Here is a 144,179-nt window from a genome sequence, read left to right as displayed (position 1 = left end):
AAATTCGTCAGAAATTGGATTCTTTCTAGAGTAGTAGAATGAAATAATCATTTTTTCAGTGACCTTAACGTATTTTGATGTAAGCCTTCTATTTCAGGTCTGGAGTAAACGACACCCTTACAATTTTATTATGATAAACTTTTACAAGGAATCTAGTGATAATAATAATAATAATTATTATTCAATTCTGAATATAAGGAATATTGGGACGTTAAGAATAATGTCATAAATAATGCGTTTTAATCATGTTTCCGAATTTTTTAGATGAGGATTCATAATTTGATAATTTTAATTATTTGGACTACCATTCTTATCTTGGATGTTATTCCCACGACGTTTCGACCAATGTAACAATCGAGTTCTGTCTGGTGCATCCTTTCGAACTTGGGAATTATTTTGTTTATTTATAAGTTTCTTTTTTGTTTTACGGCATATCAACCCTTTTCAGGTTATTTAATGCCGAATTCAGTGATTCTGAAGAAATTTTTTTAATAGAGTATATTTGTTTTTTTGTTTTTTTTTTAAGTTGGTTTCTATTTAACCCATAGTTGGGACCCTAAGAAGTACGACCACTCCGGGTCGGAGTGAACCTGGGAGCAACGGCAATTAAAAAGGGTGGCTCCACACTCCCCAAAGCCTCACCATCGGATATAGTTTAAGGTCATATCCAGGACCTAGGAATTATTTTGTCGAAAAACGCACCAGAAAAACATTCGGAGTTTGCATCAACCGAAACATTGTCGGAATAACAATGAGAATATATTACATCAGCCGAAACGTTGTGAAAATAAAACCCAATATGAGAATATTAATCTGAATATTCCAAATAATATAAATTGTCAAACCCTATCTTTAAAATATCCCAAAAGATAACAATTATTGCTCAACAATTTTACTTAGAGAACATTTCGAATAATCACATTGAATCAAGTGAACACAAGTCTTCCTGCTTTTGCACCATAATATATAAGGTTTACAAGATGGATTGATTGTAAGTTGAATTATGAAGAATATCGTGAGAGGATATAGTGGGTAAATATATTAATTTTATATTTTATATGAATTGGGATCAACCTCGACTACGGTCAATTACTTGGTTATAAAATTTTAAATTGCAGTATTTGTTAAAGAATAAAATTTGTTGCGTTGTTGGTGTATTATTATTATTATTATTATTATTATTATTATTATTATTATTATTATTATTATTATTATCATCATCATTATTATTGTGGTTGCAAGGTTGAACAATAATTAGTAAGGAAATACAATGAAGACGCAAACAACAAGATAACGCAATAATAAGTGTATTAAAGAAAAGGAACATTTCGCTTTTTTCTAAAAATTGGGCTGGCGTTTTCTTTAAGTTCAAACGAGGCCTTGAATTTATTGCAGCGACCTAAGTTAGTCGTGAATGCCTCAGGAAATAATTCTTTTAAATCGTCTTTTATATTTACTGTTGTTGGAGAAGAACATTCTAATTTTTTACAGAATGTATTGATTGCCTTATCCCATAGTCCGAATTTCTCAATTAAATCTATTCCAAACAGATTTTCACTATTTTTTAGTACGAATATTTTTAATTTCTTCGAAATCCCTTTTCAATTTAAAATTTATCGGGAGGACAACTTCTCCTTCAAATTTTATACCCCCACCAGTTACCGTCCGGGCTGCTTTACTAGTTTTCATCATGGCCGGTTTCCCCAACTTTTTCCACGTATTCCGGTTTATTATAGAAACATCGGAGCCGGTGTCGAGTTGTAACTTTATTGATGTTTTAAATATTTCCACTTTTACGTATTTTCGCCGATCTTTGTCTAATTTTGTATTTGATTTTGTTTGCTGTACTCTCTTTCTGGTGTAATCTTTATATCTGCAGCAATCGCTTTTGTGTCCCACCTTCTTACAAATGTAGCATTTTTTCTTCTTATAAGGACAATCTGATTCCCAATGCTTTTCTGCACATCTCTTACAGTTATATCTAGGAAGAGGCTTGTTATATTCTGTACTATATGTATGGTTATTATCTTTGGAATATCCCGTTCCATTGCTTTTCTTTGTAAAGTTCTTGGTTGGTGCGTATGGTTTTCTAACTTTTCTTACATATGCCACTCCGGATTCTTCTATATTTTTTAAATCCTTTTTTAGTGTAATGGCCCTTTCACAGTCCTCTGCTAGTTTCTGGAGGGTTAAATCTTGCTCAGATTCCAGCTTAGACAACACTCGTCTGCGTATTTCTGCATTTTTCGTGGAAACTAACCCTTGAGCGAAGATTAGACATTTAAAATCTTCTACCGTTAGTTCTGCAAGCTTAAAATTATCGCAGTTTTTATTGACAACTGATGCGTATGTCAAATAATCTTGGTTGTCCATCTTTCTTAGATTCATGCGCAGCCATCTTTTATGAAAAAGAGATATATTTGGATTAAATAATTCTTTTAGTAATTTTACAGCTTCCATGAACTCTAATTCCGCAGTTTTTTTAGGTAATATGTAATCTACGAATTTGCTGTGTTCTGATGTACCCAATTTTCTGAGTAAGAGGCTCACTTTCTGACTATTTGGCCAATTTTTACAGTCCAGTTGAAAAACATCCTCGTATCTTGTGTAGTATGCTTCAAAACTCTTCTCTTCCTCGGGCACATAATGAAATGTGTCCATGCTATTAAAAATAGTTGTATGGGAGAAATTAACACTGTCGACATTTTCTCGATTACTCTTTAGTAGTTCCAGTGTTTTAGCAAAACGTTCCTCTTATCTTTCTTCATATTCCAATTGTAATTTCTTATGCCTTTCTTCCTGTTCCAATTGCAGTTTTTTCTGCTTTAATTGTGCCATTTTCTGCTTTTCTTCTTGTTCCTACTGCCATTTCAATAATCTGTCCTCTCTCTTTTCCTCGCGGTCAGCCTGTGCCTGTATTTGTGTTTGCAAAAACTAATTTTGTGTAGCTTGTCTGCGTTCATCCCGCTCAGCCTGTGCTTGTAAAAATTGCATGAACATTTTTGATAAGTCTTCCATGTTTTTTTTTTTTTTTTAGTGTGTAGTTAAAAAAATATTGTACCATGTACCATATACACCGGTTTGGGTTACAACAAAAAAAGCAAATTGCTGTAAGCTCCTGTTTTCAATAATAATATCGCTGCTTGCAATAATATATTCTTTTTGCGAGTCACGCTGCAAAAAAAAAATAAAACAGGTTTATCTGGAATCACGAAATGGAATTGACTTTCCGTTTTTAGGCACTTACTAATAAGTAACTCTTTCCACAAAATAAAAGTTTGGGGTTTTTTTCCGAGTCACAATTGAATAAATGTATGCAGTACATTTAGTTCTTTGAGTTTTTTTTTTCTCTAGTATTTTAGTAATTAAAATACCTCTTAAATTGAGATTACCTTTTTTTCCGTGACGTTTTACTGTATTATCCGTTATTCAGTGACAACTTCAAGAAAAAAAAATCCTTTCCTTGAATTTTAGTTTTAGCTGTGGTATTTCCTTTTAGTACCGACGTCAACCAAAACATCAATTAAAAAGTCCTTTAGTTGTTGTTTTGTTTACGGAGAACAGTAATTAGAATCCACTGGTGAACTTTTTTCCTAGGTTACTTCCTTGCTTTTCGTAATACGGGTCTGACCTGTCGTTTTTTCGACAGAACAAAGTTCGCTTTTCGTTTGCAAGTTGGTCCTTTAGTAAGATTTGTCGTGTAGCGACAAAACAAAAATTCACTTTTACATTCTTTTGCAAGTCGGATTCCCAGAAAACGGCGTAAATTGTCGCTTTTGCCACGTTAGAGTTTTTTTTTCACTTGAGTTGAAACTTCTCTTTAGCGTAAAATCCGTTCGCTCGTCAACACTTTGCATTCCTTAAAAAAAATGGTCAACCTTTGCGTTGTACTTTTTTTTTTAAAATAGTTCTTCGTCAAACTGTTATATTTGACGCTTCATATCTCGTCGCCAACTGTTGTGGTTGCAAGGTTGAACAATAATTAGTAAGGAAATACAATGAAGACGCAAACAACAAGATAACGCAATAATAAGTGTATTAAAGAAAAGGTATATTTACAATATGTACAAATGACGGTGTCGAGTCAGAGAGTCTTGGTGGGAGGACAGGTACGCTCTTCGGCGTCACTTCTGGTGGCATTTGAGTAAGACACACCAAGGCCAACCTAGGCTTGCCATTTATAGTGTTATGTTATTCGCATATGCAAATAAGTGGTTGCCACCACAACAATTATTAATAATAATAATAATAATAATAATAATAATAATAATAATAATTCTGATTTCGTTTATCAACGTCTGCCTGAAAAGGGATGGGATTCATTGCAAGAGTATTTCCCTTAATCCCGGATCCAAACCAAAAGCTTCAAAGATTAAGGGTTTTCCTAAGGATGTTGGTAGTACCTACAATAGCAGACGTCTGAAGGCCGCCTAAAACATCGGGGATTCGTAGTTTTTTCAATTGTCCTCCCAGACGACTCGATACTACTCCTAGCGTATCTACTACGATCGGTATTATTTGTGTTTTAACCCCGTGTATCTCCAAGGCCAATGGAGCATAATTGCTCCATTTCTCGTTCTCCTTTGCTCTCACATTCCTGTATCAGGGTACTGAGAAATCTACAATCTGTCAGTTTTTTGAGACCTTGTCAATGACGATCAAATCCGGACGATTATGTTCCAATTGCTTGGTCGTAATGACACTTTTGTCCCACCATGCCTCTACATTTCCATCCTCACTTGTTCTCACTTCATCAGGCACCTCATCAAACCACTTTCCAGCACATTTCACCCCAACTATCTAACAGACCTCCCAATATATCCGGAGTCCCATGCGATCGTGTCTTTTGCGGTACTTTCTCTCTCTCTCTCTCTCTCTCTCTCTCTCTCTCTCTCTCTCTCTCTCTCTCTCTCTCTCTCTCTCTCTCTCTCTCTCTCTCTCGGCTAATCCACTACACCCTGCTGCAAGGTGCACAAATGACTCTGAGGTCTTACCACAAATCCGACATTCTGCAGCACCTTCCTCTCCTATAACCACTTTTTTGAACAATCGTGTTCCTAATGCCTGCTCTTGTGTTGCACAAATAAAAGCTTCAGTACTCTTAGCCAGATACCCAACTCTAAGCCATTGCCATAATCTTTCATCAGCTACTTCTGCTATATCCTGGAAGTAGTAATAATAATAATAATAATAATAATAATAATAATAATAATAATAATAATAATAATAACCCAGACCCAGGGAGTACCACAGATTGTTTTTAGTGAGTAATCTCTGGTGATGATCTGTGTGAAACTCCTAATGCGTCATAATAATGTGGAATAACGAGCTTTGATAATTAATTGATTAGTTTAATAATCAATTGAAATAGCATCTTTCCTTTAAATATCGAATATCATCCAAGTTTTGTTCTTAGAATCAAGTAATAGCTGAGCTCATTCAGTCAACCCCTCCTCATTTTGTGTTGAAAACAGTCATGAAATGAGTTCAGGTCAACATGGGTAAACCTGACATATATGCTTATCTTTCTCCCACGACGGAAAGATGTGACACAAGGTCAAGAAAGTGGGATTTGAAAAGCTTGCACCCTAAAGGGAGATCACCCTGGCCTGCAAAAATGCCTAGGCAACCCCGTCGACGTAAGGAGATTAGCAATAAACCACCTTCTCAAAGAATGAGAACTAGAGAGTAAACTCCTAACCCCGCACAGGACCAGAATAATACCTCAGCAAACGGAGAACAAATTAACAATGGCTTAAACGCTGGTAGCTTTGGTGAACCTGTTAAAGTGTAAGCATCAACAGCTTCCCAGCTCATACATACTTTGAAAGATTGAGGATCCCGCCTTGAGCCTGAAGAGTTTGTGAATGGAGAGGGATGTTTTTGCTATTACAGCTTTCATAGTTTCTTTTGGATTAGGTTATTCGGTTTGCAGCATTCTACCGTATGAGAGAAATTTATATTTCATCCAAACTGGTTACGAGTAAATCATGTTTGAGTACGTGGCAGAAAAAATAGAATATTAAAAATAAATTATATTTTTACAAAACACAAATGCCCGGTTCAGCTCTTGTTAAGCCATTCCTTTCATACATTTCCGCTCCTGAAATTCAGGCAGAATCTTCTTTGACAATGCAGAAAAGTAATACTAATAGCTACTTACCCTGTTTGAATCAGTGGGATCAATATCACGGTTTTGTATGCCTACATTTATAATGCGAGCGCAAAGTTTTTGACAGAGTAACTGCTCAGATTGAATGCAGGTATTCGTTTATCAGTGTGATCATGACATATATTGCCATTATTGCGCTCCAAACCAGAATTTAGTACAAAGATACATCTCAATACTACAATAGTGCTCGAAAGACCATATCCTGCCTTGACAGAATTCAATACAGACTTCGTAGCCTAGTAGAGCATACCCTTTTCTCTTCCCTGCAACCCCTTTCCCACAGAAGAGACGTTGCGAACCTGTCCCTGCTCTATCACTATTTTCATCGTAAGTTCTTGTCTGAGCTCCAAGCTATGGGGCCCCTTGCCAAACTTTCACGAAAAACACTCGACTAACTGAAACCACTATCATAATTTCCCCCACTCTTTATCTGTGTCTAAACCTAAACGCGGAATCCATGAACAAAGCTTATTTCTTAAAATTGCACGCCTGTGGAACTCTATTTCGTTTGCCTGCTTTCCAGCTGACTAAAAGACTACAATATGGTCATCTTCACGTCCAATGTAAACAAATTCTTAGTGAGCCGTCGCCTTAAGTAATCAAATTTACCAAATTTCCACTACTAACGATTACTATGTCATTGTCCCATTGACTACCGTACACTCATTAACCCTTATACTCGAGTGGCCTCCGGGCCTTGATAAGAAGTAACCCATTTTTAAATAAAATGAATGATTAAAAAAAAACATAAATTTAAAGAAATACGTTAGAGTATTATCAGGGCGACATTGGCCAATCTACTAGATCTAAATAACACTATATTTTGATATACTATCTATTGACTTGTTTTATGTAGTCGTCGGTGTTAGTTTGTCAGATGTTTTTCTAGAATAATATAAGCACAGGAGTGACCACATGAAGTTTACCAACATATCTTGTGAAAGTGATGCGTTTACGTTGGTATCTGTTGCATCATCTTTTAGACTGTCGTAAAGAAAGAAACACGAAACAAATTGTATATGTTGCACCATTTTCTTAGGTTGCTGCTAACAAAGAATCAAACAGTTTATAATAAAATATTACTTACGTATTTCTTTAATGCATGTGTTTATCTATTTACTAATGAATAATCTCTTTCTATACGTTTGCTGATGTTGCAATCAGATTCTTTAGTTTAAGACAAAAAAGATCTGAGGAGAAAAGTATATTACGTTTTTCTTAAAGAATTTATGAAGCTTCTTATAGTAGTTTCATAAAAAATTAAAGTAACAGTAATGTGTCCCATATTTTTTATTAACACTAACAAGTAGTCTTCTATTACAGAAGGTTTTTTTATATTTTCTGGCGTAATTCTATTAGAGGGCAGGAACCTTTGGAATAAAAATTCGTGATATTTTAGTTCAATAGTTTATTATAGATTCATTTACAATAAATTAGAGTACTTTTATTAGTATTATTATTAAAGTAAGTCTTTACATTCAAGTTAATATAGAGGTTTCTTCCGTGATTGTTTTTTTTTATGAGCATGAATAATTGAAATGTGTTTCGTTAACCATGTTTTTTCCTACTAACATGGCAGTCGAAAATTGGGACACGGAAAGGTAGGAACACACATTTTCCTTGTCATGACAGGAAAACATGAATGTGTACTCATCTTGGGATAAATAATTGAGTAAGCATACTCCATCATTTCTGCTATTCAGGTAATTAGATAGGTAGATTGCTATGGTTTAACTGCCATATCGAGTTTATATCTTCTAAAGTTGTTGACCCTTAACTTAACTACTTTCTATCATATATTTGGGATTTTTCAGTGATCGAATGTGATGAAAGTGTTAGCTATGAATATATGTAGTGGATTGATTAGATCGGGTTTCTTCGAAATCCCGGCTGATCCAAGCGGGGGCCATAGTAGACTTTTGAAGCTAATAACCATTTAATTCCACATTTATCTGCTGCTCAGCTATCATTTTCTCAACATCATGGGTAGTCACCAATAGCTGGTAGGTGTCTTCGTTGGAAAGAGATAGGAGTTTTGCAGAAATGCAGTTATATTTTCTTTGGTCTGTCGGTAGATGTGAGTAGAGAATGCAATGGAATGAAAATATATTCATGCCAACCAAGAGAACTCAAAGAATCTTATATGAATTCAATTTTTTGTGATACTGCAAACATTGTGTGCATAAGAAGTGCAGTAGAATAACTGGTATGTGGAGAGCTGATAATCAGTTTATTAGTAAGAAATCTAAGACAATAGAGGCAGATGAGAACACAGAAGTGTACATGGTGTGATAATGTATGGAATTGAAACCTGGCAAGTGAGGGTTAAAGACAGGGGTTGCGTGGAGAGAAATAATATGAGAATGATACGATGGATGTTTAATGTGAATATTAAAGAAATGCGATGATTCAAGAGGAGCATTCAATCTGGACAGTATATGTAGGCATAGGTATGCGTAGCAGGAGACTTCGATGGTATGGCCACATTGAAAAATGGGGTTAGTCGATACAAAGCAATTGAGATAGCAGTTTAAGTTCACATGGCAAGGACAGAAATATGAAAATGATTTGAGACAAAGATACATGAATAAATACTTGGCCAAATAGGTTGTTTTAAGTGTCCTATTTAAAATTGTTATTTAATAAATTTTAAACAATAATTATATTGACAACATATTTAATTTATTTGGAATTATTATTTCAATATAAAAACTTTTAGAGTTATTTGCCCTTTAGAATCTTCCGATCATTTCATTTGTTTGTTGTTACTATTCTTTAAACAGCTATACAGTAATCAGTAAATAGGTTAGTTTACAAGCCAATTTCTAAAAGCGATACAATGCATGTCAGGATCTATATATATAAATTCGTATTCCTGTCTGTTTATTTGTTTGTTTGTTCACAATTTGATTAATATATACAAAAGGTTCATTACTTCACTCTTCCATTTATTTTTATATATAGTTTTATTCTTGCAAAGTAGATACAATTAAGAAATCATGTCATTTGCATATGACATTAAGAAAAATCGATTTTATTAAATAGCGGTATCTTAATGTTTCTAGTGAGATAATTGTTTTAAGTGTTCTATTATAAAATTGTTATTTAATAAATTTTAAACAATAATTATATTGATAACATACTTAATTTATTTGGAATTATTATTCCAACATAAAATTAAAAAAAAAACTTTTAGAGTTATTTGCCCCTTAGAATCTTCCAAACATTTCATTTGTTTGTTGTTATTATTCTTTAAACAGCTATACAGTAATCGGTAAATTTTTACGATCTGACCCAGTGTCGTTTAACACCTAAAAAAGATGAAGAGCTACTACACCCTTTAAAATTCCACAATTTACACTTTTCTTTCCTTTTTCACGTTAATCTCATCGATTACAGGCTTAAATTTCTAATTAAAAAAGGGTAAATTTTTACGACGTGACCCAGCGTCGTTTAACCCCTATAAAAAGTAGGGCCTACTTTTTTTGGCCCTAGTACGTTTAAACAGCCTTTATTAATAATATGAAAGAAGAAATTTTACAAAAAAAAAAAGAAATTTAACATTTTAAAGTGGGGGATCACTTTTATATATACATTTAACGTAAAATAAGCACCCACTTTTTGGCCACAAAGAGTTCAACGAGACATCTCATCTCTAGCATTTTTTCAAGTTTGGCGATCGAGACAAAACATGACAAATACAGTTTTTGTGGCGGGGGCGGGAATTACATTTCAAACATAAAATATATATATTTCATTAATTTTTATGACACCATTCTGTACTTTCACCTAATAATTTTATAAACAAAATGAACCTCAAAATATGACAAATTCAATTTTTTATTTTGGAGGGGGAGAGGATTACATTAAAAACATAAAATGACGAAAAATTTAATTTAATTGATTTTTGGAATTAATTTTGGGGAGATCTTCATTTTTAAGGGGTTCTACCTATTTGGCTATGTTTTTTTTTTTTTTTTTTTGTGTGTGTGTGTGTGTGTGTGTGTGTGTGTGTGTGTGTGTGTGTGTGTGTGTGTGTGTGATTGCACGGGCATTCGCTGCTATTTTTATTAAAACAAAAGTTGTAATGATTTATTTTAAATAATTTATTTTTTAGGGGGGTTCTTTATAGTGCTCGATATCCAGAGAATAGTTTCTCTATTTGTATCCATTCTGCTGAAATATCTAGTGGAGAGGGTATCAGGTACTTCTTTTGAGGGGCGATTACATTCACATGTTTTTATCTGTTCTTGTATTTTTTGAAATTGTTATGAGGGCATCCATGTTCCCCATGATGAAAATAATTAGTATATCAGGTGTGTTCCAAACGGAACTTCATGTCAACCCAAGCAACGCTGGGTACCCATGCTAGTATAAGATAAATATTAAGTGTTGTTGTTGTTGTTGTTGTTGTCGTTGATGATGATGATGATGATGATGATGATGATGATGATGATGATGACGACGACGACGACGACGACGACGACGACGACGACGACGACGACGACGCGCCTGCTTCAGTCGAAATAGAACTGCATGGACACGTCTTAGTAATATCCATTTCGGTTTAAAAAAATGTAAACTTGTAAAACTGTCTTACTTGTGTCCGAGTTCATGGGCCACGGCGACGTATTTGCCCCAAATTTTGTCGGCAGATACTGCACATCTTATTTTGCTGTGACATGCACCGCCCACATATGCTAATCCCAAGGGGCTAACAGGTCCGTGACTGTGGGAAAAGAAAAGGAGAAATCAAAAAGGTTTTTCATTAAAAGAAAACAAAAAATCAATTAGCTTTCGATTGCATATTTTAAACAATCCAATAAAATGAATAATTACGTAGACAATATCCCTAACAGGATATTCTGGATCCTTCATAAACAGGACAAAAGAAAAACAAGAACCTGGATTAAAAACCCAAGAAACTAAGGACCATGTATAATAAATAGCACCTGAAGAATGAATATGAAAACGCACTTTATACACGCAGACAAATGGAGCCCATATTTGAAATACGAAAGACATAAAATCCTCTGATACATGGAAATAAAAACAGACATTTCATTAAAGCAAGAAGACCGGACATGATATAGTTAACAAGGAGGAAAACTTTCTAAATCATAGATTTGATCGCTCCAGCACTTCAGCTCAAGATAGCAGAAAAACTAAGTAAATACATAAAACTTCCCAGAGCTGACGGAAAATGAATCATGTAGAACATTTCTGTAATACCAATAATTGTAGGAGCACTAGGAACAGTTCCCAAAATACTGTGAAGAAAGACTGAGAAGACTTAGAACCAAAAGAAGGATTGACACCGTACAAAGCACGGCACTGATGAAGTTAGTTTAAATATTCAGAAAACTTTCGTCTTTCAGGGGCTGTAACCTTGCATGTGGAAGATAACCAACACAGCCAGGTGACACCGGCCATCCAAATGTAAGCACAAATAATGAAAATGAAATACACAAATCTAAGGGAACTAAAACTGCCAAAGTAAATATAGACAATAAATACCAAAATCTGATGCCTTCCTCTGCCTCATAAAAAAGTGGTTTGTGCCCAAATATGAGAGTAAAAGTCCTGTACGGATAAAAACTTCCAAGAAGAGAGAAAGCATTTTCCACAAAAAGTACTGGAAACCTGATAATGATAATAGTAATAACTGTTGTGAGAACTCTTTATGAAGTCGAAATGATAATAATGATAATAATAATAATAATAATAATAATAATAATAATAGTAGTAGTAGTAGTAGTAGTAGTAGTAGTAGTAGTAGTAGTAGTAGGGATGGCTGAGAAAATACAACATATAAAAATAATGAAAACGGCTGAAATATTAAGGAATACCCTTTAATTCAGAGGCGAACACACATGAACTACAGACACAAGCCGGACACATAGAAACTGCTACAGATGTAAAACACAAAGAAACCTCACATGGAATCATGAAAACTGAAATTGTATAATTGTAAGTTAATACCCCTGTGTCCCGACCTTCCCCTTACTCTTTCCACCCTTGTATGTGTGTGTCACCATAAACTGACGCCACACCAAATAAATGAGGAGGGTCAAGGAGGAATTGAAAGACCGAGGAGAGAAAGCACTAGTTAGACCTCCGCTGGCTGGATGAGTGCAAAGAGGACTGGGATTTTGGGGGATTATTGACACCTAGGTTCCAATGGGGACCAATGGTTGCCGCCAACGAGAAATCAATGGTAAGCGGCTGTTGCGATAACACATATTTATCGGCAAAGGTTATCGAAAGAGGTGGAGAGTACTGGAAATCTGGGGAGACTTATTGTCACTCAGACTCCAGAGAACACCACAAGTTGTTCTCAAGGATAAATCTTTTATGATAACCTGTGTGACTACTCCTAATAAGTAAATAATAATAATAATAATAATAATAATAATAATAATAATAATAATAATAATAATAATAATAATGCAGACAACTGCACCTCGAACATGCATAAAATGGTTCAAATACAAACCGGAGACTGTACTGGAACACGAAAACCACAAAATCATTTGGGAAGTACAAACAGATAAGCACTGCCATGGTAATTAACAAGTCAAACAGTCAATGAGTAGTCATACAAACCACCATCAAACTGTCAAAATGTAGATTTTGCCGTCCCGGCAGACCACAAAATGAAGATCAAAGAGACAGAAAACTGAAATAAATATGGAACCCGAAGAAAATCAATATAATACCAATAATTCTAGGAACATTAAGAACAGTTCCAAAGAATTTGGGAAAATATTAGGAGAAACTGGCATCAGACTGTGCAACAGGTATTAATGCTGAAAACAGCCGAAATCTTAAGGAAAACCCTCGATTGCTAAATCTAATCTAGATCAAGAACAAACGCTACAATGCAAGAGAAGAAAAACAAAAATGCAACTAAGAAGACTGAAACTGCAAAATGGTAAATTTGAAAGTTGACTCGTTTCCCTAAAAATAGTGATCGCATCGGCTGGCACCACACGAAATAGTCGAAAGGTTAAGGAGGATGGAAATATCGAGGACTGAAAGTACTAACCAGACCTCTACTGGAAGGATCTGAAGGAGAATGAGACCTTAGGGAGGCTTATTACCATCTAAATTCAAGTGAAAACTAATGATCATTGCCAATGAAAACTCAGTTGTAAACGACTGTTGCGAGAACGCAAATTCATTTGCAAAAATTATCGAAAGAGGTGGAGAGTGCTGGAAATCTGAGGAGATTTGTTATCAGCCAGATTCCAGGGAACTCCACCGGTTGTTGTCAATGAGCAATCTCTGATGAAGGTCTGTGTGAGAACTCCCAATGAGTTAAAATAATAATAATAATAATAATAATAATAATAATAATAATAATAATAATAATAATAATAATAATAATAATAATAATACAACTGAATATACTTACCCTGTATGCAGGTAGATAGTATCAAATGGTTCCTTATCTTTGTTCCATTGACATATAGAATGCAAGAATGACCCCAATTTGTTTGAAACTTGAAGCCATGCCTGTGTAGAAACATAAATGGATATTAAAATATTGCCGTGATGTGGTTTGGGAGTAGTAAGACACAAATATGAAGAAATAAATGGATGAAGACGATTCTATGTAGATCAACAATAATAAATTATTTATTTAGCAATTTACAACTGAGATTTACAAGAAAATGGGGAGGATTTAATTGTCACTGAGCCGATGCCAATGCGCATAATCTGTTTTGGATTTTCATGTATTATTATTATTATTGTCTGATCAAAATTGGAGACAAATAACTCTGCTTTAAAATATATTTTGGCCAAGGAGGGGGGTATCTTTTTTTTTAGCGCAAAGTTATTTCCTTTTAAATATAGAATATTTAAAAGTATTTTTAGATATTATGTAACGACCTAACAACTATAAACACAGAAATATCTGCTTCAGTAAGTAAGCATAATAAACTAATACAAAATATTAACTGATAAAATTAAGTAACTTGCCTCGCCTGGGAAGATTTCAGTTAAGCAAACATACACCAGCGCAGTAACGTCAGAGTGGAAGTAGAATTGGACTTTATACGAAACTTATATATAAAAAAACTAGAATAATACCCGTCCTAGAACGGGTAAAACTAATTCCCTAAATATAACAGCTTTGCATCACTTGCATCACTTTATATCTTTTTACTAGTAATAAAACAAAATATAATTATACTAAATGTTAAGCCGGGAATTTTTAGTATTTTATTGATAAAAAAATCTATTACATGATTTTGATTGTAGAAAATGTCTGGTATTTAAGGCATCAGTTTCCGGGATTTTAAAGAATTGAAATTCAAGGAGTTTTGCTTAATCAGTATCTAATGACTATGAATCAAATTTAATGCAAATCGGAAATATTTGACTTTTAAATGGGATATTCTTTCATGTCATATCCACTAAAATTCTTTAAAATACTTAAGAGAAATTGAAATGTTGCGATATTTATTAAATGATGACAATGCGTATTATAAAATAATTTATAAAGATCGAAGGTATCTGAATTTTCATGAAAGGTTCCACACTCCGTTGGGAGTGTATATAAACAGGGTCTATTTAGCGGATGTATATAAACGTCTATTTACGGGTCTATTGTGTGTGCAACGTCTATTTTATACGTGGGGGCTATATAACTGTTTATAATGAGAGTACATATATTTATATGTATCAGTGCACATTATATAAAGTTTGTTTGTAGTTGTATATACATTCAATACATTTTTATAACAAGGCAATGTATAGTAGGCAGTTCTTTAAACAAAACGACGAATGACATTGTCAGTGAAGTCGTCAGCAAAAGACACATACCTTTTCAAAGTTACTTTCGTACTTTCTGCAATTAAAACTAAAACGCAAAGACGTGCATTATATTTGTATATAATCATCTATTTCAATTGTTAGAGTTGAGCACGTTAGGTATAAGTCTACATTCTGCTATCTCGTCCCCTTTGACTTCCATGGCCGTCAAGTCCAAACTCCGGATTACAAAAACCCCGTCCGTTCGCTAACACGTTTGGTACCTCCTATTTCCTCATTGTACACATGCATATCTATCTAAATCCTTTCTTTCGTTTGTTCTCTGATGTCAGCCATAACAAATCTATGTAGCACAATAAGAACAATCGCTCTTATCTTTGTCACGTAATTTTCTCTTTTTTGATTACGAAAGCTAAAACTCCTTTTCACCAAGTTAACATTCGTGGTACATATTTTAACATAAATATTTTATCTTTAAATACCTAATCCGCTTCCATAACATTCTTTCTGTTATTCAAACATTCATTTTTGTTATCGAAATATTTCTATTATATAAACATTGACAATCGCCCTCGATCGCTACACGGAATTTTCCGGAATCCACAACGCAATAGAACAGCTGATGTTCCCAAATCGCCACCCATCTGGCCAGCGTCAAAGTCGCTTAATTTTGGTGATCTAACAACGACTAGTGAGTCAATATCATTATACTGTATGGACATTCAATAAAATACTTACAATGTGTAAAAATATTCCTGTTTATACAACGAAGGTTGTTGATATAAATGCTACCTGAACATTTTTGAATATAGATGATGATGAAGCATCATTCTTTTCAAATAAGGTCCTGATCTTAATATGATTGAAAACTTGTGGGTCACAATTAAAAACGTTGTCCAGTAGAAATTTGGCAAACAAAAATAATTCTCGGAGGCAGTGAAAGAAGAGTGAAAAAATATCGCACACATTGTATGAAACCGGACAGTTTGCACAAACTAATAGTCCTGTTACAGAGGAATTATGGAAGAGTTTGCCGGTTTAAGTCAATTTGTTAATTTGCGTTTGTGTGTATTATTGTCAAAATAGATATTAAACATCATTCAAGTTCAAAGTATTTTTTACACTTTTTTGCTGCTGAAAATAATATTAAAATATTTTAAGAAAGTAGGGTTTACTTCCTTAAGCATCGTAACTTTCGTTTTCCTTATTTTGTTATTTAGTCCTCACATTCCAATAGCGATGTTTTCGACAAAGGGGAAAGTATTGCTGTTTTCTGGAGCAGAATTTATTCCGACATTTATCGTTGGCATATTTTTGACCTCAAGTGGATTCATGCCTTGTTTTGAGCGATTTGCATTTTTTTTAAAGCCCAGTTTATTTTTTGACACGGAAATGTATATATTTTTACATCACTCCATTCCTCTCGCTAATTCTCTTATCACCCACTCTTTATTTACGTCATTCATCTTTCTTCCAGCCAGCTAAAATATTCATATACAAATGGCGTGTGCAAGGTGACAAGCAAACAGGTAAGCAATATAACAGTTATAACTGTTGAAAGCCCTTAAAACATGATATTCATTGCGCGCCTTAGAAGTTAAATCACATAATGCGGTTATAGTCAATATTTTCTACTGTTGTTGACTTTTGACGGTTTCTGTTGTCTAATCAGTTGGGTAATTAAATATGGTCTACAAAACAAGAAAGCTTTTCTTAATATGGAAAAGGGGGGAGCTTTCATGTTATCTGAGAGAAAGATAATCATTATTTAGAAGAGACCATATTTTGCTTGACAGTGTCGTCCCATCTGTGGAGACGAAACTCGAAGCGAAAAGGAGTACACAATCTTGTTCTAATCTTGGATGTTATTCTTATTACGTTTTGGTTACTTCCAACGTTCTTTCAGAACACATTTCAAAACACATTTCAAAAATTTCAAAACACATTATATTTTCAAAAAACAACTTTTGGATCTAAAATGACTCAGAGAAATTTCAAAACACATTTAAAAAATTTCAAAACACATTTCAAAAATCCAAAATTTCCAACACACATACACACACACACACACACACACACACATATATATATATATATATATATATATATATATATATATATATATTCCAGTAGAGTAGAAAGAGATGACCAGTTGGGTTTCTGTTGTCTCAAAAACCTATGGACCCTTACACCTAAAGTTACTGGGCAGTTTATGTTCTGTTTGAAGATATGTTTTTTTTTTTTTTTTTACAGACATATTAGGCAGAAGAAAACAAGCATTATTGTAACTTTTCAAAATCAAACATCGTTACTTATTTCTAACTAGAATTGTGATTTTGTTAGGCGGGAGAATTCTTTTGTTACAGGAGTAAAGATTACATAATTGATACAACGACTTAATTCGGAAGGCGACAACGATCAGACGATCCCAGCCTGTGTAGTGAATGCACACAAACGCAGGTTCACGTAATAAACTGCCATTTATTTTTCAGACGAGCAAAAGGGGACAGAATGCTCCCGTTACTTAGAACCTAAAGGGAATGTACTCGTTCTTTCGAATACCTGCACAGTTTTTCTTTTATGAAATTTGGAAGATAGTGGACATAAAAAGGAGTATAATGAGCTGTTTCATTAATTGTTTAGAGAAGTAAAGAGATAAGATGCACCCTTTAAAAATGTATCTATAAAAGTTAAGCATTAGTAACGGCTAACGATGAATAACCCTGCTAATATTTTTATTACAATTTTATTCAATTAATAATTCAACGACCAAACGATACTGTAACAATTAAATGTAGCTTTCTAACGCGAACGTGTTGCTTCCTTTATTTTCGCCGACAATTTCTAAGGAAGAAATAAAACGTGTCACAAGTTTAATACATACGGGATTTGTTTTCCAAAATTCCATTTTCTTCAGTTGAATTTCCACCTCTCGTCCTAGTTGTTCTTTTTTAGAATATTCATATTGCACCTGATGAAGAAATTTGGAGAACAAAATAAAATTAATTTTATTTATTGCGGACTATTATTCTCATCTTTTTCATTTTTTTTTTTTTTCAGAACAAACAAAAAAATTAATAAAGATGTATGAATTTCAGAATATTTTGAAGAAGAGTTGATAATTTGTATCATTTGGATTATTATTGTTCTAATCTTTGATGCTAATCTCATAACGTTTTGGTTGAGGGAATTTCCAACGTTCTTTCAGAAATTCTTCTTATTATAAACTTTATCAGTTGCTCCACATGGAAGTTAATCAGTTTTAAGAAGTCTTCTGGAGATGGAAAGTTCAACCATCACTATAGACCGTGATAACTATAAATAAACGTAAAAGAAATACTTAAGACTTATACTTGGTCATGATTGACGGAATGAGAAAAATCTCCGTATATGAAATAACGAGTTTAGTATGAAATAACGAGTTTAGTATGAAATAGCGAGTTTAGTATGAAATAACGAGTTTAGTATGAAATAACGAGTTTAGTATGAAATAACGTTATATATATATATATATATATATATATATATATATATATATATATATATATATATATATATATATATATAACTACTTCATTTACTCACATAAAATTAATATACGAAATAACGAGTTTAGTATGAAATAACGAGTTTAGTATGAAATAGCGAGTTTAGTATGAAATAACGAGTTTAGTATGAAATAGCGTATAGATTTCCGAGTTTGACAAAAACGCAGCTGAAGTACCCCCGCAGGAGGCGTGGAGCCTCCAACTTTCATCACTTTGAAACAGTTTATCTTATGTCGAAATAATTAGGCACATTACCATGTTCGCTATAGACTTGAAACAATTTATTTCATGCTTAAATATAGGCACATCTTCATTAAGTCTGTTAACTATGCTGTCAGTGCGAATATTGGATCCTTTATCAGAAGGTTTCTTATCTACCCCTTCTACGGCTGCAAACTCTTATCTTCGAAGACAGAATGAACCTGGTTCCCGTTCCTGTTGAAGAATCAAAGACTATTACCTTACGAGGTTGTTAATAGCTACGTTTACAGAGGCAAAATACGGGCATTCCTTTTTGCAACCGAGGATCAATAAAATTTGTATTGAATTTTAAAGGTAGTCCTTTGTTGTGATTGTCTTATTTTGCCACTGTTCAAGGAGAAAAAATCGGTCAGAAATATTTCTTGCTGAGAAAACAACATGGCGGATAGCTACAATATTACTTATTGCAGCGTTTTTTTTGTTTGTTTGTTTTTTTTTTTTTTTGCTTTTTTTTTCAACAAATTTTATTCAACGAAATCAATAACAAATTAGCAGTTTGTTTAATTTGATCCATAAAATAATTTCTTTTTCTTAATAATGTACATCGAAAAGGAAATCACATATGCGCTATCACTTCGAGAAGCTACAGCACCGTCGTTTCACGATCATAATATGAACTTTTGAAAGAACGAACAATTAGTAGAAGCCAATGATGATCCAAGAAGTACTAACATCACAGATGAAGAAGGAAGTTTCAACGACCATCAAATGTTGGTAGCCATGGAAGCGGACGAAAGTTTGATAAGAATGATAGCAAAAGTGTGTGGCCGATTCGATCATTGGGAAAGTATAGAAATTGATTGGGTCACAAACTCTCATTAACAAAATGTTGTTATTGTTTTTTGTTAATTAATGTTTTTTGTTAATTAATGTTTGTTTGAATTATATTACTGACAAAAAGCCGTAATATAATGTATTAAGTTAATTCTAACTTTAAGATTAAAATGTAATATACTTGCTCGTTATAGATATGCTATTCTAAAGGTGCATGGTTGTTCGAATACCCATGCCAAACTTGGCAGGTATAAAATAAGGCATTTTTACGCCCATACTAAAAAGAGCTCTCGGTTGGTTTCAATAAAAACCAGGGCAATCTTGGCAGCTGGTTTGGCTGCTCCATACCCACCATTATAATCTTCTAGGAAAGAAAATGAAAAAAAAAATGTAAAGAATCAGGAAATGTTCATCAATGAACGGAAATACGTACACCATTCCATTTTACAAGAATGAAATCCATTTTCTTGGCCAGTGTGTTTTCGCCGAGTTTTTCCATGAACTTATAGTAGTCAGCGTCGATATAAACGCCGATCTCTATTACTGCTTTTGCGTCAGGTGGCGGCATGTTATACAAAGAAGAAACATCTTTGTGGGTATCCTCCTGGATTTCCACGGTGTCGTCTTCAAAATTGTTAAGGATTTCTGTTTGATAGGAAGCTGAAAAAAAAGAGTAAAAATCAAGAAATTCATTACATATGCCTTTGCTTATTTGTCTTCTGAATTTCTCAATATTGATTCATGAAATCTAAAAGTAATGTCGGTCTTCACCCACAGATTTTTTTATCAATAACTTTTTGTTTATTACAAGTTACATGAAAACAATTTCTTCAATGTTTTATGGCAAATATTGTTCCATGTTGTTAAAAACAAAAATGTTTATTTTCAATTCATTTTATTTAATCCTGGTCAATTTTACCTTTATTAGTTACTAGTAGGATTCGCTTGTTGGCGTTGTCCGGGAAGATATTAAATAATGATCACTATTTATCATTATTAAATGCTATAGAAGTCCGCCGAGTGTTTTTCGGTGGTAAAATACGCTTAAATATAATATTTTGATTAAAAATAAACATTAAGAAATTTACATGAGAGGTTTGAACCTACCAACCACGTCGCGTAAACAAAAAAATAACAAACGTAAATTTTCAAGTCTTATAAAATTCTTTGCAGTTAATGAAAAAATTAAGAAATATACGTGCGGAGTTTGAACCTCCAGATCACGTCATGCAAAAAAAAAAAAAACGCTCTCAAGTTACCCAAATTAGAATGTTATGGTCTGTTGTTCTATCACTGTTGCTAAGCGACGACATGAAGATAATGGCTTTACTGATGATAGATAAATTACGATAACGGTTTCGATTATCGATTATCGGTGGTCTTCTGGGACAAAGCTTAACTAAGATCACTCATAGACTTATATATTAAAGTTCTGTAAATTTTAAAGAAAATCTGTTCAGCTGTTTCGGAGTCTATAAGGAACGAACTCACACACAGAGACAAAGTTGCATTTATATAATTGTAGATAGATAGATAGATAGATAGATAGATAGATAGATAGATAGATAGATAGATAGAGATTCTTGTTGAAATGGTTATTTTCGTTATGCTAAAAAGCTGAGGAAAAAAGTAAAATAGCAGAGTCTATGATATATGATTTTGTTTTCATGTCTGCTTGTCATCTGATTTTCTCTATATTTATTTATGAATATAAAATAAAGTCGGTTTTCATCCATGATTTTTTTACAGGGTGGAACGATAAAGTTGTCGCCCTAAAGAAAACAACACTACAGCTTTATTTTAAAAATTTTATTGAAAAATCAATTCAGGTAACTTTATTATGTGGTAGAGATGATATCTATTCAATGTAGTCGCCTTCAGCCTCAATCGGCGCCTAGATACGGGTCCGGAACTGGGAGCATGCCTTTTCCACAAGCGCCGACAGTAGCTCGGCGAATACTCGGCGATCAGGCTGGCTTTGGTGTTGTGGGAGGTCATGTTGGTGATGTTCTCAACATATGACCATACGAAGTAGTCTAGCGGGTTCAGGTCGAGAAGAGGAGGGGCGCCAGTGAAAGAAGGGTGCAAAGTCATAGCACTTCTTCTGAAACCAAGTCTGGATCTCTTTGAACTTGTAGGCCTGCACCAAGTTCTGCTGTCATACCTAGGGAATACCAGCGGCCACCTGATTGCACCAGGCGATCACCACAGTCTTCAGCACATCCAGGTACACTTTGGTGTTGATTTTGAATCCGACTTCAAAGATGTGAGGTGGCATGCTGTGGCCTTCACTTGAAACCACACCAAAAAACCATAACCGTGATTGGAAACTTTGTTTTCATCACCCTGGGCCCGTCTCTGATATTTGTGGCAATCCAGCGATGCATTGTGAGGGTGTTGACAATGTTCCTGTTGTAATAACTTGAATCGGTAGAGAGCATAAGTTGTACAGCGGCGTATCTCCAATTTGTTGAACATTTTATCACTTTCAGACATGATAGAAGGCTCCTATCGCTCTTGGGATTTGTACACAACGGGCCAACTAGTAGATGGTCTGCAACAACACAAAGAAAAAGAAACCAGGTTTTCATCAAACGGAAATGGAATCATGTTGTCTTTCCTAAGGCGACAATTTTATGGTTCCACCCTATATACATCACTTTGATAACGTCATTCATTAAAACAGAGACCAGGAATAACTAAGCACAGAGAATGAAAGGCTTCCTCAGCTATGTTGAACCTCTAACAACGTCCTAGGAAGAGACCAGAATACAGCTGTGGACCAAACAGTTACAGAATATTCTCTCTTATACTAACATATGATTTTTTTATTCAAAGGCTTTACCTTTCGGTTCAGGAGCACCCTGGCTCCAGTGGAAAACACGCAATTGTATGAGACCAGGAATGGGGCGATCAAAAGAAAAATATATTTATATGGAAATGTTTTATTTCCAAAAAGTAATTTAAATTTTCATAGTTTACATTCCTATAAATAGGTTTTCAAAAATATTTGCAATATATTCATGTGGAAATAATTTAATATTTTCACAAATTTTATCAGATGATTTTGTCATAAATAATAGAAAAGTAAAAACTATTTAAAAATAGAAAAAATGAACAAATATTCACAGAAATGTAAAAAAAATTTTTTTAACTATTAATGGAAATGAGAAAAATAAACAAAACTATTTCTAATAATGTAAAAAAAAAATAATATATATAGAAATGTAAAGATAATAAAAGATATATATAGATATGTAAAAAGTAAAAACTATTTATAAAAATGGTAAAACTAAAGTAACTATTAATAGAAATGTAAAAAATGAAATAATATTTATAGAAATGTTAGAATGAATTATTTATAAAAATGAAAAAGTGAAAAACTATTCATAGAAATGTAAGAAAAACTATATAGAAATGTAATAAATAAAATAAAATGTAATAAATGAAATAAAATTATTTATAGAAATGTAAAAAAAAGAAAAAACTTTTATAGAAATAAAAAATGATAAATTAATTTTAGAAATGTAAAAAAAAACTATTTAGAGTAACGTAAAATTTTAGTACAGCTACTTATTAAAATATAAAAATAAAAACCTATTTATAAAAATGTACAAAAACTATTAACAAAAATGTATAAAATAAAACATATTTATGGAAATGTAAAAAAAAATTTAAAATCTATTTATAAAATGTGAACAATAAAACACTATTTGTAGAAAAGTCAAAAACTGTTTTGAGACATGTAAAAAATTTAAAAAAACTATTTATAGTAATGTAAATAGAAAAAATTATTCATAAAAATATAAAAATGAAAAACTATCAATACAAATGTAAAAAATAAAAAAATATTTATAAAAATGTAAAACGAAAACACTATTTATTGAAATGTATAAAAACAATTTATAGAAATATAAAAAACTATTTATAGAAATGTAAAAACTAAAACCTATTTATAGAAATGTAAAAATATAAAAATATATTTTCTAGAAATGTAAAAAATGAAAGAACTATTTATAGAAATGTAATAATAAAAATGTTTTCATATAAATGTTAGAATACAAACTCTTTTTATATATGTAGATGATAACAATTTTTTATAGAAATGTAAAAAATGAAAAACTATTCATAGAAATGTAAAATTAAAAACTATTTATAGAAATATATAAAATAAAAATACAATTTGTAAAAATGTAAAAAGGTAAAAACTATTTATAAAAATGTAAAAAAATAAGAAACTATTTATAGAAATGTAAAAAAAAACTATAGAACTATTTAAAGACATGTGAAAACATAAAAAAGATATTTATAGAAATGTAAAAAATAAAAAGCTATTAATATAAATGTAAAAATAAAAAACTATTCATGGAAATGTAAAATAGAAAAACTATTTTAGAAATGTAAAGAATTATTTATAGAAATGTAAGAAATGAAAGAACTATTAATAGAAATTTAGAAACTTAAACTATTTATATAAATGTAAAAAATAAAAAAATATATATAAAAATCTAAAAAATCTAAAAACTATTTATAGAGATGTAAAAAATAAGAAAAATATTTATAATAATGTAAAATTAAACAACAATTTATAAAATCTAATAACTAAAAAAAACTATTTATAAAAATGTAAAAAGTTAAAAACTATTTCTTGAAATGTAAGAAATAAGAAACTGTTTATTGAAATGCACGAAATATAAAACTATTTATAGAAATGTAAGAAATAAAAATTATTAATTGAAATGCAATAAATGAAAAGCTGCTTGTCGAAATGTAAGAAATATAAAACTATTTATCGAAATGTAGGAAATAAAAAAATTATTTATTGAAATGTAAGAAATAAAAAACTGTTTGTTGAAATGTAAGAAATATTAAACTATTTATCGAAATGTAAAAAATAAAAAAATTATTTATTGAAATGTAAGAAATATTAAGCTATTTATTTAAATGTAAGAAATAAAAAATTATTTATTGAAATGTAATAAATAAAACATTATTTATTGAAATGTAAGAAATATTAAACTATTTATTTAAATTTAAGAAATAAAAAAATATTCATTGAAATGTCAGAAATAAAAAATTATTTATTGAAATGTAAGAAATATTAGACTATTTATCGAAATAAATAAGAAAAAAATTATTTATTGAAATGTAAGAAATACAAACTTATTTATTGAAATGTAAGAAATAAAAAATTATTTATTGAAATGTAAGAAATGAAAAATTATTCATTGAAATGTAAGAAATATTAATCTATTTATCGAAATGTAAGAAATAAAACATTATTTATTGAAATGTAAGAAATATTAAACTATTTAACGAAATGTAAGGAATAAAACATTATCTATGGAAATGTAAGAAATTAAAAATTATTTTATGTAAATGTACGAATATTAAACTATTTATCGATATGTAAGAAATACAAACTTATTTATTGAAATGTAAGAAATAAAACATTATTTATTGAAATGTAAGAAATATTAATCTATTTATCGAACTTCAAGTAATAAAAAATTATTTATTGAAATGTAAGAAATAAAATACTGTTTAATGAAATGTACGAAATATTAAACCATTTATCGTAATGTAAGAAATGTAACATTATTTATTGAAATGTAAGAAATGAAAACTGATTTATTGAAATGTAAGAAATAAAACATTATTTATTGAAATGTAAGAAATGAAAACTGATTTATTGAAATGTAAGAAATAAAACATTATTTATTGAAATGTAAGGAATGAAAGCTGATTTATTGAAATGTAAGAAATGAAAACGTATTTATTGAAATGTAAGGAATGAAACATTATTTATTGAAATGTAAGAAATGAAACATTATTTATTGAAATGTAAGAAATGAAACATTATTTATCGAAATGTAAGAAATGAAACATTATTTATTGAAATGTAAGAAATAAAACATTATTTATTGAAATGTAAGAAATAAAATACTGTTTAATGAAATGTAGGAAATATTAAACTATTTATGTAATGTAAGAAATAAAAAATTATTTATTGAAATGTAAGAAATGAAAACTGATTTATTGACATGTAAGAAATGAAACATTACTTATTGAAATGTAAGGAATGAAAAATTATTTATTGAAATGTAAGAAATGAAACATTATTTATTTAAATGTAAGACATAAAACATTATTTATTTAAATGTAAGAAATAAAAAATTATTTATTGAAATGTAAGAAATAAAAGAATTATTTATTGTAATGTAAGAAATAAAACATTATTTATTGTAATGTAAGAAATAAAAAATTATTTATTGAAATGTAAGAAATGAAACATTATTTATTGAAATGTAAGAAATAAAACATTATTTATTGAAATGTAAGGAATGAAAAATTATTTATTGAAATGTAAGAAATGAAACATTATTTATTGAAATGTAAGAAATGAAAACTGATTTATTGACATGTAAGAAATGAAACATTATTTTTTGAAATGTAAGGAATGAAAAATTATTTATTGAAATGTAAGAAATGAAACATTACTTATTGAAATGTAAGAAATAAAACATTATTTATTGAAATGTAAGAAATAAAAAATTATTTATTGTAATGTAAGAGATAAAAAATTATTTATTGCTATGTAAGAAATAAAAAGTTATTTATTGAAATCTAAGAAATGAAACATTATTTATTGAAATGTAAGAAATAAAACATTATTTATTGAAATGTAAGGAATGAAAAATTATTTATCGAAATGTAAGAAATGAAACATTATTTATTGAAATGTAAGAAATGAAACATTATTTATTTAAATGTAAGAAATAACACTGGACACCCGGTACTTGTACTGGGCTGGTCACTGAAGTGTGGTGTCTGCTTGGATGCTGCATTCAAATTAAATAATCCTTAGTCAAGGAAGGCGGAAACCCTTCCATACTAAGGCAATTTAAGTTTTTTTGCAAACTGTAAGAGTGCCCCCTATTGGGGAAGCTAGTTTCTCCCACATTAAAAACGACCTTGTGTCACATTTTGTTTTACGTGGGAAGCAAATAGATATCAGTCGATGTCCAGTGGACCAACTATGACCTTCACCTTCACCGAGGTGCACGACTTATATGACCTTCACCGAGGTGCGCGACTTGACACACAAAAAAAACAGCCTCTTAATCACCTGCTAACGCACGCGTCACTGTAACGTCCAATGACAACAACAACAACAACCTTTTCACTCGACCTGCCTTTTATACCACTATCTCAATCCCTCCTCTTGCGCATGCGCCTGTAGATTCCTGACAACCTCGAGACTTCCGCTTATAAAAACCCAAGTTTTGTTGTCGCGCATGCCTATACAAGGCACAAACACGTGGGCGTTTGTTTTGCTGGTAAGTACTACACCAACCGAGGTCGTTCGTCGGCTACAGCGAACGATCCACCTATTGTATGTTTTGCAATGCATGTTGTTACTTTGTTTTGGCGTTTTGTTTTTCTTTGCAACCCTTAACAGGGCTCTAATAATATTCTAAGTTTTATTTTCTTTCTTTGACCAAAATGGAAACGATTGTAAGTTATGAAATCAACTTTATCGATTGCACCTATCATGGTTATGTTTGCAATAATACCACTGAGAAAGGTATGATCCCCTAGCTGTAGGGAAAATAGTAATCCGTGTTCAATTAATCGTATCTAACAGGTGTTGTTAAATAAGTCTAAATGAGTCAATAGACTGCAGAACAGATGAGCCAACCAAAGCTTACCTTTTTCATTTTGCTTATGATTCCTTACCGCCACGAGATGCCGGTTTTGTCCTTCGATGGGGAGCAAAACGATTTCCTTTTCATGGGTATGGAAGGCTCCTCTCTATAGAACGAAAAAAAAAGTGTGCACATCGTTATAATTTTTTATCGTATCAGCAGTCACATAAATAATAAAAATTATAAAAATTAAAACGAACAAACATATGTGTTACTTTCTCTTCCGCAACCTTTCTTTTATGTGTCCCTTCTTCTCGACCTCATTTTTCTATATTTTCTTTCGCTATTTCTCACCTCTCTCTCATATATATATATATATATATATATATATATATATATATATATATATATATATATATATAAGATACTGATATAATTTAGCTGAAAAAAATCCTGATGGATATTATTTAAAGTAATACTTTCAAGGTGATCCTAGCCAAAAAGGAAAAGCTCAATATTTAAGAATAGAGCAATATATAAGTTTCGTGGTTAAATTTTAAATTCTGAAAAAAAAACATATAGAGACATATATTCGATTTAAAAATTTATTGTTTGACAAAAAGAAATATATAGAAGGTGTTATTTTAATTTCCTTAATCCATGGATTTTCAACAATGGATCATATCATCACAGTAAATGAAATGCGGTTAGCAAAATGTTCAGCTATTTTGCTTTTCATCACAATTATCGAAAATAGTTTTTTGAGTGGTTGTGGATAATTATATGGAAAAAATTATACGAAAAGAGAAGTTCATACAACCTGGGTAATCCATTATCGGAAGGAATCCAATGTCGTTCGGGGTTATAAATCCAGGTTGGCAGAAAATCGGCCCATGGGAGAAAGTGATATTCCCATATAGCGAAAGTGTATTGCTCCTTATTGATTTTTCGAAAAATATACGGGGCAGCCTTACTCGTTGTTGCGTTGATTGTGTGTTATTTGCTGTAGTCCAAATGCTTTCTCGGTGTTGACAAAGTGTATCCGAAGATGGGTGGATATAGCATTCCATTGTAATTATCCCCGTGAGTAATAAAATTTGCGCATTGAGTTAAGTATGAATGGACCTCGAAATCAATAGTGTAGATAACAATAGCAAAATAGCAAAATAATCCTGGAGATGATATTCAGAACGATGCGTTGGACGGCTTACTTAAGGTGTGAGTCTCTGTAGAAAGATAGTTCATTTTCTTGTTTATAGTGGGTGAGGGAAGCCTTTTAGATGAGAGTAAGGTGAAGTAGAGAGTAAAGAGAGAGGGGGAGGTTAAAAGCTGGGCGAGCATATAGGTTCTTAATGGAATTTTTTCGGCGAGGATGGAGGAATTGTGGTTTAGTATTCTTGATATGAGCCATTGTTGAAAATCCATGGATTAAGGAAATTAAAATAACACCTTCTATATATTTCTTTTTGTCAAACAATAAATTTTTAAATCGAATATATGTCTCTATATGTTTTTTTTTAATTTAAAATTTAACCACGAAACGTTTTTGATCTTCTGTAACACACACACGCACATACACACACACACACACACACACACACATATATATATATATATATATATATATATATATATATATATATATATATATATATATAAGCCCTTTTAAGATGATTAAAGTCGAGCACTGTTTAGGAAAGAAAATAAAAAGGCAAAACCTAGCGTTATGCATTGTCCATGACTTAGAAGTTGTTGAAAAAATAATGACTGCTATATTGTTCTATCCGCATTTGGCATTTATAAGAGTTTAATTTCCTTCATTCTTGTGGAAATCGATGCTGGCTCAGGGGCAACGCCCTAGCAAATGAAGTCAAAGGTGACTTAGTAACTCAGAATTCTTCAACCAGCAGTAATTACCACTTTCTGTACTGCTAATTGTAAAAGCATAAAGCATTAGTGTCCGTAGGTATTAAAATAATTATTAATATGTGTGTGTGTGTGTGTATCTGTATATATATATATATAGACATATATATATATATATATATATATTCATAATTATTTTAATGACTACAGACACTAATGTTTATATATATATATATATATCTTTATATATATATATAGTTTTTAAGATATAATTATCCACTGACACATGTTTCGTCGTGCATTTTCGTATAAATAATTGAATTCATTCAAAACGTATCGCAGAAACAAAAACAAATAAAATAATATCTACGTAAACCGCTATACATCAAAGCAGTGGTGTCAGATGGTCCAGTGGTAAGAGTTTAGGCTTCTTACCGTGAGGTACCGATTTCGAATCTCGCTAGATTCAGTCCCTCTGATGAGTCGTAGACGGCGAAACACGTGGCAGTGTATAATTATATTTTAAAAACAATATATATGCAGTTCCCAATTTTGGGGGTACCAAATTGGTCAAAGGGAAAATTATTTCCAACTCGCATTTAGGTAAAAATCCACTTTCGTATAAATAATTGAGTTCATTCAAAACGTATCGCAAAAAACAAATAAAATAACATCTATATTTATAAATATGAATATACTAGCATGGATGCCCGGCGTTGCCCGTGTGTTTGGAGGTGTATGCTGAACAAAAAATAAAGGTCAATTTTTTTAAATTTCACCCCTTAACATTTATTGTTTTGGATTCAACTTAAGTTATTAAGTTAGATCCATGTCCAAGGAACCTATATCTAAAATTTCAAGTATTTAGACCTAAAATTGTCGGAGGAGTTTGGTAGGGTTCTCAAAAGTCAAATCGTTGAACTTTGACCACGTAACAGCCAAATTTCTGAGCGAAAACCGATCACATCAATTTTCCCAAATCTCAGTACACTGTATATCAAATTTTGAATTTTTAAACTAAAAAATTGACAGAGTTATTGCGTAGGAAAATGTACACACACAGACACATATCTGCATGAATATAATTACACGTAATAGTTAACTAAAGATGATCATCCATAAGAAAACCACAGCAACTAATAGGGAATTAATTAAAATGAATATTTAACAGAATATGCAAATTAGCTAGATCTTTTGCAGATGAATGCAATTCCACAACCCATATATAAGAAAATTGTATTTTCTTTTTAAATAAACAGACAATAGGGTTTTGAATATGAATAATAATACACACGAAAGCAAAACGAATTTATAGGCGTACTAGCATTTCAGCCCGTCGTTGCCCGGGTGTTTGAATGTGTATGTTGAGCAAAAAAAAAAAAGTGGTAGTAGGAAGGCAGGCTCGAACCCGTACCGCAAAGGAGGAAAAGAACGGGAAAAAAACCTAAGGTCTATGCTGTTACGACCACCGCCAAACCGGAATAGGCATTTCTTTAAATTTAGGCAAGACAATCGAAAGGGGGTGGGATGACTTTAAAAAATATCGGCGAAAAAAGCCCCCCCCTGTAGAAAAGTGCCCAGTTTAAGGTGAAGATATTAATGTTTTTAGCCAATTTTTCGATATTTGTCGTCTGAAAGGTCGATCTTCAAAATGTTACTGATCTTGAGAAAATCCGTCGCCTCTGTCGAAAGTGTTGTGCAGGCATGCAAACATACATACATACATATATTTATATATTGGTAACTAAAAGTTTTCGACCCAAACCGATAAAACAGCTTGCTCTATCTCTGAATACCCTTTATGTAAAATTTCAAATGTTTAGACTAGAAATTGTTTGAGTAATTTGATAGAGACCGAAGAGGTCAAATTTTTTTTTAACTTCGACCCCTATTATGACCCCTGAAAATTTATTGTTTTGGGCTCAAATGATTTTATTAAGTTAGATCCATGTCCAAGGAACCTATATCTAAAATTTCAAATGTTTAGACCCAAAATTGTCGGAGGAGTTTGGTAGAGTTCTCAAAGGTCAAATCGTTGAACTTTGACCCCGTAACAGCCAAATTTCCAGCCGAAAACAGATTGCAAAGATTTTCCCAAATCTCAGTACCCTGTATATCAAATTTAGAGTCTGTAGATTGATAGAGTTATTGTGTAGGGAAATGTCCACAGACAGACAAACACACAGACACTTTCACTTTTATAGATATATAGATAGATAGACTAATAGATTAAACAAAAATATATACGTATACATAAATATATATGGAAACAAGTTTGTTTATTGTAAAGATTTTACGCAAATATTATGCAAGTGTAAACCATGTAGAATATCTGTATGAATATAATTACACGTAATAGTTAACTCTAGATGACCATCCCATAAGAAAACCGCAGCAACTAATAGGGAATTAATTAAAATGAATGTTTAACAGAATATGCAAATTAGCTAGATCTTTTGCTTGTGAATGCAATTCCACAAACTATATATAAGAAAATTATATTTTCTTTTTAATAAATAGAAAAGAGGGTTTTGAACATGAATATCGATACACACAAAAGAAAAACGAATTTATTGGAGTATAGATAGATAGATACATGTGTGTTTGTGTAATAATTAGATTAGTACTCACTCCAGCAAAAAGAATTCATTGAGCAAAAACAGGTTTGCATTCATTTTTTAGATCAAAATCAAAATATAATTATTCTAACCTGATATTTAGAATCCTTACTTTAATTTTGATTAAAATTCATTCTATGATTGTGATGCTTTAAAATGTTTTTTTTTAAGGGCTTTGAAAAAAAGGGCTTAAATCTATGCTTAATAAGATATTGAAATGTCTAATGACTATGGATCGAATTCAATGCAAATCTGATATTTTTCAATTTTCCAATGAGAAGTTATTTACATATTATTTCCTTTAAAAACGTTTAAAATACTCACCAAAAAACAATTAGTCACAAAAGAACAAATAAAAATTAAATGTTTCGAATATTTATTAATTGATGTCTTATACCTATTGGTATCTATAGTTAAAATTTCACAAAAAAAAAATGGAGGCATGTGAATTTTCATAAAGAGTTTCCACTTCTTTTTCCCCTTCTTTGTATAAAACTATATTAAACTAAATATTGACAGCGTGTTCCAAAATTTATAATAATCTGTTAATTAGCTTAGGAGTGAGACCTACACATACACATACACATACACATACACATGTGTAAATATAGCTATCTTTACATAAATAGATATAATAACTAATAGATAATTAATAATTCAATATTTAAGAATATTAAAATAAAACTTTACAAAAACTTTGGCACATTTATAGACTGTTTCGTTCACAGATTATCTGTCATTTGCATGTCAATCTCGGATCTTTCTTCTATGGACTCCTCAGAAACAAAAATGTACCGCAATGCGGTAAAAGAAATAATCTTCCACGAAAATGAATAACTTACGTTAATTACATTTCCACTCAAGGGGGAGACTTAGAAATCGTTACATAGAAAAAACAGCCATTATTAAGTTTTTGTTTTGAAAAGATGGCCAGTAAGGTGAATAAAACCTTGGCCAGTAGAAGATAGCATAATATTATTTATTTATACGTGCTCTATTGTTATATGTTAACAATCCCCGAGCTTTTACCTTCAAAAGGTTGGTGTGTATAAAAATAGAGAGCATATGCAAAACCTATAATTTGCACATATCACTCACCCCTCTTACTCTCCCTCTCTTTTTCTCTCTCTTACTCTCTTTATATATATATATATATATATATATATATATATATATATATATATACATTATTTTATTTTATTTTATTTTATTTTATCAACAATTCCTTTCTGTTGCAAGTTTAGAATATAATTGTCTATAATACCAACTCAATTATAATCTCAGCTCAATGAATTTTCAAAAGAGTTTTCAGAGCTTCGAAAAGAGTTTCGAAACAGCTGTAAGAACTTAACGCCAAAATAGGTGAATTTCTATTCATGTAGGTTGTGATTTTATTCAATTTACGTATATATATATATATATATATATATATATATATATATATATATATATATATATATATATATATATATATATATAGAGAGAGAGAGAGAGAGAGAGAGAGAGAAAGAGAGAGAGATAAAAAGTGTTTTCAAGATAGTGTACATATTTTTAGTGTTATAAACAAATATATTTTTTTCGAAACGATTTTTAAACTTGATCCGACTAGCAGTTTTCGTTTTTAAAAAGTAATAGCGTATAAATAGTCTGAGTTACACCCTATCAAACGCAAGTCGTCTTACAATTACTCACATTAGATGGTTCAAATATTTTGTAGGATAAACAATGTTTTCTTCACCGTTTGTAAACTCTACGGATGTTCAAACATGTAACAATCATTCACAATTTCTTACGTCAAGAATAATTTTAAAAGCGACTGACTGGAAATTAAACGTTTTCGTCCATACTGATCAATAGACGGTGGAAATTAATAATAAACGAACTATTTTTTAATGTAATTTTTTTATTTGAAAGCTATAGTCGTCAGGAGGAAATTTTATTCTATATAACACTATGTTATATAACATAATATGTTAGAGAGGGTGAGATAGATAGAGAGAGGTGAGATAGAGAAAGAAAAAAGCTAGAAGAGAAAGTATGTGTACGTGATATATGTTTAAGACTGTATACGTATAGAATCAGTAAGACATGTATAATTCTATATCTAATTGTGCTCTCTCATCGATATTAAGCACTCCTCCTTACAAATATTATAATGTAAATGTTATAGTTTAATTATAAATGCAGAACATAAAGAGCCGCATATAAAAGCAATGAAATACTCTTACCATTCCGTGGCAATATGAGAAACTGGCCGATCCTCCATGAGAGGTGACATCGCCGACCAAATAACAGTCAGAACCAACAGCATCCACCTTTTGTTGGTGCTCACCATCATTTACTATGATAGCTGCATCCGGGTGAAGTACCTGGCTCGGGTGGAACAAATTAACAACGTAGACTTCATCATGAACTGGCACATGAAGGGTAGTTCGATCGTCTATTCCTCTCCGCTTTCGTTGTCTAATCTCCGCGTGGTTAAATCTGACGAAAAACAACAAAGAGCAGAGTGTATTTAAATGTAATAGTGAAATTACTAGTTTAATTAAAATACAGGAAAGAAAAAGTGCTCGTTGTAATTTAGATATATAATAAGCTCGATAGGTAAATATCCTAGAGCTAATTTAATATTTAGTAATGTGATTGATAATTTAAAAATCAAATTATAATTAAATTAAAAATCCGTTTCATAAGAAGGAACAACAACAAAATCAATTATTTGTACTTTTAATGCTAGGTTTATTTATGGTGTCTTTTAAATTTAATAAAAACCCTTCACAATTTGCTGATGAGGAAACCTTGTTTATTAAAAAAACTATATGTAATAATTATTGTCCGTAACTTGATGTCTACCACAATAAAAACACTGTTTTCCGAAACGATCGTACAAATAATTGATTTTGTTGTTGTTCCTTCTTATGAAACGGATTTTTAATTTAATTATAATTTGATTTTTAAATTATCAATCACATTACTAAATATATATATATAATATAAAGCTGAATGTGTGTGTGTGTGTGTGTGTGTGTGTGTGTGTGTGTGTGTGTGTGTGTGTGTGTGTGTGTGTGTGTGTGTGTGGTCACGAATAGGCTCCTATATGGTTGACTATTTTAAAAAACTGATTACATATAATGATAGAAGATGTATCGAGACACAGGAATGGATATGTTTGATCTGGCAGAACGGTGGTTCATTAAAATTGTGAGGTCGGCGTTCGCGCCTGGTCCACAAAGTATGGAAATAAAAAATTTAAAAATTAAAACAAAAATGTTTACAAGTGTTTTTGATATAGATGTACATAATAATACTTTGATAAGTATGTTTTAACTTAAATAGGGATGATATAATAAAATTGTGGGGTCTGCGTTCGCGCCTGGCCTCCATAGAATGGAAATAGGCACAAACTTTAATAAAGACTTTTCATATCTATCTGCGTAAGTATACTTTGATAATTATGTTTCAGTTTGAAGAAATATGGTATAATAAAATTATGGGGTGTTCGTTCGCGTCTGACCTCCATAGAATGGAAATATGTCACAAAGTTTAACAAGGCTTTTTAATATATATCCACAGAATATTGTGATAAGTGTTTCAGTGTGAACAGGTATGGTATAATAAATTATGGGGTTTATCTATTTTATTTTTACTTTCATCATATTTTGCTTTGGTTTTGATACCCCCAAACTCGAAGCTATCCCTTTACAACCCTTCCTTTTCATAACCTATCATACTTTCATAAATCAGAGTCCATTTTCTGTTGGCTGTACCCAGTGAACGACGTGTACTTTTGCTAGTGTATGTATATATATATATATATATATACATATATATATATATATATATATATATAATACAACTGTCTAGTAAATAAGAGACTACAATTTTATGTTTGTATTACATTATCACTTCTTTTTGTTTCAAAGATGATATCGTCCAATCGCCGAATGCACAGTATGTTTATTTTAATTGCTTTTGATATTTTTTATTTTAATTGTTTTTGATAATTTTGTTTTAATTGTTTCTGATATTTTTATTTTAATTGCTTCTTATAATTTTATTTGAATTGCTTAAAATATATTTATTTAGGTTGTTTCATATATTTTTATTTTAATTGATTCTGAATTTTTTCTTTTAATTGTTTCTAGTATTTTTTATTTTAATTGCTTTTGATATTTTATTTTAATTAATTCTTATAATTTTATTTTAATTGTTTCTAATATTTTTATTTTTATTGTTTCTGATATTTTTATTGTAATTGTTTCTCAAAATCTAATTTTAATTGCTTCTAATATTTCATTTTAATTGCTCCTGATATTTTTTTATTTTAATTGCGTCTTATAATTTTATTTTAATTTTTTCTTATAATTTTATTTTAATTTTTTCTTATATTTTTATTTTAATTATTTCTGATATTTTTATTTTAATTGTTTCTCATAATTTTATTTTAATTGCATTTATAATTTTATTTTAATTGTTTCTAATATTTTTATTTTAACTGTTTCTGATATTTTTATTTTAATTGTTTCTCAAAATCTAATTTTAATTGCGTCTTATAATTTTATTTTAATTGCTTATAATATTTTTATTTGATTTGCTCCTGATATTTTTATTGTAATTGTTTCTCATAATTTTATTTTAATTGTGTCTTAGAATATATTTTTAATTGTTTCTGATATTTTTTAATCGCTTCTAATAGTTTTATTTTAATTTTTTTATGATATTTTTACTTTAATTGCTTCTGTTACTCTTGTGTCGAATATTAAACTCAAACTGAAATACGCTTTTTTAATTGTTTCTGTTATTTTTTATTTTAATTGTTTCTGATAATTTTATTTTAATTGTTTTTTATGATTTTATTTGAATTGTACTGATATTTTTATTGTAATTGCTTCTGATATATTTATTTTAATAGCTTCTGATTATTGTTATGTCGAATAATAAACTCAAACTGAAATACGCTTTCTTGGTGATAGAATAATATGTGGTATCTGTTTTTTTTCCAAATACACTGCAATAACATTGTAGGGTTTACGTTTGTACCATACAACAATAGAATTGAAATAGGTCATAAATTCCTGTAAGAGTTATGAAGATACTTTATAACCGAATATATTTTAAAACTACATTAACCATAGTATTGAGTTAAGTGTGTTTTAACAAATATGGTTCAGTAATATCGTGTGGTATATGTTTGCGCCGAGCGTGTCAGTATTTTTTTAAAGTTATTGAACATATGCTTTTATTTAGCTCAAATTAAAATCCGTCGAATTTTTACTTTCTTATGTTTCAGACAAGTCTTGAAGCCACTTGCAGGCAAGACATGAAGCCACTTAATGAGCTAAACTATATTAAGTTCAAAGGATTAGATCGATAGATTCTGACCTAGATAGCAGCAATTATTCCTCCTTTGTGATGAACAACGAATGGAATAGAATGTGGGGACTAAAGGACGAAATAAGTGTAGCGATAGTGAAAAAAAAAAAGAAAGTAAACTTAATGTCCGATTTCTACTTTCCGTATATGATGCTAAATTTGAAATCTGGTATTTCTGATAAATAAATCTTTTATTTAATAAAAGTCATACAAATTGTATAGTCCTCTGAATTTTAGGTGATTGAAATGAAATTACGCGTTGTATCTGCTACTAGTCTCTCACTCCTAGACAAGGTTCAAAAGAGAGTCGCCAACCTGATAGGTCCTGAACTGTCATCCAAGCTTCAGCCTCTGTCCCATCGACATGAAATGTAGCATCCCTCTGCCTGTTCTACAAGTACTTTAACGGTGAATGCTCCGACGAACTGCAATCACTTGTACCTCCTCTACGTAAATACTCCCGAGAAACCCGACAAGCTATAAAATCCCACCCCTTCACAGTTGTAAGATGTAAGAGAGACTTCTACTCCAGTAGTTTCTTCCCCAGAACCGCTAGACTTTGGAATTCCCCTCCGGGTTCCTGCTTCCCCAACTGTATTACATATATATATATATATATATATATATATATATATATATATATATATATATATATATATATATATATATATATATGTGTGAGAAGAGCCAAAATTGCCCGAGATGATCTACGAATGTTTGAATGTTTCATACTCCCATATTTTTATTGTCATTAAAATCGATGAAATTGACCATTTTTCAATCAAATCGATTGATTGCCCTCTCCAGCTGTAGACCCATCGCGATGCACCTGGGGGAAGCTCCGCATGTCTCTCCATAGTGAATTTGTCCACTTTAGTCTACATTGCACTGTAGAGAACCTACTGTTGATTTTATACAATTATTTTATATATAACTAGCCTGGGTTCCCGGCGTTTCCCAGGTGTTTGTAGGTGTGTGTTGAGCAAAAAAAAAAAAAATAAGTTGTAGTAGGCAAGTAGGCTCGAACCCGTGACAGGAAGGCGAAAAAGAAAATGGAGGTGTGTGTAAGGATGTTGGTTTTAACAGAAAAGAAAGTGGGGATGTGTGTAAGGGTTTTAATTTTAACCCACATTATCGCCGCCACCTTACTCAAATAATAACATAATATATTTACACCTGTCTATTCAATCCCAGGATACGCCGGGTATTCTTCTAGTATATATTTCCCGCGATGTCATTCAATCCCGGGTTACGTTGGTATTTTGGTAGTATATATTTTCACCTTACTCATTCCATCCCGGTTGATGCCGAGTAGTCTGCTAGTATATATTTCCATCTATCTCATTCAATCCTGAGTGACGCCGGGTATACTGTTAGTATATTTTTCTACCCATCTCAATTGATCCAGGGGACGCCGGGTATTCTGCTAGTATATATTTCAGCAACGTCATTCAATCCCGGACAACGCCGTGTATTCTGCTAGTATATATTCACACTTGTCTCATTCAATCCCGGACGACGCCTTGTATTCTTACTATTATATATTTGCACCTATCTCATTTAATCCCGGGAGACTCCGGGTATTCTGCTAGCATATATTTCCAGCAAACTTATTCAATCCCGGGCGACGCCGGGTCTTCTGCTAGTATATATTTACACCTATCTCATTCAATCCCGGGCGATGCTGGGAATTCTACTACTATATATTTTCAACCAATCTCATTTTATCTTGGGCGACGCTGGGAATTCTGCTAGTATATATTTCCAGAAATGTCATTCAATTCAGAGCGATGCCAGGTATTCTGTTAGTATATTTACACCTCTCTCTCTCTCTCTCTCTCTCTCTCTCTCTCTCTCTCTCTCTCTCTCTCTCTCTGTCTCTCTCTCTCTCTGTCTCTCTCTCTCTCTCACACACACACACACACACACACACACAGTTCCTTTTATATAATAGTAGAAAAGATATCCGTTTTACCACACAAAAATAAGCGAATAAGTCATATGCTTTTTTTTTCTTTTTCTTTTTTACTTAAATACAGACGAAACCATTTTAAAGCAAGAAAGTAAGTTTCTTTTATTTTTATCTCATCAGAAACGATAATAATTATTTAGATATGAAAAATTAAATTGCTGTCGTAATTCTATGATTTTATATGAATATTTTTGTAGTATATCTAGCATATGTAAACACTGGAGAAACAACCTTTTCCCCGTAATTCCAGTTTATAAATAAATACTTTAAATTTCACTAAAAACGCTGACCCAATCGAAAAGCGACGTTGTTGTATCAGCCTACAACTGAAAAAGACGCCCATATGCCATAAAGTAAATCCAATAAATGTGTCGTTGTTGGCTTGGGCAGCTGTTAAAATTGTGCGTTTAGATTGGGTGGATATTTCTAGTATACGATTTGCTGGTTAGAGATGAGCACATTGATTGGTTTATAAATAATGTCTCCTCCTCTCATATCATATATGAGGCGGGAATGAGTCTAGTGCAGGGTTTTCCACCTTTTTTCAGGCTTGCGCTCCACTCCATTGGTCTCTACAATAGACTGCAGCGCCCCCTACTCCATACATATGTAAGCTCTTGTTTCAAATTATATTATATCATAAACACATTATATTATATTATATTATATTATATTATAAACACAATATGTATTTAATGCTGTAGTGCAGTCAAGCTCGACTTCGTCGGCTTGTAAACATTTTATTTAATGGTTACAATAACCCTTATTAATTATATCAAACATTTTGTTCGAATTGAAAATAATATGAAACACAAAATTTGTTTTTCAAAAATAATAATTAATTTAATCAAACATTATTTTGTCTTCACAATTACCCATAATTTACACATGCGTTTTTTTTGTTTGTTTGTTTGTTTTTGTTGTTGTTGTTGTTGTTGTTGTTGTTTTTGTTTTTTTTTATTGAAAACAACAATATTAAACACAGAATTTGTTTTTCAAAAATAATATTTTTAGTTCCCGCTCCCTTTTGCGTTACTACCCCCGATACTAAAGCACCGCCCCGTTGGGGGTGGTACCGCCTACTTTAAGAATCATTGCTCTAGCGCAAGTATTGGAAATAGTAGCAGGGTTTTTGTTTGTTTTTGTTTTGCTTGTTTTGTTTTTTTTTACTTACGGTTTTATCTCTGCATCATCAGACGTCATCAACTTGGTGAATGTAAAAGCGTCAAAATCACCTGATGTTTGAAAGAGAAAATTAAAACAAAATTGTTATAGAAGAAATTCCAGTTTACAAATAAATACTTTAAATTTCACTAAAACGTCGTGGTGGTGGTGGTGGAGATGATGATGATGATGATGATGATGATGATGATGATGATGATGATGATGATGATGATGATGATGATGATGATGATGATGATGATGATGATGATGATGATGATGATGATGATGATGATGATCTGAACTAAAAATCCTCACTCTATTTTAAATGGAATCTTATTACAGTTATTTTATTTTTTCGCTGCCATTTTTACTCTGTCGTTTTTGTGGTGCCAATTTTTTTATCTGTGTCAATTTAACCGAGCACCATCTTGAATGATAGCTAATTAGATTAACATAGAACATTATTCAAATTAGAAGACGCGCCATTTTTAAGTGAAATCCAATTTATAATGCGCGTATATTGTATCAATATGTTGGTATCAACACTGAAATAGGGCAATAATTCTTAGTTGAAGAATCGAAAAAGATACTTGAGTAAATGATATAATTTTTGAGAAATGCAACAGTTTTTGTTCGCAGACGCCAAGTGTACATTCTTACAAGATCGGCAGCTAGTCGACTAATGGACGTATATAATTATTGTATTCCAAAATGTATAGCGATAATAATCAACTCACCAGAATCAAGACCAAGTTTTGTGGCTTCGAGCAAAGCTTCTTTTGAGAAAGTTACCAAACTCTGGAAATAAAGAAAAAAATTAAGCGAAACAGAAAATGCTAGAACATAAGTCTATCATGATACTGCATAGCACTTCCTGATAACGTAAAGATTAGCTAAAGTCTTGTCGTTTTTCATTGAAATCGCTCCAGACACAAAACGACTTAGTATAAGGAGCTAAAGTAAATATACTACTTCAAAGTCACAAATAAACTGTGTCAATCGCTTTATTGCAGATTAGTAAAATATCAATATTTCACTAATTATACGAGGGGCGTGCAATAAGTAATGCCCCTGACCCACTTCTGGTTGTCTGATCTAGCTGAAATTTTGCATGTGCAATGATTTATATCTCTACTGGTTATGTGGCAAATTACAGCTCTGAATTAATTGTGGTTTCTGTTTTACAGGTGTTTGAACTGAGTCAGGTGTGAAATGGAGCCTGTTGAATGTCGAGCAGTAATCCGGTTTTTGTATTTGAAAGGGCGCACACCACAGGAGACTTGATTAAATGAAAGAAACTTATGTTGATAATGCCTCATCATATGACCTTGTAAAATGCTGGCATCGTGAATTCAAACATGGTTGGAAGTCTGTGGAAACAGCTTCCAGACCTGGTCTCCCCCCTTCTGCTATTGATGAGGCATCTGTCTGTCAAGTTGAGGCTGCCATTTTGGAAGATCGGCGCATTATTATTCGCCAAATAGCCAAAGATGTCAAGATTAGTACACGGTCTGTGGAAACTATCATTCATGACCATTTGCATATGCATAAGGTGTTTGCCAGATGGATTCCCAGGTTGCTCACATCATTCCAGAAGCGAGAGCGCGTCGAGTGCTCGAGGATAAATTTGGAGATGTGCCAAGATGAGTCAAAGTTTTTCAAAAGACTGATTACACGAGATGAAACCTGGGCCCATCACTATGATCCAGAGACCAAAGCCCAGTCAATGCAGTGGAAGCACTTGGACTCACCACCTCCAAAGAAGGCAAGAGTGCAGCCCTCCGCTGGCAATGTCATGTTCACAGTCTTCTGGGACCAGGACGGAGTAGTGATGACAAAGGGTACCACAATTTCCTGGCAAAGGGTACCACAATTACAGGAGCCTATTATGCTTCACTTTTGAGGAAATTAAGGGAAGCTATCAAAATCAAGAAGCGAGGCAAGATCAGCAAAGGTACCCTCCTCCTGTAGGACAACACTCCGATCCACAATTCGCATGTCGCCAGATCAGAAGCACGGGCATGTGATTATGAATTCCTTCCCATCCTCCCTACTCTCCTTACCTTGCACCCTCCGACTTTCACCGCTTCCCAGTCATGAAGTTGTTTTTGAAAGGAAAGCGTTTCCCAGACGATGCAGCCTTGATTTCTGAAGTCACGTTGTGGTTGGAGGACCAACCTGGGGTGTTCTACGAAAACGGTCGCCAGAGCTGCATCAAACGATGGGAGAAATGCATAACTCTGGAAGATTCCTATGTAGAGAAGGACTAATAACTGTGCCAAGTTTTGTTGCTCTACTTCTATGGGAAGTGGGTCAGGGGAATTACTTATTGCACGCCCCTCGTACACCACAAAAAATAAAAATTGTACCATCAAAGGGTTGCTTTAAGTTTAGTTATTTCGCAAAATTTTATTCAAATTCATACCATATTTACGAAGGTTACGGCATTTCATTTATTATCAAAGAAATTTTACTGTTCATCGCTTTATTGCAGATCTCTTACAAGTTATCGAAAAACAAAGGACAGTTGCTGAACTCGCAGAAGGGTTGTTCATCAAAATTTTAGCCACGGAGCTGGAATGGGATCCGAAAACGTTGGCTGAATTTTTGAACAACCCGAACACCAAATCCAGAAAAATAAGGGCATCAGGAGAAAACTTTCAGGTCGTGATATTCGGAAAATTCGTTGGGAAGTCAACCGAAACACAAACAGCACCAGTGCTTTCGTTTTTGCAAAAGCTGGAATCGCTCCAAGATCCAGGCATGGCCGGTACAATGTGTTGAATGAGAGTGCAAGGAACATCAAACCTCTTCCAATGCCTCCATTGAGCAACCAACATAGGGAAATCGAATTGTTTGGACACAGAATTACATGAAAATTGATTTCATATAGGTTCTATTTAGGGATGGGGCCTATGCTACTCTTGACGGTCCGGATAGATGGACCAAAGTTTGAAAACCCGAACAGATCTCCGACTCATTACAGAGTTCATCGCCAACAAGGATGTGGAAGCATCATGTTTTGGCCGGGAATCATTGGGGATAAGTTGGTTGGACCATTCCGAGTGCCAGATGGTGTAAAGCTTACCAGCAATGCGTACACGGCCTTTTTGGATAATCATTTGTCGACATGACTTGATGATCTACCATTGTCACGTCGCTTTCAGGTGATTTTTATACATCACAATGTACCATCCCATTTTTCTTTGGGCGACTGCATCCTTCCCTGAATCTATGGAATTCGTTGGGTAAACTCTCATGACCTGACCACCGTGTTCTCCATACCTTAACCCCATTGAATATCTCTGGTCAATATTAAAAAGAGGAGTTTATGAGGGAGGAGAGCCATTTACTTCAAAGGGTGCCTTGTGGAGAAACATAGTTGATGTTGCTAGAGCCAAAACTCCTTTTAAGATCAAAGAATTGACTTCCTCGGGGGACAAACGGTTGTTTAAAGTTATTTATAAAAAATGGTGAATATGTCGATGAATAATTAATTTAAATGAGGCCCATACCTAGGATATGTTTTAGTTTATTATTCTTTGACAGAAAAATATAATAAAAAGTAAAGTTTGCAAAATAAGACATTTTTGTATTTTTGCCCTAAAACAACATTTTAAGAGACCTGCAATACATTAATGGACAGTGGAAATTCTTCGATAAAGAATAAAATATCATAACTTTGTAAATATCGCATGAATTTTAATAAAAGTTTTCGAAATAACTAACCTTAAATGAGTCATTTAATAATACAATTTTAATTTTTTGTGACGTATATTTAGTGAAATATTTATATTTTACTAATCTGGTATGGAGAGATTGACACAGTATACTCTACTTCAAAGTCACAACTATACTACTTCAAAGTCAAAAATATACTTCAAAGCCCAAAAGAGAGAAACAAAACGATCAGACACGAGAATATCTAAGACTGTTACCAACAGAAATTTGAGGAATATTGGTTAATTCTGCAGAAAACAATCAAGCAAATCAATTTTCACAACAACTGGGTGTAGTAACGTATCAAAATCAACAAGGAATGCAATTCTTTAAATAATGGCTTTTGTGAAAATTCCACTTGCAAAGTCTTCTCTTACACTAAGACACAAACATTTGAAAATGAAATGGGCAAACAAATATATAAATATAGAAATGAGTAAGCTTCTTTTCACTGATGAGGCCCGAGAAACCCTTGATGAACATGATGGCTGGACAAACGAATGGATTTATTCCCGAGATGAGATTCTCCATCGTTTGAGACGACAATAAAAGGATGGAGTGGTTATGATATGAGTGGGTATTATTGGAGAAAAGCTTGTTGGTTTTATTCAGAGTTCGTCTATCGGAATAATGGAGACCATCTGATCATCCCAAAGATCATGGATGACACGCGCATGAGTTTGTTGAAAATGAAGCTGGTTTGCACAGAGCCAGCTTCACTCTCTCGTCTCAACCAGCCTGATTCAACGGCAAAATAGTGTCGAGAAAGCTGGAGGCTGGGTGGAATTTGTCGTCCTATGTACAGTGCCTGGTATCCCCAAATGGTCACCCATCTGGTACTGGACAGGCTCAACGTTGTTTAACCTCAGTGATCTAACGAACACCAGTGCGTCATCGTGATTACGCCATATTTTGATGGTCCTAGGAGAGTACATGAGGAGTAAAATTACGTTTGTTCTTAATTTTGTGGCGAAGCTCGTCGGAAAGAGTATGCTATTTTGTTTGTTGTTTTATTTTTTTGTTTTTATTCGGACAAAAAATCCGCATGGCATATCACCATAATTTATAAGCGTCACATGAATATTATGTTTCGGAATTTTTGAGAGGAGCATTGATAATTTGGATTATTTGGATAATTCGGATTACCATTCTCATCTTGAATGTTATTTTCACAACGTTTCGGCCGATGTAACCTCTTATCAAACCGGAGAACCGCTACGAAATTTCCAACTGCACCTTTTATACAATCGACGGGGTCGATTGTTCTTGTTCCTTCAGCGTGCGGGGGTTAGAAAACGCTTTTTACTAGCAATTTTTTGTGTGACGGGGTGGATTTATATTTATTTATGTACAAATAAATGAACATCGATCTTTATTATAGTGAAAGATTCTAAGCAATAGGTTAGGCTTCTTAATGTATTTGTTAGGTCAACATTTCTAGATGATAAGATCTCCTGTACCATAAACTATTGGCGTATTTTCTTAAAATCTTTTAGTTTGGAGATTGGATTATGTCTGAAAAAAAATGTGTTGTTTTAATTATCTGTAATTTGCAATTAACTCACCAAGTAACCTATCTCTCAGTTTTCTCGCTGTATGTTGTTTCATCTCTCCTACCTTTTATTTCAAATGGTGTCAATAACTCTCTCGACTGATGTAAGCCCCGACTTTCTTCAGGTGTATCTTGTCGAATTTGGGAATCTTTCTGCCGAACTCGGGAATCTGCACGAAATTTGAAACGGAACCTTTTATTTAATCCACGGGCGGGGGGTGCTCTCGTTCAGTCAACTATGATAAGATCGACGTCTTAAGTAATTCTAAATTGTATTCTTAGTATCACCCGCACTGAAGACTGAACTTTCAACCTTCGTGTCACTTGGAACTGAATTTTACTTAGTGTTTTATCTGTTATGCCATGGATTCTTGCGAAACGTTGTGAGAATAAGACTGAAGATGATAATAGGAGTTCAAATAAGATAAATTATCAATTCTTATTACAAAAATTCAGAAACATACTCTCATTCCAGTTAGTTTCTCTGTGTGTGTGCGCATTGAAGTAAAATGTAACTCAACTAAGGTTGAAATAGTTCGTTATAAACAAATTGAAAATATCACAAAAGATAATAAAAAAAATGGTATTCATTTATTTATTGCAGACTATCATCCTCATCTTTTTTACTTGTTGTTTCACGACGTTTCGGCCAACTATTACCCTGGCCTTCGTCAGGTATTATCCACGACGGGATAGGAACTCTGAATCTCCTGACTGCATCCTCAGCAATTACTGCCTTACGTAGTTGTTTTGAATCACACCAAGTTTTGAGCAACTAAGCCTCTGGCCGGTTTTGGGTAGGATTGAAACCGCTATCTTCAGACAATGCCAGAAGAAGAGTTAGCTTGAAACGACAACTAAAAAGATTAAAATAATAGTCCGCAATAAATAAATGAATAAATAATACTCATCTCAGTAAACATTCCAATTAATTAAATAGTAAAAAAAATAGTAGTCCAAGTAATATGCATTATCAATTCTTATCACCAAAAATTCAGAAACATGCTCTCATTTCAATTACTCTCTCTCTCTCTCTCTCTCTCTCTCTCTCTCTCTCTCTGTGTGTGTGTGTGTGTGTGTGTGTGTGTACGTATATACAGTAAAATGTAACAAAACTAAGGTTGATATAGTTCGTTATAAACAAATTGAAAATATCACCAAAGGTAGTAATACTATTTAATCTGTAGTTGGAAATGGGAAACAAACAAATAGAGAGACGGTCTGGGGGTGGGGCATAGCGAGCAGGTAAATTCTCATTTTGGATTTTATCTTTTATTTATTTATTTTTTAATCCAACTGACGTTACAAACTTACTTTTACTGATTCTATCATCTAATTTGTGCTCAATATTTGACCCAAGCTGACACATTTCACATTTTATGAGGTTATAAAGTTAATAAACAGACAGAAAAATATACAGGCAGACAGATTTTTTTTAATTTTCTTTTGGCTAGGAGAAAAGTGTGATAACTGTTCTTATACTACACTGTAGCTGTTCTGAAATCGGTCAGTGAAGGAGAAATCCTTATGACTGAGGCAATTTATTTTTGCATTTCGATCCAGAATGTTTCGTTTGGGGCAGGTGGACTTTCCCTACTTCCCTACTTTAAAAACTGACCTTGTGTCTGGCTCAGCCCTTGTGGGTAGATGACCAAATAAGGCTATACAGAATACTTATTTTATTGAATTGAACTACAGAATTTTTTTCTTCTTTTTTTGTTTAAATATTAAGTAATTTTTTTTTTTTAACTAAATCTGGGTTTCTTGCATAATTCTTTAATCTAGTTGATTTTTTTTCTTTGCCTGTCAATATTGGTTTGTGAAGAAATGGTGCCTACCTGTGCCAATTGAGGCTGTGATGATAAGAACAGAGCAAAAGTGAGCAGCCACATGCCGACTCCTTCCAAAACTTTGGTAGCAAACAGGTATTTCATCCTCGCAAGACTTGTTTCTTTCTACTTAATGCCCAGTGATAGACACTGGCTGTCTTGCTTAAATCTTCTCCGCATATTTAAAAACCTGTTATTTCTCACAGAATTTGTTTTGGGTTATTTTTGTTTATCTAATCGGTTAGATAAGAACGTCTCTGTGGTTGACATTTACTCTATGTATACTAGCCTTTCCGTGCAAACAGGATTAGTAAGAACACAGTTGTAAATTAGAAGAATGTTAAGTTTCCGCCCCCAAAAAATGTGGGAATAGTATTTCACCTATTGTTATTTCTAAAATTACCAGTCACTGTAGCAATTATCTATATTTTATACACATTTATATTATGTTATATATAATAATATTACATATATATATTCATATCATTAGTCTTTTTATGCATATATTGCACACACACACACACACACACACACACACACACACACACATATATATATATATATATATATATATATATATATATATATATATATATATATATAACATTCAGTCTTTTTTCCTGCTCTGACAAAGCCTACTTTTTCTCTTTAAAAATTAATCCCTATAAAGTTGAGTCGTTATATATATATATATATATATATATATATATATATATATATATAAAGAGAGAAAGAGACAGACAGACAGACAGACAGACAGACAGATACTCATTAATTACACACGCAAATGAACACACTAACTCAATACGCACTCACATACACATGCAAACGCTACTCAAACAGACATAAACACACACCAAATTAACACACGTACAATAATTCAATACAGATCCATACACACAAAGACTAGCTTAGTACACACGCACATGTACACACTAATTCAATACACGTGCACATACATACACTAGCTCTACACATGTTCATGCATATGCTAACTCAATACTCACGTGTATACACATACTAACTAAATGCGCACACACATGCACACATTAATTATACACGCGCTCACATGCACAGTAACACAAGAACATATGCATATTCTCATGTAAGAACAAAAGTATTTCTCGAATAACTATGCATAAATTTTCAACTTCGAAAAGAATATATCACTGATAAGAAACAGTCTCGAAAATGAATAGCGTCTTCGTATGTGAAGTTGTTCGTTAAAAAGTAGTGCGAGATTAACAGTAACTAGACAGTCTGAATTGTTACCGAGTTCATGTAATGGTCGCTCTCGAGTTGCCCATCTCGAATATTTTATAGGCTTGACTTAAGTATCACTTAAGTAGCTCCCGGCGGATAGTGACAATAATCCAACTTTGATTTTTTAAAAGGTGTGAAAGTATATATTTCCTGCGCTTTCGATTGGCTAAAAATAAAATTTCTGTATTAAGACACTTATCGAATCAACAGGTGATATTTTTACAAATGCATTGCTGATTGAATAAGGTTCACGATCTAAATATGTGCAACGAATTAAGAATAAAATCCTAAGACAGCTTCCTATTCCATAGCTTCTTTTCAAGAACTGCAGGTGTGTAGAATTTGACCGCAAACTTTGTTTTCATCACCCCCCCCCCGCGTACACCCTCAAGCATTCAGCTGTCGGAATTTGTATTTTGAGGGTGCTGGCCATGGTCCTGTTGTCATAATTTGGATTGATAGAGAATATGAGTTGTACAGCAGCGCATCTCCAACCTCGCTTGTTGAACATTGTGTCCCTTTTCAGACATATCGCTCTTAGGATTCGTACAAAACTGACCAACTAGTAGATGTTCTGCAACAAAAAAAGAAAACCTGTTTTCATCAAACGAAAATGGAATCATGTCGTCTTTTCTAAGGCGACAATTTTATCGTTTCACCCTGTAGTTAAAAAGAAGATTCGACCTGTATAAGAGCCAAGTAAGTCTAAAGATATAGCACTGTTGCCACATCTAGTAGCAGCTTATCCTGCCTTAACAGAGTTCAAAATAGACTTCGTAGCCTAGTGGAAGATGCCCTTTTCTCTTCTCTGCAACCTACAGAAGAGACGTTGCGAGCCTGTCTCTGCTTTATCATTATTTTTATGGAAAGTGCTTGTCTGAGCTCCAATCTATGGTGCTCCCTCGTCAAACTTTCACGAAACACACGTCGTCGTTATCAATAATGTCCCCCACTCATTATCTGTGCCTAAACCTAAACGTAGATTCCATGAACAAAGCTTCTTTCTTAAAACTGCACGCCTGTTGAACTCTAGAGATTTAGGAGAGTTCTGCCCTCATAGTTGCCTTAAAAATGACACACAGAGAATCGACAAATATAGAGGTACGTAGAGATTAGGGCCAGCATTTTATACATATAACTAACGAGGGGCGCCCGGCTTTGCCTGGTTGTCAAATACGCTTTAATATGATTTTTAATTTAGCCAAATTTCGTATATATTATTATAGAGTCGTGATTTCAAAAGTTAAAAGAAAACGTGTTTCGGTAACATTAACTAGAATTGAAATGAAAGAAAAACTGTAGCATTCAAAGCTAGTGACGTTACCACTGTACCAATCTGACACGCATATGAACTGATTAAAAATAAACTAAAATGACTGCAAAAAATGTTTAACGATTTTTTTTAAATTTTGACCAATTTTTGACCCCTTAAAACTATTTTAACCAACTAAAAACCCATAAAATCACGGTCCATAAAAATCCAATAATGTAAGACCCCAAGTGATGCTCTACCACTTTTAGTTTCGAAAGAGATTGTTTGAAAATATGGAGATAAACAGACAGACAAACATAGTAGATTTGAATTTGATCAAAGTAGGATATACCGTTGTGGTTAAAGTTTTAAGAGGAATTGTGCTTCTACAGCTGTCTTTGTGGAGAGAATGCAGACTATTTTATTTGTCTTTACCGGAAAATTTTACATATAAATACACTTTAGATTTTAGATGTTATAAAAACTTTTTAGCTTTGCTTTCCATGGAGAATATACATATTGACATTATATCTATCTATTTATCTATCTATCTATCTATCTATCTGCCTCTCTCTCTCTCTCTCTCTCTCTCTATATATATATATATATATATATATATATATATATATATATATATATATATATATATATTATATTTTTTATTACCGTATCTTTCTGTTAAGTTACATTATTGTTTCAGCTACCCGGCCGTTTTTTGGGCCATCTGTAGCTTCCTCAGACTTTTACAGAAAGGTTTCTGTAAAAGTCTGAGGAAGCTACAGACGGCCAAAAAACGGCCGGGTAGCTGAAACAATAATGTAACTTAACAGAAAGATACGGTAATAAAAAAATATAACGCATATTTGCTCTACAACGTTATTGAGCACTTTTTTCAGTTTTTATTAATTACCATTTCCTATATATATATATATGTGTGTGTGTGTGTGTGTGTGTGTGTGTGTGTGTGTGTGTGTGTGTGTGTGTGTGTGTGTGTGTGTGTGTGTGTATACTAGTCTGGGTGCCCGGCGTTGCCCGGGTGTTTGGAGATGTGTGTTGAGCAAAAAATAAAAATAAGTGGTAGTAGGCAGGAAGGCTCGAACCCGTATCGCGAAGGAGGAAAAGAACGCGTAAAAAGTTACGTCTTTGCTGTGGCGCCCATCACCGCCCGAAAGTGACGTAGGTTTAAATTAAGGCTAGTCAATCGAAAAGAGGGGATGACTTTCGAAAATCTCGGTGGAAAAAGCGATCCCTTCTTGTAGGAAAGTGCCCAGTAGAGGGTGAAGGAATTCATTTTTGGGGCCAATTTTTCGCTATCTGTCGTCCGACGGGTTGTGCTTTAAAACGATATGGATCTCGTGAAAATCCGTCGCCTCTGTTGAAAGTTTTAGGCAGACATACAAACATACATACATACATACATTTAAACAGACAGATATATATATATATATATATATATATAGTGGCCCCGATGTGACTTGTGTTTCATGCCCACGCAATTATCACTGCAGGAAGTCATAATTGCTAGTCGCGGGAAGCGAACCCAGTCAACAAAACAAATCTTGGCTTTGTGGGTTAACGTTCTTCTTGCACTTCAGGAATAAACTTTTAAATGGGAACTGATCAAGATACTTATGAAGCTGTGTAAGCGGGTTTGTCATAATCGTCTGCCATAAGACTATTCAATAAACAGGAAGTTTGAAATGATGCATGTATGTTAAAAAAAAACGCTGTTTTCTCAATTCACTAAATTGCGCTGGACTTTAACGGACCATTTTGTCATCACTTAGGCAACCAAAATACTAAATAGTATGTGTTCGAGTTTTGTGAACACAACTCGTGAGAACGAATCTTCAAAACCGTATCCGAAAACATTAGAAAATAAAAACAAAAAGGTAAATCTCACTTTATTAATAAATAATTAAAGCATTTACATATGTGTAATTAAGAAACATGTTTACTCTTATGGATGCCAGATTTCATGCTTACAGAGCTAGCAAAAGTGCGTATATATTTTCCTGAACATTTTCTGCGACGTAGAAATCGTATATAAAAAAACTAACAGGATTAGAGAAAGAACATAAAATAGAAGTATTTGTAACAAGTCGTGTTCATAGATAATCCAAGATACAGTGGCGCCAAAAAGAAATTCCGCTCTTGTATTTTTTTTCAAACACTGCAAATTTAAGCGCAATTGAATGTAACTGTTTAAATAACTTATACCTCTTTTGATTCGCTGTTTATTTCTCTATAGTATATCCTAGTGTTCACGTCAATTTAAAAACTGACTGCAAATTGAGAAGTCAAAAAGAAACTCCGCGCAATGGAAAATTGTTATTTATAGGTAAATTTAGAGCACAAATACAACACGGACACAATGAACTAGTTAAGTAGTATAGTCTTTCTGCAATTTGACAGCCTGCAATCTTTTTAACATTTTTTGAATTAGTCTGCGGCAATACTCTGGTGAAAAGACGTCCCACTTCTGTTTAATTTTTGTCCAAGGTTCTTCCAGATTTGAAATTTTATCATTGCATAGCTGTTGCTTTGATATATGATGGAGATTTGGAGATTGTGCAGACCAATCCAAACACGGAATATCATGTCTTTCAAAGAACCTCTTGACATTGCCAATTGTGTGAATGGAAGCATTATTCTGCATGAAGATGGGATTATCATCCAAATTCCGGCCAAAGTTGGTTAGGAAATGCTCAGTCAACATATTTATGTACTTGATCGAATTAATTCGACTTGCAAGAGAACTAAACATCCTGAATCATTGCCACTAATAACTCCCCAAACCAAAACTGAACCTCCATCACCTTACAGCATTGAAAATGTGCACCTAGGATTAAATTCTTCGTCCTTCCTTCGACGGACGTACTGCCTACCATCATTGCCTAGCATATTGAACTTGTTTTCGTCGCTAAAAATCACTTTCGACCAATATAAAGAGTCATGATCTTTATTGCATCTAACGAAGTCCAGATGGCGCTTTCTGTTCTCCACAGAAATCATTGGCTTGCGCCTTTATTAAATTTTTCGTAAATTAAATTCTTTCAATCTCTTCTTAACTGTAGAAAGCGAGAACTTTTTAACTAGGTTACACTGTTGTTGGATGTGAGGAGCCGTTTCAAACCTGTTTCTGAGGCTGCCGAACTTTGATAGTATTTTCTTCTCTATAAGAAGTAACTTTAATACGACCAGATTTAGGAGCATCACGAAGACTGTCGGAGTTTTGATGCTTTTGCTCAGCCCTTGGTACAATTTTCTCATCACATTTTAATCTGCGATCGATTTCTCGATTGGATAAACCAAAAAGCTGGAGATTAATGAGCTCTTGACGATCACTAAGAGAAATCGAGGCACATGGACTACGTTTTATAACCTGGAACAACAACAATTTCGATTAGTAATGCTTATTTGCCTAAAAGGTGGATATTTTAAGCTGGTTTTAAGTTCATTTCTTGCTGCGAAGTTTCTTTTTGCCTTCTCGATTTGAAGTTATTTTTTTTTTAATTGGCGTGAACACTAGGATACTTCAATTAAAAGTAAAATATGAACAGGTAAAATTATAGAGGAATAAAAATCTAATCAAATGAGTTATAGGTTGTTTAAACAGTTACATTCAATTTAGCTTAAATTTTCAGTTTTTGAAAAAATGACAAGTGTGGACTTTCTTTTTGGCGCCACTGCATTCTGCATTTTGGTTGCCTAAGAAATGACGAAACGAACTGGATTTTTAAAAAAGATTATGAAATTTAACTTTCTATTGTTTATTTATTTATTTTTGCTCTCGAGTTAAAAATATTAACATCTATCTTGAAATTCTGATTATTAGTAATATATATATATATATATATATATATATATATATATATATATATATATATATATATATATATATAATATTCGAAGGGGCTAATAAGTATTGAATGATTCTTTAAATGTAGATTATCAAGATGTACTAAGCTCAACAAAATGGTGTAGCTTAAGTATATAAAGAGAATTTATTTATAAAGAGAAATATATTGGCATGTATAGATTTATTTATGAATTCAATAAGGGGAAGAGGGGTTATAAATGCGCTTTAAACATAGTCATTTTGAAGCCTACTGCTTCTCATCATAAGATAAGAGAGGGGCTAGGTTACATGCAATAAAATGCGACATCTAGTTAAGGGTACACTTTGGAAGGAGATATTAAAATTTCTGATCTATATGATGGGTATGGCTATATGGTGGACCTGTGAATTTCACAAAATGTCTGTGTAGATGAATTTAAGCTAGAGTGAGGACTTGAGAGAGTTGGAATTATAAAAATTAGGGGTTAGCTAATAATCTAGGAAAAAAATATTTATTTCGAAAGCTTAGCAGTTGTAATTAAAAAATTTATTTTTAAAATATTGTTATGATTTTGAAAATTCAAAACAAAATCACGCCGACACCATGTTCATAAGATATGATCGTATATATTATTTTTAAAAAATCTAATCACGCAACACACAACTTTAATTTCTTTTACAAACAATCGTAAAAAAAATCGGATACACACATTAATACCAGTAAAAGGAAGAAAATGTCTTGATTTGAAGAAGGCATTGATGCTGGGAGCTTAGTATTTGAAATAAATAATTTATTTATTATAAAAAGTTGGCATTATGGTTTTCGAAATTCTAAGATCGCATATAAGTCTGACGAATTCTCACGAATATGAAACGTGGAATATTCTGTGTAGCTTAATTACCATATATATTTTCATAACTTACTATATATATATATATATATATATATATATATATATATATATATATATATATATATTTGTAGTCATCGACATACAGTCCTGTTTCGTTGTATCACAGCTCATCAGTGCCGCTAGACTAGCATCTCTTCCAAGCCAAGGATTGAACCTAGAACCGTCGTGTTGACAGTCGGGAGTTCCCCCACTCGACCATGGAATTGACGCCCGTAAATAACTCGTCGGAATGTCTATTTAAATAGACACCCGCCACCACTTTTATAGTGCTCAAATCGCCTGTTCAGAAACAAACAAACAACGAGCTTCGCATTTTCAGCCAATATATATAAATATATATATATATATATATATATATATATATATAGATATATATATTAACTTTCTTTCTCATATATATATATATATATATATATATATATATATATATATATATATATATATATATATATATGAGAAATAGTCTATATTCCAAATTTCAGGATGTTGACCATTTTATCTTGTATTTCTTTAAGTACATTGAAATGCAAAATCTTTGGAGCACCTTATCGTAGAATCATTCATGTGATTACTATGTCAATTTTTTCAATTTATTCCTCTCTTAACTTATCAATTTTAAAAGGAAATAAAGGGATATGGGCATGATTACAAAATCCGAAATTGGAAGAGAAGTTGCAATTATTTTTCAATTTATTCCGTCATGCAACTTCTCTCCAAATTACAGTCTGTCAATAACAAGGTTAATGCGGTACTGAGTTGAACTCAGCCTGCTTGGGTAGGTGCAAAAAGGTCAAGGAGGACACATAAAACCCAGTGACTTGCATTGACAGAGCATGCACCGGTCAAATAAAAAGGAGGTAACATGTGCTTAGAACAGGTGAACTCTTCAATTCGAGTTTTGAGTTCGACAAACACAGTTGTCGGATTCATACATGCTATGTATGAAAGATGAATAAACAGAGAAATTCCCACACTTTTTCTAAGGATAGGCTGAGAATAAGTGCGTGCCATTCGGCCGTGAAACAAATAAAGTCCTAATTGTCCAGAGAATGAAACTTGCTTTGCTGCTATAAACATTTTGTTCCAGGCGATGTGAAAAAGATATTAAAAGGTAGTAGGTAGTTTTGCTTTTATTTTATAGCCCCCCCCCCAAAAAAAAAGGGCTGATGTGCCATAAGTATGAACATTGATTCGAAATAAGCATCTTTCCCCCCATATACATAACATATTTTCGGATTTTGTGATCATGTCTATATCCCTTTGTTTTCTTTTACAGTCAATAAGTTCTTTTTCTTCTCATGACGTAAGGGCGGAATAAATTCAAAGATAATGATCACATAAATGATTCTGCGCTACGAAACAGATGCCGTCAATAATTGCGCATCTCAACGTACTTGAAGAAATAAAAGGTCAGATGTCAACAACAACTTGAAATTTACAATATAGACTTTTGTCTTCAATTTATGAAGTTCAATGTTACTACAGAGCATATGAAGAATTGGTATAAATAACAGGTGAAATATAATTAAATAAACACATTTTCCTATAAACATATATATATATCATCTATTGAGTGGACGCTGAAAATTGTATAAATCTATGATTTTGGGTGATAAAAAATGAACAAATGTACAAAACATAATGAAGAGGGTATGCACTTGTGACTATGCATTTTTTTGTTGTTGTTGTTCGTGACTGTTGTTGTAGAAATATCATCGAATAGGTCAGACTTTGCGACAATTGATAAAATCTACATAAAAGTTGATTGTAGCGATAGGAATATTCATGGAGAGATAAAACACCTGATGTGCAATTACTATTGAGAGTTAGACAATTTTTATGTACTTCACTAATAATAATAATAATAATAATAATAATAATAATAATAATAATAATAATAATGAATCCGAAACTATATTACTTCAGATTTTATATATATATATATATATATATATATATATATATATATATATATATATATATATATATTAATTTAGTAATTTAATAATTTACATTTTATGATGTGAAATGGTTAAATTTCAAATCTAGAATTTTTATTATATGCAAGACAAAGAATACATTTCAATAAGTATCTCCTTAACCTATAGGTTTTCGATGTTTACCCATCTCCTCAGAGGAAAAAAATATTAGCAAACATTATAAATGGTTTATTCCTAATTTGCTAAATACAATAAACATAGAAAGTCATAATTAAAAGCTTGTAAAGTTTTTAAATCATAGAGGAAATTATACATTGGTTCTAAATGAAAAGGATATTGAATCCCATATTCAAATTGTATGGTAAATTCCGAAGTGAGAGTCTTTGGTAGCAGTAAGTTAAAGGGATCCAATGCGTATTTTGAATTTTCCACGGTACAAGGTAACAATCCGAAGTAGGAATAATTCCTTGCTTTCTCCTTTTGTTTGATGGTGAGTCCGGTAAATATTTTATTATATAAGTCCGGTGAAGACGTATTTTAATAAACATATAATTTCTTTTATATATTCATTTAATATTTTATAAAAAAAAAAAAAATATGAGTTTCAAAATCCGCTCCAAATTAATTTCAATTTGTGAATAAAAACAGTTTCTGGAGACGGACAAATCAAAATGAAATGAGATAAATAAAAAATTGCTTATGAATCATATTTATAAATTAGCACAAGTTTAATTTATTTGCTCTATCTGGTATATTGAGCAATTTTTATTTAGCTGAGATTGTCATTATAAAATCTTACAGCCAATAATATTTTGTAAGACCGATAATCAGTGGATTTCCATACCAGTAGATCTATTGCATTACATTATTTTTAAGTATATATATATATATATATATATATATATATATATATATATATATATATATATATATATGGAAGAGTATGAGAAGGTCATAGCAATGCAGGGAACCGGCTAATGTATTGGCATGACATATGAACAAAAATGGACAAAGGAAATGCATATTTTTTATATGATATTAATAAACACATTCATAACAAAAATAATTTTTTTAAATATTTTATTGACGAACACACAGCCTAACACAGAACCTTAATAGGTTTAACATTAACGCTGTCTCCATTACGGGTTTACACAATTTCTTACTTCCGATAAGAATTTAAATAATAACCCATATCTCGTTCGTTAAAAAATATAAATAAAAATCACCAAATAATTTTTCGAAAAATTAAACAGACGATTAATTAAATAACATTTTTTAAATGTCTGTAGTAATATTAATAAGCAAACCTATGCATAAGCCATCTTCTGCTTTACAGTTGTCCCGTTCCCACATCCATTTCCGTCTTACGATATTTCAATATTTTTCCTTTTTTAAGGACATTCTTTGGTCCCTTTTACTTTTGAAAAAGAGATATATCTCGAAATATTAAGACCTCCACCATCCCGGTTACACCAAATAGTAAGTTCATATTTACTGATTCGTATTGTGATTATCATGAAAAAGAAATGGATATACGAAGTTAAATAAAATAACAAAAACAAATCATCTTCTTTCACTTGTCCATTTTTGTTCATTGTTCATATGCCACGCCAATACAACAGATACTGGTCACGACGTCTTGTAAGACGAGTGCCATTCCCTCTGTCACTGAACGTCTACGTGCCCGAAGATGACTCTTCAGTCCTACCATCGACTTGCACACCCTCAAAAACATGACACTTATAACGGTCATTGTTTTGGATGACGGCCGTCTATATTAGTAGAAACAGGAACAGAAGATATTATGCTAAACGACACTGACTCTAGCTCTGTTGCTGGAATGTGAGAACACTTATTGAAAATGGTAAAAACTAGAATGGAAGATTGTAATTTTGACCAAGGAACTGCAAAGATACAATGTAGACATTGCTGCACTCTCTGAGACGCGCTTCGCAGGTGAGGATCAATTGATTGAGCGTGAGTCAGGCTACACGATCTTCTGGTCTGGTAGATCTGAAGAGGGGCGTGAGGCCAGTGTAGGCTTTGCAGTGAGGAACTCCTTAAATTACAAGATCGAGCAGCCAGTTGGCATAAATGATCGAGCAATGAGATTGAGAATTTTCCTTGCTGCTTATAGTAACATGAATGTTTTTTTCTGTCTATGTGTCGACTTTTACTTCGTCTGAAGACGATATTACTTCTTTTTATCATGTTTAGATCTGTTATCTCCGGTTCACCAGGTGCTGAGGATTTAGTGTTTCTTGGTGACTTCAATGCACATATCGGCTCAGACAATGGGACCTGGTCTCCGCTGGGTCCATATGGCATTGGCAGAGTCAGTTCAAATGATCTTCTGGTCCTTTAGCTCTGCAGTGAACTAAATCTTGTTGTCATCAACACTTTTTATCACCAGAAACAAGGAGATCTGCTTCCATCCCCAGTCTAAACATGGTCATTTTTACTTATTACATACTGTGTAGACGTGGTGATCTTGGAAATTTTGAAAAGTCAGAGTAATACGTGGTGCTGACTATGGTACTGATCATTTAATGGTCAGAGCTAAACTCAAAATTTCAATTCGCAAGAAAAACCGTTTCAATATAGTCAAAGTCCCTAAGCATATTTATGTTTCCAAATTGAAGGATCCAGTCGTGCAAAGTTCCTTGAAATTTGTTTTTAATAAGGTGGATTTCAAAAAAAATGTTGAAGCTCTTGGATTGAAGGTTCCGAGATTGGTTTGCTAATAACTCCAATTTATATTAATTTATTTATTGCGGACTATTATTCTCATCTTTATTAGTTGTTGTTTCACGACGTTTCGGCCAACTATTCCTCTGGCCTTCGTCAGGTGGTAACCGCGACTGATAGGAACATCGAATCTCCTAACTGCATTCTTAGCAATCACTGGCATCCGTAGTTGTTGTCGTCTCACCTCGTTTTTGTCAAAGTAAGCCTCTGGTCGGCTTTGGGTGGTATTGAAACCGCTATCTTCAGACAATGCTCATCTGGAACCGTTTATAAATGATACTCATCTCAATAATGAATTCCAATTAAAATAATATATATACCATTCTTCAGGGAGGTCAGAGTTCTTAATTTTCTCTTTTAGGATCTCATTCGAAGTTCTGCTCCATTTTTCAAACTTTGAATAATGGTAGCAATATAATAATACCTTCTTTTGTGCAACTGTCCAGGGTTAGGTTTTTAGGCCTCTTCTGTTTCCTTTTTTTTTTGTAGTTGCACATCATGGTTTGGGGCCAGGATCTAATTCACGATCTCTTGGCTGATCCAAGTGGACCTCTGTCATGGTAGTACCATTATCTGAGGTAAGAGGGTTCATACCTTCAGATACATTTTCTCGTCTGCTGTGTGAACGAGTTAAGGGACCCTTTTTATCCTGGGCGACGGTCAGCCAGTATGGATTATTTTTGGTCTTCATTTTCATTTTATTTCCTCATTGTCAGCAACTTTTGATTTAATATTCAAAGCTGCCCTCTATAAATAGAGGGGTTTCCCCAATCCTTAACCTGGGGACGCTCTGTATGGTTTGAGGATACAGCACAACGGTATGGTATGGACCCAACTATGAAATATCAGATAATAAATAATAAATAAATAAACGTGGATTTATAAGATCAAAAAATCCAAACTCTTGTGTGCTGATGATGCTGACCTGGTGATACACTCTTCAGTTTATATGCAATTGGTGATGTATCTCTTCACGAACGTTTGTACCTGCTTCGGATTGACAGTTAGCATTAAGAAGATTAAGATCATGTACGCTCTCGCTCTTGGTGATCTGTATATGAAACTTGATATCTTTGTCTATGGAAAGCGCCTTTAAGTAGTAACAAATTTTATCTACCTTGGTAGTACTTTATCAAATAATAGCACTCTTTATGCGGAAATAAAACAGAATCAACAATGCATCAGACGCATTTGGAAGGTTACAAGATAGAGTCTGGCCTGATTTGTCCCTCAGTCCTCATTTTTTAAATGAGTGATTTTTCGGACAAAGGGAGAAGAAAAAGCTGTTTTTTAGGTTGGCAGTATTTTTGCGAACAGTTGGCTGAGATGGCGGAAATTTTCTGTTTCTATGTCTATCCTTGTAGCCATGTCACTAGTAAGGGTGCTGGAGGTAAACGTTTTGTCTGGGCTGACGTTATCCGCCTGATAGTCAGGGACCCGAACCTTGGATTAACCACTAAGGAAGCTGTCCTATCAGCAGGTGCAAAGTACTGGGGCTGCTGTATTGCCATTTGGTGAATGGATTCTGGACCATGCAGTAGCTTCTGGTGGGGCCTCTCGATGCCATACTAGTGGGTAATTGTTACGGCTTTACCTTATCATTAGCTACAAATAAAAAAAAAATTCTTCGTTTCTTTTTCTCTCTTAATTTCCCCTCTCTGTCCTGCTCTAAGTAAATCTGACGACCTAGTCCACAAATTTCAAAATTTCATCATGACAAGTTTCAAGAAAAAATACACGATTAAACCCGGTTCTCCAACTTCCAACGTAGACCCCCTACTACCATGTCTCCTTCTCCAACATCAGGGGTCTACGTTCTAACCTTCCAGAGGTTGAAACCCAATTACAGGAGACTAAACCAGACCTTTTATTTTTAAGTGAAACTGGCATTGGACAGGCTATTTCCCTAGAAGAGTTTGCAATTAAAGGATACTCTAACTTGACTTCTAAATCTGACCCCCAAGATCGCCATGGGCATGGAATATGTGCCTATATTAAAGATGGCTTTCCATGTGGTAGGGACGTCTCCAGGGAAGATCCTAACTTACCCTATATGTGCTTCCGGGTTGCTTTAGCTCACACTACGGCATTTTTATTTACTCTCTATCGCCCCCACAACAGCGGAGTTACTATCTTTAAGAAGAATAATAAATTTAGATCATCATTTTTTTTTTTACATGGGTGTCACCACTTATCAAGGCCCAGAGGCCACTCAAGGATAAGGGTTAATAGGTATACATTAGTCATTGTGATTTTAGCATAGTAAACAGTGGGAATTTTGTAACTTGGATTACTTAGGGGGACGATTCAATTAGAACTTGTTCACATTGGACTTTTTCTTTTTTTTTCATTTTGATCTCTTGCTGGTAGTTTGGGTGTCAAAAAGCCTCCTCAAGGCCTCATTATTCGCCATAGTTTTGATAATAATAATAATAATAATAATAATAATAATAATAATAATAATAATAATAATTGTAAAAAGACACTGTAAAAATACATTGAAACAAAAATATTGTTTCATATATCATAGTGTTGAGGAAGAGAAATGGAAGACAAAAACTCGACGGTACTCTGAGGTTTTAACTTTAAAACTAGATGCTCGGGTGAAACTCGTATATTTTAATTATTTTTTTTAATTCATTAAAGCAAGAGAGAGAAACGGACAACGATGAGAGAGGGGTGAAACAAATTCGGTACATAGAAAAGAAAAAGAGAGAGCGTAGTAAAATAAATTAGAGAGGAAATTATAAATCTAAAAAAAAAACCAGGATGCTAGTTTTTATGTCTTTCTGACATGATAAAAGGCTCCTATACCTCTGGGGGTTTGTACACAATAGACCAACTAGTATAATAGATGGTCTGCAACAATAAAAAGAAAACTGATTTTCATCAATCGGAAATGGAATCATGTCGTCCTTTCTAGGGCCACAATATAATTTTATCAAATCCACATTAGGTTCTCTACACTGCAGTATAGATAATGTTCTTGTTCTCTCTAACGGACCCAAATGTTGCAAAAGAAAATAAGAACTTTGATGCAAATTTTGTGGGCGCAAGACAAAAGTTTTTATTTTCTTCGTTTACCACTCTAGTCGCCTAGACATATTTAACAGCAGTATATTCTCTCTTTTTGAACGCCACGTTGACTGGCTTTCATTACACGGCACCAGACATGGTTCAGTTTATCGTCGAAGTTACATTGATATTAAAAGCCTACCTTTTCTATTTTAAAATTATTAAGAAAAACTTCTTAATATTCTGTAATGGGTATGCGAACGACTAAATAAAAAAGTAACTAATTTACATAATCTTTGAAAAGCGAACTTTCATCAATTTATTTTTCATTATTTATGATTTCTTTTGGGATTATTGTAGATAATGTTCTTGTTCTCTCTAACGCACCCTACAATTTTAATGAAAATAAAATTATATATATATATATATATATATATATATATATATATATATATATATATATATATATATATATTGTACCTTATTACCAAACGGATGTAAAGAACGTATAACATGGATTTTACCAAGCAAGCTGGATCAAAAAAAAAACATTCATATCATTTTTCTGCAAATCCTCCTGCTACAGGACTTCTGATAAATTTATTATTTTGACTTTGACTTTCCATGTCTCACTGACTTTAGCAAATAGGGTGCATACCTTTATAAGTATTTGCTAATATTTTCTCTCCTCTGATGAGATGGTAGCCATCGAAACCCTATAGGTTAAGGAGATTAATTTTCTAAAGCATTCTTTGTCTTGCTTAGAATAATAAAAATTCTTTGATATGAAACTCAACCACTTCATTTCATTTCAATGAGAGTTTTTTGAAATTCATTGAATTACAATTTTATTTATTTGCTTTATCTTGCATATCGAGCAATTCTTGTTTAGATGGGATAACTTATAGAATACTACTACCAGTAATATTTTGTAAACCTATAATCTCACGTTTCCATAACAACTGATTGTTAAATAAAAACTATTCTGAAGTATATATATATATATATATATATATATATATATATATATATATATATATATACTATTTTCCATTAAATTTTAGAAATCGCCATTATTTAATCAAACTGATTGCGTGCCTGCTCTAGTCGGAAGCACATCGCGGTCCAAAGCAAAGGAGATTAATAAATACAAAAGTCAAGATATTAAAAGTAAGAATACATAAGAATTTCGATAAAATTACTAATTGATAAATATGGGCAAAATCGAGTCAAGTCCCATAAACCATATATTTATACTGATTGGTAGGGTATAGTAAAGATTAGAAGATAAAATAAAATGTTTATTACGATAAGACTTGAAAAGATTGTTTTAGCATTTAAATTATTTATATAAGCTGTATGGGATGAACATAAATTTTAATATTATTTATATTAATCTTTTAATTATTGTTTTTCTTAAGAAATAACATAGGAGGGAAAATCGAAAATCAACATCTAAATAAAAATTTATACGAAACTGAGGCTAACTAAGATAAGAATAGTTGGACATATAAATAGATACTAAAATTTGAAGGTGTGAATTAAGATTTGGTGAATAAATCAATAAAATAAATAAACCGGTAAGGATAAAATAATTAGAAAAAACATTAAAAGCTTACATGAATAAAAAAAAAAAGGAAATTTTTGAAATATCATATAAAATGAAGAAATACGAAAATGAGACACTTACTGAATTTGAAGGCAATCGAAAAATAAAAAAAAACAAAAGATAAAATAAAATTGATGGGTAAGAGGTGAGCTCAGTTGCTAGATCCCTTAAAATAGGGATTATGAATATATTCATATATGTATAACAAATGTATTTTAGTATCTGAAGAGTAGCTATTTTTGGAATAGTTTTAAATGATATAATGTTTAAATGTTTCCAAATAGTTATAAAACAATTGTAACACATAAGTAAATACGCCATATGATGTTCTCATTTTAGGTATTTTTGTCTTCATTTTGCATATATATATATATATATATATATATATATATATATATATATATATATATATACATATATACATATATATATCTATCTATATATATATATATATATATATATATATATATATATATATATATATATATATATATATATATATATATATATATGAACGTGTGTGTGCGTCATGTCGAAATATTAATGTATTATAATCTAGCCTTATATTAGGATTCGCATGTGTGTTATATAGTATCGGACTTGATTCGAAAAATTTAGGTCAGCTGTATAGCCGATAACAGATAAATAAATAAAAATCTTATTTATATTTAAAACTAGCATGGCTCGTCTCCCGGCATTTCCTAGGAAGATATAAATAAATGCTACCTAAAAATATGAAATACTCTTTATGAATTGATACTTTTCTTTTCTTATTCATTGTATAAAAATTGTTTTTAAATTTACAAAGAAATGGTATATTCATCTGAAATCTTGAGCTGTGTTTACATATAATTCATGAGCATTAAATTGGTGTAGCAATTTTAGTCTCAGAAATTAATGAAAATGTTATTTTTTATTAAGCGGTAGGTAATTTAAGAATTTAGTCCTCCCTTAATAAAATAACTAAAAAAATCGGAAATGGTACTCCCACACTCTAATCATAATGTATATTTAAAACAGTTTTAAATTAAATTAGTTGATTAAAATGAAAATGCCAGCATTCGAATTTTTCGTTTTAAAAAAGAATTCGAATCACCACAAATTATATATATATATATATATATATATATATATATATATATATATATATATATATATATATATATATATATATATATATATAATGTGTACGAAGATTTCTGGACTTCCAAGCATCCCCACTATCCTCATGAAGGTTCAGCTTCGCTGGTCTGGTCATGTGGCCCGTATGCCAGACTACAGACTGCCCAACGAGCTTCTGTTTGCTGAGCTCCAACATGGCAAGTGATCCCATGGCAGCCAAAGAAAACGATTTAAAGACACTCTGAAAGCATTACTGAAGGCCTTCAACGTTGATCCGTCATCGTGGGAGCAGACTGCTTTAGATAGAGCCAAGTAGCGGACCGCTGTTCGTGGTGCCTGCAAATATGAAAGTTACCGAAAGGTTGCTGCAGAGAAGCGCAGAAAGGGCAGGAAGCACAATTTTTTTAAGCCCTCGACATCTGCTATGATTTCTTGTTCCCACTGCAACTTTTCAAGCAAAGATTGGGCTTCCGTACTCACCGATAATGTCTCCCACCACTCTCCCCTATAGGATGATCAGATAGTGCTCTTTCTTTTCGATGGACGAACACACACACGAATAATTTTTAGAAAGTACTGAAATTATTGGTTCTGGAATATTTCTGTGAAGCAGAATTCCTTCTATATTGAGGTAATTTCGTTAAAAAAATGGGATATCCATCAGAAGCATTTTAGTGATTACCTGTACATCTGAACTGGTCAATGATGAAAAATCTAATTCCTATTTCATTCTTGTCAATTATTGTAATTGTGTCGTTTTTATGAAGTGGTCGGTAAGTTAAAAATTGAGAATTATAGAATTTATAGAAAAAACATGAATGTACAGTTTAAGGAAAACTAATGTCATTATTTAGAAACCCTTTCTAAATATGTTTAATTTTTTTCACCCAAAATAAACACTTCTATTGTGTTTTTAATTTATTAGAAAACGTAATCAACTTAATTATGTGTTTTAATATAAACAGAAAGCGTTGTCTCAAAAATAGAGAACGAGACAGAGAAATAGACAGAGAGACGAAGAGGCGTTACGTACTAAAAATTCGACACATATTTTATTATATTAAACAAATGAAAAATGTATTCTTTGATTTCATGCAGAAATATTTCCTTTTCTTTTTTTTTCTTTGAAGTAGTCTCGAATTTCTATGTTACTCTCTGATTGTTGGCTATCTACGTGCCTCCAGACCTATGGAGAGAACCCCCTTAAAACTGTATCTATGTGTATTCGTATATCCGGGTATGTTGAAGAATCGTAAATCCCATGAACGTAATGGACAGCGATGAAAAACTAATGTCATTGTTAAGGAAACCTTTCTGAACATGTTTCAGTTTCTCCACACCGAATAAATACTTTTACGGTGTTTATAATTTAATTAACAAACGTAATCTAACTAATTGTATGTTTTAGTACAAGCAGAAAGCGTTAAATCCCAAAAATAGAAAACGAAAAAAAGAAAGGAGGAAAGTCAGGGCAGTAGACAGAGAGGAAGAGGCGTTACGTATAAAAAATTCGATACATTTTATTTTATTAAACAAAGGAAAAATGTATTCTTTCATTTCATATAATTATCTTATTCTTTATGTAAGTGATCTTAAATCTCTTTGTTACTCTCTGAGTGTCAGATATCTACGTGCTCTCACCTCTATGTGACCTATAAGGAGAGAACTACCTTCAAACTGCAAATACGTATATCGATTTGTTAAAGTGTTTGTTTCCATCCCACCCAGCGCGACTGTAGCCGAGATTGAACTCACTACACGAGTTTGTAGTGTAATTCAAATCTTGCCGGTAACTGAATACTTGATGCTTCGCCAGGGTTATCAACGGCATTTTTATCATGACGCCATCACATCATCGGGTACTTACAACGGTTTAAGAGAGTCCCATCTACCCTCGAGAAAAGGATAGACTGCGCCAGTTTCTCAACCTGGTAGTTTACCTCGCGGTACATACAGCGCCTCGCATTCCCAAATGGTCACCCATCTACTTGGTGTATCAACGTGATTGTGCCGTAATATTTGTTTAAAATACACTTAATAAATGTTTAAAATGTTTAATTGGAAAATTATCAGACAGAAAACATTGAATGTGCGGTTTCGATTCAATCACTATTATTATAGATAAAATGATATCAAATCCAAGAATATATTTTCTTTTTTTAATATAAGCAAAGGCAAATGATTTTATATAATTTTATTTTATTTCAGAACACTTAGAGAATTGGGGGCTCAGAATATTTTACACCTACCATTTAAATTTCATAAAAATTAGATATATTTTAAGGTTTAATCGTGTTATGTTCTCGTTGTTCAATTAGGGAGGTATTTAAAGAGTCTGAAATACTTCCATTGTCTTCCCTCGCAATTTTTATATAAGAACACATTTTTAGATATTATATAGATTCTCTAACCTCTCTTTCTATATGATACACACAAATATCATATTGCATCATTCCGTCACTAGAAAAAAAAAACACAGATTATATTTTTAGGTGATTGTGAAGAAGTTGACAGAAATAAAAAATATATAAATTTTGAATTTAAAGTGGAAGATTAGTTTCGCATATAAATTTAACGTAAAATACTCACATCCAATTTCTGAGCCATTCTAAAGTTTTACGACAGTCATCCCCCGCATTTTTGGGGGGTGTCCTATGGGAGATAAATTCTATCCGGTTATTTGGTTTTCTGTTGGGAAGTGGTATTTTTAATCGATCGCGTATGACTTTATTACGATGCTAGTCAGTGGTAAAGTAATTTAGTTAAGAGCTTTCAAAATAATACTTTTACGGTGTTTATAATTTAATTAATAAACGTAATCTAACTAATTGTATGTTTTAGTACAATCATTTACTTTAAATTATATATCCGAAGCAGACGATTTAAGGGGTTCCACGCGTAATCGCTAAAAAAAAAGTAGAATCTCATGTTTTAAGGAGATATGCAGAGAATGTTAATCTTCCAATTTACACACTGATGATTTTGAAAGAGAATACTAGAATTACTAGAATTAGTGATTTGCACTGAGAATCTGTTCTGTTCTTTCTTATTGAAGGAAAAATTCTTCTCAATTATTATTTATGTTCCAACTTAAAATGACCCTTTTGGTGAGCTGGGTCATCTTTTAATTGTATTCTAACTTTGTCTTAAGGGAAGAAGCAAGTCCTTGTAGCCATGTCACTAGTAAGGGTGCTGGAGGTAAACGTTTTGTCTGGGCTGACGTTATCCGCCTGATAGTCAGGGACCCGAACCTTGGATTAATCACTAAGGAGGCTGTCCTATCAGCAGGTGCAAAGTACTGGGGCTGCTGTATTGCCATTTGGTGAATGGATTCTGGACCATGCAGTAGCTTCTGGTGGGGCCTCTCGATGCCATACTAGTGGGTAATTGTTACGGCTTTACCTTATCATTAGCTACAAATAAAAAAAAAAATTCTTCGTTTCTTTTTCTCTCTTAATTTCCCCTCTCTGTCCTGCTCTAAGTAAATCTGTCGACCTAGTCCACAAATTCCAAAGTTTCATCATGACAAGTTTCAAGAAAAAATACACGATTAAACCCGGTTCTCCAACTTCCAACGTAGACCCCTACTACCATGTCTCCTTCTCCAACATCAGGGGTCTTCGTTCTAACCTTCCAGAGGTTGAAACCCAATTACAGGAGACTAAACCAGACCTTTTATTTTTAAGTGAAACTGGCATTGGACAGGCTATTTCCCTAGATGAGTTTGCAATTTCAGGATACTCTAACTTAACTTCTAAATCTGACCCCCAAGATCGCCATGGGCATGGAATATGTGCCTATATTAAAGATAGCTTTCCATGTGGGAGGGACATCTCCAGGGAAGATCCTAACTTACCCTATATGTGCTTCCGGGTTGCTTTAGCTCACACTACTGCATTTATATTTACTCTCTATCGCCCCCACAACAGCGGAGTTACTATCTTTCAAAGCATATCTGAGAAAATTGACCAAGTCCTTTCTACTTATCCTTCAGCTAACATTCACGTATGTGGAGACTTCAATTTTCACAACGTCGAATGGTTGACCCACTCAAACAAGACCGATGATGAGGGGAGGTTCTGTCATGATTTCTCCATTGCCTATGACCTCACTCAGATTGTTCAGGAACCTACCCGTGTGCCCGATAATGACGGCCAGTATGCGAGCCTACTAGACCTTTTTCTCACAACTTGCCCTGAACTATGTTCAGTTTCTGTTCTGTCGCCTCTTGGATCTTCCGACCACTCTGTTGTATCAATTAAGATAAAAATGAAATGTAATAAGTCCCCAGACGTACCTCTTCATCGTACAGTATATCGATACACTAAGGCTGACTGGGATAGCTTCCGTACATCTACCTCTGCATTCCATGTTTAAAAAGGATGTGTCCTCTATAGTATTAGACCTAACTGAATGGTTAATTGTAGGTATTGACCATTTCATACCCTCTAAAAAGTTTCAGCAAAAACCTAACAGCCAGCCATGGTTCTCTCCAGAATGTGCTGCTGCCATTGCGCACAGAAATCACTTTTTCCACTGCTTCAAACGTAATAGATGTATGGAAACTAAAGCCGTTTTCAGGACTGCCAGCAACCATTGTAAGAAAGTAATAAGGAACGCAAGAGTGTTGTATGCTCAATCTGTTAAGTCCAAAGTAGCTGAGCAGCGGCTTGGTTCCCACCAGTTTTGGCAAATAGCAAACAGAATCCTGAACAGAAGCGTGTGCTCCATCCCAACTATTATCAATGGACCTGAGGTAATCTCGTCAGCATCAGACAAAGCCAAACTCTTTGTCAAGAACTTTGCAGCTAATTCTACCCTTTGCGACCAAGACCGCCAACCCTCAATATTTCCTCCTGTATCAGAAAACACGCTATGTGATATACGTATATCTGTACGTGATGTTGCGAAGCTAATCAAAAACCTTGATTCGAGTAAAGCAACTGGCCCTGATGGTATTCCAATTATAGTACTCAAAAAACTTCAACCTGAATTAGCGCCCATACTTACAAAACTGTTTAAACGTTGTCTTAAAGAGGATAGTTTCCCATCTCCCTGGAAAATCTCATCAGTATGCCCTGTATTTAAGAATTCAGGTGATCGCTCATCCCCCTCTCAGTACAGGCCAATAAGTCTCCTGTGCGTCATGAGTAAGTTGCTAGAATCTGTGTTAAATACAGAAGTAATCAAACATCTCAACAAAAATAACCTTCTTAGTGACACTCAATATGGTTTCCGTTCTGCTAGATCTACAGCAGATGTCCTTACAGTTATATCGCATAGGATTAGCAAATCTCTCGACGGTGGCAATCTTTCTAGGGCAATTGCTCTTGACATATCTAAAGCCTTTGATAGGGTATGGCATAAAGGTGTACTTCATAAGATCGCTAGCTATGGTATAGCTGGAAAAGTCTTCTCAATTATTAAATCTTTTCTTTCTGATAGGTTCATAAGAGTAGTAGTTGAGGGGCAAAAATCAGAAGCTCACAGTATTAATGCCGGTGTCCCTCAGGGATCCATCCTGGGCCCAACTCTTTTCCTGATCTACATTAATGATCTTCCAAATCATATCCTTACATCATTTGTAGACATTTATGCTGACGACACTACCATTTATGGTAGCACATCTAAGACAGTAAACGACCAAGTTCTCTCCAATTCTCTCTCCTCTGATCTTGAGCACGTAGTACAATGGGGAAAGGAGTGGCTGGTTACTTTTAATGCATCTAAAACCAAGCTTCTCTCTTTACATCATCAACATTCTAATCCACATTTGTCATCAATTGAAATGAATGGCTCTCGTCTTCAGGAGGCCTCAAGTTTTGACAAGCTTCTGGGCTTGACCATTACTCCTGATCTTAAATGGAACACGTATATCAAATCTGTTGCCAAGGCCGCTGGAAAAATGGTGGGATCTTTCTATCGATCCAGTAGATATCTCACTGCTGATGCTATTCTCTACCTATATAAGAGCCAGGTACGTCCAAGGATGGAATACTGTTGCCACATCTGGGCAGGAGCTGCTAGAAAGGACTTGTCCTGCCTTGATAGAGTTCAAAATAGACTTCGTAGCCTCGTAGGAGATGTCCTTTTCTCCTCCTTGCAACCTCTATCTCACAGAAGAGATGTTGCGAGTTTGTCTCTGATGTATCGTTATTTTCATGGAAAGTGTTCAACTGAGCTTCAATCTATGGTCCCCCCTCGCCAAACTTTCACAAGAAACACTCGTCTAGCTGTAAACACTATCAATAATTTCCCCCACTCTTTATCTGTGCCTAAACCTAAACGTAGATTCCATGAACAAAGCTTCTTTCTTAGAACTGCACGCCTGTGGAATTGTCTTCCGTTTTCCTGCTTTCCGGCTGACTACAATATGGATGTGTTCAAGTCTAAAGTAAATAAGTTCTTGATGAGCCGTTCCATATAAGTTATTAAATTTACCAAATTTTCATTACTAATGATTACTATATTGACCAATTTCTACTGTACACTCTTTAACCCTTATCCTTGAGTGGCCTCTGGGCCTTGATAATGTGGTGATGCCTTTGTAAAAAAAAAACAAAAAAAAACAGGGACAATAACAAATTATTCACATAGAAAGACTGTTAATAACAGTAAACAAATGCGTAAATTTGATAAATAACCATTGGATTATTTTTTATCCATTTTTTTAAACTTGTAAACGTAATGCACACTTTTTATTTGTTTTAGCTGTATTTTTGAATGTGACTTCCAAGAAACGTTTCGACATATTAAAAAAAAATGACATCTATATATCAATACGATAGCGTGCGTGTTATTTTCTGTGTCACGCTTACACCCAGGTCGTTTAATTGTTATGTACTTACATTTCTGGTCATAAATAATTTCACCAAGAATTCTTCATAGGTTTTGGTTTCGGTTTCGATTATAGCTGATGGCACTTAAGTTATCTATTTTTTATGGATAATTTTATCAAAAATTCTTCATAAGTTTTGGTTTCTGTTTTGATTATAACTGATGGCATTCCATTAATCTATGTTTTATAAATAATTTTATCAAGAATTCTTCATAAATTTTGGTTTCGGTTTCGATTATGGCTGAAAGAACTCATGTTATATATAATTATATTATATATATATATACATATATATATAATTATATTATTTATATATATATATATATATATATATATATATATATATATATATATATAAGCGTAAAGTACGCGTAATATGATCTTTTAATTCTTGCAGATTCCGTATATTATATTATAGAGTTAATGTTCTATCGATTTTTATATATTACTAGACAACCCGTGACCCGTTGGGTCACTCAGTGTTGAGAAATTATAGCAACATTTAATAAATTCAATAAACGTGATTGATACGACTGCTGGTTGTTGGCCCATTATATATATATATATATATATATATATATATATATATATATATATATATATATATATATATATATATATATATATATATATTGCTGTATGAAAGGCAAAGTTCAGTTACAAAATCTTCAGTCTTTGCCTCCTGAGATCCATCATTTATTCAGCAGTGATGAACCCATTGCTAATGAATTTAGGAAAAACCTAAGACAATATAACTGTCTTTTTCAAATTACTTTTTTTGCAGCAAAGGAAATCCGTCATCATCATTCAAAATAATAATGATCCACGTTCATCCTCACGGCACATTGTTCTTACACACAGAGGAGGACAACTGCAAACTATATCTGAATCCCACCGATCGTATGACCCTCTTCAGTATGTCCTGTTCTTTCCATCTGGAGAAGACGGTTGGCACCAACAGATGCAAATGACCAATAACAAAAAAACTAACTGTAATGCGTTACTATGCCCATAGAATTATGGTTCATGAAAATGAATTTAATCATCTCTTAAGAGGTGGGCGTTTGTTGCAACAGTTTTTGGTTGATATGGCTGCATAAATTGAGGCTGAGAGGTTGAATTATATTCGACTAAACCAATGCAATCTCAGATGTACCATCTACAGAGGTTTTGTTGATGCACTAAATGATAATGATGATTTTAGCAATGTTGGAAGGAGAATCATTCAACATTCGTTGGAGGACCAAGATACATGATGGAACGGTGTCAAGATGCCACGATGTATGTACGACGTTTTGGAAATGCTACATTTTTTATCACCATGACATGCAACCCTAACTGGCCAGAAATATAGGAGCATTTGTTTTTTAAATCAACAATCCAATGACAGACCAGATTTGATAGCTCGTGTGTTTGACTGGTACCCAAGGTCTGTTTGGCAAATGTATTGCTTATGTTCTCAGTGTTGAATAGAAATAGTTGGAATCCTTCTGTTGTGATCCAAGGCCAGGTTCATCATTATATTGGATCACTTATCCCTGACCCTGAAGAACAAGCTCAGTACATTCAGATATATTTTTTGGATTCACAAGATAGCATTGCAATTAGATTGAAAATATTGCAAAATGTTACCATTCAACGCAACATTGTTGAATTATTGGAAAACATTCTAAGACAGCACAATCAATACATCTTGACACTGAGGCATGCTAAAGAAGAAATAAAAAAACATTGTAAAATAGTAGATTTAGAAAGAAATAAAAATTTAAAACGCAAAAAAAGATTAGGCCGCTGAAAACGTACATGAAACGTCCTATGAAAGTATATTAAAATGAAAAAAAGAATATAGATAGATTTCTATGAGTCATTCTGTTTATAATTGTTTATTTTTGAAAAAAAAAACTTACAGCTATTGAATTATAAGTGGTCCTGCATCACAGCTTGGATTTTTAGCAGCCACTTGTGGTCTTTTAACTTTGCGTTTAGGCATGATTATAAACAGAATGACTCATAGAAATCTATCTATATTCTTTTTTTCATTTTAATATACTTTCATAGAAATGTTTCTGTTATGTCGCAAAAAAACTGTTTTCTTTACGTCACAAGTGTCATGCTGATACATTAATTCCATAGCTAATATAACATACTGACCCCTTGGGGGATGTTTTGCAACTATTCTGTATTACAACTATACTGTCGCAATTTTCTCACAAATAAATCAACTTTGACCTGTTGACAACGTATTTTTTTTACTGTGTACGTTTTCAGTGGCCTATTTTATTTTTTTTTTCGTTTTAAATTATCCAAATAAACAATTGTTAATACTTTCTGCATTTTTTTACATTGTTCATTTCCGTATTACGTTTGTTATTTTAACGCAATTTTCTTACAAATAAATTTACTATTTTACCATGTAAACTTAAACGTAATACGGAAATTAACGATGTAAAGAAATGCAGAAAGTATTAACAACTGTTTATTTCGATAATTTAAAACGCAAAAAAAAATTAGGTCGCTGAAAACGTACACAGTAAAAAAAATACGTTGTCAACAGGTCAAAGTTGATTTATTTGTGAGAAAATTGCGACAGTAAAAATACATGTCAACCAGTAGTAGTAATAGTAGGACAAGGAAGAGGAGGCGTAGTAGTAGTAGTAGTAGTAGTAGTAGTAAGAGGAGGAAGAGGTGGCGTAGTAGTAGTTGTAAAGAGGAGAAGTAATAGTAGTAGCAAGAAGAGGAGGCATAGTAGTAGTAGTAGGAGGAGGAGGAGGAGAGGAGGAGAGGAAGAGGAGGAGGAGGATAGTGCGCAAGCAAAAAAGCAGGAACTTCAGAGGTTTAGTATTATATAGATAGAGTTGCGATTTCAAAAATAAATAAATATATATATATATATATATATATATATATATATATATATATCAGACTTGGGTGCATTAGCTTGAATCGAAACCAAAAAAAGGAAAAAGATATATATATATATATATATATATATATATACATATATATATATATATATATATATATATATATATATATATATATATACATATATATATATATATATATATATATATATAGCATGTGTGTGTAATGATTATTTAAAGTTGTCTGTTTTTGGATTTACTTTTTACCCTACAGTTAAGTAGGGTTTCAAAAATAAGTCTATAGACTCATTGATTTGCTCCCGGACACGGAAATCTTTAGTAAAAGGCGAAAGATTTATCCGCAATTCATGACCGGAAACCAGAGTTGTACAATTTTACCATGGTTACGCTATAATATATATGCAGCTGCGCTTACGACTTACCACGATCTTGCTTTTAGCTTTTATGATAATTACAAATTTTATATAGTAAAGATTTTAGAAAATTATGCATAAAAACAATTATATATGTATTATAATTAAATTTCTTTATGAATTTGGGTAAATTAATTCATATTATTATTACAAAAATAACTTTTTTATGCAAAAAGTTTTTACCTCCTGTGGTGACCTTTACCTTTGTACTACAAAAGTAAACAGTAGCAACAATAAAAGCTAACTTTTAAAATTATTTCATTTCGACAAATTTATGCACTATTGATGTTGAAAGAGAATACTTGAATTAGTCGGTGATTTGCACCCAAACTTTGTTCTATCCTCTCTCAGTGAAGGAAAAATTATTTTCAATTTTTATTTATGTCCCAGCTGGGTAATCATCTTATTGTATACTAACTTTGTCTTAAAGGGAGGGGCAAGTAAACCAGGACAATCACAAATTATACGAATACGTAATTTTTTTTTTTTTTTAACTAAAACTCCTATCTAATATTGTTTAGATGTACGACCGTCGAGGACAACTTGGATTTTTCTCTTACTTAAGAAGGATTTAATTACATTATGTATTCTTCCAGTGATACCATATGATCTAATTTTTCTTTAGAAGACCATCGTGCCATACCCTGTCAAAAGCCTTATATATATATATATCTAGGGCTACCGCTCTACCCTCCCCTGTTTTGTCCAGTGAACGGTATATACGTTCAGAGATTACAGTTAGGATATCTGCTGTGGAACGAGTTTGCCTAAATCCATATTGTTTGTCGGTCAGGAGTTTAGCAGCTGTAAGGTGTTGGACTAGGGCTTGATTAATTAAGGACTCAAATATTTTGGCGAAACGCGGGAGAAGGCTAATGGGGCGATAATTTAATGGGTCAATTCTTTCACCAGAATTCTTGAAAACTGGTACCACGGAAGCGGTTTTCCAGCAGTCAGGAAAACAATTTGAAAATACTTTAAAACACGAAACAAACTCATTCATTTATTGCCTTTGGTAACAATTATTCAGTGACTGTTTTTTTTTTCACCATTTTTTCCGGCTAATTATTCTTAAAACTCGCTATAAAATCGATTTTCCGAGTACATTTTAGAGAGGGGTCTTCCAGCCTCTATAGTTTAAAATATGATCTAAGCACTACTCCTAATTTAAAAGGATGTATTCACTTGGTAAAACTAGAAAAGTTAACAGTCGAATATTGTCTAATTAAAAAAAAAAGCAACAACAACAAAATATATACCAAACGCAGTAGAATTTAATTATGTAGCAACCTGTATACTTTTAAAGTGGTGAAACTAAGTATGTTTGTTGATTTTTAATTAAAAAATATGTTGTTCAAAGTGGTTTTTACACACTGAGTAAAAAAATAAACAAATGACTGCTTAAAACGGTCGATATGCCGTAAAACAAAAACAACCAACCAAATAAAAAATAATTTTGTATCTTTCAAAAAATAAAATATAGTCACTTTTGAACAAGTTCTATGAATCCCTCGATAATTTCTTTGAGAATTGAAACCTAAAATAACAATCCTTCGTAATCGTAGGTTTGTCCGTGATCATAGGTATTCGCCTGTGACGTTAGCAGGTCACGTGATGGAGATTTCTGCTACTTATGAAATCCACAGTCATGTGCGTCTCTCCTAAATTTCAGAGGAAATAAATAACATCCTAGCAATCAGCTTTTCTCTTAGAACTTCAGTTTCAGCTATTTTGTTGTTAATGAAATCAACAACAGATGATTTAGAAGGGCAACAATAAGACATCCCCATAAACCAGAATAGTTGCGACCACTGATACTTATTTTCCATTCTCGCCTCTTTTGGGTGATTTTTACTGACTGACTTTCTACTATTGTAGTTTTTTTATTTGGCTTGAATCAACATCTCTGTTAATAGCATGATGTGACACCTGGACGCTACAGAAGTTGCATAATTAGTGCAACTCTTCCAAGATGACATTAATACATGCCGTTGCAATCAGATGTGCTGTGTCTCCTAGTACAGTCTCAAAAGCATGGAGGAGATTCAAGGAGACAGGTAGTTACTACAGGAGAGTTGGACAGAGCCGTAGAAGACCCTTAAATTCGCAGTAGGATCGATATCGGTGTAGAAACATGATGAGAACTGCCAGAGCTCTACAAAATAACCTCCAGCAGGCCATTGGTGTTAATGTTTTTGCGTGACATTTTCTTATTGGTTTATAGTGCCGTCGGGTATTATATGAAGTATACAAGCTCCAATATCATCTGAGCTTGCGTCACTCGTTACTATTATTTTCAGGTTTGGATCATAGTGTGTGTGAAAAGGATCCGTTGAGAAATTTGCGCGCACACACAAAAAAAAGACAAAAATCCCTCAATACAGCTTTGAGAAAGCGAGAGCGAAACCGGTCAGCTGACTTCGTCACTTTTTTCTTCTCTTCTCCTCTTCACCCCGTTTACTTTATTTTAAAACGTGTTTAATCATGAATTATAAAAGACTTCCCTTCATGATTGCGATATATGTGTGTGTGTGTGTGTGTGTGTGTGTGTGTGTGTGTGTGTGTGTGTGTGTGTGTGTGTGTGTGTGCAAAAAAGGGGGAAAGAAAATATTCCAAGAGTAGTAGATAAGGCTGCACTGAGTAACACGTCTGGGGGGCCAGAAAATTGAGGGAGTTACATAAAATTAGTTACCAGGAAATCTTTGGTATCCCAACGCGTATGGAGACCACAGTGCAGCTCAATATTCCGTAAATGGCGAATTTTCGTGTATTTTGAAATATTAGTTTGGGTTTCGATAATATGCATTTTGATATAGAATTATTTCAATAATCATTTTTTTATCGCTACATTTGACAATGGATATTTTCTTGTGTTTGTGTTTGTGTGTGTGTGTGTGTGTGTGTGTGTGTTTGCGTTGTTGTTGTTGTTGTTGTTGTTGTTGTTGATTTTATTTTTGTTAAGCACCTGCAAAAACTTAATTCAGATGATGATTTTGTTTTTAAAAATGTATTATTTATTGCATGATTTAAAATAAAAACTACTTTGAAACAGCTGTGAACACTTATAATACTTTTGTGTATGCTTTTATTTGGAACTTGATTTGAAAGCTGATTTGAATCGCCAAAATACACACACACACACATATTTATATATATATATATATTAGTGTTGGGACGATTATCAGAATCAGAATCGCGAATCTAAAAACGGAACTTTTTTGGGTATCGGAATTAGAAAAACAATTGTACCTATTTTGTTATACCAACATTTTTTAACTTGTTTTCTTTAATAAATTTCCATTTGCTTTATCAATTGTACTAATGATCAAATAAATACTGCTTGGTTTTAAACTACTAGTAAATCTTAAATTTATAGATTATCCGTCCTAATTTTATTTTTACATTTGCTGTAAAGTATGTGCACATATTACATGGACTTTTTACGGTAATTCGAAAAAAAAAGCAGCCACTCTATAGCTAAATACTAAAAAAAAAATTTTTAATCGGAATTAGTAATGGCATCGTGATTTTAGAACAGAATCGGTAATTGTATTTGAATCAGGGAAAATGTTGCAGTCGTCCCGTCACTAGTATATATATATATATATATATATATATATATATATATATATATATATATATATATATATATATATATATATATGAAATAATCCGAAAAGGGTTGAGAATCCGTAAAACAAAACAACCAAACCAACCTGACATAACCAGATCTGAATTTAAAATATGCAGTTCAGTAGATAATTCTTGCACCTGACAACAGGAAAGCAAATACCACAGAAATAGAGATATTTTCAGAAACAATGGTTTCTATTGTTCTTTCTTTTCTTTTGACTTCTCCCATTGTCAATCCTTATCTAGAATTCACTCATTGACACTGTTGTATGCATTCTTTTATATAAGCATATGAGATCGTTATTGACCTTCACTTGTGACCGCCTCCTCAAATTTACCAATTAAATCAAAAGAACAAAATTGCAACAGATTCTCTTTCTTTGGCACCAGATAATTCCAGATTATGTCTGTCAACAAAGATTAATTAATTTATGAAATGATATAGTATAGATATGTTTCTTGTGATTAGGATACATGAAAAGTAGATTGCTGACACTATAAATTGGGTAATAAATTCACGCTTGGCGCCAGTTCGTGCCGAATTCCGAGACATTTTAGTTGCAACATTTTAGAATAGCTGGCTGCTTCGAACGAAAATCCATGATGAAATTTTTAGTTGCAATTGCGATGATTTTCCTAACCGGGCTTAGCATAACATGGGCTGCGGCAATTAATTTGGGTGCTGATGAGGTTGTTCCAGAAGGAATGGACAGTAAGTATCAATTATTGTATTTGTTTATCCGTCTTTGTATATATTGTGATCGTATTTCTGACTACATCTTTACGTAAGATCTTGTTAAAGACAGATTACTCATTAAAATGTGGAATTTTTGTTTCTAAATGATTGTGGAGAATATTTAATTTTCATGTATGTGTGTATGTATGTATGTATGTATGTATGTATGTATGTATGTATGTATATGTGCATATGTGTGTGTGTGTGTGTGTGTGTGTGTGTGTGTGTGTGTGTGTGTGTGTGTGTGTGTGTGTGTGTGTGTGTGTGTGTAGTAGATTTTTGAAAAAGAAACGCGTAAAATCTGTATCTCTGATCTAAAGAGATTGGAAGACTTCTAAAATTTGGCTGATTATTTTCTTTAGTTTAAAATAAAATGTTTTAAATCAGAAGTGACAGGTGTCGTCCTTTTAATAATAGTTTTAGTAATTTTTAGTAATGAAAATCATCCAGTGGTTCTTCAAAGTCTATATGTATCCTGGACCATGGTTGTTCGGACTTTGGCATACCCTTTAATAGGCTTTAACGCGATTTTCTTTGAAGATAGGAATTACAATTTGAAATCATAACTAAATAAAATGGCTTCCATCTTAAACGGTTGGCAGTAAACGTGTGCAGTTCTTATTTGACTCATAGGTCGTTAGAAGAGGCTTGTGGTTTGTTTAAAGCGTAAAATGACTACCGTGCAAATAACAGTGAAATTTCGAGACTGCATCGATAATGCCAAAACCTTTCTTTATCTGAGAATAATGTTGTTTTTTCAGAGGGAAGCGGTGTTCTGGGTGCATAGGCAATTGATTCTTTTAGACCCAACTGGCATCTTATGTAGCAAACATGCGCCTTTACTGTTTTGGCTAGCATGACTATTCACTATGATATCTAGTTCCGGTTTTAAATGTGCAGGAAAAAGGTTTGATGTAAAGACGTTTTCCATTTCCTCAAACGCTGACTGACATTTGGTAGTCCATTGCCAACGTTTATCCCTTTTGAAAGGCTGGTTTAGTGGTGCAAGCAATTCATGCATTTTTGGAATAAAGCTCTGATAATAATTAGCGAATCCGGGTTTGTATTACTGTACACATAGATTCGAAAAAGTTGTCAAAAAACAAATATATAGCAAATAAATGTTATCAAAGGCAAGATAAGTTACTTTTCTACCAAACTGGATATAATTTTCGAGTTTTTATTCAATTTAACATGTTTATTCAGCTCGAAAAGCATACAGTGTTTAACGATATATTGGAAAATTCAAAATGGCGGCCGACTCTCTCTTTAACACGGTAAGTTCGGAAAAAGGTGTAATAAATAATAAACTAGACAAAATACTATTAAAAACCCACCAAATATATGTCAACTTATGTCACGGTAACATATATTGAGCGAATTTCTAACAGTATTTTGTCTAGTTTATTATTTATTACACCTTTTTCCGAACTTACCGTGTTAAAAAGAGAGTCGGCCGCCATTTTGAATTTTCCAATATATCGGTAAACACTGTATGCTTTTCGAACTGAATAAGCATGTTAAATTGAATAAAAACTCGAAAATTATATCCAGTTTGGTAGAAAAGTAACTTATCTTGCATTTGATAACATTTATTTGTTATATATTTGTTTTTTGACAACTTTTTCGAATCTATGTGTACAGTAATACAAACCCGCGAATCCTAAAAAAAACTTTTCAGTTGGGTGGTATTTCAGTATGCTGGCATGTTCCTTATAGCAGCGGCTCTATCGGGATACGGACGTCTGCCATTTTTATCAATTATGCGTCCCAAATATTTGATTTTTTGCTTTCTTAATTTTAAACCCAAGACCCTGTATTCATCTGAATACTTCGCATATATGGCCTTTATGCTGTTCCATGTTGTTACCGGCTATAATAATGTCGTCAAAATATGCGATGGCAAAGTGAAGGCCGCCTAACATAGTGTCCATAACCCGTTGAAAGATGGTAAGCGCGACCTTAAGCCCGAACGCTAGTCTTTTATATCTTTAAATACCTCAGAGCAATTTAGCACTCTCATTTTCGACCGGGATTTGGAAATATGCCTCGATTTTCGAAAAACACTTACGACATTTAGTTTTGTAAAGACTTCCTCTGAACTTGGTTAGGGGTAATGGAAGTCTTCTAATGACGCGTTCAGTCCAGTTGAAAAGTCTTCAGTAACACGGATTTCCTCCAATCTCTTTTTCGCGTAGACTGTGGGGGGCAGTCCACTAATTAAATTCAATGTTCGATATAATACGGACATTTTCCAGTCTGTCACGATCCTGGTCGATTTTTCTAGGGACGAAAATGGCACTTTGCATTTTAACGCTGATTTTATATTTTTTTTTAACCTTAGTACCGAGCTATTTTCGTACATTTCCTAATACAAGGTCCGAATACTCCTGTAACTTATTTTTTTTTTAAGTATGAGATTAAATTCTGTTTCAGATGGAATTGATTCTGCTTTTCTATAGAATATAGATATCGGCAGGTCCCATAAATTAAATTCATGTATCCAGTTCAAACCGAATAGGTTCGTGGTATTTTTTTAGTACATATTTTTTTAACTTTTAATTTTTCCCAATATAATCACGTTGGTTAAAAATTTGTGTGCCGCTAACGGCTCTTGCTACTTTGTGTGATCACAACATTGTGGGCCTATTCAATTTTTTCATGTATTTAAATTTAATATCTAAATGGCTGTACTTGAGTTAATTTATTGATCCAGAAATTTTACCGTCACACATTTACGTAACCCTTCCTCATTGTTTTCGATTTCCATGAAACACATCAAAGTTTTATTATAATTTTATTCCTCCAATGGGAACTTTTGTGGCCTATTGTTTTTACACGCCAAACATTTGTTTTCGAATATGGGCAGTCTTTAACGTAATGCAAATTTCCATTTCCCCATCGATTACAAGAGGACGGAATTTTCCTTTCTAAAAATTATTTTTAGATGTGTGCGGATATGCGTTGTTATTTTTTTAGCCTGTGTTTTATTTGTTACGTTCGTTTTCGATTGCTTGGCTACCTTTTTATATATGTGATGCCCGATTCGATATTCTTCAAGTCTTTTTTAATAATTTCTATACTCTGACAGTCTTCTGTTAATTGTTGTAGAGTTAAACTCGCTTCGTTTTCTAGCTTTGTTAGAACGCGTCTTCTGATTATAGCATCTCGATTTGATGTCAGTCCTTGCGCAAATATTAGACATTTAAAAGTGTATGCACTAAACTCTGAAATTTTAAATTCGTCGCAGTGTTTATTAACCAAGGCCACATATATTGCGAAGTAATTTTCATTGTTTTTCACTAGATTCAAGCATTTTCATCGTTCATGGAATAAAGAGACTTTTTGGTTAAAAAGTTATGTAAGAAGCTCCACCGTATCGGCGAAAATAGTTCCGAAGTATTACGTGGCGAAATAAAATCCACAGATTTATTGGATTCAGCCAAACTTTTTTGACTGTCTATAATAAAACAAAAAATTCTCGTATCTTCAATAGTAAGCTGAAAACGACTCTTGTTTAAAAGGTTACAAGGAAAACAGAACACGGAAATAGAGCAGCAAAATGTATTAACAAAACATGCAAATGTGTGAGTTGGTTGGTTTACTGGATATCGACTCCCACCTTACGGCCTTGTCTTCCGGTATTTATCGTGTATGGATCAATTCATTCGTAAGTAATACAGGTAGATTCGCCGCAACAGTTTTATGCCTGCTTGAACGACAGAACACAATTAAGAGATGCTACCGAAGCGCTCAGAAACTTCACACACTCTAAACGATAAATCTGTCAGTGAATTGAAAGTAATCGAGAGCGAATGAAAGATGGGATGAGTTAATTGGATGATAACCTAATGTGTTCGCTCTTATAATGATAGAAATACCAGTATTAATTTTCTATGGTTGTATCACACGCCGCCGCGCGGTATGTTTGTAACTGAACTATTTACTACAAATTTTGGTGTGTTTTTTCTTTCGTTCGTTCATATATTTCGAAGTTGGCCATGTTAAATAATTTCAGGAATTAAATGTCAGCATTCCCCGATGGACGCAATCGGGAATAAGCCACCACTCCCCACGAGTGAGGAGGCAATGCGTGTGAGGGTTTACTTCCTAGGACCAAGCCTGCTCATGCCTCACCCCAACCCTCAAAGTGCTTCAGTTCAAGTTCGTCTTTTAGAAAGCATTTAATATTTCCTTTGTTAGATTTGCATATTAGCTTGTTTCACCACATGCTGCATTGAAATAAAAACACCTTTGTCTGGCATTTATTTCTACAAGTGTGAAAATTTCACTAGTTTCATAATTTTGAACAACTTGGCTATTCTATTGGTTTACATTAGTGCTCCTGACGGGACAATTATCTTTTACTATAGCGTGCGTGGTAATCAAACCTCTCAAATGCACTTTTGATGTTAGGCTGTGTAAGGTGTTAACTTTGGTCAAATTTGCCTGCTCCTTCTTTCATCGGATTATTTCGATTATTGATTATCGATACTTATCGAAGACATTCTGATACAAAACTTATCTAAGAACACTGCCAGACCCATGAAGTACTTTCGTGTGAAATTTCATAAAAATCGGTCCCGCAGTTTTCGAGTCCATAAGGAACAAACTTACACACACACACAGACACAAAGTTCATTTTATATAATAGTAGTTGGCCCTCAAAGGCTAAAATGAAAAATGTTCAAAATAAAAAGTGATTTTGAGATTATAATGTTTTTTTTTATTTTCATGAGAAAACATTTTTAATTGATGATTGAAAAAAGTAAAACTCAGCAAGCACTAACTAAAATTAAGGAGGCACTAAAAGCACTACTAAAACCAACTTTTTGCCTTCCTCCTCCTTGAAGAGAAAAATTTTTTAAATAAAACAAATCATTAGAATACACAGGAGCGCTACTAAAAACGGCCAATGTGGTTATAAATATGATTATAGTTACATATTGTATATTTATATTTAAGTCGGTTTTTTAGCTCAATTAAGTTAAATTACATTTATTTGTAAAGAAAACACGTTAAAATAACTAAAAACAAAAAAAAATATTGTTAACTTTGTGTATTCTCTGAATAGAACCAGTGACTTTTAATATCGGACTAAAGAAAGGGCGGTCATTAAATAGGTAAGCAGACGAATGTTTTTTTTTTTAACTGGAAAGCAGAAACTGAATAGACGGTTTAAACGCCCAAGCAAGCGAGTTGATCTGATCTGAGTTTTATAATTATATAGATAGACTAACAGTATTACCCAGCCTTGCTCGGGGTTTGCTTTTATACTTATTTTGATATATATCTTTGGTAATTCCAATATTTTCTTTTTTTTTAATCCTAAAATTATTTTAGTAAATTTCGGTTATATTGACACCTTACTGATCAACGTAACCCCCACACAGTGGATGCAACGTGCCAGCAACAATCCAATTTCTCTGATTTGTCCCCTTAACATCTATTCTTCCAGCTCAAAACCAACTACTTTGGCGAGGTTTTGGGGGGGGGGAGTCCATGATTTCTTGAACCGTATGCGAAAGAACTCACAGGATCGACTATCTATTCGTTGTAAGAATTGATATGGTTGTCGCTGAATAGTTCTACAATTAGTCAACTGTGTCGATAAATTTCTTATCTTATGTTGCCGAGCATATTACTTGTGCTTGGTTGTTGGGGCCTATGTTTTGTTAAACCGACATATAAGAAACCTCTGAAATCACATTTTCACTAAATATGTGTGTAGACTGTGTTGCAAGTTTTTCGGAATCAGTTGCTTATTCAATGGACGTACAAAAACAGAAACAATTTACTTTTGCACTGCTACAAAACACGTAAATTTTCAAGTCTTATAAAATTCTTTGCAGTTAATGAAAAAAAATACATTTACAGACCACGTCATGCAAAAAACACGCTATCAACTTACCCACAGTAGAATTTTCACGGCCCGTTGTTCTATCATTGTTACTAAGTAACGGCATGGAAAAAATGGCCAGACTTATACACTAAAGTTCTGTAAACTTTTAAGAAAATCTGTTCAACAGTTTCGGATTCTATAAGGAACTCACACACACACAAAGTTGCATTTATATAATTTTAGAGATATAATCACGTTGACACACCGGTTCTCGTCAGATCACCGAAGTAAAGCAACGTTAGTACCATTTGGGAACTCTAGGCGCTGAATATGTACTCCGCTTATCCCGGCATTGTTTTCGGTCGTCCTTAACCTCTCTTTGCCACTGGTATTTAAGAACTCCGACTCAGGAGAGGTGTGGTTGGAGGTTGCGCAATTCTTACCACAAAAATTCCACACGCAGGCACTCTTACAATGGGTATCCATAGTCTGTCACAACTGAAGGAAGCTACAATATATATATATATATATATATATATATATATATATATATATATAAATTTTAATTTTTTTATAATTGTAGAGTTTAGAGAAAATCTGCAAAGCCTGCTTCATGAAGTTTCCCAGCAGATAAAAGAAAATGCCAACTTTAAGGATGCTGTAGATGTAGAGAGTTTTCTTCAGAAAAATCGAATTGATGCCGATCAAGTTTCCTTCCTATCTGAAGAAGAAGAAGAAGATGATGATGATGAAGTAGAAGAAGAGGAAGTAGTAGAAGAAGAAGATGATGACGATGAAGTAGAAGAAGAGGAAGTAGTAGAAGAAGAAGTAGTAGAAGAAGAAGAAGAGTTAACAAATGTTACACCTTCTGACGCCGAAAATAACCAATCGAACAAAACTGAGGAAATTGACGTTGTTTGCATTCGGAAGGGATTACTAGCGAGCTGCTGCGAACAAATGAAACTTATGCCAGTCAAATTTCATCGTAAGTATTTATAGTTCGTTTTTTTTTTTTTTGTTTGTTTTTTTTGTTTTTTTTGTTTTTTTGGGTGGGGGTTACTTATATACTTTCTTCGGGATGCTTTTATTTCGTGAAAATGTGCACAAACGTTGGACAGCTATCATAAACTATTATCAAAAATCGCAACGTGTAGGCATTGTACTACAAAGTACATCGATAAACATAAACATACATTAATAAAAATAGGTTTATTAATCTTATACAAAAGTAAAACTGAAAAGGCATAAATAGATTGCTTTAAGAATACGATAATACAAAATGAAGGCGAGGCAGAGACGAGCAGTTTACTACAACCTTAAAGAGAGTTGTAAGTATAATCAACTTACAGAATAAAAAAGAATTTGAGCATTAAAAAGAGAAAGAAAAGAATACAAACTATGCTAAATTACAGCCAAATTATAGGAGGTTAGATGAAAAGTACACAAGTTTCGTTCGTATAAAGAAATAATACTAAAAAATAATACTTACATTATTCACATCTATAATAAGAGAAACGAAAGCAATTATTTTTAACCGATGATGCTAAAACAATGTCGAAATGCTTGAAAAGATAGAAAACTATGTCATTAAAGGTAGGAGAAAGGCAACTAAAACTGGTCGGTCACGAGCAGCGGAAAATCTATAACGATGTCACGACTGAAATCAATACCTAAACTAAAAAGGCCAGCAAAGGGAGATAAATGCTAGGTAATCTCTTACGTTAAACAGAAGAACTAATAATATCTGAAAAATCCGTGCAATAAATATGACAGCCATAAGAATACGCTGATGCATTTTATGTCTATACGTTATCATTTTTCACATGCTTTTAAAAAATGAGATCCATGGTGATTGTTGATTGTTTGGTGTCGTTAAAGTAAAGAATTCTTTAAACATTTTAAAACTTACTGTTCTAAAAATCAAATTATCTTGTCCGGTTGACCAAAACTATACAACTTTAAATAAATAGATTTTAAAAAGTGATATTTATTTGAAAAATATTTACGTGACGATTATTTTTACGTTAACAAAAAAAAACAAAAAAAAAACAGAATATTTATTGTTTTAAAAAGAGAATTTTCTCGCTATAATTTTAAATAAATACACAGGTACATTCGCTTTATTATATATTATATACCAGCTAATCGCCAGAGGTTGCCCGGTCGTAAATATGCTTAAATATTATATTTTTATTAATTAAATAATTATCTTAATACAATTATTTATTTATTATTATAGACTCAATTATTTATCGATTATTATGTATTATATTATATCCAATATATACAAGGATTTTCAAAAGTAATATATATATATATATATATATATATATATATATATATATATATATATATATATACTAGCAAAAGTACCCGTCGTTGACTGGGTTTAAAAACAGACTACAGAAAATGGACTCTGATTTATGAATGTATGATAGGTTATGAAAAAGAAAGGTTGTAAAGAGATAGCTTCGAGTTTGGGGGTATCAAAACCGAAGCGAAATATGATGAAAGTAAAAATAAAATAGATAAACCCCATAATTTATTATACCATACCTGTTCACACTGAAACACTTATCACAATATTCTGTGGATCTATATTAAAAAAACTTTGTTAAACTTTGTGACATATTTCCATTCTATGGAGGTCAGGCGCGAACGAACACCCCCCATAATTTTATTATACCATATTTCTTCAAACTGAAACATAATTATCAAAGTATACTTACGCAGATATATATGAAAAGTCTTTATTAAAGTTTATGCCTATTTCGTTCTATGGAGACCAGGAGCGAACGCAGCCCCCACAATTTTATTATGCTATCCCTATTTAAGTTAAAACATACTTATCAAAGTATTATTATGTACATCTATATCAAAAACACTTGTAAACGTTTTTTTTTTTTTCATACTTTGTGGACCAGGCGCGTACGCAGACCCCACAATTTTAATGAATCATCAAACATACCCATTCCTGTGTCTCGATACATCTTCTATCATTTTATGTGCTCAGTTTTCTATAATAGTCAACCATATAGGAGCCTATTCGTGACCAGACACACACACAGGCGTTCAGCTTTATATTATAGATATATATTCTGAGATTATTGTTTTCCAGAGGTTAAGTAACCGATGAAGTGGAACGAGGTTAATACAAAAGTGCTAATCGAATCGTAGAAATTTCCAGGTTACTATATAGAGGAGCGTTTAATTCACTGAGGAAGATATACCTCTTAATAAACTCGTAACTCGCCTAGCAGGTAGGCGACAAGGTGATACTCCTCGTAATGGTGTCCGGTAATCTGCTGCAAGATGCCTTCCTGAACCTGCATGTCAAGCACGTTTGTCGGAGCGAATGGTGACATCTGAAGTGTGTGCGACACAAAGTAGATCACCTAAAACACTTTGTAGCTGATGCACTTTCTGCGAATTTATTTCCAGCTGTTCAATCCCTTTGTGGTAGAACTCAGTGGAGGTATATTCGTAATGGCTTGGCGCAAGTCTGTTTTACCGGTAAATAATTTCCTCCGAAGATGATTATCCAGTGAGTGGAAGAGGAGGTAATCGAATGGCACAAGTGAATAAAGTGGATACCACAAAGTTTCACACCCAAATTGTTGTATGGTATCCCTGAATACTCCGCGACATGCAGCCTGTTGTCATGTCGCACATTTGCGATCCACCAATGCTGGCTCCTTCTGGCGCAATACCTGTTACACACGTTTCATTTTCTGCGAGTATAGGTCTCCTTTGACAGTTTGGTTCATTGGTAGCAATGCATAATGGACCACTTGACGATCTGTCCACTAAATAAGGATGTGGTACGATGGCGAAAAAGCAAACAACTCCGAAGGAAATCTCCAGAGACGTCCATCCTTCTCATAGATGTCCGGGTACAGTGCGCGTGTTATTATTTAACATCTGGTGTTCTTATTTTCCATAGTCCGAATGTAGAAACAATTGCTAAGTGCATTTCATATATATTGCAACTGCATTCAATAGCCAATAAAAACGGGGCGGCTAAACGTTTAGGTTTACTAGTATATATATATATATATATATATATATATATATATATATATATATATATATATATATATATATTCGGGGTCAACGGCCAACTAACACCGTGTGTGTTTGTGTGTGTGTATGTGTGTGTTGGGGTGGAGAGGGCACCCGTAAGCCGTGTTGAAGGCAACCTTTCTAGGAGAAGCAAATCTCTGATTTAAAAAACCATAAAGCGGGAGACCAGTACCCACATTAAGCTGGTCTGCAGTTTAACTTACTCTTGCTTTTGCTAGATCTCAACATTTTGAACCGAGAGAGAGACTTAGCTGTCGTACAAAGCTAAGACTCTGTAACATCATCTGTGTATAGATACTCCCTCAGGCATTTGTTTATAAAAATGGTCCTGTGGCGAAGGAAAAGTTGTGACGCGTGGAGGCTTGAAATGCTGGACGCATGTAGCAATTGATCTCAATGACCGTCTTCAGTGGCATGCCTGCTTAAGCGTGTGAATTCACCGGTAGGACTGAAAAAAAAGTTTTGGGGCTCATGGACGTTAAGTGTTTGAGAAAATAGCACTCGTCTGACAAGACGTTGCAATCATCATATATATATATATATATATATATATATATATATATAATTTTTACAGAGTCTAAAGACACTGTCAAATTTTCCTTCGATTTAATCTGAGATCACCATGGGGTAATAATCGTGAAATAATGAAATGTATTAAAATATAAAGAAACAAAATTTACTTTTAAAATAGTTTTTTTGTTGTTTTTTTTTGTTTTGTTTTTTTTGGATGAAATAAAAATAAAACGATATTGCAGTGAAGAATGTATTTAAAATTAGTTTGTATTTGGTAAATCCATTTCCTATCTTACAGCTGCGTTACTTTTTGTGTTTGTTTTCAGAAAAAGACTTCAAATGTGTTAATTTTAGCACATGCTAGTCATGGGATGATCCAATATTTTTTCAATTCTGATACAATTACAGATTCCGAATTAGATTAGTTTTACAGTTGTTTTCTATATTCTTTTTACTGCAAAAAAACCGTGTAATATATGCGTATATTTTAGCTAACGTAAAAATATACTTGAGGTGATATATATATATATATATATATATATATATATATATATATATATATATATATATATATATATAATACGAGCAAACAGTTAATAAAACATGTTAAAAACACTTTGAAATGAGTTAAAAAAATAATTTAATCTGAAAAGGAAACTCTAGAAAAGTGGATAGTCCTTAATCCACGGAGTTTCGAAGAAATACTTTCCTTCTCATCAGAGGGTAGGAATTAGCAAAATGCGGGATCGGATTTTGGATGCAAAAGTATTTGATGAAACAACAAGTCAAAGATCTTACTTGATAACAAAAAAGTGAAGCAGAGGTGAAGAAAAAGGTGATTACACGTGAATGAATAGTCTGGTGGAAGATAAATAATCCAGTGACGGTAAAATCCAAATATATAAATTCAAGAAAGTTAATTGAATTTAATTTTACCATCTTGGATCATTTTGGTAAATTTAATTGTAATATTTATTTTATTTTATTATATATATATATATATATATATATATATATATATATATATATATATATATATATATATATATATATATTAGCAGTATAAATCAATAACTATTTTTCTTTTCTTGTTGTTATTAGTACCAGCAAATGAAAATTAAGTTTTGAACATAAACAATCCTCCGGAAAAGAAATAAAAGAATCGTTCTGGGCATCGAAAAATAGGCACAATTATTTCCCATACCACAAAAATTTCCGACTTTTTCGATTCCTGATTCCGATTAATCATCCCAATATTAGTATACAGTATATGCAGCGTTTGTTACCAATATAATTATATTAAACGTAATCTCATACATTAATTAGTTGACAATAATATTTATTAATTTTTTAAACATTTATTTCAGTCTGTATCGCTGCTGTAATTATGCCACCGACTCGTATGAAGGTTGGAATTATATTAAACAAAAGTTTAATTTGGTTCCATATTGTAGGTAAGTACCAAAGTTCAGTAAAGGTCTGAAGTTAATATACGATTCATTTTAACTAACGCAATAATAATAATAATAATAACAATAATAATAATAATAAGAAGAAGAAGAAGAAGAAGAAGAAGAAGAAGAAGAAACATATTGATATCAATTAAAACAGCACTCTTTCTTCTAAGTACCACTAGAAAGGGGAAATGTGAATTACACCAGTTGCACACTGAACAATTCTATACTGCTATCAATAAATAATTTATCACACCTAGTTATCTCCCTTTCTACCTAGTTGGAGGAGAGTGAGGCCGCAAAATTCAATTTGCTTTTACGTGTGTATTTGTTTTGTATTAAATTGTTCTGTCAAACATAAAACTGGTGATCCGTGAGCAAAGCTTTAATACCAAACAAATACACATGTGGAACGCAAATTAAATATTGTAGCCTCGTTTTCTTACACCTACTGGGAAGGTGGGGGGTGCTTTACTGATAGCAGTATGGCATTGACTAGTGTACGATTGATATAGTTCGAAAATATTATTCACTGTTTTGAGCATTGTACATTTGTAGTACAGAAAGTATAGTCTTTTCGCTGATGACAAGATGTTGTTTATGTAATATTATAAAATCAATTCTGATCGATATACATGTAAACGAAATAGAAAACAATATAACTTATAGAGAGAATGAGATAGAGAGAGAGATAAAGAAAGAAAGAAGGAAAGAAAGAAAAGAACATGAAGCTATAAAAACTGCTATATATTTATATATAGAGGTTTATACATTTATTCAATAAGGGTATACATCAATTAGGGGTGTTGGGTAAGTGGGGACTTTATGCCATGGCATTTCGAAACATAATGCTTCTCATCAGAATAGTGGAGAAGGTGCTAGGTAATATAATAGGTAGTCGACGTCTAGTGGTAGTTACATTAGGAGCGAAATAAATTATTGAGGTTCTTTGGGGAGTTATATTAGTTTCTGTGATATATTAGGAGTATAGTTTGTAATGCATGGATGCATATAGCATATCTGCCATAGTAGGTTTAATGCACATGGAGAGTGTTTGCGTTTAAATTCTAAGGTGGAATATGGGGTTAGATGGTTGAAAGAAGTTTAATTAAACTTATGTGTATATGTGTTGTAGGCGTGGAAGGAATTTACATTAAATAGGGTTTTTTATGCTATGTTGGTATATTTTTAGAGGAGGTGTCAAAGATTATAACAGTGCTTAAAGGAAATATAAGTTATTAGGAGTAGTAGTAGTAGGAGGAGGAGGAGGAGGAGGAGGAGGAGGAGGAGGAGGATGGGAGGATGAAGAGGAGGAGGAGTATTACTGTGAGGGGTTGAATTATAGGGGCTGCATAGTACGAGGATTTTAATTAAGTAAGCTAGACGATAAAAAGATGTTGGAGTGCAGGGATAAAAGTACCAAGGGTATGGGGTAACAAAAGTTATAAATCCACAAAAGAATTAACAAGAAAAGATCTATTGTCAGATATCTCGGTAAAAATACATTGATTATTAAAATGAATTCCACATCAACGTGCATATTATCAACGTCCAAGAAAGCGTTTGAAAATACACGAAAATGCGCCATAACGGTATATTGAGCTGCCCTACGTTGCGCATGAACGTTGGAGCACCAAAAATTACCTGGCAACTAATTTTCTCCGCCATCTTTTTTGATATTTTGACTTCTTATACTTGTTATTCAGCGTAATTTTTTCCACTATCGGATGTTTTCCTTCCATCACCTTCTTTGTCTATTCCTAGTGTTACTGCATGCACAGTTCATTGAAAGATTGCCTTTGCAAGACCTGCCATGTCATGACTGTCCTGCTGCATTTGTTTCTTCACGGGAGTAAATATTCATATGTCCCGGTTAATTTTCTCGAGGTGTTCTTTACTCCTCTTTTGTAATGTGGTCTTTATTTGAGATATTGAAGATCTTTCGGAAACACATCATCTCTGTGGCCTGCATGGTTAGTAGAGTATAATGTTTAAAAGAAAAATGAAACATCTTGTTCTAATATTAAAGTCTGACAATTTTTAATTCTCGATTTATTTTGTTAGAAAATACATAACATTTCGCACTTTTTTTTCTTTTTTGTCGATTTTATCCATTTTATCCGTGCAGGTACTCTAATAAATAAATAAAAAATGTCAAACACACAACAAAGCAAATTAACTTTTTTTATATTTTTTTCAGGGGGCAACAGCACTAGCCGTTTCTGTGGGATGAAAAATCGTATCCGTGTGTGCCTCAGCCTCTACAATTTGTACGATTCTTATCAATCAACTGAACCCCCACTTTCGATGAGTACATCTCTATATAGCCACGAAGTGGGTACCTTTTCATTAAGGCATTTTTGTTTTTTACATTAATTACATGTTTCAGAAAGCTGTCCTCATCATGATAGTTTTTTTCAAGGAATTCACCACTTATCAAGGCCAGAAGGCTACTCGAGTTAATCAGTGTAAAATGGTCAGCTAAACAACAGCGTAGTGATCAGTAGTGGTGAAAATAATTATTATAGGGGATAGCTCAATAATAACTTGTTTGCATTGAATTTGAAGACGGCCAGGTTGTAGTCGGCTGGAAAGCAGACCCACGGTTAAGAGTTCCATCATCACACTGCGCATGCATGCCTGATAGACTCTTCCCTTATTTTAGTGGTAACGCGTTGCTGGTTATTAATGTACCTTGAACTTACTCCATATAATCCTAGCTCTTGGTATCACACTAAACGTTATAGTTACCGTGCAAAAAAAGAAGGAATTATTAAGTTGTAGTGGAACGTTAGAAGTCTTAAAATGCGCTTAAAGAAAAAGAAAAACCTTGTTCTCTTTCAAAGCTTCAACATTCTTTATGCGCCTCAAAATTTTTTGTGTTTCTTCTTGTTTCTTCCTTTCTTTCTTTGCTTCATAACATAGCGCGTTAATTTCAAATGTTGCGGCTTAGCTATATGATAGGTTAAATCGATGAAGTTAAGGTGATTTTATATCCATAACCAGTAAAGTTTTATTTGAGCTCGAGGGTTCTTCTGGATCAATGTTCGAAAGAATTAAATAGAAAGTCACCCTCCTGGTTCACAGAAGAAAGAATGGACGGCATTCTTATCTAACCAAAACATACCTGTTATTTTAGCAAAACTTGAAAGGAATTAAAAAAAAAAACATCCCATAGTAATCTTCACCAGAAATGAGAGCATCACACATCCTGACAGATTCCCGGATGATGAGTTAGACGGGATCAACCTTAACATGTTCGATTCTTGGTGTGGTTTGACTCCAACTGGAGAAGCCAGGGTGTATAGTTGCTGCAAGTAGCGCAACGCATTCTTATGCTAAGACATATGATTGATTGATAAGCTAATTACTCATAGATACGCTTGTTCTATTTAAATTAAAAGAAAATAGTGCATCCTGAGCTATACTTTGCCAAACTTTCACGAAAACACTCGTCTATCTGAAACCACTATCAATAATTTCCCCCACTCTTTATCTATGACTAAACTTAAAGGTGGATTCCATGAGCAAGGCTTCTTTCTTAAAATTGCACGTCTGTGGAACTCTGTTCCGTTTGCCTGCTTTCCAGCTGACTACAATATGCTTGTTTTCAAGTCCAATGTAAACAAGTTCTTGATGAGCCTTCCCCTAAAATAATCCAATTTTCCAAATTTCGTCTACTAATGATTACTACGATATTGCCCCAATGACTACTATACACTCATTAACACTTATCCTCGAATGACCTCCGGGTCTTAATAATAGATGATTCATTTGTAAAAACAAAAATAAAATAAAAACACTGTGACTGATACATTTATCTTATTTGTTTATGTTTTATTTTATTTTTCCTTTTTCCAGGATTCGGTACCGGTCTCACACGAAGCTTTTCTCGAAGCTACAACACTTGGCCTTGAATCTGGTGAGTATATTATTACTCATACACATTTTTTGAATACTAAAATATATACGTTTATTTAACGAGTGGGCTCTAATTATTTTTTTTTTAAATGATAATTATTGTCCTGATAAAATAGACATTTGATGTCTGTCTGTACGCAAAATTATTTTATTCGAGCTAGAAAAAAAAACTATTAAAATTAAAACTTAATTTGTGATAATCAGAGATCGTTAAAAACAACAACCATAATCCCTATGCATTTTATTAAATAGCGCTGGAATTAGTATCTAAAGCTCTGATTGGGTGCAAGAAATAGCGTGTTATTTTTAAAACAGCTAAATTAGTTGGTAATACACAAGACTTGTAGCATCGGACAAAGGGAAAACTGCAGTGTAAATCTCTAGGAAATTCCACATCAGTACATGTTCGTGTATTTTTTCCGCCAAGTAGTCGACATTTTTCGAGGAAGAACGGACAATAGTTAAAAAGCAATTGTATGTACACATGTACACATTTATTTCTATGCTACGTTCGTTAAAACAATTGTAAGCATGTAAGGTTGTATTTAACATTACACACACAAAAAAAAATAAACTCAGACATTATTACGAAGAGTAGGAATAAAAGTCTAAATGCCATCCTGCTGCTGTGGACAGGGAATAGAGATTGTGCATAAAAAATGGTAAAAGTAAATATTGAACTTGCGTTAGATTTTTCTGAGAGCTTGAGTAACTGAGGCCAGAGAGCTCCTGATGGACACATCATCTGTCTTATGAAAACTACGCAGAGATAGTCAGATTCTCGGTGCACGTCCAATGGTTTTAAAGTCCCAACAAGAGAGACAGACAGATAGATAAACTCATTCTATATAGGTGGAATATTTTTTTAATTATTTTGGGAAACTGAGTCCATTCTCTCGTTAACCAGTATAATCAAAGGGAGACTACTTGTTGGATATAAGAGTGTAACGAGAGTATAAAACCTTTGTGAAAATTGTAAACAACTCAAATGTTTGTGAAATTTTAAACATAGGTTAAATATTAATAAATTAAAATTCCCTAATTTTTTGTTGCTTTGTAGCATTTAAAAAATTGTTTTAAATTGTTTTAAGCGACATAATACGGACGCAGTCTCTCATTTTAAAATTCAAATATTTCAGATGTGCATTGGATTTGATCCATAGTTATTAGACGGCGATTAAGCAAGATTACCTGAATTTAAATTTCAGTTTTACAATCAAAACACTTTAACGGATTTTGAGCAACATTAGAATAAAGATTATAGACATGAAGTTTAGAATCATTATATCCTGATTTTATCTTTTTAACGAGACATAAAAGTGATGCAAAACTTTTCTGTTCAGTTAAGTTACTTTAGTACTGAACATAATGAAATGAATAACATACAAATTAGAATCAAATAACAATTCTTTTTATAACTTTTCCCTCCCAATTCTTTTTATAATAATTATTTTTATAACAATTTTTTTTCTAACAATTTATTTTTATAACGTTTTTTATTCTCGTTTAAGCAACGTTGTAGTTTCGTTTATTGTAGTCTTCTTGGTTTTGCCTAGTTCGAGGATCAGAATTTGCCTGGCTCCAATTAATTTGGCTGAAACTAACATTCGTCAAATTTTTACTTTATATGATGTTAAATTGAAATCTTGTATTTCTTATAAAACTGTACACTTTGCATCAAAAATTATGAAAAATAACGAATGTTCACACTCGTTATTTTATTGTAAGTGCACACACACGTACATACGCACACATGCGTGCGCGCACACACACACACACACACACACACATATATATATATATATATATATATATATATATATATATATATATATATATATATATACTATTAGATAAAAGTCACTTTGAGTGTGAGTTCCTTCCTTTCCTTATAGGTTCCGAAACGGCTGAGCCTATCTTTTGCAAATTTCACACAAAGCTAATTTATATGTCTGGCAGTATTCTTAAATGTGTTTTATACAGACATTTGTCCAATAAGTATCGAAAATCGAAAAAGTCCGATCCTAAAAATAGTTTGGGGTTTTTTTTCGTATAGGTAAAAAAAATAATTTTTACAGGGGAATATTTGAGGTTGCACCAACAAGGGAGATAATAAAATCTCAACAAATAATTACTTCTTAGAAAAAACGAATTTGTTGGCATTCCGTGTCCAAGCCCGGGTGTACCTCACCATTTATTTTAATTTTTTTCTCATCAATGAATTCAATTTACGTTAAAAGAAGAGACTACATTTAACATCGCCGCAACTCATTTCTTTTTTTTTTTCATATTTCATTAATTAGAAGTGGGTTCCCAGGGCATTCATTGTCAATCCCAAATATCAGCTGACGTGATATTTAAACAAACACAGACGGAATTTGATTAACTACATTATCATTATTATTTTTTTAGTATTTTTTTTTTTAGTATTTTTTTACGAATTAGTCCATCGGGCACATTATTCCTCGTAATACATAATATTCAATATGGGATCGATTCTATAATAATACATACGCAATCTGCATAAATTAAAATATCACGTTTAAGCGTTCAACAAGTATATTAATAAAATAAAGTGTTTTCCATACTTTAGACAGACATTTTAGGACTATAAACACAGGCGACACACATAATTCCAATATGGTCACACTTTATGCCAGTGTCTGATTAATGTTTCCGATAATTATCAGTTGTTAACAATGGTAATAGCATCACTAGAAGATGCGCTATTCTTCGCACAACCCAGCGTGTCGCCATTCTGATACGACCTTATTTGGGCTTGGAATACTACGTAATTTTGAATATTTGGACAGGTTTTACTTCTAAGGTAAAGTACACTCATATCAGGGTGTCATCGCAAAACACCTGCACAGAGGACGGATGGTACCGATGTCTACTAGTCAACTATGAGTTCTGAAGTATGAGGATCTGCATTCCTACTGGTTTGGGTTGAATGTTGATTGCATTCTTGTGTTCTTCAGCTTACCATGTTTTTAGCATCATATGGTCGTCAATTTGGGACAGTGGTTCCAAAGTTTTTTTGTTACATGACAACACTTCCTCAGTTCAGCTCTTTTAATTTTCCGTGACACACCTATAACAAAAAATGAATATTTATGCTTACCGATATTTATTCTTCTGGAAATTTCAGGTAAGTAATAATTACTATATATTGGGTCCAATATAATATAATAATAAATACGAAATCTGCGTTAATCAAAATATTATATTTAAGCGTATTTTACGACCGAGACATACTCGGTCGTAAATATATATATATATATATATATATATATATATATATATATACACGTGCAATCTTATATCAAGCGGTTTAGCCCTTTGTTGCGGGTGGTCGGAACAGAAGCAACTCTAAGTTAAGGCAGTGAATATTCGCAATAGTATTGTAAATAATTTTTTTTTTCATGTTTTTTTATCTTTGTTTTCTTTGTACTTTGACATGTTCTAGCTACCAATACTGAGAAAGAAATCAACCAGGGCCGACAAAAAAGAAGAGCGGGCAAAAGTTACAGAAGTAAAAAAAACCAATCAGGTAAATAAAAACAAGTGAACTTGAAATACATTTTTTTATTGATTCGTAAATAAAGAGAAATAAATGAAGCCCGTGTAATCTCTATTAGATCAACATTTACTGAAATAACATGAACAATCATTAATCACAAACCTTTGGTTGATTAATCTATTGAGTCCCAGGATGTCTAATTGTTTAATTGCTAAAATTGGGTTAGATTGCACAAATTGAAAGGAAAAAGTTATTTACTTTATTTAGAAAACGAAATATTAACTCCACTATAGATATGGCATTGGGTATATGTTATATATTTTAGGAATCAAACGATCCCAGATAAATTACCACATTATGGTAAGAAACAAAGCAATTTGCATAAAGAGTTATATTGCCCTTTTGACGATAAGTTCGTGGCTTACTACTGCAAAAATCATTTTATACATCATCGAACAAATATAACTTTTGCAAATTTAACAATACTTTTCAAGGCCAGACTATTTGCCAAGAACTTTGCAGCTAATTCTACCCTATGCGACAATGACCATCAACTCCCCGTATTTCCTCCTATAACAGACAACACGTTATGCAACATACAAATATTTGTGCGTGACGTCGCCAAGCTAATCAAGAACATTGATTCCAGTAAAGCAACTGGCCCTGACGGCATTCCAATTATAGTGCTGAAAAACCTCCAACCAGAATTTGCCCCAATACTTACAAAACTGTTTAAGCGTTGCCTTATGGAGAAGTGCTTTCCAACACCCTGGAAAACCTCATCAGTATGCCCTGTATCTAAGAATTCAGGTGAAAAGTCATCTCCCTCTCAGTACAGAACAATAAGTCTCCTGTGTGTCATGAGTAAGTTGTTGGAATCCATATTAAATAAAGAAGTAGTCAACGACCTCAACAGAAACAACCGTCTTGGTGACATGCAATATGGTTTCCGCTCTGCAAGATCTACAGCAGATGTGCTAATGGTTGTATCGCATAGGATTAGTGAATCTCTTGACAAAGGTTTCCTTTCCAGGGCAATTGCTCTTGACATATCGAAAGCCTTCGATAAGGTATGGCAAAAGGGCCTACTTCACAAGGTTTCCAGCTACGGTATTACTGGAAATGTTTTCTCAATCATTAAATCATTTCTCTCTGAAAGGTTCATAAGAGTAGTGGTTGATTGGGCAGAAATCAGAAGCCCACAGTATTAATGCTGGAGTCCCTCAGGGGTCCATCCTGGGCCCAACTCTCTTCCTGATCTACATCAATGATCTCCCAAAACACATACTTAAATCATTCGTTGACATCTATGCTGATGATACGACCATCTATGGCAACACATCAAAGGCCGTAAATGACAAAGTTCTCTCTAATTCTCTCTCCTCTGATCTTGAGCACGTGGTACAATGGGGGAAAAGGTGGCTGGTCACTTTTAATGCATCCAAAACTAAGCTTCTATCTTTACATCATCAACGCTCTGATCCCCATCTGGCATCAGTTGAAATAGATGGCTCTCATCCATGGGAGACTCCATGTTTTGACAAGCTTCTGGGTTTAACCTTTATTCCTGATCAAATCTGTTGCCAGGGACGCTGGGAAAATTGTGGGATCCTTCTACCGCTCCAGAAGATATCTCACTACTGATGCAATTATCTATCTGTATAAACCGCAAGTACGTTCAAGGATGGAGTACTGCTGCCACATCTGGGCAGGAGCTGCTAAAAACAGCCTATCCTTCCTTGACAGAGTACAAATAGACTTCGTGGTTTAGTGAGGAATGCCATTTTCACTTCCCTGCAACCTCTCTCCCACAGAAGATACGTTGCGAGCCTGTCTTTGTTTTATCGTTATTTCCATGGCAGCTGCTCGTCTGAGCTCCAATCCCTCGTCCCCCCTCGCCAATCTTTCACGAGAAACACCCGTCTGGCTGAAACTACTGTCAATAATTTTCCCCACTCTTTATCTGTGCCTAAATCCAAACGTATATTCCATGAGCAAAGTTTCTTTCTTAGAACTGCACGCCAGTGGAACTCTCTGCCGCTTGCCTGTTTCCCACCTGACTACAACTTGGACGTCTTCAAGTCCAACATAAACAAACTCCTGACAAACCGTCCCCTTAAGAAAGACACTCTATCAAAAACCCCAATACTAATGATTACTACAATACTATCTCATTGATTACTGTACACGCAATAACCCTTATCCTTGAGTGGCCTTCGGGCCTTGATAAGTGGTGACCCCCATGTAAAAAAAAGTGGGTATCAATAACTCTCGTCAAAAAATTGATGAATATAGATCAATTTTATCCTTTCTTCAGGCTAATTATTCAGGAAGCAGTACTATTATATATTATAGATTTTCAAAAGAAATCATTTGGTGTACTATTTATAGAACAGTGGGAACTAATGGGTTTCCTTTTGGAGCATGTGTGTTAGTAAATAAAAAATAAGCACCATCAGAATCAACACACGTTTGTCAACGTAAAAAGCTTGCGTTCAGGTAACGATGAAGACGTTGAAGGCGTTTTTGATATCGCTTCGGTTTTTGAAGCATTTCTCACGCAGAAAGTTATCGAGATGTTTAAAAAGGTGGTAATTAGTAGGTGAGAGGTTTTGATATTATGACGGATGGTGCAGAGTTTCGTAGCCCAATTTGTTCAACTTCTGCAGGGTCGGTTTAGCAACGTGTGTTCAGGCATTATTGTGGAGGAGAATTGGGCCTTTTCTGTTGACTAATGAATACTGGGTGTTTTTGTCAAAGTTTCTGATGTATTCATTTGTTGACAGTACTTCTTCGCTGCAATAATTTCGCCTGCATTCAAAAAATTATAATGAATAAGACCGGTCGCAGACCATCAAACAATCAGCATGACCTAATTTTGGTGCCACTCTGGCATCGGGATGTATTGCGGTGCTTCATCAACGTCTAACTACTGAGCTCAGCGTTGCCGGTTGTCGTAAAGAACCCACTTTTCATCGCAAGTCGCAACCCGGTTGAGTAATGGGTCGTTCTTGTTGCGTAAAGGAAGGAAATGTGGTATTTCTTAACGGCGTCTCTTTTGGTTGTCGTTCAATTCGATAAGTAGCAATTTATCAATATTTTGTCTTTTTAATCTCTCTGGTTGAAAATCGTCGTATACGTTACATCTAATTCAGAAGCAACTTATCAAACAGTTGTGTGTGGATTGGCTTCGACTAAGGCTCTACATTTATCGTTGTCAACATCCAATGGCCGACCATATCGTGAGCTGTTTCAGCAGCGTTTTCGACCAAACCTAAATTGAAATAAAAAGATTGTGTGAATTTGCTTTTTTCCATCTTGTATTCAACCTTCTGAACGGAACACATAATTCTTTTAAAACGATTGTAATTTAAACGATCAGATAGAGCGTTTTTCGCTCTTTAAAATGATATATACAGTAAAGGTATAATAACGAATACATCATTTGAAATCAAAATTAAAAGTTCTGCAAGACCTTTCTTCTCAACCTAAAACTTATAAACAGAGGTCCTTAACTTATTATTATTATTATTATTATTATTATTACGTTTATTAGTAGTGTATTTTATGTTTTACTTTTTTTGGTATCTTGGAGAATTTTTCTGTAAATCCTTCATTGAATGCATCAGTATAAGTTTCTATAATGTGTGTCTATCACATACAAATAGATCACAGTATATGAATTTCTAGAATGAGCTTTACATTTATAAAACATGATGTACAATTTTTATTTTAATCATCAATTTATATATATATATATATATATATATATATATATATATATATATATATATATAGTCATCCACAGATAGACTGTTTCGCTGTATCACAGCTCTTCATATAGGCGATAGATAGATAGATAGATGGATAGATAGATACTCTATCTTTACTATTATATAAAAAGAACATTGTATGTCTGTGTATCTGTGTTTGTGGGTTCGTTCCCTATGGACTCGAAAACGGCTTGGTCGATTTTTATGAAATTTCACACGCAATTACTTTATGTGCCTGACAGTGTTCTTAGATAGGTTCTGTGTCTGAATATCTTCGACAAGTATTGATAGTCGATAATCGAAATCATCCGATGATTTTCACCAAAGTTAACATCTTACACAGTCAAACATCACAAGTGTATTTGAGAAGTTTTATTACCACGTTAGGCGAAAGGCCCAACATATAAAATAAATAGTGTGATCTTTGATATGACAGGGGAGCGTTCGAAATGAATGTTTTTGTTTAAAGAACAATTTCACAATGACACTTGGCTTTTTGCATTTTAAACTTAAATTCAAACTCGTATCACCGCGCAAGCAGTAAGGCTAGGCATATAAAATCAACAGTGGATTTTTGATATGACAAAGACGCGTTTGAAATTAATGTTTCAGTTTAGAGCACAATTGAAGCATGACACTGGACTTTTGCATTTTAAACTTTAATGCAAGCCTTTATATATAAAAATCATTTTGTAAAATCAACAGTAGGTTCTCTACAGTGCAATGTAGGCCACAATATATTGTTAACTGAGTCACTGCGAGATGATGTTTAGATTCCTTCAGGTGCAGGGGTCCCTAATTAGAGCAGGCAATCAATCGATTTGATTGAAAAATGGGTTATTTCATCGATTTGGATGTCACTAAAAATATGGGTGTGTGAAATATTCATTGATCATTCATCCCGGGCAACATCGGGTCACCATGCTATTATATATATATATATGTGTGTGTGTGTGTGTATATATATATATATATATATATATATATATATATATATAACTACTTCATTTATTCACATAAATTTAATATACGAAAGTATAGATTTATGCGTAAACTTTAAGTATTTACTTCAAAAGTGCTCAATACGTAGATAGAGCTAGTTAGTAATTTATAAAATATATATGGCGATTAAGCTACACTGAGTATTCTGCGTTTCATCCAACTATAGGATTCGTCAGGCTTATGCGCGAATTCTGTCGTTGCTTCTTGTTTTTATATATGTTGAGGATTTCTAGTTGGCCAATCAGCTTTCTGGTATCCACCGCGCCCCTTCCTATCAGCCAATGGGCATGCATTTTATCAAACAAAGGATCTGTTTTAGAGCTAGGTTAGTGGTTTTAGGTGGCCGTTCTCCTGACGAATCCTATAGTTGGATGAAACGCAGAATATTCAGTGTAGCTTAATCGCCATATATATTTTATAAATTACTATATATATATATATATATATATATATATATATATATATATATATATATATAAAGAGAGAGAGAGAGAGAGAGAGAGAGAGAGAGAGAGAGAGAGATTTTTTTTTTACACAGTGATCACCACTTATCAAGGCCCGGAAACCAATCAGGGATAAGGGTTATTGCAAGTACATTACGTTAGTGTGGAGATTTGATGAAGTGTTTACTTAAGGGGCGGTTCATTAGGAATTTGTTAACGTTGGACTTGAACACATCCAAGTTGTAGTCAGGTGGGAAGCAGGCAGACGGAACAGAGTTCCACAGGCGTGCAGTTCTAAGAAAGAAGCTTTGTTCATGGAATCCACGTTTTTATTTAGGTACAGATATAGAGTGGGGGAAATTTTTCACAGTGGATTCAGCTAGACGGGTGTTTTTCGTGAAAGATTGGCGGGGGGGACCAGAGATTGGAGTTCAGACGAGCACCTGCCATGGAAATAACGATAAAACAAGGAAAGGCTCGCAACGACTCTTCTGTGGGAGAGAGGTTGCAGGGTAGAGAAAAGGGCATTCCCCACTAAGCCACGAAGTCTATTTTGATTCATTTATAAAACTTGATCTGATTTATGTATTCAGTGAAATGAAACTAACCTAAAATGGAGTATATATATATATATATATATATATATATATATATATATATATATATATATATATATATATATATATATGTTACATCTTTAAAGCAACACAACATGTAATTGTAATTTATAATGCCGTTATTCTTACTGATCAGAATATTTTATATTTTATATTTTTTTTCATTGTTTATTTCTAGTAAAGTATCATACTTTTGATGAGATGTGTCAACACGAAGCGGGTCCCGGTTATCGTTACAGAGAATCGAAATACAACACAAAGGTAAATTATCGCTACAATATTTTTAAATGGCATGAAATAGCAGGCACATTTTTTGAATATTTGAATTTCTGTGAAATGTTATTTTCAACTTCTGTCTGAAAAACTAAGGAAAATTGGTATTTTAAGCTAAAATATGAGAGATCGATGAAAAGCAATGCGTAGACGCACCTCGAATAAAATGCATCCATTCAATCTGTGTGCCTCTGGCAGGAGTAGATCATCCTGCTTGTTTCTTGGCAAGGGAGGTAATTCCAAGATACAGAAAGAAATAATCTACCTTTAAATATCATTTTAAACAGAAATGTTTTTTAGATCAGGGGTTCTCAACCGGGGTCCACGTGGACCCTAGGGATCCATGCAATATTTCTGGGGGTCCACAGGCAAAACATAACAAAATTATCATAATTATTATAGTTGTTGTAGAATACTTTATTTGCATTAAATTAGTTTTGATTTAAAAATAAAGCTTAATTATATAATATTTCTTTGATTATTAAAACCTCCAAATTTATATGAGTGAAAAATAGAAGATTGTCTTATGACCAATAGTTATGAAGGGATCCACCAAGATAAAAAGAAGGGAAAAGGGTTTGATTAGTAAAAAAAGGTTGAGAACCACTGTTTGATAGAAGAATTTTTAGACTGAAATCCTTAGATGCATCTAAAATAAGATGCGTCCATTCAATCTGCACATTTCATTCTATTTCAAACTTGTGGCGTCAGTTATCAAGTGGTGAGACACAACATAATATAGAAATGAACAGATGAATATAACAAATTAAAATGATTTCTTTAAAGTACAATGCAATGAAGAATTAAACTGTGACTGCGTAGTTAAACAGTGATAGGTAGCATCTATTTTGAATTCCAGACCATAATAATCATGTCTCTGGCAATGGCATATAATCTTGCTTAAAAATATCCACTAAGAAGGGAGATAATTTCGAAGTACAAAAAAGAAGTGTCTTTAAAATGGAATACTGTTTCTATCTAACAAAACTGATACGTGTGGATCGACACATATAAAAGTGCTTAAAATGGTGCAAAGATTTTGTAAAAATACGAATTTTATTATTTAAATGACGAAAAAAAATCTCCTTAGCATTTTTATTGTTATTTCACCCCAAATCGATCTGTTTTCAGACGCACGTTTTAATTGAGGGAAATCCAATGCATATAGGGCGTCACCAAATATGTAAAGACCACTAACGACGGGTTCACCAAATATAGACTGTAAAAGGATATATTTAAAAACGCCAGTCTATTTGTACATGATGTTTTGGACACGGTTTTCTCAAGCTTTCTTTTGGTACATTACACTCATAAAAAATAAGATATACAACTTTACCTCTTGTTTTTCTAAGTGATAATGAAAACAAAACGGTCGTCAAGAAATTATCTTTTCAGAAATGAATGGAGACATTGGTACTGAAATCTAACTTTCTAATATATATATATATATATATATATATATAACTATATATATATATATATATATATATATATATATATGTGTGTGTGTGTGTGTGTGTGTATATGTATATATATATATATATATATATATATATATATATATATATATATATTATCATAGAATCGATTGCCTATCGATTATTATATTATATTATATCAAATAGATAATAATGATTTCAAACATTAAAAACTGACTTGGCTGCTATCAGCTAGAATCGAAACCAAAACAAACAACGTTCCAGCCTTGTCCGTTTGCATATGACCTAAATGGATGCGTATACAGAAGCTGTGAAAAAACGTTGTTTAACTTATAACTGTTAATTAGCGCATGCGCAAAAAAAATTGGATAAACAGCCCTGAGGTATTCCTCGGTAGGGGCGCTTTAGGTTATTAACAATAAACTAACCCGTTCTCAAAATACGAGAATATAAAGCCTGTGCGGGCACCCCCCCCCCTTGAATTGCACAGCACCAGTTGTTATTTACCCTTTAGTTAATCGTCTTTCCTTGTATACATTTTTCATGTTTCAGTATCGATGTTCAAATAAACAAATTTGTGTTAACATGGAACCCGGAAAAGACTATGGTCTCTTTAAGCGGATATACACGACGCCGAGGGGACCATACTGCGGAAATGGAAAGGTTCGTTTTTTTGTTGTTTTTTTTTTTTTTTTACTTCATTGTCGAATGTTATCTCACTAACACTTCCCTGATTGAGGGATTTCCATAAGATTGCGTTCAGCCAAAATGCTGACTCTTTGCATAAACTCAATCTTCAATCATACATCTTCCGAATGTACAAATAAGGAAACTTTTTTATATATTATTTTTCATTTATTTTTTATTTTTATTTATTTATTTTTATTTTATTTTATTTTTTTTTTTGTAATCCTTTGAGATGAGGCTTCATAATTTGAGTTTCATTATTATTTATTTATTTATTTATTTATTGGTACTTGTGCATTTAATGAACCAGACGTAACTCAGCAATTGCTCGGCTTTGTCCGGCGCATGACGTCAACAGTCGGATAAAACCGAGCGTTGCCGATAAAATAAAAACAACGCTACAAAATAACTGTAAAATGAAATTGTAAATGTAGAAACATTCAAAAATAAATTAAAAGCAAAAACCTTCCGTTTATTTGTTTTTTTTTTTTATTAGTAGTATTATTGTTTGAAATTGTTTTCTGTTTGCAAAATAAATACATATAAAACATTTTTGTAAACAAATAATAGTTAGTAATTGTCTTTTTGTTTGTTTGTTTTTTATCAACTATTTACGTAAAATAACCAACAAAAATGATATTTGTAGGATATTTTTTTAAACAGATAATAGTTAGTAATTGTTTTTTATGAAACCTTTTTTTCAACTATTTACGTAAAAAAAGAAAAAATCGTAAGAAAAAGGAAAGGAAGAAAACTTTCCTTTTTTTTTTTTAAACCAGGATTTTTTTCTCAGGAGGATGTCGATCACGCGCTAAGGAAACAGAAATAGTAACTCACACTTCGCCTTCCGGCAGGAAGGCAACTCAATTCACAGAAAAACCACAAAATCAGCTTCTTTCTAGTTTACTGATTAATTTAAAAATATATATACATATATATATATATGTATAAGGAATGAAAAAATATAACCAGCGGTGGTTGACGTTATGTTTAAAGAAAAAATAGAAAAAAACGAATGAAATTATTAAAAAATCAACGTTTCGTCCTTGTTTCAGGGGACATCTTCAGGATAATTGAAATAAAAATGTGATAAAAGAAAAACGCACACATATTCGTCCTTTCCCGACATGGGTTGGATTTTAAAAAACTGTCTTTTTTCGCACGATCTATGACTTTTTCTTTTATCACATTTTTATTTCAATTATCCTGAAGATGTCCTCTGAAACAAGGACGAAACGTTGATTTTTTTAATAATTTCATTCGGTTTTTTCTATTTTTTCTTTAAACATATATATATATATATATATATATATATATATATATATATATATATATATATGTACAATTGTTATTTACAATTCGCAAGTAATGAGTCCGTATAAGTTGACGATTAATATTAGCAGTGCGGTGTTAGTGATACGGGGCGTCGTGGAGATGGGGGGGGGCGATATTCAGCTCTCAAACTCAATCAATCTCAACTCTAACTCTAAACTCCAGTCTACCGTTACTTGGCTCTACACATGATTATATATGTTAGAGCGGGGGGGGGGAGTTGGGTAGTTCCCCTAACCAATCAATCACGACAGTGTCAACTTCCGCCATTTTCGACTGGTCTCCTTAGAATTCCCACACGAATTGCACCTGCAAGGTTACGAGCGGTTTACCAGGCCTCCGGAATCACACCCGTGATCCCAGGTTAAGTGAGCTGTCCTTGAGGTGTAAACACTCATTCTCCAAAATATGAATTCTCATTATTTGCACCGGCTCACCGAATATTGTTTTCGCTTAACCTCTAAAATGACATTGTTGTTGATGGATAAAACAAAGTCATTTATTATTTTATTCTTTTCTCTCAGCAGGGATTTTTGCTGTCGCCCGGGCGCACCATATTTAATAAAGAGTCACGTTTGATCGTTTTGTCTAGTAAATTTGAAGTTTTCGCTCCCTCTTTTGGAGAGTTCAACCGCCCCCTAGGACAGTCATGTCACAATTGGGACAGTTGCGTAATATTCGTTTGTAGTGCAAATTTTGTATAATTAGATTATTTACGACGATAATTCAACAAGAACTTGTTTCTGTTGGACTAAAATATATTGTACTCAGCTGGAAAGCAGCCCAGTTGAACTTTAAAAACCGACAGAAACTTTTGCACCGACCTGATATTAAGTGTCTCCTATACACATGTTTCCATAATTGACATACCGAAGAAGCGATATATACCCAAGCAGACAACATTGTTCACTGGCTTATGAGAGGGCAATATGAAAAGTGTCCGAAACAATTTTGGCCAAACTTCTATACCGGACATCTTTCAGCTGTTGGTCATTTTAAGCGAATATAAGGTCATCGATTGTTTCAATTTAAAAAAAATACAAAATATTTTTTTAAATGCATATAGAATTTCAGAGCTCTATTGGATCTTTCAGGATCGAACTATCAATTTATGCTACAATTAATATACAAGATGTTTGTAAAATTGATGCCATAACTTCGAGATTATGTTCTGCACGTGTAAATAAGAAGTCTCTTTGTCTGTAAGTATTATTTTGTGTAATTTAGTTTGTCGTTCATTTTCTCTATTTTCGTGATAGATATACTGGTTATGTTTATTGACCTGTAATTGGGCTGTTGTATTTTGTTACTTGAAATAAAAAGGGTCAATATTAGCAGGGTGCCGATCAGTTTCTCTATTTTTGCCATCAAATGAGTCCTTACTTGTAATGACACTTGGATCTTTCTTTTGAGCCCCATGGCGTTTATAACTATTTGGCATTATTTTTTATTATCTTGTTGGTGCATGTGGAAGCACCAGACACAGGTTTATTTTACCTGTCATTATGTCAGAGAAATAGTGTTTATCAATTCGAAAAGTAGAAATAACAGCGCACTGCCAGCACCATATTTATGTTAGATATTTACAATTAAAACTCTTGGTTAGTATTTGTTTGAAACCAAGCATTTCCGGGCCTACAATCACATACAGAACATAATCCTGAAGTTATGCCATCAATTTTTCAATCATCTTTTTATGTAATTACCTACCTATGTTAACGATTATGAAAACCCAACTCCATTAATGTCAACATCTAAGCATTTAATTATTGGTTCTTTGCAACTATGTTGCAGACTTGCTTCAAAAGAAAATGCAGACCAGACAAGAATGCTAAAGCGCCAGTGCAAGGTCAATGGGGCAAATGGGGACCATTTTCTCCATGTACTCGCACCTGCGGGACAGGTGTCAAAATTTCCCAGCGCAAATGCCAGTCTTCTACGTGAGTATATTTTGATGTAATCTTATTATAAGGGTCATATGGCGTGTGTGGTGAAAATATTCTCGATTTTTTTGGTTTTTTTTTTAAATATTAGAAAACAATGCCCACTAACATATAGTTAGAGTTCATTCAAAACAGATTTCTTTCATTCATACATGTTGCTTTATCTCTACATCTTTCCATCATCATCATCATCATCATCATCATCAATTTAATGTTCGTTTTACATGCTGGCATGTGTTAGACGGCTCTTCGAAATTGACTCCCAAACGAACCTGTTTTACCAGATCGTTATTTATCCCTCTTTCTCTCGAATTCATTTCCTCACATGATTTTCCTGGCCTTTTCGTGCCAAAAGTCCTTGCTAATCCAACTGTTCTACATCTACTAACCCCAAAACTATCATCTACCCTTTCAACCTGGCCATACCATCAAAGTTTCCTGTTTTTACACATCTTATACTGGCCAGATTGTATCTTACTTTGAAGTCATCGGATCAGTCTCATGTTATTTTTCATGCAATGCATATCCTCAACACGAACCAGCTAGATTCCATTTCCATACATTAACGAACTATATATACCCACCTTATAGACTCTTCTCTTAGTTGACAAATGTCATACTCTGCCGGTTGATAATGACAGAAGTAAACATAACTTGATTCATGATTTAAAAAAGAAACGACTTTTAATCTTTTCAGAGCCTCAAACAGAACGGAATGTTCTGGCAATGAATACAAAGCGGAATTATGCAACTTTAAGGTATGTGAAAGCTATCAACTGTGTGCATGTGCGAATGTGACAGAGCGTGGACGCGCGTATGCAAATGTATACGAAATGCGAAATGGCGTCACTGTAAGGAAATAGACTATAGAAAGGATAGAGAGCACGTTAAAGAAAACGATCTCGTGAGAGACGTCACAGCTGTAACGAGAAGTGACGCGTGGCACGAAAATAGTGAGGCTGATTTATTCTTTGTCTTGCTTTTATTTGCGAAGTAGACTGTATACAACGTGTGTCTGTAAACGTGTGTACAACGTTATGTATGTAAAAAACAGTTTTTAATTACTTTTGTAAGAACATGATATATTTATTACATATAATACGATTTCGATTAGCCATTTATATCAGCGGTTTCACATGTATGGGAAATATTAGGTGTTCAGCTAAATTAGTGAAGCAACAATTGATGAACCAAACATCCAAAGAGGCAACATTTCTCATACCTTTTAAAACCACTGGTTTCAGTGGCTAATCGAAATATTACTGCAGAGTATCATACGTAAGAATGTTATAAGCAACAAGCAATAAGGATTTGTTTGCTTGCTTTATACGGTTTCGGAAACATCTTTCTCAATAATAATGTTTACCAAAGAAAAATAATGTTTCCACGTTACTTAGCGTGTTGTTTGAAATACCTATTCTATAATTCATAATGGTAAGTTTATTAGTTTAAGAGTTTAACATGTATTTTTTTCTTCGTTTATAAATTACACAAAGCTTGTTTAGGCAATATATACTATTTCTTTCAAGATACCACGTTAATAGGGTCTTTAAAAAGTTTTCAAAGGTCCCACTTTGTCATGTTACAACTCTGAGTCTGCTTTACACATATTTGGATAGAATGTACTTTGATGCACTGGTTGCACTTGTGCCCTCTCGACGTACGTATCCCCGACAAACCTGCTTAGCAACAAAATCTCACCTCTTCACTGTTGAGGTCTCTCAATGCCAAAAAGCTTTTTACACTAACAGTTTCTTCTCTTGAACAGCTAAACTTTGGAATTCTCTTCTTACTACCTGCTTCATTGACTGTACTGATATGCAGAAGTTTAAATGTAACGTAAACCAACATCTTGTTAATCTTTCTTATGCATGGTCTAAAATAGTATCCTCTTACGTCCAAGTGGCGATATGCCTTGTTACAGGTGAACGAGAGTAAAAAAAGTATTTACTCATTTTCGGTAGTTTTTTCTTTCATTAGTCGCAACATTGCTTACAACTGCATAAGCTTTAATTTAATCAGCGCGTTAGAAATAAAACAATATGTTAAAAGTTTTTCGTCCCACAAATAGGACTTTTCCGGTTTATACAGCCAGCATAGATTGAAAGGTGCTATTCGTGGGCTGAAAACTTTTAAAATAACATTTTTAAATATTGTTTTTTTTTTTTTTCAACGCGCTGATGAAGCCCAAACTAGTGCAAGTTATAACTGATGAACAATCATAATTAATTTATTTTTAATGCTGACTATTATTCTCATCTTTCTTAGTTGTTGTTTCACGACTTTTCGGCCAACTATACCTCTGGCCTTCGTCAGTGAGACGACAACAACTATGGATGGCAGTAATTGCTGTGAATGCAGTTAGGAGATTCGGAGTTCCTATCCCATCGCGGTTACCACCTGACGAAGGCAAGAGGTATAGTTGGCGAAACGTCGCGAAACAACAACTAAGGAAGATGAAAATAATAGTCCGCATTAAAAATAAATTAATAAATAATACTCATCTCAATAATGAATTCCGATTAACTAATATAATTATACCTTTTTATGCTAACACTGGAGAACTGAATAAATTTACGTAATGTTGAGGCCAATAAAAGAAAAATCTTTCCGAAAATGAGTAAATAATTGTTTATATTAACGTGGCATCTTGAAAAGAAAAATATTTATAGCTCTATTATTGCACTATTAAGCTATCTAAATGAGAAATGTTATTTATTCATGTGTAATCATTGCTCCAAGTAGTTAAATTACATATAAACATATTAGTTAAACAGTGCCGGCAGAAAGAAAGTCCACACTTGTAATTTTTTTCAAAAACTGAAAATTTAAGCTAAATTTAATGTAACTGTTTAAACAAACTATACCTCATTTTATTCGCCTTTTATTCCTCTATAATTTTACCTGTTCATATTTGACTTTTAATTGAAATATTCTAGTGTTCACGTCAATTTTAAAAAAACATAACTTCAAATTGAGGAGGCAAAAAGAAAGGCCGCAGCAACAAATTCGCTTAAAACCAGCTTAAATTATCACCCCTAAATCAGTTTAAAATATCCACTAACAGGCAACAAAGCATCTCTAATCGTAATTGTTGTTGTTCCAAGTTATTTATTTAGTCCATATGCAACATTTATACAACATAACATTTAGTCCATATGCCACGACTTTCTCTTAGTGATCGTCAAGAGCTCATTAATCTGCACCTTTTTGGTTTATCCAATCGAGAAATCGGCCGTAAATTGAAATGTGATGAGAAAACGGTATGAAAGACTGTGCAAAAGCACCAAAACACCGGTAGTGTTCATGATGCCCCTAAATCTGGTCGTACTAGCGTTACTTCTATCAGAGAAGGCAATGCTATCAAGATCTGTAGTCTAAGAAACTGATTTTAAACGGCTCCCCCAAATCCAACAACAATGCAATCTTGTAAAAAAGCGCTATCTGTCTACTGTCAAGAACAGATTAAAGGAATTTAATTTGCGAGGATATGTTGCAAGACGCAAGCCAATATTTATGTAAAGAACAGAAAGCGCCGTATGGATTTCGTCAGATGCAATGAAGATCATGACTCTTCATATTGGTCAAAATTGCTTTTTAGCGACGAAAGCAAGTTTAACAGGCTAGGCAATGATGGTAGGTAGTATGTCCGTCGGCGGAAAGATGAAGGATTTAATCCTAGGTGCTCAGTTTGATTGCTACAATGTGGTGGAGGTTCAGTTTTGGTGTGGAGCGTTATTATTACCAATGGATCAGGGCCTATAGTTCGCTTGCATAGTCGAATTAATTCGACTAAGTACATTAATATGTTGACTGAGCATTTACTACCCTACTTTGGTCGGAATTTGAATGATAATCCCATCTTCATGCAGGATAATGCTCCCATTCACACAGCTGGCAATGTCAAGAGGTTCCTGGAAGAGCATGATATTCCGTGTTTGGATTGACCTGCACAATCTCCAGACCTCAATCATATCGAAAACGTATGCCATAACACCAAGCAACAGCTACGCAGATAAAATTTCAAATTTGGAATAACTTTGGAGAAAAATTAAAGAAAAGTCCCCGGAGTATTGCTGCAGTTTAATTCAAGGAATTCCCAAAAGATTGCTGGCTGTCAAATTTCAGAAGGACTATGCTACTAAATATTAACTAGTTCATTGTGTTCTTCTGGTATTTGTGTTGCATTAATTTCCTAAAGTTACATTTAAATAACAATTTTCCATTGTGCGCATCTTTTTTTGCCTCCTCAATTTGAAGTTATTCTTTTAAATTGACTAGAATATTTCAATTAAAAGTCAAATATGAACAGATGAAATTATAGAAGAATAAAAGGCTGATCAAATGAGATATAGTTTGTTTAAACAATTGCATTAAATTGAGCTTAAGCTTGCAGGGTTTTTTTTAAATATATATATATATATATATATATATATATATATATATATATATATATATATATATATATATATATATTCCATTTTCAGCCCAAACAAGGCACAGTGACACTTTGATGTAGGGGGCTACTATCGGGCACGTAAGTTGCAGTGAACTATGTAAGGTTGGTTGGTTGGTTGGTTGGTTGGGTGGTTGGTTGTTTTTGTTTTACGGCATATCAACCCTTTTCAGGTTATTTAATGCCGAATTCAGTGATTTTGAAGAAAAGTTTTTTTAATTGGATATTTGTTTTTTTAATTGAATATTTGTTTGTTTTGTTTGGAGTTTTTTTCAAGTCAGTTTCTATTTAACCCATAGTTGGGACCCTAACAGGTACTACCACTCCGGGTCAGAGTGGGCCTGGGAGCAATGGCAATTAAAGGGTGGTTCCACACTCCCCTAAACCCGCAAGCTTGGGCCTCACCATCGGATATAGTTTAAGGTCATATCCAGGACCGATACTATGTAAGGAGATAAGCAGCAAGATGTCTGTTCTCATCACTCTTGAACTTTTGCATGTCAGTTGAGTTGGGAAAGGAGAATCCCGGAAGAGAGTTCTAAAGTCTAGCAATGGGGAAGAAACTATTGGAGTAGAAGGCTTTCTTACATCAATGGGATCTCTACTGTGAGTGGGTGGGACGTTGCTTGTCGGGTTTGTCGGGAGTATTTACGTTCCAGCTTTATGTTAATTTGTTTTTGTAACCTGGCGATGGCTCAACAAAGAATCGAAAGTGCTAATGATACTCATGGACCTTTCCCTAATTACTTTTGATTTTAACACAAAGAGATTATTAGAAAAAAAAATTAAAAATTAAAATGGTATAATCAAGCTGTAGAGTTCGGTTATGTTTGCTAAAATAAAAGAATACTGCCTGAACACACGCGCGTGCGCACACGCACACGCACACACACACACACACACACACACACACACACACCATAATATGTAATGTATACATGTGCAATATTTTTTTTTAATTCTTTAAACAAACTTTTGTTTTCTTTCTTTTAATACATACACTTAATCATTTCAGCCTTGTGAAGACAACTACAGTAAAAAGCCAGCTGAGTTAGCAAAGATCCGTGCCACAGAAGTTTGCCGGCAGTTCGTGAAATCTGGTGTTATTTCATCATGGGAATTTAAAGAGAAGGGTCGCGTCTACTTTCATAAAGGTAAGTTCAACTGCCTTTTAATTTACTGACAATTTCTTGTTAAAATTAGTCTATTCGAGTAATAATCAGTTGCGAGAGGATGCTAAATCCGTCTTTTTCTGTTGGAAACCGTAGTAGGAGTTGTACGTACTAGTTGAAGATACGTCACCAACAATCAGTCCGAAAGGATCTGGGCTATGTTTGGAGTAGATGATCTTGCTTTCCTCGAGCTGAAGTATGTTCTACGAGCTGTAGTTCTACGAGGTCCATTCTTCCAGGTTTACCTTCTTTTTGAAGACGGAGTGGTTAAATTATTATTAATCGCCTAAGGTGTCCCTACCGGAGAACGTCAACGCGGTTGCTTGGGCATATTTTTCTAGGTTAGAGAGGTGTGCTGGCTTTTCAATCTCCACTTTAACTCGTGTCTAACATCCGCAAAATGTAAATAAGCTTTGACTTGTTCAGTTGCCATCGTTATGAGAATTAATATTTTCAATATATTTTGTGGCAATTGGTTGCGTTCTATCCATTATTTTCGTACGATGTTCTAGTTTTACTAATGCTTACTTATTATTATTATTATTATTATTATTATTATTATTATTATTATTATTATTATTATTATTATTATTATTCACTCATGAGGGGTTTTCGCACAGTCTATCATCAAATAATTATCCTTGAGAACAATTTGTGATGTTCACTGGAGTCTGAGGGACAACGAGTCTCCCCAGAATTTCAGTATTCTCCATCTCTTTTGATGCCATTTGCAAATTAATTTGTGTTATCGCAACAACTGTTTACCATTGATTTCTTGATGATAGTGACCATTGGTTCTCCTTAATATTATTTTTACTTACTTACTAGGAGTAGTCACACAGGCCAAGATCAAAAGTATCTTATTGAGAACAACTTCTGATGTTATTTGGCGTCTGAGTGGCAACAAGTCTCCTCAGATTTCCAGTACTCTCCACCACTTCCGATAACCTTTGCAAATGGATTTACGTTATCGCAACAGCCACTTACCATTGATTTCTCGTTGGCAGCGACCATTGGACTTCACTGGAATTTGAGTTACAATAAGTTTCCCCAAGGTCCCAGTCCTCTTTACACTTATCCAACAGAGGTCTGGCTAGTGCTTTTTCCCTTCAATTTTTTTTATCCTCCTTGATCCTCATTTATTTGATGTGGTGCCAGTTTATAGTGACACGCACAAAAAAAAAGCGTGGGCGAAGGGCGGGGGTTGGGAATGGATTTAACTTGCAATCATACAGTTTCAGTGTTCATGGTTCCATGTGATGTTTCTTTGCGTTTTATGTCCAGTTTTTGCGTTTTATGTCCAGTTTTTTGTAGCTCATGTGTGTTAGTCTCCGCATTCAAGGGTCTTCCTTAATATTTGTGCAGTTTTCATTATTTTTCTTCGTTGTATCTTCTTAGCCATCACTCTGATGCCCATTTCTCCCATTCTTTTTTGTAAAGGTTCCCGATATTGTTCCTAGCGTTCCTACTATTAGCAGTGTAATCTTGATCATTATTATTATTATTATTATTATTATTATTATTATTATTATTATTATTATTATTATTATTGATCCACAAGGAGATTAAACACAGGTCATCAAAGATCTCTCCTTGTAAACAACTCGTGGTGTTCCTTGGAAGCTGAGTGAGGACAAGTCTCCCCAAATTTCAAGGACTGTTCACTTCTTTCGATAACATTTGCAAATGAATTTGCGTTATCCCAACAATCGATTACCATTGATTTCTCGCTAGCAACGGCCATTAGCTTCCACTGGAATCTGAGTGGCAATAAGCCTCCCTAAGGTCCCAGTTCTCTTCGTACTTGTCCAACAGAGGTATGGTCAGTGCTCACTCCTCGGTCTTTCCATCCTCTTGGCCCTACTCGGCTATTTGGCATCACCCTTTTGGTGGGGCGGGGGAATAGAGAACTCGTAGATGTGAAGCTTCAATGTTCTTTGCTCCATGTAACGCTTCTTCGTTTTGTCTCTTCAGCAGTTCGTCTGGCCCACGCATGTGGCTCATGTGTGTTAATCTCCATATTCAAGGTTTTTCATTATAGCTATTCGTTGTATCGTTCCAGTCATTCCTCTGATTTCTGCCATTCTTTTTTCAAAGTTTTTCGGGATTGTTTCTAGTGCTCCTACTATTATATGTATTATTTGGATTTTCTTCATCTTCCAAATCTCTTTCAGCTCTTTGGCTAGCTCTCTGTATTTGCCCTGTTTCTCCTTTTATTTGATGTGATCAACTGGAACAGCAAAGTCTACAATTTGACAAGACTTTTCTTTCTTGTTAATTATTACATCCAGTTATCTTGCTTGGATGGGTTTATCTGTTTGTATGTCAATGTCCCATAGGATTTTGTTATTCTCGTTTTCAAGAACTATAACCGGCTTATGCTTGTACCATTTTTCTGTGCGTTCGAGATGCAGTTGTTTGCATAATTCCCAGTGTACTGCCTTACCCACTTCGTCATGTCTGTTCTTGTATTCCTTTTGGGCCAGTTTGCTGCATTCACTTACTATATGGTTTATCGTTTGGACTTTTTGTTCACAGAATCTGCATTTGCTGTTTTCTTGTGGTTTGTTGATCTTTGCTTTGATGTGGTTGGTTCTTACTCGTATCGAGTAATCTTGTGGTGTAGTTATTAGGGATTCAGTTTCTCGGTTTATGTGTCCTTTTCGCATCCACGTCCAAGTGTTTTCGTTATTCTCGTCTTTTGTCATTCTTATGACTCATCCATGTAGCTGTCCCTCTTCCCATTTTTGCTTTCTCGCCTTATCCTTTGTCTCTCTGTTTTCGGTTTTGTCGATTTTTTCAGTGTCTTTTGCTGCCATGATTATCCTTTCAGTGTTTTGCATTATGTATTTCTCTAATTCTGTTTTTTGTGTGTGTCATTCACACAGTCTTCTATACAAACCAGTCCTCTACCGCCTTCTTTCCTTTCACATAGTCGGTCAACATCGTCCTTCGAGTGTAGTGCATTGTGCATGGTCATAAGTTTCCTGATTTTCTGATCGAGTTGTCTCAGTTCTTCTTCAGTTCATCCTATGAACGGTCCAGAGTATCTTACTAGTGGTACTGTCCATTTATTTATATTTTTATTAGGTTTCTACTATATAATTTAGTTTACAGGAGTTTTCTTGTTCTTTTGAGCTATTCCTTTCCAATTCTCTCTTTCATTTTTGTTGCTTTCATGGTATCTGCTTCGAGAACTCTCAAGTATTTATAGGTGTCTTGTTCCCCTAGTGCCCTCATCTCCGTTTGGTTGGGTAGTTCTCTGCCTTCTGTTGTCTCCAGTTTTCCCTTTCTTATAACTAGTAGTGCACATTTTCCATACCAAATTCCATTTCGATATCCTGGCTGAAGATCCTGATAATGTTTATTAGTGTCTCTAGTTCTTTTTTAGTCCATGCAAAAAGTATCAGATCGTCCATGTACATGGTTTATTTTATCCTCTGTAATAGAGAACTTGTATCAAGTTTGGCACTTTTTCGGTATATTGTTTAGGGGCATCATGGCTATGATGAACAGTAATGGTGGTAGTGAATCTTCTTTGGGAGATACCTCTTTGTATGTTAATTTCTCTTATGTTTCGTCCATCAGCTGTCAATTCCAGTCTCCATGTTTGTATTGCATTTTCAATCATGTAGATGATGCTGCTTGGTATCTTACACATTTTTTAAATATTCTATTATTCATGCTTGGAGGGTCATGTACGCTTTTTTGTAGTCGATCCATGCCGTCGCTAAATTCTTCCCCCTTCTTTTAATTCCTTTAGGATCTTTTGATCTATGCATAGCAGATCATGTATTCCTCTTTTTCCTTTCCGGTATCCTTTTCCTTCCTCGGGAAAAAGCCCATGAGAGTGGTAGAGTTGTTCCCTCGGTTGTGCTGTAATTATTTTCCACATAGTGGATAAGCATGTGATAGACTTATAGTTGTTGGAGGCGGTTCCTTTCTCTGTGTCCTTCTGTATCAGTGTGATTCTGCCTTTTGTCATCCAATCTGTCACGTTTGTTTCCTGTATGCATTTCATGCTTTGAGCTAGTCTTTCGTGTAATGTTGTGAATTTTGTTTTAACCATTATGCATGTATCCCGTCTTTCCTTGGTGCTCTCCACTTTGCCATTTTTCCTATGGTTTTCTTTAGGATGTCTTTGCTAATTTTATTCGCTGTTCTTTCTTCGATTTGTTGTAACTCTTCTTTCATGTTTTTCAGCCATTAGACATTTCTATTGTGATTCTGTCGTTTTTCCCATATCTTACTCCAGTAGAGTTTTGTTTCTGTCGAGTTTTGTCGTTCTGTTTGTGTTTTTCCTACGTTTACATGTTGGTAGAATTAGTTTCATTGCTTAGTCTGTTCAGATTTGTATCTATAACGTCTCAATCTCCTTTCTTTTGCTGTTACTGTTTTGTTCAGATTTTCATGTTTCTTGTTTAGTCTCTCCCTCCTTGTCACATTTCCTATTTTTCATCTTCTCCACATCGCTTTCTTCCTGATTATCGTTTTGGCTTCTTTTTTATGTTTATTCATTTTGGTTTCCAGCCTCAATTCCCATCCAGTTTTTGTCAGGCCATCTTTCCTAGGTTGTTTTCTCTTTTGAACTTCATACTTACCATCTTGGTGTCTGCATAAATTACATTGTTTAAGCTTGTGATTGTGTCTGTTATGATGTGTGGGAGGGGCTTGTTAGCCTTCTCTGTCTCTGCCTTTAATTTATTCTGCTCTTGGTTCCTTAAAGATGGGAGCTTTGTTTTCCTCGTTCATAAACTGTATTATTTTTTCTATTTCATCTGATTCATCCTCTATTAGCTCTGTTTCATTGCTCTCTATATCCATGTTTGTGGATCCCAGTCTTTGTTGGTCGTCCGCCTGTTATGTTTCTACTTGTGGGGATTCCACGTGGTTCCAGTGGGGGATTCCTCATGCTCAATTTCATTATATATTTTTCGCTGTATTTCTGTTAGTTCCAGTTTTGAGAGCTCGCCTCTCTTGTGTACCAGTCTTGCTTGGTCTGCAAATCTTTGTTCTGCTGTATGGTAGTCACTGGCCAATTCTCATAGTTCTTTCATTCGTTTCCGATAATCTCCATATCAATCTTTAGGATGTCTTCTATAATAACATTCCATTACGAGACTATTCTCTTCCGTTGTCCATTTCTTCTTTCGGGTTTTTCTTTTTTTGTTGGTTATCTTGGCTGTATTTTGTTTGGTCCTGTCATACACGTTCTTGTAGTCGATCCATGCCATGGTTAAATTCTTTTTTCTACTTTTTACCGTCCTTCAGAATCCTTCCGTCTATGTATAATAGTTCATGTGTTCCGCTTTTTCCTTTATGGAAAGTAGCCTGCGGTTATAAAGGAAATGATGATTTTGTTTCCTCGGTTTTGCTGTTAGTATTTTCCACATTGTCTGTAAAAAAGTTTTAGGCCTGTATTTATTGAGGATGGTGTCTTTTGCTGCGTCTTTTTGTACTAGTGTGATTCTTCCCTTGGTCATCTATTCAGGCACATGCACTCTGTGGATACATCTTTTCAGTCTCTGAACTAGCATTTCAGGTAGCGTTTTGAATTTTATAAACCAATATGCATGTATTCCGTCCTGATTTGGTACTCTCAAATTTGCCATTTTCCGTAAGGTTGTCGTGAGGGTTTCTTTGCTGATTTCATTATTTTTTTCACTAGGTTGATTTCATTATTTTACTCACTAGGAGCAGTTAATATTTACAGATGAATTTGCTTTATCGCAACAGCCACTTACCATTGATTTCTCGTTGGCAGCGGCCATTGATCTTTACTGGAATTTGGGTATCAATAAATCTCCCCAATTATTATTATTATTATTATTATTATTATTATTATTATTATTATTATTATTATTATAGTTACTTTTCTACAAACCTCTCACTCTTTTTACGCCATTTCCCCCTTTCAATCGACTTTTTTCTTGTCTTCAAAGCATATGGTCTTTTTTTTATGGTTTTCCTTTTATTTCTTTTAATTTCCCAGCACTTGGGAGGACATCGATAATATCACAGTAATACCTTAGCGTCATGCTTTCACGAATGTGGGCACCTTAGGCGAGAATATATAAATCTATTTAATATTGAAATGGACTAGAAGGTGTTGCCTCGTTGCAAACGATTCATAGTATACAATTAAACACAAGTTGCTATTTTGCTCATAACAACTTTATTTCCAACTTTATTAGTCATGTGACCAGTATTTATCTTTTTATTTTTTTCTAAACACTTTTGATTGACAGATACTCTGAGGGGTTGTGAAGTTTCTTGCAAATCGACTATGGGTAGAATGAAAAGAAGAATCGCATTACTGCCCGATGGTAGTCCTTGCCTGAAACCGAATACTGAATACAAATTCCCTCCGGATGATAAAAATGTTAAATACCGCTGTCTAAAAGGAGTCTGCCAGGTAATTGTATATTTTGGTTCATTCACCAATTTAGAAATTTTTGCACTCACTAACCCGCAAAAACGATTTACATTTTTGGGTTTATCCGTTGTAACATTGTATGAAACCTTAATTTATTGTTGTATAAAACCTTCATTTATTTAAATATATTTCAAGTCAAAAATATTCTTTTTTTGCTTAGTAGAGCACAAAACCGACTTCAAAATCTCTTCTCTTCCTTACAATCCCTTTCTTACAGAAGAAACGTTGTTAGTCTCTTTCTACTCTATAATCATTTCCATGAAAGATCCAGTTTTGGTTCCTTCTTATAAGGCATTCACAGTAATATAACAGAGTGTGAAAGTGCGTAGGGCGGCTAAATGCAAATACCAAGCCGAGAAGTCACGTGTCACGAAATAATGAAGAATAAAGGTCTTTTCTTGAAACCTGAATTAGAAGTTGAAGTTCTTTCTTCTTTTCCATTCTTTGTCTCCTTTGCGACTGAGTCTGCAACTTGTGGGCCCCGGGTGGTAACGCGTGTGTAAACAAAGCACTACGTTACAATAAGAACTTGTGTTCGCAACACATTAGGTGCAGTTTCCTTGTTCAGAGCTTCTTTGCAAGGACTCCGTATCTGTGAAACATATTATCATAGGACTGCTTACCTGTTGATTATAACTGGATCGTCTTCAAATCCAATGTCAACAAATTTCTGTCAAGGGTTGCCCCCAAAAGTAAACAAACGCAGTTCATACGATTGATATTAGTACTCCCATAGTGTTCTTCATCTTTCGGCTGGCACTCATTCCTGTCTTATTGACTCTTATCCTTGACTAACTATTGGTCTTGATAAGTGATCATCTCAAAAGTAAAAAGAAGGGCAATAATCCCTATTTTAAACGCTTTATTGTATACACTTAATTAAAAACTCGTTTCTATTTCATCCATAGATGGAGGAATGATTGTGGGTTCATACCTTTTGCAAAAATATTAATGCATAAATGACTACAATAGGATGATCTGTGAGGATTTGAACTCGCTATAGTCAATTTAATAATATACGACATTAAAACGTGCACAGTTTTGCAAACAAAGAGAAAACTTTACACAATTATGCAAAAATTTAGTTTCATTTTTAACTATTAACTGATTTTTTTTTTTAATTGATGAATTTAACAAAATCAGATACAATGTCTGTAGCCCAAGAAATTAAAGTAACGTTCCCCAGGAAATTCACGATCTCAACCATGAACTATTAACTTAACCCAGTACTACCTGCCTCATGGTCGGATCACCGGCGACTAAACTGGTTCCCCCACCAGACTTGTTTGGTGAGGAGGGTGGCTAGTCTCCCTGAAGGATTAAAAACAAGACCTTCCAAAGGGCGAATGAACCCTTTTTCGGGGTCAACGGCCAACTAGCGCCGTGTGTGTTTGTGTATATGTATATGTGTGTTGGGGTGGAGAGGGCTCCCGTAAGCCGTGGTGAAGGCAACCTTTCTGAGAGAAGCAAATCTCTGATTTAAAAAAAAACATAAAGTGGGAGACTAGTACCCGCATTAAGCTGGTCTGCAGTTTAACTTGTTGCTGGCTATCTTGCTCTTGCTTGTTGCTGGATCTCAACATTTTGAACTGAGAGAGAGACTTAGCTGTCGTACAAAACTAAGACTCTGTAAAATCATCTGTGTATAGATACTCCCTCAGACATTTGTCTATTAAAATGGTCCTGTGGCGATGAAAGTCATTTTTGGGCTCATGAACTTTTAAGTGTCTCAGGGAGTGGCATTCGTCTGACAAGACGTTGCAATCATCATATATATATATATTCTTATAATTTTTTTGTATTGATATTCATATTAAAAACCCTTTTCGCTATTTAAAAAGAGGATATATATATATATATATATATATATATATATATATATATATATATATATATATATATATATATTGGTCGTTAAAGTGCATTCATTTGCAAAAGATCTAGCTAGTTTTCATATTCTTTTAAACATTCATTTTAATTAATTCCCTATTAGTTTTTTCGTTTTTTCTCGTAGGATGATCATCTTTAGTTAACTATTATATGTAGTTATAACTAAAGATGATATAATGTAGTTAACTAAAGAAGATATAACTATTATATGTAGTTATATTCATGCAGATTTTCTACATGATTTATACTTGCGTTATATTTGCGTAAAACGTTTACAGTAAACACAAAACTCTTTCTATATATATTTAACTATGCGTATATATTTTTGTTTAAACATTTTTCCTACCTAGGATAAATAATAATAATAATAATAATAATAATAATAATAATAATAATAATAAAGAACAAGAAGAAGAGGGGATGAGGAGGAGGAGAGGTAGTGGTAGGGGGACCGGGGGGAGCAGGATATAAACACATAAGTTCGCCTTAGCAAATATTTTATTTTCAAAAACATAGAATTGGTTAATTTAATCCATATAGTTAATTGATGCAAGTGTTTGCATTAGTTTCATTTTTAGAATCGTGCATTCACAGAAGGGACCACTTGAAGGTTGCCTACATCTCCAGTGATACAAGAATCTGATTTGATAATCCACTTCATACGCTGACTATGATATCGATAAAATAAACATTTAAAAAAATATTGACAGCCGTAAGTTCCTTCGAGTATGATTAATACAAACGGGCATAAGATGAATTAATGAAATAAACATTCCCTTTTGAACTTCCGTACATTTTCTTTCTTTGAATATATTTTTGAATTCATCTTTCTTCAAGGCGTTTGACTGTGCTCATCAGTTCCCGCCAAAAGTGTTTGGAAAAGACCCTAAATGCGTGAATAACGATGATTGGTAAGTCATGCTTTTTATTGTATTGAGGCCTGATGATTATCTCCGACTTTTTTTAGAATCAAATTGTTACAGAGGAGTGAAGATTGTCAATACCCTTTATTGAAAGGGGTACTATGAAACTAGATTTGAAGTTTGAACTAGTCATCAATCCGTATTTCTATTGATTTCACTACGGACACCGCCCTCTACTCTAGCAGTTGAAATTTTAGGTTCAGTTCGAAAGTACTAGAAAGTTATTATGAAAAAGTTAACAGAAGAAGGTCGGTGCATGCGATGGTCGTAGCGTTGTGAATATAGCAATTATTGTATGCTCCAGTTTGAAAGTCAAATATGTTTGTATTATTTGGATTCTTTGGACATTTTGAGTTTGATTTTTACAATGTTTCGGTCGATGTAATATTCGGCCTTCTTCAGGTGTATCTTGTCAAACTCAGTAATGTTTCTGTCGAACGCGGGAATTTGGACCGAATTTCGAACGGGGCCTCTTATTTACTTCACGAGGCTAGCAGACTCTCATTCCGTCAGTCATGACTGGACAGAGCTTTAAAGTTAGTCGCAAGTATATTTTTCGGTCGTCCATACTGAAAATTGAACATTCAGCCCTCAGGAAAATGTAACTTTTACAATTGATTTTGCCAAGTACTGTAACCACTGCGCCACGGATCTGCGGAACGAGAGCGTGTTAGCCCCGTGAATTAAGTAAATAGTTCCGAGCAGAGGACGACCTAGTTCCACGTACATCCAACAAATAGCACACGACGCCAACTGTGAACCTGAAGATCTGAGGCAACTGATGGAAGACAGGAACCTCTGGAGAGGAAGAGTCACATTGGTCCAGGCAAGGAGACCGTGATGATGATGATGATGATGATGATGATGATGATGATGATGATGATGATGATGATGATGATGATGATGATGATGATGATGATGATCCGTTTGAAATTCCGTCCAAATTCCCGAGTTCGACAGAAACATTCCCGAGTTCGACAAGATATACCTGAAGAAGGTCGGAGATTACATCGACCTAAACGTTGTGAAAATCACACTAAAGATGAGAACAGTAGTCTGAAGAATCAAAATAATACGGATAATCAATCCTCATCTAAAAAAATTTCAGGAATCAAATATGTTTGTATTGAAGCATACTGATTATCCAATGAGGGTTAAAATCAAATCTCCATTCGGTTCCCGCTTGATGTTTCACATTGTACCCCGCCATTCGGTTTTACACTTAACGTTTCACAGTAGAGCCAAACAAATGTAACTGATGTAACTTGCAACTAGCTGATGTACCCACATTAATTGTATTACAATTAGTCCTACAGTTTTGTGTGTTGTTTAATATTTACGATATAGAGCTAATAATGTCTTAAAGCTCTGAATTTATAAATTAGCAGTGAAAATAATAGTCAATTATATTATTTTATAAAATGTAAAGAGTTTATTTTTATTAATTAGTTCGTGTGGAAAGTGATATCATTAGCTGTCATTAGCGATAATGCAAAGTACTTCATGAAAACGAATAGCACACAATTCTTCTGCTGTTATTGTTTGTATAAACAATGCGATTTCGCTTTCTCACTTGTGCTGGTGGCGTACTGGATAAAAGGTTGGACTGTCGAAAAAAAAATGTCCGGGTTTCAATCGCAGCTACACATCTAACAAATCGATATTTGGATCGAACTAATCGCGCGTGTGTGTGCCTTTTAACTCTGTCTAGCTTATTATTATTATTATTATTATTATTATTATTATTATTATTATTATTATTATTATTAATAATAATAATAATAATAATAACTCACACAGGTAAACAAGTTTCTCTTTGAGAATAACCTGTGGTGTTCCCTGAAATCTGAATGATTACAAGTCTTCCCAGTACGCTCCACCTCTTTTGATAAGATTTGCAATTTCATTCGCGTTATCACAACAGCCGCTAACTATTGATTTCTCGTTGATAGTGACCATTAGTTTTCACTGGAATTTGAGTGGCAATAAATCCTCTTCGCACTCATCGCACAAGTCTGGTTAGTGCTTTCTCTCATCGGTCTTTCCATCCTCCTTATATTATTATTATTACTACTACTACTACTACCACTACTACTACTACTACTACTACTAAATTTGTTTCAAAAGTAAGGTCTCTTATTTTTTACTCAAAACGTTGAAGATTTATGAAGATAGAGTGGTACCAGTAAAACGAGCGACCTTTGGTGCCCCAGAATTTATTTTTCTACATAGTCACCACCATTTTCAACGCACTTTTGCTTGCTCTTTTGATTCCTTGATCTTAAAAGTCTGGGGCGCGTTTTGTCACTCACATCTCTGTCACCACTCTGCAATCGACGGAACCATCTCTTAATATCAAATGCATTGGATTCATAAACGTTAAGCATGTGCCAATGAATGCTGATCGATTCAGTTTTTTATCTGCATGGAGCAATTCAATTTTGCATTCCTGCTTCTGACGTACGTCCATAACATGTTACTTTCTTAGATTTTCACACCGTCAATACTTGTAACAGAGAGATGAAATTTTCGGGTCATGAATGCATAAGTTCAGTCGCCGTAACAATGCAATTTTCATTCCTCTCTGAATGCGAAATGAAGAAAAATAGGAAGCGTTACTTTTGGAATGTCCTTCGTATTATTATTATTATTATTATTATTATTATTATTATTATTATTGTTATTATTGTTATTATTGTTGTTGTTATAATTGTTATTATTATTGTTGTTATTATTATTGTTATTATTATTATTGTTATTATTATTGTTGTTATTATTGTTATTGTTATTATTATTGTTGTTATAATTGTTGTTGTTATTATTGTTGTTATTATTGTTGTTATTATTATTATTGTTATTATTATTGTTATTATTGTTATTATTGTTGTTATTGTTATTATTGTTGTTGTTGTTGTTGTTATTATTATTATTATTATTATTATTATTATTGTTATTACTATTATTATTATTATTATTATTATTATTATTATTATTATTGTTGTTGTTGTTGTTGTTGCTGCTGCTGTTGTTGTTGTTGTTGTTCTTGTCCTTTTAGCGAGGTCCGTTCGTTGCGGTGAATGCTCAGATAGCATTGCCTTTTAGACATCAACCGGTTTTATGCTCTTTGCGTGAGTTGTTATGTAAATTAGCTTAACTCTCGCTCGATCTTGCAGGGCGATCTATTCTCTGCTACATTCTTGTTATGATTGCTATTATTGTAATTATAATATGTATATATATATATATATATATATATATATATATATATATATATATACATATATATATATATATATATATATATATATATATATGTATAATTATTACGCGAAAATCTAAAAAATAATCGTTTTAGTAATATTACATTAGAAAATAAATAAAAATTGAATAATAAAAACAAATGATATTAACAACAATAACGTCACGAACCAACGTCTCATTTCATCATACAAATTAATCCGTGTTTTTCGTCGACACATTAATATGTAAACGGAAAACACACACTCACAGACAAAAAATGTTATTGCCAAACTCTCCGGGTGAAAATCTCCTTAGTCCAAGTCTCAAATGTTTTGTGATGTACATTTCTTTTTAATTTGTGGTTTGTTTGCTTGTTTGTTTGTTTGTTTGTTTGTTTGTTTGTTTGTTTGTTTGTTTGTTTGCTTGTTTGTTTGTTTGTTTGCTTTTGTTTGTTTTTTGTGTTTTTTTTTGTTTTGTTTTTTTTTACAAACTTATTAAATATAAATTTAATTTTACTTGTTTATCTCATTTAATTTTTAGATTGACGGTTCCCTCTGTCCATCAGTGAATCAGTCGCAAACGGAACAAATGGAAACATTTTTAACGAATCTAAGCCACACCATACGTCCTGTTGTGCCTGGCTGAATTCCTGCGTAAACTGATATTGTTTAGGTCACAAAAATGAAAAGGACGATATATTTTCTATAAAAAAAAGATATTCAAATTTCATGAATTTTGTATTTAAATATCAATCAAGGTCCATAAGATTATCAATTGGATGTACATTTTGATATAAACGTTTTTTGTTATAGTTTAGATTTTGAAATAAAATACAAATATGTTGTAGAACATTGAGTTTATTTTTCTTGTGTGCAATCAAGGCTAATAATGAAGAAAATAGAAATAAACAAAACAGAGTTCGGATGATGTAAAAGCAAAACACCAAGCGGTTCTCGACAGATCACTGAAGTTAAGGAACGATGAGCCTGGCTACTACCAGATGAGTGACCATTTGGGAAGGCTAGGTGCTGTATTTACCCACCGAGTCGTAGAAATTTCCAGGTAGTATCTGGGGGGACGCGTTTAACTCACGGAGGGGAGAAGTATATGGAAAGCAACTTGTCTTTCCAAGATTACCATAGCTCTACAATTTGGAGATTTGGAGAGCCATAGTCGCCGACGCTATTAAAACAACATGGCCGCTGCATGCGTGCATGCATAATGAAAGTGAGCGTACGTGTGTCCAGCTCGCTTCAATAATTTCGTATGCAAATTTATATTTATGTGCAAACAGGGGATGTTTAATCCCAATAATATCTGATTACAATAAAAAAGAAAGGAATTGGGTGTAAAAAAGAAAGGAATTGGGTGCATAAAGATGCAAAATATATTCTTTATTATAATTAAAACGGAACGATTGAGAAAATGGAGTGTTTTGTCTTCTTTTCGATTAGTTTTGTCTTCTTTTCAATTAGTTTTGTCTTCTTTTCAATTAGTTTTATTTTCTTTTCTCATCGATAGAGAAAGAGAAAAAAGAGAGAACGGATGTTATTTTTTTTCTCTTCTAGATTAATTTTCTTTCGATGAGTTGAAATTCAATTAATTAAATTGCAAACAGATAGCCGACGCGCGAAACCTGTTAGTAAGTAATAAATTACAAATATAAAAAGTTCAGTCGTTTTTTGACGTTGTCATGATAAGATCATTTCGACATTTTATTGATAAATACGTGAAATAAAAACAGTTTGGAAAAATGACAATTTTTAAGTGAAGTTTTTAAGTGAAGTTTCTTTGAAGAAACTAATTTTTAATTTTAATAAGCTTTGTTTCTAGACCAATAGCACTTCCCACATAAAAAGGCATTACTACCGAATCACTTTTCTCTGATAACTTTCAAAATAGTTGTTCATATCTAGTGTAAGTCTCGATTAACTTTAGAAAGTTTTATTTAACACTAGTAGGGAGATCCGACGTTACCCAGGGTCGAATAATGATTGACGGATGTTTCACACCCCTATATTTTATTGTCATCAAAAACGGTGAAATTGACCATTTTTCAATCAAATCCATTAATTGCCTGCTCTAGTTGGGAACCCATCGCGATGCACCGGGAGAATGCTTCACATATTTCTCCCTGTATTGACTTAGTCCACAATACATTATAGTCTGTATTGCACTATAGAGAACCTACTGTTGATTTTATAAAAAGTATGTTATATACATAATAGTTTGAATTTAAGTTTAAAATGAAAAGATCAAGTATCATGGTGCAATTGTGCTTTGAATAGAAACATTGATTTCGACGCCTCGCTGTCATTTTAAAGAACCTACTGTTGATTTTATATGTCGGACCTTTCGGCTTGTGTGGTAATAAAACTTCTCAAATGTTCTTGTGATGTTAGGCTGTGTAAGGTGTTTACGTTGGTGAAAATCGCATGTTCCTTCTATCATTGGATTATTTCGATCATCGATTATCGATTATCGATCATCGATCATCGATTATCGAATATCGATACTCATTGAAGACATTCTGATACAAAACCTATCTAAGAATACTGTCGTGCACATAAAGTATCTTCGTGTGAAATTTCAGAAAAATCAGCCCAGCCGTTTTCGAGTCCATGGAGAATGCACTCACACACACAAAGTGTCTTTTATATAATAGTAGAGATTAATTCAAGACATAGAGGAGAAGGATTTAGTCTGGCTTATTTTTTTTTGTTGGTTTTTTTTTTTGTTTTTTTTTCCTTCACTGGATTAGTCTATTACACTAAAATAAACTAAAGTTGTAGCTATCTTTTATACAACATCCAGAGGTCGGAAACACATAAAATCAACAACGGCGTGCCTCAAAAATTAATGTTAAGACACACATTTTTCTTGATATTCATTAATGGTCTCCCAAATCAAACACGTTGAATTAAAACAGATTGGAAAAATGACAATTTTTTTAGTGAAGTTTCTTTGAACAAAATATATATTTTTTTAAGTTTAGAAGTCTTTACAGCTAGAACAATAACGCTTGATATATCAAAGGCTTTCGAATGAGTCTGAGACATAAAGTTGCTTATTAGCTATAGCATATTCTAACGTAATACACGTTTACACACGTGTTAATATGTAGACATTCAGGACCTCACACGTTGTAGCAGACTCGGTCGCAAAGGAGACCAAGACAAAGAATAACTCAACCCACTTTTTCAGTTGAAACAACGACATTTATTTCCATGTACTTTCCCAAATAAAACGTGATCATGCTCTTTCTCCCTGACCTCTGCCTCTTGAACTTTATCGACGATCTGTGCACACGTTTATTTTATAGCCTTTATTCTTTATCTTTACCGTGACGTCACTTCGCACACGGCTCAGCATTTGCATACAGCCACCATACGCGCGTCTACGTGTTACAATATCTGCCAATGTCTTAACAACTATCGAATCCTTTCTCTTGAATAAGTTTGTTTGTTTTTTTGTTTTATTTTTGCATAGATGCTTATATGCAGAGATCGGAAATACTTAGAATCAACGCCGGCGTGCCTCAACGATTTGTACTGAAAGATTAACGTGGGTGCGGAAGCAATTCGCATTGTAACTCTTTATTCATATTTTAGCTTTATTATTGGACACCTACATAAATTCATAATACCGCATCTCCTCGTATACACATGCAGGACTTTTTTATATACAAATTAACACCACAACACGAAATAAGTATTTCTGAATTTTTTAGATTAGAATTAGTTATTATCAAACTCAGGAATCTTTTTATCGAACTCAAGAATCTGCACGGAATTTCAGAACTCTTTATTTAATCCACGGGGTAGCATGCTCTCGTTGCATCAGTCATGATTGGGTTGAAGTCCTAAGCAATTCGCAATACTATTTTTTTTAGCGTTACCCACACTGAGGATTGAACCTTAAACCGTCAGAAGAGTGTAACTTTATAAATGAATTTTACCAAGTACTTTATCCACAACGCCACAGGTCCATGCACAAGTTCGAAAGAAAGATTTGCAAACGAAACATTGTAAAAATAACTCTCAAAATGAGAGCAATAGTTCGAGAATCGAAATAATATGGACAAAATAAACATTTAAAATATCAATTAGTTAAATAAGCTATTTTATTTAAAGTTCACAATTACTTGTAAGAAGTAAGGCTATGACGAGATAATATTCTTATCATTGTTTTGACTCTCGAATATATATCCGACACAGTTAAACACAGCTAATCAATCGAGAACCACATTCGCTCGCAATAGTATTTTTAGCGTTTCTCAGAAGTAATTTTAATGTTTGTCCTAATCCAGGGGAGTTGGATTTTCTCCGAATTAAAAACTGACCTTATCTTTAACTCTGCCTTCATGATGAAGAAACAAGTAAATACTGATAAGGAATCGATGAAGTTACGAAATTCGAAACTGATTCCAAGGATTATAAATCATCAATTCGAAAGTTATGTCGAGTTAAAATTAAAAATCATAGGCATAGAGTCAAGTATCATGGTTTATTTGTGTTCCTAACTCTTGGGCAAAATATACAAATTAAGAAAAAATGTATTTTCGACCGCGTCACTATTGTAGTAATGAGACTGAAATAATCGACGTCTTTGTTTTAATTGTTTATGTAAAATTTCTGAAGAAAATACATTTCCTGGTTGCACGTATTATTTGGTTTCCACATATCTGAATATCGTATATACCAAATTTCAACTCTAAAGATCAAATACTTGTTGAGTATATATTTTTTGCGATTTTTTTCAGAAGAAGAAGATGAAGATAAAAAACAAGGATAAGGAAAAAACAAAGAAATGACAGGAAGAAAAATAGGAAGCCATCGGTCTGCCTGTCATTAAAAAAATGGAAAAAAACAGCATTTTTACTTGATTGACGCCATCTTGTTCTGTTTTTAAGCGTTAGAAAAATACTGGAAACCACTATTCCATTATTCTGAGAATCATGAACAGTCAATTTGATTGGACGGACCTTTGGAAAAGGGAGATCATCATTTCAAGAACTGAAAAAAGAACATGTTAAACGATAACCACCCTTGAAGATAGATCAGATAATCATAAAGTACTTGGGTAAAAACAATTATGGCCGTTACATTAGCCAGTCCTTGCCAGAAGCAAGAAAAACTCATTAGGAAACTAGAAAAGAATAAGAATTAAAGTATGAACACAAAAAAAATGTCACGAACATGACCTCCCACAACATCAAAGCCCGCCTAATCGCCGCCATCCGCCGAGTATTCGCCGAGTATTCGCCGAGTTCCCACAGGCGGTTGTGGAAAGGACATGCTCCCAGTTCTGAACCTGTATCCAGGCAGTGATTGAGGCTGAAGGCGGCTACATTGAATAGATGTCAGTTCTACTACATAATCAGGTTACCTGAATTGATTTTTTTCAATAAAAGTTTTAAAATAAAGCTGTAGTGTTGTTTTCTTTAGGAGTACAACTTTATCGTTCCACTATATATATATATATATATATATATATATATATATATATATATATATATACTAGAATTTAAGCCCGGCGTTGCCCGAGTGTTTGGAGGTGTATGTAGAGCAAAAAAAGAAAAAAAGAAAGCGGTCAAATTTTTTTACATTTGACCCCTATTTTGACCCCTCAACATTTATTGATCCATGCTCAAGGAGTCTATATCTTAAATTACAATTGTTCAGACCCAAAATTGGTGGAGGAGTTTGGTAGAATTCTCAACAGTCAAATCGTTGAACTTTGACCCTTAACAGCCAAATTTCTGGTCGAAAACCGATCACAAAGATTTTCCCAAATCTCAGTACCCTGTATTTAAAATTTCGAGTCTGTAGACTGAAAATTGACAGAGTCATTGCGTAGGGAAATGTACGCAGACACACACACACACACACACACACACACACACACGTTCACTTTTATAGATATACTATTATTTTATCCCGGCGTTTCCCGGGTGTTTGGAGGTGTGTGTTGAGCAAAAGAAAAGTGGTAGCAAGAAGGCAGGCTCGAACCCGTACTGCGAAGGAGGAAAAGAACGGGAAAAATACCTGACATCCTTGCTGTTACGACCACCAACAAATCGGATGTTACTTATGTTTAAATTAAGACTAGACAATCGAAAGGAGAGGATGACTTTCAAAAATATCGGCGAAAAAAGCGACCCCCTTGTATAAAAGTGCCCAGTTAAGGTTAAGATATTAATGTTTTTAGCCAATTTTTCGATATTTGTCGTCTGAAAGGTCGAACTTCAAAACGATACTGATCTTGGTAAAATCCGTCGCCACTGTCGAAAGTTTTAGGCAGACATGCAAACATACATGCATACATTTATATATTGGTAACTAAAAATGTTCGACCCAAACCAATTAAAAAGCTTGCCCTCTCTCTGAATACCCTTTATGTAAAATTTCAAATTTTTAGACCAGAAATTGACTGATTAATTTGGAAGACACCGCAGAGGTCATTTTTTTTTTAAATTTGACCCCTATTATGATCTCTTAACATTTATTGTTTGGGGCCCAAATCAAGTTATTAAGTTAGATCCATGTCCAAGAAACCTATATCTAAAATTTCAAGTGTTTAGCCCCAAAATTGTCGGAGGAGTTTGGTAGAGTTCTCAACATTCAAATCGTTGAACTTTGACCTCTTAACAACCAAATTTCTGACCGAAAACAAAGATTTTCCCAAATCTCAGTACCCTGTATATCAAATTTTGAGTCTGTAGACTTAAAATTGACAGAGTTATTGCGTAGGGAAATGTACACACTCACACACACAGAGACACGTTCACTTATATATATATATATATATATATATATATATATATATATATATATATATATATATATATATATATATATATATATATTGTATAGCAGTTAAAAAGGGAAGACAGAGATTTTTTTATATCCATGGTAAAAAGAAAGGCGGAGGGAAAACATTTAATGGAGGTTTTTAAAAAATTCATAAATAAGAGGGGGGGGCTTACTTTCAAAGGCGAATCGAGTGTTCTATTTCTTTTCTTTTTTTTATTGGAAAACGAATTCAAACGGAGGAACGACTAAAATAAAATAAAACTACTGGAAAGAGAAAAAATGCGGGAATGACTTAAATAAATCTATCATTATGATAATTATTCAATGGAGAGGAAACGATACATTAATTTTAGTCGTTCCCCCGTTCGACTGCAAAAACAGGACAATTTATGACCCAACAACAACCACTAAAAAGAAGTTGTTATTAAACACTACTGCTCCTGTAAATGTGGTCATAAACGAAGCAAATATACACACATTTATTAAAACAAGCTTAGATAAATACCCAGAAGTTATCTCTCCTCACACCAACAAACACATTAACTACTGCGGTATTTATCACAGAATCGACACAGGTAGTCACTCACCAGTTTTTGCTAAATCCAAACAACTGTCTGCTGAAAAGCTGACTGCTACAAAAGAAGAATTTAAGAGACTAATAAATGAAGGAGTAATAACCCCTTCAGACAGCGAATGGTCAAGCCCACTACATCTAGTACCTAAACAGAGTGGAGGATATCGCTGCTGTGGAGACTACCGCGCCTTAAACAGTGATATATACCCCCATCCCTAATATTAATTCCTTTACTACTAAACTCGCTGATAAACAACGATTTTCAAAAATTGATTTAATTTCAGCCTATCATCAAATTAAAATGCACTCAGATGATATTCCAAAAACTGCAGTTATTTCGCCAATGGGAATATGAATTTATGCCGTTTGGATTAAAGAATTCTTCCGAGATATATGGGCAGAATCTTTCGAGATATCGACTGTGTCTTCGTATATATCGATGATATACTAATTTTCAGCAATGACGAACAATCCCATAAAAAAGATATCGACAGAGTTTCCAAATCCTTCAAGAAAACAATCTCAAAATATCACTCTCCAAATCGATTTTCAACGTAACTGCCCTTGACTTCTTAGGCTTTAAAATTAACTCAAAGGGAATTACACCAACTGCAAATAAAGTAAAAGAAATAGAATCCTTTCCGTGCCCTAAAGATACTAAAAGCATACCTTTCTTGGTATGGTAGAATTTTACAGAAAATTAATACCAGGATTTGCAAAGTTAGTTTTTCTTTCATCTGAGAGAATGCGACTAACACCGAAAGGATTAATCACCTTGAATACATTAGAAAAATAATCCTTCTCTACCATGACTTAAATATTGGGTAAGCTAAAGGAATTACCCCATCCTCAACCAAGCTGCACACAGTATCAACTTGTCACGGACAGCAGCAAATATGCAGTAGGTGCTGTCGTACATCAAGTCGTGAATGGAAGCCCTATACCAAATAAACTGACAGCAACACAGACAAGATATTCTACTTTCGACCGTGAACTTTTAGCAGCTTATTTGGCTGTATTACATTTTCGCCACCTCATTGAAAGTCGCGAAGTACTACTTCTAACAGACCACAAGCCAATATGCGGCACATTTCACAGTTTAAAACCAGCAAAATCGGATAGGCAACAAAGGCAACTAGCCATAATCACAGAATTAATCTCAGATATTGCCCATGTGAAGGGTGATCAAAATGTTCTAGCAGATTGTCTATCACGCCCAACGCTTGCTGTACAGATCGACATGTACGACCTCCCAGCACTTGCAGACGCCCAAACAGCAGATACTGAAATACAGTCCTTCCAAGAATTAAAAAAAAATACAATATCAGGAAAAGATCAATTCGTGTTGTGTGATATATTAACGTCATACCCCAGACCTTTTGTACCATTCACACTACGGAAATCCATCTTCGATAGTTTGCATTCAGTGTCCCACCCGGGTATAAAATCGTCTATAAAAATGATTAAGGCTAGGTTTTACTGGCCTAACATGGATAAAACCATCAAAGAATTATGTGCACTATGCACAGCTTGCCAACAGGCGAAAATATATAGACACACAATCGTCAGTACAAACGTTGGAAATACCATCGTCAAGATTCCACACTGTACACATCGACATAATTGGACCTCTACCACCAACAAAATGTTCAAACAATACTTACATCAATCCATGTCAATATATTTTAACATGCATAGATCGAACCAGTCGATGGATAGAAGCGCAACCCATATCAGATATTACAGCACAAACTGTTGCAGAAGCTTTTGTAAATACGTGGATTACTCGCTTTGGTGTCCCACTTCATGTCATAACAGACAGAGGCACACAATTTGAAAGTGAATTATTCATGAAATTATCAAAAATTATCGGATTCTATAGGCTAAGAACAACATCGTATCACCCACAATGTAACGGACTTATAGAAAGAGCTCACAGAACTATCAAAGCAGCTATAATGGCCCGAAAAGAATCTTGGATTTCAGCCCTACCAATTGTTCTTTTGGGAATTCGAAGTATGCCCAACTGCTCTAATTTTTCCCCTTTCTATGCAGTCACAGATGCAAAAATGTTATTGCCACACCTAATGATAGATTCGGAAAATCCAGAAACATTCACACAAAATATTACTAAAGAACTACATAAAGCCATGGCAAAATTTGACTTGACTGACTTTTCAAACAGAGAAAAATCAACACAAAAATCTTACATACCAAATCAACTGCAAACCTGTAAAAAAGTTTGGATAAGGATTGACCGCGTTCGAAAACTGCTAGAAGCCCCTTATTCAGGTCCTTACACTGTACTCGAACGAACACCTAAATATTTCCTTATAGAAACTAACCCAAACACGCATACACAAGTTTAAATAGATCGTTTAAAACCTTAGATTGAAAACAAGCAAAAATATACACAAGATACAACTACCAACAAAAATAAAGAGCCCGATATTTTACCGCCTGAAAAAGTACAAGAACATAAAATAAAAACAACAAACTCTGGTAGGAGAGTCACATGGTAAAAAGATAATGAATATTTTTATTATTAAAAAAAACACTCCGTTATCTGTATTATGTGTATTGTAGGAGTGAACCTAAGTGACGTCAGGCCACATACTACTACCATGAAGAAAAGACATTGTTTCTTTAATCCTCTCTTTCTCTAAAAGAACTCAACTAACCAAGATACCCAAAAATCTATTCCCTTTTCTCTTCTGCTGTTGCTGCTCGCTCGCCCACACTCTCTCTCTCTCTCTCTCTCTCTCTCTCTCTCTCTCTCTCACTCTCTTTGACCGATGATTGACCTAAAAAAGGATTGGACAGTCAGTCTCCAGGCTTCTACGTTGTCACACGTGTTCTGCGAAGAGCAGACACAGAATTCTAAAAGTATGTAAAAACTAAGAAAATAAAATATTCTTCTCAAGCTAATATTTGTATCCACTTTGTCAGTTATAGCAACCAATAAACAAATATTATATATATATATATATATATATATATATATATATATATATATATATATATATATATAATTGTTTTAGATTTTGATCCTTGTTTAAATAATAAACGAATTTTGGTCTTTAAAATCCTTGAAACAATGCGATGTTTATTTAATTTTAACGCAAAAACAACACGCAATTTTTCTTTTTAAATTCATTCTTATTTTACTTTTTTTTTCAATATTAAATTATATGGAATAAATTAATTAATCAATATTGAATAAATAAATTAATTAATTAATATTGAATAAAGTTCAGTTCCAGTATATGTCGTGTTCCTTATTTTTCTCTTTTCCAATGCATTTTTAAAGTTTTTTAATGCTTTAAAAAAATTCATTATCGGCAATCTGATTGTTCAACAGATTTTGCTTGCTTGCACTTTCAATTGTACTACTACTTGTATTACCAGTGAACAGACCTTCTTAACAAAGGTCGTGTTTTACCTTATTAAACTTGGTAGATTAAGTGTGGTTTAAGAGTGGTTTTTATTGGGGAAGGTGTCTTGCCATTCGAGGCTAAAGAGGATGAAAGAAATTAAAGGGGAATAATTATAAACGTATTTATTATGTTCGACTAAAATTACTTCCCTTTGCAAAACTCATAATGCCCAATTTTGAAGACACATTTGCGTATTGGCTTTAAACTATAGACGAAGGTTTTGAGATAATAATCATCCCATCTGGGTGCGATCATGTACTGTACAGCACTAATTCAAGGGAACTTATTGACGAAAAGATGTATCTTTTCATTGTTTTTAAGAGAATTAGATCAGCTAAAACCAACACACTTTGGAGGAATTTTACTTTTATTAACGTTTAGAATGCTAAATGTGTAAAAAAAAAAAAAAAAAAGAAAAGAAAAAAAAGAAAAAAAAGCCGTGATAATTTTCTTTAATAATATTTTTAATTCCTCTAGAACTATACACGGATTTTCTTCTTTTTTTGTGATGCTAACAGCGGTAAAATTTACTTTGTTGCACTAAAAAGAAAGTCGCTGCAGTTTTCTTTAATAACATTTCCCGTTTCCCTGCAACTCTTGTCGCATTTTTGACATTTTTATAAAAAGTACAATAGGGACTCCCAAACGAATGTAAAGAATTGTGAAGAACGAAACGCATAATCCCGTGACGTCAGACTTGTGTTAACTGTACGAACTATAGAAAACCTTTGTTTATCTTCTTCAAACTGCAATTAATAATTAATCTTTGTTATAATTTTGTTAGGTATTAAGATTTACACAGTTTAATTATTAATACTATTATAAACATTTGTATATTTAATATTAAATACGGTTTTACTAAACATGTACGAATGTTGGTTAATTACCGGCTTCCATACTTTTGTTTGGTAAAAAGAGACAAACTAGATATCGTAGTGGTCTACAAAATGTTTATTTTTGTGACTTAATATTTTTAATCGGTTTTAATCTGGCGATAAAATAGCTGGCAAGATACATGTTTATATTAAAATTTAATATTAAAAATAAATTTAAACACTATTAATTAAACATCTTTTATATGGAACATTTAAGAATAATGGAATTTTAATCGTTTTAATCATTTAAAAATTAATTAATTTTAGCAAGATTCTTTTTCTTGGCAATTCAACTGATTATTATATATATTAATTCGAAATAACGCTATTTACAAATAAAAACATAATAATATTAAATTTATATCAATTTCTTAATTGCAAATTCAAGGTAAAATATTATTCAATACGTATATTTAATTTTTTTAAAAAATTAATATTTTTTATTTATTTGAACTCTTATGTTTCATAATAAATAAAAATTTCGATTGATGTAAATATATTTTGTTCAAATTTCGAAAAAAATAAATACGGGGGGGGGGCACGCACTAAAACAGTGTTTCCCCTCATATATTTTACTGAAACTGCATTTTCTATGTAATTTCATTCTAAAATGTACAAGTATCGAAAATTTCACAAAAATCTGACGATTAGTTGATTTTTGCTTGATTTATTAAACACGGGTATGTTTTTACATTCAGAATGCTTACTACATGGGAACGTTATTTTAAAGCGCCAATTATGTAAACACGATTTTCATCTCGCAATTTCATTATTTTCGTACGATAAAAAATTTTTTTTAGTTAATACTAGTTTATTTTTGCCCTTCTTCTTTTAAATGGTACAAAAGTTATATTGATAATATTAACTGTGATGATTTTGGAGGTGCCTAAAGTACAATTCCTCTAAGTTGCAATGGCTTTATAGAGTCCCAATTATCTTCGGAAAAAATAATCTTAGTCAACAAGAGTTATTTTCCTTGCATCAATTTATGGTCTCTCGAGCTCGAATGCGATATTCGGTTTAAACATGTTGAAGTTAAACACGTTAAGCAGCTGCAGTTTCGAGATAGTGATCAATGACGATTTCTCGGCTGCTATCCGGGCCGATGAATGTATTAGGACGTTGAAAAACAAGAAAAAAATCAACATGTGTCTTTTGAAATCGATTTGTGGAGCTAATAAGTGTTATCGATCTTTTTAGCACGGACAGTAGTACTTACACATTTGACCGGATGCAAAAAATAAATAAATAAATAAAATTTTTAAAATCTGACCTTCTAACGGTTCTAATACGAACACTCGGGATTTGATTTTAGAGGGGCTGGTTCTGGTACTGTTGGTGGGGGGGGGGGGGTAAATGTCTAAACATTTGACTTTTATTTGTTTTGTTTTTTTGTTTTTGTTTTTTCGTTTGCTTGTTTATTTTGTTTGTTTTTTTTTTTTTTAGCTTTATTGCTTAATATGAAAAGAAAAAATTTTTCTTCTACAGATTTATTTTATTACTGACCGAAGAAAACAAAACAAATTATCATTGCTTGCCCAAATTATCGTCTACAGTTGTACCGGGTAATGTATTAGTTATCATTCAGTTTAAAGTGACACACTTTTGTGGAGTTGAAGGTTCAATCCTCACTAGCGATATAAAAAATACAATTGTAAATTACTTAAGATTTCTATTCGATCATGGCTGATGGAACGATAGCATTCTATCCGCATGGATTTAATAAAGGGTTCCGTTCGAAATTTTATGCAGGTTTCCAATTTCGGCAGAAAGCTCCCGAATTCGACAAGATACGTCTGAAAAAGAGGTTACGAAGCACTCAAGATGGGAATGGTAATGATTACCATTGGTAATCTGAATAATTCAAAGACTAACTATATGGTCAACTGTATGGTATATGTAAACTAACCATTATCCTTGAATGTATTTTGCCTTGATAAGCGTGACTCATTTGTAAAAAGTAAACAATTTACTACTTTTACATTAAGATCACGTCATTTCTTGCGTTCGGGTTTTAGAAGATGATTTCAAAACAGTAACAAAAAATTTGCATTATCTCCCTTGAATAGCTACAAATAGCGGCGTTCGTGGACTTTGAATAGAAATTTAATTTATGAAATAAAATTTTAAAATACTGAATTAATTTCCATAAATTTTGGTATACACTAATATTTTTCCACCAGAAGTATGTATTTCCCAAAGTTTTTCTGTTGTTGCATTTTGAACTGTAATATTTCGCTAGTTTTTCTATCAGCACAAATATCAATTTTCTTTGAGAATTCGTTATTGTGATGAGGGAGATAACTTTATTTTACTAAGAGATTCGGTTATTGTATCCATACGAGAATTTAGGACGCTAAAACCTGCGTAATTTTGATAACACAAGAAAGATGTGACTACTTTTTTAAGATTTACGAATTCCTCTGCAATTATCGTCGCATTTTCCTTAAAAAATAATATTAAATTAAATTAAAAAAACAAAAAAAACGTTGCTTATGTAGGGAAGATACGATGATGTTTTTTATAGTATTTTATGGTATCTTTTGTTTATTAAATCATTAGGTGAGAGTACGGAATATTTACGAAACACTCTACCCCCTCCATGTTAAGAATATGTTTCTAAATAATAACGTTATTATTTCAACACGCTACCTTCTCTGAATAAGTGCCAAAAAATGGTCGAAAGAAAAATGTAGTACTCAACGTCATCGGGATTTGGTTCTTATTTGGATTTTATTTTCTATCGTTTACTAAAGAAATAATGTTATTTTATTAGCGATAATTTAGGACGATTTAGAACGCTGAAATGATCAGTAGAACAAGGAAACAATATTCTTTTTTTGGTGCTGTTTTATGATTGTGCAGAGGGAGACAACTCTCGTTTACTAAGAGATTTTTTTTTTTTTTTTTTTTTTTTTTTATTACATTTTCACCCCAAACAAGGCACATTGCCACTTTAATGTAGGGGGCTACTATCAGGGGAAACATCTACTGGGGTACTATGTAGGGATTAGGGCAGCGAGATGTTGGTTCACGTTGCACTTGAACTTATGCATGTCAGTACAGTTGGGGAAGCAGTGACCTGGAATGGAATTCCAAAGTCTAGCAGTTCTGGGGAAGAAACTACTGGAGTAGAAAGATCTTTTACATCTAGGGATCTCTACAGTGTGGGGGTGGGATTTTGTAGCTTGTCGGGTCTGTCGAGGGTGTTCACGTCGTGGGGGCACAAGTGCTTTCAGTTCTTCAGAGCATTCACCATTATAATACTTGTAGAACAGGCAGAGGGATGCAACGTTTCGACGATGGGACAGAGGCTGAAGTTTTGATGCCAGTTTAGGGCCTATCAGATTTGCGACTCTCTTTTGAACCCTGTCAAGGAGCGAGAGACTAGTAGCCGATGCACCGGCCCAAATGTGACAGCAATACTCCATACATGGGCGAATAGTGGCCTTATAGAGGTACAGGATACTTTCGGGTGTTAGAAGTTTTCTAGCACGGTAGAGAGAGCCCACCTTCCTCGCAGCGGCCCTGGCAATGCCCTCGATGTAATTGTTCCAGCTCATGTTTCCTGTGAACGTTAGGCCAAGGAGCTTGAAAGACGTACTCTCAGCTAAAGAGTTGTTGGCCATTGCTATAGGTGGTAGAGAAGGTTTCTTGTAATTATTGAATGAAACCAGTTTTGTCTTGGTGGCATTGAACGTTACCATCCATTTTTGTCCCCATTCCACTACTGATTTGAGGTCATCCTCTAGTGTTTCTGCCATTACTTTAGATATGTTCATTTGTTTTCCTGTCGTGCCTGCTATAGAGTGTGGTGTCATCAGCATATATACCCATCTCAGAGGCAATTTTGTCGGGGAGGTCATTTATGAATATCAGGAACAGCAGAGGACCAAGGATAGATCCCTGGGGCACTCCCGCATTTATATTATATTGTTTAGACGTACGACCGTCGAGGACAACCTGGATTTTTCTCTTATCTAAGAAGGATTTAATTATGTTAAGTATTCTACCAGTGATACCGT

At 33.4% G+C, this 144,179-nt stretch overlaps 2 protein-coding genes and 1 non-coding gene across 3 annotated transcripts in view; 1 reads left to right on the top strand and 2 right to left on the bottom strand.

The window, feature by feature from the left end:
* The window catches only part of LOC145258314 (A disintegrin and metalloproteinase with thrombospondin motifs 17-like), a 107,260-nt gene extending 59,672 nt beyond the window's left edge, over positions 1–47,588 (bottom strand). The window contains exons 1-9 of the mRNA XM_080116374.1: positions 47,289–47,588; positions 40,916–40,976; positions 40,189–40,249; positions 33,898–34,153; positions 27,249–27,351; positions 19,970–20,196; positions 17,838–17,924; positions 13,590–13,690; positions 10,773–10,901 (exon numbers count right to left, since the gene is read on the bottom strand). Of these exons, the coding sequence (XP_079972500.1) occupies positions 10,773–10,901; positions 13,590–13,690; positions 17,838–17,924; positions 19,970–20,196; positions 27,249–27,351; positions 33,898–34,153; positions 40,189–40,249; positions 40,916–40,976; positions 47,289–47,384 (1,121 nt within the window). The 5' untranslated portion in view covers positions 47,385–47,588. The remainder of the gene's footprint in view (positions 1–10,772; positions 10,902–13,589; positions 13,691–17,837; positions 17,925–19,969; positions 20,197–27,248; positions 27,352–33,897; positions 34,154–40,188; positions 40,250–40,915; positions 40,977–47,288) is intronic.
* A 27,365-nt stretch (positions 47,589–74,953) lies between these two features.
* Positions 74,954–75,076, bottom strand: LOC145265538 (U5 spliceosomal RNA). The gene has a single exon (XR_013864664.1). It is a non-coding gene; the product is annotated as a U5 spliceosomal RNA (small nuclear RNA).
* A 3,948-nt stretch (positions 75,077–79,024) lies between these two features.
* LOC145263446 (uncharacterized) lies at positions 79,025–129,302 on the top strand. Its single transcript, XM_080120399.1, has 14 exons — positions 79,025–79,467; positions 85,917–86,318; positions 91,297–91,383; positions 93,584–93,717; positions 95,245–95,305; positions 98,774–98,857; positions 104,841–104,923; positions 106,927–107,037; positions 110,188–110,333; positions 111,034–111,094; positions 115,808–115,946; positions 122,213–122,379; positions 125,128–125,201; positions 128,994–129,302. Coding segments are annotated over exons 1-14 (1,662 nt in total). The 5' UTR covers positions 79,025–79,355; the 3' UTR covers positions 128,995–129,302.
* The last annotated feature ends 14,877 nt before the right edge of the window (positions 129,303–144,179 follow it).

The sequence above is a fragment of the Euprymna scolopes genome, chromosome 3 (genome assembly GCF_053919585.1).
Source record: "Euprymna scolopes isolate OS-2025 chromosome 3, ASM5391958v1, whole genome shotgun sequence".
NCBI lineage: Eukaryota > Metazoa > Mollusca > Cephalopoda > Sepiida > Sepiolidae > Euprymna > Euprymna scolopes.
Note: the sequence above shows the minus strand (reverse complement) of the source record. Positions and strands in the feature narration are given on the sequence as shown.

Bases quoted from the DNA above. Each gene is read 5' to 3' on its own strand.
- LOC145263446 (XM_080120399.1), top strand. From the start codon at position 79,356: ATGATGAAATTTTTAGTTGCAATTGCGATGATTTTCCTAACCGGGCTT. The intron at 104,924-106,926 runs GTAAATTATCGC...TTCATGTTTCAG, and splicing joins AATCGAAATACAACACAAAG to TATCGATGTTCAAATAAACA. The intron at 107,038-110,187 runs GTTCGTTTTTTT...ACTATGTTGCAG, and splicing joins CATACTGCGGAAATGGAAAG to ACTTGCTTCAAAAGAAAATG.